Source organism: Aphelocoma coerulescens, chromosome 6 (assembly GCF_041296385.1).
Source record: "Aphelocoma coerulescens isolate FSJ_1873_10779 chromosome 6, UR_Acoe_1.0, whole genome shotgun sequence".
Lineage (NCBI taxonomy): Eukaryota > Metazoa > Chordata > Aves > Passeriformes > Corvidae > Aphelocoma > Aphelocoma coerulescens.
In genome coordinates this window covers 15,305,113-15,440,603 of record NC_091020.1, presented here as the reverse complement: position 1 = coordinate 15,440,603, position 135,491 = coordinate 15,305,113, and the positions used below count along the sequence as shown (strand labels likewise).

Here is a 135,491-nt window from a genome sequence, read left to right as displayed (position 1 = left end):
GTTTATTATGCACCACAACGTTTCAGGACAAAGCAAGAAACAAGATTTTAGCACATAACCCAGCAAATTCAGCTCGGGAAAGGAAGAAATTAATTTGGAATGACTTGTCATAGTGTGTTTACTATAGAAATTTATGCCAGCTCAGAAGTTAGCCCTTCTACCCTGCAGCAGCAGCAGCTTAAATTGGGCCATGGGAGTCTCACAGAGTAGGAAGTTATTTGAGTATCCCTGAGGCTCAGAGTTCTGCCCTGAAGAAAGCCTCACATATTAGTTGTCTCAAAGAAAAAAGATAATTGTAGTGTGCTTGGGTATTAACTTGCACAGTATCAGCTACAGCTTTGCAGTTTGTGTTGACATGCAGAAGTACTGTGTCATCCTGAGCATGACAGATCTGCTCACCTCTGCCTGACACAGTGTTTGCTTGTCCCTCTTCATCCTACCTACAGTCTCAAGGAGTATGTTTTATTTATCCTAGACGAGGAACTTTTTCCTAATGACCTCATTTTTCTAAAAGAGATAAAGATGGGGCAGTGGGGAGGACATCTCCCCTGTATCACAGGGGAGAAAATCAGCTTCCCTGAAGACTCACTCACTCTTTGATGAACTGTGAACGGAAGAACTGTCCTGTGCTAAAAAGGCTAGTGAGATTTCTAGCAATCCCTTGTTGCTTATGTCTCTTCCTATATTTCACACAGCAGTGAGAAATCAACTCTGTTATACCAGCAGGGAGCCCTAGGACTGGCCTCTTTTATTTAATTGGCTTTAATTCTTGTTCTTTAATTTTCTGTGGATATAACCTGCCCCTCGCAATGCTGTGATATCGAGTGGGAGCAGAGCACAGGGCATTTGCCATTGCAGCCCCAATCACAGCGGAGCTGTGCAGCTGTTGGGTGGCACACAGGGCAGAGAGGATCACAAGGGGCTCAGTTTATTTCCCCTCCAAACATCGCTGGCAAAAAGAAAACAGAAACAAATGCCTGTTGCACAGGCCTCTTGCCTCTCAATTCTGCTCATTTCATGATTCTTTTTGGCTGCCCCTTTCCTTCCAAATCCTAGCTGTGAATACTCATCTTTAAAAGTAAAGCACCATGGAAGAGGCCTTCATGCAGGACTCCCGCCGGCTGCCACTCCTGCTGAAATAAAAAGATTGCAATAAGCAAGAATTTGAATGAAGGACAAACGTCACATATGCTGTGTGCTCTGGAGGACAAATGCTGCATACAAAATATGTTTAATTGCTGAGTTAATTATCCCACTAAAGTCTAAATGTTGGTTTTTGGCACTCCCCCCCCCCCTTAGTTGTTTACTTTTATCAGTTAGAAAATAAAAAATCAATGTCATGAAAAACATAATTATATTCCTACTAATCTGGAGTGTTTTCTCATTTGAGTACTGCAGTCTGATGCATTTTATCACTTTCCATCAGATTATAGCAGTGGAAATTGCCAGCTAAAAGCTATGGCTTTAGAGCAAAAAGGTGGAATAAGCAAACCCACCCCAAAGCCATGTGCCTTGCCAATCAAATCTTATTCCTAATGACAAAGCTTCTGTGATTTCCTTTTTGACAATACATGAATAGCTAGTGAATAATTGGTTCAACAGGAGCTTTGTTACAGCCCAAAAGAGAAAGCAGGATATTTCATGTGAATAATTTGGAATGATTGGTAAAGATGAGGCATTATTATAGGATTGCCTTCTGCTCCACAGTCAGAAATACACAGCCTCTTCCTTGTTGAACTATGAAAACATTTTGTAAATAGTTCTGGGTACTCCCAAGTGGTGGATGATCTCGCTACTCAGTGAAATGACTTTTTGGTTGTTACTGTTTATGGATTAAACACACTCATTCTTTACACAAATGGGAAGTAATTGAGCTTTGTCTGGGGAGCCCAGCTGTGGACACATCCTCCCACTCCCAGCTAGAACAGATTTTGGTGTAAGCTTTTGGTGCTTCTCTTCCACCACTGCACCACACAGGGTGGTGACACTGACCCACAGAAACCCGAGCCCTGTGCCTGTGCCTTGGCTCCCCCCCTCCCCACTGCTTCACTCTGTGCCATCCAGTCTGGGCTGGAGAGGACAAACCAGTGAAGTGCCTCAGGCTGTCCTCAAGGGCTCTGCCACTCCAGTCTTCCAGCCAGGCAAGAGCAATACAGGAAGCTCAGCCTGGTCAGCAGAGCGAGCGTTGCCCAGCAGAGTGACCTGAGGGCATTTAGCAGGGCGGATGAGCCCATGTCAAACACCCGCCTCAGCGACCTGCTCCCTCAGCACAGCTCCCTTACCCTGACCCCCACAGAGCAGGGCAGTGCAGTCCTTCATGGTTCTACCAGGTGAACCACACAGATACTCACATCACACTCCTGTCAAGTTAGGAAAAGGCAAAAGGAGCAGAGATGAGCTTTCAGGGAATGACCAAGTCCTGGGATTGGGAGGTGACTCCCTGTAAACACAGGCCTTTATTTTGCATTGCACCTCTCGGCTCCCTCTCTTGTGATGAGAGCCAAATCCTGCCAGCCCCAACATTTCTGACTAGAGCAAGTTAAGCTTATGGCCTTGCTTGGGGATTTCATATGCCCCTAGATTTGCCATGTGGCATCCTAAACTCTACATATACCTCAGATTTTAACCACCCCCCATTTTTTCAAAGGAAGGACCAGTTAATTTCTTTACCCTGCAATAACAGATGCTTCACTTCAATGAAACATCATTCAGTGATTCTGGCAGCCCCTAAATTGAGTTGCCTGACTCCAGCCATCTAGGATGAATGTGAGCTCAACATGGAAAACTCAGCAGTGGAACAGCCGTCTCCTTGTCTGTACCTCTGAGGATAATGAAGCCTTCTCCAGTAGGTCATCCCAAGACATCATCTGTGAAGCTTTAAAACAGTCAGTGAATGCATTAAAATATCACTTTAAAGATAACCTCATAAGGTCATTCAGTCTTGAGGCAGTTCTTTGTTAGTGATGCACAGTGTCGGGGTGTAGGAGCTCAGAGTTTCTTACTGTCTGTTGAGTCCTTCTTAGGTTGAGTCAAACAGGGCCTTGAGAAGTACCAGTAAGGTTCTCAGTACCCCCAAGGAAACAAACCCACATCCCAGCTGGACGCTTTCCTAAGAGATTCAGCAGTCTATGCCACAGCAGGAGCATGGAGTAAAGGCAGGTCCCGAGGAGAGCATACTGGGTGAGCATCTGGTGAGAGTGTCCATATGTGTGCCAGTGGACACACATGCCCTCATGCTCTGGCCTCTGCCTGTTTTGACAGGAGCCAAAAACCAGGGAATTGATTTTTCACCCAGTGTACCCACTATAGCGCAGCACAGTTATGCTGATATACAGAGACATACGCTACCTGCCAGAATCTGGCTAATTCCTGCCAAATTCATGACTGTAATAAATAACAACAGCAATGTTGAACATGATCCTACTCCTCTAGGCAGTGAATAAAACAGGCTTCCCAAATCAGAGGCTGTGGCCCGATGTCAAGTGGCTGCAACCCAGCACACTCAGAGCATCTGAGGAGGCTACGTATACCAGAGGAGATTCTCTGCAGGGTAACTTACAGAGGGGGAAGCAGGTTTCATTTGCTAGGAGTGGCCATTTGCATGGATAACAGTTAATCTGAGCTGTCCCTTTACCATGCTAAGGCTCCTCACCTCATGTGTGCTTCAAATGTGGAGCCCCACACTATCCCTGCAGGACTGAGAATCTCCAGAGGGTCCAGAGCCTTGGCAGACCATTCTCTGCAGTTTTGAAGTTTACAGACAATGTTCATTTCTATATCCTTGCAGCCTGCTTTTTAAAACATTTACCCCATCTCTTTCTCTGTTCACAGGTCTTCAGGTGGCTGGTCAGCCAAGTGTGTATTGCTGGCATTAAATAGCCGTGCCTGAGATAGAACTCATAGCATCAGGATTGTTATGTGAAAAAACATCAACAAATTCATGCAGCAACAGTGAGCAGGATTTCTGTGAACAGTTTGGCCATTCATTAACAAAAAGAAAATATTTGTCATCACATTTCCCCAGAATGTTTTTACAATGGCAGCTGCTACCTGAGCTGGTATTTGTGTTGCTGAGCAAGTGAGCAGCATCCTAAGGAAATGAACACACAGGCAGGTGTGCAACCATGCTCATTTGCTGCTTTTTGAGGGCAGGAGAAGGGTGATGTAATTAGCAGACACATGTTTAAATTTTTAATTAAGAGTTTTAATGGATTATTCACTGCCTACCAGAACACACATGCTCTTACTTTCTCACTTTTTCAGTCTGGGTTCCTAAGGAAACCAGGCTTAGTTAGTCATGCTGCCTGCCTGCCAGCCAGCCTTCCTTCCTAATCAGTGTTGAACTCTTTCGGGTTCATGGCAGGCGAACACCACTTTTCTGGTAAAATCATGACTGCATCACAACACAGTGGTAGGAAAAGGTCTGAGCAGCTGCTGCAGAGTTTAGCAGTAGGCACAAATAGATTTCTTCCAGAAACAGGGCCGAGTCTCCAGCAAAATCAGCAGGGGCAGAGGGAGGAAGGCATGAGAGGAAAGAAGAAGAAGAAAAGAGGATCCTGATGGGTTGACCACAGCTTCCCCAGACCCTCTCTGTCTTACTTACTGTTCAGAGAGCAATTTTAAAACTTTTTTTTAGTCTCATGCCACTTGCTGGTGCAGTGATGCTCTTCATGGTGCCTGTGTCATACAAGTTGCAATGTTGGGCTGCAGGGCACAAAACGGAAAGATCCACTGACTCCAAGAGTTCTACGTGCCACTACTCACACAAGTTATTTTCTTCTGCTTGTGAATTCATGGCATCATTTCCAGGGCACCTTTAGACTTCATGTATAGAAAGTCTGGAGGTCTAAGAAAAAGAGTTCCCAAAGTTTCCAGACCAGCATTCTTATCCCTGAGAGAGTGGAAACAATGTAAGACTATTAATTTTTCTCCTTCCATGGTTCAGTATTATTAGCAGTAGGTTTGATTCCTGGATGAATCCACCATTTCTGCTCTTCTGTGAAGGAAAACAGGTTAACATTTTTGCTGAGATCATCAGTGTTTAAAAGCTGTGGAGATTTTGAGAGGAACAGCCTGTCAGGAAGCAGCAAGAGCTGGCTCTCTGCAAGGAAAGGTGAGCTGGAAGCTGAGCACACCAACACAGCCAGCAGGGCAGAAGTCTCACCAGTCCCACAGCCCCTAGGTGAGCCAAGCAAGGCAGGTCCAGTGGGGTTAGCGAGGATCAGGCACAGCCCTGTGAACACCAGGCAGGTTCCTGGTGATAAGGCAGGTCTGGGACCAGGCTGGATGTTATCTCCAGGTCAGGGTCTAGGTCCGGAGCAATGGGTCCAAAGCCAGGGACAGGCATGACTGCAACACAGCAGGAGCTTTAGCTCAGATGGGGGCCCGATGGAAGGAGCTCAGCTTAAAAGCAGGTCCCACAGGAAGTGGTGTCAGCCCTGGCTGTGTCCAAGGCCAGCAAAGGAGTGGGGCAGCTCTCAGCTCTGCAAGCTCCAGGCTGGCCCTGAGCCCAGACAGCTGAACAGCCAGGAGGGGACATGCTCTCAGGGCCCTCAGACAGGGCCCTCAGACAGGGCCCTCATCTCTCTGTTTGCCCTTGCTGAAGCATGGAGTAAGTCAGAAAGTTGCTATGTGGTGTGGAATAGTCCCTGATGGCTTTAAATCCCATCGTTTTCCCTTTTGGATTTAGGCTTGTCAGATATAACTGCTGCTTGTGGCCTGGTGGTCCAGCAAATGATTTTTCCAAACCTATGGGGTATGACAAAATCATGAGGCTACTCAGAACCTGCTGGTGAACATTCTGGTGGATATGGCATGGAGAGGACCCTGTGTTTGTGCAGAATGTGAGATGGATGACCACCTGGGGAGTCCAACTGCAGAGCTATCAATATTAAAGCACAGAAGCTGATCAGCCAGAAATGAAGCACATTGTTAGAGCCAAACAAAAAAACTGAAAAAAGGAAAACAAAGAAAAAAGAAAACAAACCCAAATGAAACACCAAACTCTTTCTGTACATGCACAGTTTAAGTGACAAAATGATTCCACTTCACCAATGCAGCCCCTGTGCCCTCACCTGGCAGCTGGACTGGGGTCTTACTTGGAATCTGAGCTCTCAGACAGTCCCAGCACAGTGTAAAAAACCTGAATATTGCAAAGCAAACTGGCAGGGAACTCCTAGCACCACAATACAAGAAGATTCTTGTTCCATAATTGGGATCTACATATTTGTCTTGATTGTTTTGCTGCAAAATACCTCAGTGAAACTGCAAAGGATATATTTGACACCTATAGCTGACAGGCTTTTTCTATGCCATTCACCAAAGCAATGTTTTGTGTGCCTTCAATTTGCTACAAGAATTATCCATGCATTAACACAGTTTACAATCATTTTCATTTTTGTTACTGTTGCACTCTCAGCTCGCGGGTAAGGTTGTTTATGAATTCCTTCCTCCCGAGGTGCCCGGAGGGAGCACTTTGTTCTGCACTGGCACCGTCCTGCTGGACTGCGCTGAGCTGCTCACAAGAGGGTCCCTTCTGTTTGCTCCGTGTCCAGGATGGTTAAGGGAGGGATGAGCATTTGAACTGGGCTATTGGTTTATATCAGAGGTTCTGCTTAAATTCCAGGGCACAACAGATGTCTAAAGTCCTCTCCCACACGGGTGTCTCTGTCAGAACTGCTGTTTGAAGGTATGTGGGGAGTCTCTCGTTCAGACTTGGCGCCTATTGTGAAAGGTGCATTTACACTGCAGCCAAACAAGACCCAGCCTGAATCTGGCTGGAGAAACAACCATGGAGCCTTAGGATCTCTCCCCCGTCCCCCAAATCTCTTTTGTAGATAGTGTTGAACACAAACGTTGTAGGAGCAGAAAGAAATTTTTCATGTTATGACTCTCTTCTCAACTTACTTAGAGAATACAAGTGGGATCTTAAACTTGTTGCTGCATGTTTTGCTGGTAATCTTCTTTGTTTAGATTGTTTACATTATTTTAATAGCCTACATAAAAACCATATCTCATTGCACCAAGAATATGTGTGCATATGCATGCATGAGCATGTCTCTACAATTTTATAGAGATATTAAGTCATTTAGTTTTTAGTATAGAAGTCGTCTTCTTAGATTTTTACATGTAGTGCCAGCTTTTCAAGGTCCTGGCTTAAAATAATTGTATTAATTTAGGAATAAGATTGCATTAGATTTACGGGAGAATTTTAAGACAAAAATGCAAAATACAACATAGAATTGAAAATAAAAGATACATTTTGGCTTCTTCTGTCCATTTTCAAAACCTATAAAATGGAAAAAAAATCTGAAACGTAAAAAAAAAAACAAACAAACCCCCAAAAAACCAAATGAACAAGCACCAAACTCAGAAATCAGCAGCTGGTAGGAAAAAATAAAAACTTCTTCCAGGTGTCCTTTCGACAGGAAAGCATATATCAAGGGTTGAAGTGAAAGAGAATAGGAATATTTGGCTGGACTTCAGGCTGGTTCTAATAATGATGCTTTCAAAAGACTGTTTGAATTCTTACAGCTGAAAATACTTGCCTGTCTTTTTCCACGTGAAATGTTATAAATCAAAAGGCAACGGATATTGTAAAAAGTCCTGAAAGTATATGGATGAATTTTCCACTGAGCATCCCAAAACCTGGAAATGTTACAGACCCTTTAATTCACCCTTGCTAGCACCTTCCATGGAGTATTGCCTTCATGGGAACTACTCACATATATTTGCAGTGGCATTTTTGTGCGTGGCAAACTCTTGCAAAATGTAAGGTTTTCTTTTCCCTGGCAGTGCAATATGCAAATACACTCCAGTGATGCAAAACTGAGCCCACTTAGTGCAGCTTATCATACGGAAATAGCCTCATCAGTGCAAACACCCAGCATCCTCTTACCCAGGCTGTAATAAGATCTCAATGACATATACATGGGTTTGTAAGATCAGATTATTATTTGTGTAACGTTAAAGCCCTGCTCTCTCTGGCAGGCCAATATATGGCACTCTTCCTGTCATTTAGTTACCAATCAAACTTGGGGATACAGTGCATGTCTGTGGGAGAGCATTAACAGCCCTGACCAGTCTCAGCTGGAGCCTCCCCACCACCCCACCCCTGTCCCAGAGCCCCATTCCAGCTCAGCCCTGGGCTCTGTAGCAGGAGCTCAGGTGCAGCCCGGCCTGTTCCTGGCTATGGGCTCTGTTTTTCCAGGTCTCAGTCCACACCGACTCTGCAGCTTGGCTTTGACTTTGACCCTGCCTCATCACCATGGACCTGCCAAGGATCACCGTGCCCAATACAGATCTTGCCAGGCCTGACCTCGCACCTGCCTCATCACCCCAGGCTTGCCTGGTGAGTTTGACTTTCGGTTAAAATATTGGGGTCTGCCCTTCCCTGTGCCCTTGCTGCCAGTCCTGGGATACCCTTCTTCTCTTGGGGTGCAGGGAGCAACTGACCCTTGCTGCTCCCTGATAGTACCAACTTCTCATTGTGTGTGCCCAGCAGCAAGAGAATGAAACTAAGGGATGTGTTACAAACTCCAAAAAGCTTGTTAATAATGTAATCTGTGTCTCGATGCCCTTGCCACTATTAGGATGGGCCACATGAAGGATTTTTTCTAGTGTGTCTCAGACCCTGCTTCAGCAGTATGAAATATAGATCATTAATTAATTAGAAACAATTCAGTTGCATGATCATAAAATTGTTTTTCTTTCCTTGAATTGATGTAACTCATCTGTCTCTGTCACACGTGCTTGTATTTGTCTCTGAGGAGGGTTATCTCAGTCCAGCCATAGGAAATAATAATCCTGCCTTCTTAAATGCAGCCATAGGGCTGCCCATGTAAGAGAGAAGCCTTGTACCTAGAGCAGTGACAGGCTGCTTCTGCCCAGCAGTGCAGCTGGGGACCAGGGCAGACAGAAGCACAGGCTGGAGGCCTGAGGAACCTTCCAGCTCTTACTGAGTCCTTCCGATGCCTCTCAGCTGAGCTGCACATCACACACAGGCTCCCTTTTTGCTGAACTAGCAATGACTCTTCACTCCATTGTAATTCTTCATAGGAGAAGACAGACTTTTGTCCCTGGCAGACACCTGTCTGTCTTGAAGTATGTGCACAGTGTGGAGTGCAAATTTTCTGGACTTGTGCTAAAGAAATCTTTACCAGGGGATTCTGGTAGGTAGTGGTGCTTCTTGGTGTGTGTGGGGAATGATTTTATTTCTTCACTGCGTATTTTGTGAACTGTAACATCTTTTGATCCTAAAAAAAATCCTGTACTAAGCCTCATCAATTCATAAAGCAGTGTTCAAAAATATAAGATGCTGCTGAAATCAACTGTTGCTCAAATCCACATGTATTGTGCACTGCCTAAAAGCTTCTTTCCCCACAACCTGGGGAAGATGAATTTAAAAACCAAACAAACATATACCCCTGCAGCTCCCCCAAGGTCAACATGTAGCCATTCAACTCAAGCAGTCTGCCTGTAAGGAACAGCACGCTTTAATATTGCTAGACTCATGATAGAGATCACAGTGGTGTCAGTTCTCAAATCAAAGAGAAAAGTTCGTGTTCCTGTCCCATGAGAAGGCAACTGGATTTGAAGGGTTGTCAATCTAGAAGTTTTGAACACAAACATGTGCCTGCAAATTCAGTCTTCTGAATGTATGAATAACCTTTCTCCAGACAGGATAGTGTAGCACAAAGCCCTCTGAATGGCAGACTTTGGCACTACTGAACATGGTGTATTTTGCTTGAATCTTTCAGTTAAAAAGTATTTCAAAACTGAAAGGAAAGTGGCTACAGGTTGCTTAATTGGTTACTAGTGAGATATGTGGCAGTTGCTACCCAAGATAACCATTTGCAGTACACACTAAGAAGAGGAACTGATTTAGGACTGTAATTGAGGCTGCAATGGCTTGAAACACATTAGAGAAGGATTTAGACTGAGCATCAAGAAAAAATACCAGGAAGCTGCAAGGTGTGTATTCTATGAAATGCTGGGGATGTCTTGAGGGAACCTCCACCCATGTCACATTAAGGTAGCTCACTGAGAAAAGGGCACAACTGAGTTATACATTTGCTCTGGACTTTCATTTGGCATTAACTTTAAATTTAAGCTCTGAAAAACACATTTTAAGGAGAGGTCCTGATGAAAGAAATGAAATTTACCAAGCTTTCCTCATTTGAATCAATGTTCTCTGCTTCTTCGCTGTGACCCTATACTTGGAGCACTTACAGAACTAAATCATCAACCCAAAACAACTCACTTCTTTCCTCCTACCTTCTCTCGAAAAGGAGGAAAAAAATCAGAGAAATTATGAAGAGATTTTTAACTAGATAAAATCAAGGAAATTTCAAACTGAAGTAGGTCCTTCTGTTTAAACAGTAGTTAATGCTGTTACTGATTAGAATCACCGTAGTGCCTAGATGTCTTAGCTGAGATTGGGGGAGGGGATAATGTCACTTTCTTTATACTCTAGATCAAAAACACAGCCAAAGGAGGTATTACTGGCTCTGTATGATAGAAGATGAAACTCAGGGAGGTTAAGTGACTGGCTTGCTGATAGGCAGCCTGTAACAAAGACAGAAAATGAAGCCAAAGCTTCTGGGTTTCAGTTTGGTGCTTCATTCCAAGCTCTTTCCCTCTGCCAGGGAGCTTTGTTAGGGTAGGACTCCAAGAAGGTTTGCTGTAATTTCACCAGCACATTTCTGCCTGTGTAAAGCAGGAACTACAGTGCTTGGATCAGGTGGGCTTTGGGGCATGAATTGGAGCCAGTTAACATAGCTGGCTGTGGGTTAATTCTTTATGAAATGAGATTGTTGTTCATGTGTGTCATGCAACTGCACTCAAGAGACCTGATTTTGATTGCTTGCATTACGAGCTGGGAAGTCAGAAGTTTGTAATTTTAGAAGCAAAAGGAGAAATGTAATTTCCTGGACTTATAGATGATTTTTTTAAAAAGCAATTATCCAATGTCTATAGAGTCAACATGTAAACTCAGTGTTAATTCTTTTCTAAGAGGTTAATTGTTATAAGAAGAAAGAAGCTCGTATGCAGCAATTGAAATTGAGTGGGTTCATCACTATATTCAGAGCCCCACTCCCAAGCTGAACATCTTCTCTCTAATAATCCTCAGCATTTATACAGAAAGGAGCATTTCTGAGCTTTACCAAGAGGCAGGTTAATATCTTTCCTGTTTTACAAACAAGAAAACTGTAGCAAGGAGATGTCGGCATATCTAGAGACAATGCCATGCCTTTAAAACTCAAAAGATCCTGCTGTCCACTATTGTATTTCATCTCTTCACCCATATTATTTTCCATTAGACTATGTGTCTCTGATAGTTTGGGATAGCTGTAGATTTGCAGCCAAGGAAAGACTGAACAAAAATAAAAAGCCAAGTGAAACTCTGAAAGAAACAAAGGATTAGTAGGTTTATTTATTGTCCTTTCTGAAGTGTAGACATTCATTTTTGCTGGATCTAATAAAGATGGAATTATTTTTCTTATATTCCTGAATATTCCCGTTTTACAGATAACTCTTCAACTATACTTATGTTTTAATTTTAACCAAATTACCGCATTGAATTAAAAAGTCAACTTTTGCTAATGGAAGCATAAAGTTTATCATGAGTGCTCATTCTTTAATGTGCTGCCTGAATTAATAAAGAGAATTTCTGGGTTACCATTTAAATGGTATTTCAAATTCTTCCACACCCAATTCTCAGTGTCAGGAAAACCTGTAATCTGATAGATAATTTGATAATATCTAAAAAATCCCCCAAACAGGCCAGCAAGCCCCAAAATAGAAAATACATATGTCCAATGCAAATAATTTCCCACTTGCTTATTCACTTTTACTACTAATTGAAAGGTCTCCTATGTGTCTCGGCATTTGCAATGATAGCATTTGTGAGAAAGTTAGTTTTATGATGTAATGTGGGAATTTATTACATATATTTGTAGATTCCTTTTCTGTTAGGTAATTTAGTATTTGCTTTCTTTTTGATTCTATTATGTATCCCTTGCTTCCCAGAAAGGGCACTGGGGCCACAGATGAGCTCTTTATTTAACTTTAAATTATTTTAATTTAGTCCAGAGTTTCCAAAGATTAATTATTTGGTGTTCTCTACTTCAGATTGCTTCATTTGCAGGAAATTAATGTTCAGCATTACTTGGAAGTGAAGGAAAACGAACAGATCATTTATAACAGCCTGTCAATTATACCATACACATATTTTTTTATTCCTAATGACTGGGATTTTAAACCAGCCATACAGAATTAAGCCCAAACATGCAAACACTTAAGGTACGATAGTCAGCTCCTCATTTTTTAAAAATTTTGGGATTATTCCCTGAAGCAGGTGTGTAAATTTGTAAATGCACACATGAGTATCCCCACTAAAACCTTCAAGACTATTCAGTTGCAGTCACACATCTTGTACAGACCACAGCAAAGCTGAGTGAGAACTGATTGAGGTTCCTGGTACCCACCTTCTCTCCCCAGACTGCTCAGGCATAATTACATCTGTAATCACTCCCTAACCCAGTACAGTTTAGCTTATACACTTTTAATGGCAGGTCATTTCTAGCATGTCTGAAAAGTTCTTTGCACTTTCTGTGGGGCTGTTTGTGTGTGTGAGTGACAATCCAGGGGATGACTCACGGGGTGCAAGTTAAGCATCCAGCTCCTGTCAAAAAACAATAAGAGTTGATTAACTCCCAGCTGAGCTTTTGAAAATATCCAACTTTGCTCTTAGGCCACCCTTCAGCTGAAGATAATGCATAGAGAATGCTACTAGTTGCAGTGGAGCAGAATATTCATCTTAGTTATTAGCTCAGGCAGCATGATATCTCACTTAGCAGCAATAAGCTGTGTTAAAAAAAAAAAAAAAATCTGGCAGCCCAGAATTAACAGAGTGGGTGAAATACTGTGAGGAGCGAGAGAGGCAGTGGTGGATGTTATGGAAAGACACAAGGTCTGATTATCCAGGCGTTGAGAGGGATGGGGAGAAAAAAAGAGGGGATGTTCTGCAGCTTAATTAATGGAAAGGCTTGTGCATCTGACAGCAGCCCCTCTGCAAGGTGAATTCTTTCATAAAGAGCCTCATTCATGAGTTGCCAAGACATCCACAACCTATTCTTGAATTCACACAAAAATTAAAAGAAAAACAACTGACTGGCTAATTTAGCGACTTGCAGGATGCAGCTGGTGCTACTGTTTTCACAAAAAAAAAAGGCCTTTCCACCTCCTAACCATTCCAGTCTTCCTCCCCACCCCCAGCTATTTTGTATCCTGCTGCACCAGTGAGGAGTGTGACAACTCCTGACTTAGCTGGCACTGTGGGATATCGAATAACAAAGGGGAATAATATTGGGATAACAGAGGGGATCTGGCCAGTGCTAAGGAAACAAGCTCACCGCTTGCCCAGGTCCTGCCATCAGCTGAGAAGTAGAACTTCCTTTTTTTTTTTTTTTTTTTTTTTTTTAATTAAATAAACAAAGGGCTTCATTGTGCTGGATAATGCAACTGGCATCTTGATAAATCATCAGCTACCTCTCCTATGTATCCCTGAGGAGACAGTTTGTGCAGTTCTATGCATATGAAGAAGACACTTCATGTTTCCAGCACTGATGTGTTATTACCTTGGTTCTTCTTAGCTACTACTTCACATTTTCATATTACCTGACACAGAAAAACAAGTCTCTCCTGCCCTCCAAATCCATTTTCACTCAGATTTTCCTTCCCAAAGGATATTTAATACAAAATCCTTCTGTGCATGACAATAATTTAACAACCAGAGTTAGTCAGGTTGGGAGCCCTAATACAAGCAAGCCAGTGGCGATTTTTAAGGGAGCATTGAGCAGATCTAAAGGTTCCTGAAAGGGTGTTTGAAATGATGTGGTATATTGCCACCTGACTCTGACAGGCCTTCTAGCCTAGCTAACAGAGCTTGAGTTGCTCCAGTACTGGCAGCTATGGGAAGTGACTGAAATAAATTGTTTGTGCAGTCAGAGCTTTATTTAGCAAGGGAACTTCACAACTAATGCTGCCAACAAAGAAAGTAAAGAAAACATCATACAGACACCACTGAAAATCCAGCTGGAGATAGCAGTGTGGTCCTTGACAACAGTCAAACTCCTCTTGGTTCAAGAGTGGATGTTGCTCAATTTCCAAACATTACAGAGCAGACCTAAGGTTCTTCTAAGCCTAGGCTCAGCAATTTCAGAGCTAGTTTGCCACATGGATTATTTCCCAAACTCCCACCCTTAGTGAGAATGTTGGTGTGCCAGGAGATGCTGAGCAGGAGTTCAAAGGGGAAGTGCTCCAGCCAGCTTTGCTGTAGGTGAGGGTTTTCACTGTCCATTGAGTTTGAAAAGTGGCTGTTGTGCCTATCGGTCACATTTCTTGGAACTCTGGTGCTGTTGTGCACCAGGAGTTGGGCATCATCAGAAGTCTCCAAATTATGTGGCTGGCAGCAGCCTCTCCAGTCATTACTCTTTCTTCAGCTTATTAATAGGATTTAAAATATATATATAGTGGAAACTGGATGAGAATGGGATTAACAGGAATATGGTCAAGCTTTCTCCTACCTTCGTCTCTCCATGTTTCTTGGCAATCTTTAATCAATAAAAAAATTGCAACTACAAATCTGGACATTTTCCCCTGGCTAAAACTGAACTATAATATAGTACACCCATATCGTAGCTGGAAGTTGTGAGGATTCATTCAGTTACATTAAGGACTGTCAGAATACCTTCACAGCTCAAAGTAACTTTATTTAGCAAAACTGCCTTTGCAGTCTCTTTGTTGACTTCTACATACTGAGGATGGCCCTCTTTTCATCTGAAGGGCTTAGCAAGTGTGCTATCTGCCTTTTTGGAGAAGCTTACCCCCTTCTCCCTCCCCCCTTCTTGTCCAGTTGGATCTGGAAAAAGTCATGTATGTCATGTTCATTAAAACAGAGACCAAGAGAATATTCCAGCAGTATGGAGAACACAATGAGCTGTTGGGAAGCTGTGAAAGGTATTTGGTGTGTACCTTAAAATGAATCCCCCCTCTCATAAAGTGACAACCCAATATCCCCAAAGGGAACAGCAGAGGAGGGAAACCTAAACCTGTCAACAAAGTCAACCGGTAATGATTGGAGAATTAATTACTTTAAAGCTCCCAAAGACAAGATGAGGTGTTAAAATGGCCCCTGCAAACATCAGCATCCTCCCCTTTCACCAGACTAACTAAACGCAGCAAGACAGTAGCAAGAAGGACCTGAGCAGCCCCTGATTATGGCAGCTTTCACTACCTTTGAGAGAATTGATCTTTATTCATTTTCAGTTCCATCCTTTATCTCATCAACTGCCCTCACAAAGTATTACTGTAAATGTGTATAAAAACACAAGGCTGCATCAAGTTCAGTGATGCTGGTTGCTACAGCGTGCAGCAATATCCCAGCCCTCCTCTTGGGATCAGCCTTGAAAACACCACTCTTGCACTCAGCAGCAAAATGCTTCCTGTCATATCAGTGCCTTTTACATGGCAAAAGGAGAAACTTAAATCCAGTACAGCTATAACTAACAATTTACTGTGGAGCCTAGGTGCTAATCCTTTTTTCTCCATCAAATTTGTTTTGAGTCACATTTTATATTAAGATTCCATTTGGGAGGTTTAACGCAAGATTAGCAGGTGTTTCAAGGTAAAGCATATAAAAGTTAAATACATTGGTAGGGTGTTTCAGACAACGATGAGTTATTGTTGTAAAAAACCCTATTGACCCATTGGATGCATAATAATTGATTGGCATTTATTAAAACATCTATTAATCACTTACTAATCCTTTGTCATGCACTATTGTGCATGAACCTCCACATCAAGTACTGTGAGATACTGTGTATATGAAAGACACCATCTTATAGACATTGTCATATATAAGAGCCACCTGTTTTTTTCCTTTTTTGCTTTTAGCCTTTTCCTTTGCACTCTCAAATTCTATTTATCCCATTGCTTCTTTAAGATGCAGTATAGTTAATGCAGCAAAAAGACGTGCTCCTGCTAAGGTCTCAAATGTGCATTAACAGGCCAGCAGTTTCTTCTCCATGACTAACACAGGACCTTTGAAACTGGATCTCTTATGGCCAGAGTAGAGGCCTTGGAAATCAGGTGCCCAGATTTTTCCTGAAGCCAGCATCCTCTTCTAACCAAAGCTTTATGCTTTGTATATCTCTGGTTGGAGAACAAGAGAAATAGTACACACTCACCTAACAAAGCTCTTACAGGAACTAATTCATTAAGGATTGTAAAGTACTTTGATATAGCTGTGTGGTATATCTGCCAGAGTAGAAAGGAACATGTGGGATTTATTATAAACAGTCACTGTCTCCATCCCTGTGGGATGACAGCTGATCTACCACAAACACTTATTTCCAAATTACAGTATTATGCCAATTACAACTCCTGAGTTGAGACTGCTATAGCATTTACCTTATAATCTGCTAGTTTCAGGAATTAAAAAGCACCAAATCAGTAAAATGGCAGCAGGAGACTATTTTATACTATTATTCAATTTTATTAAATGTAATAGATGAGACAGTGAATGATCAGAAAACATGCCCACAGGTCACTTCCTTTGTGTGTAAATATATGAGTGTATATATTAATATAATCTATAGTGCTTAAGTTGGGCAGTGATGCTCTGTTGTGTGCAGCAATGCATATCCTCATACACAAACCAAGAGGCATTCTGCTTTTATTCAGAGGAGTAGACTTAGTTTCATGGATTAATCTTTCAGATTAAATTAAAATATACAAGGCTGGGGGAAAAAATCCCAAATTGGGGAAAAAAAAAAAAAAAAAGAAAAGAAAGGGAAAAAAAAAAGCCTGTTTTAGTCCAGAAGGAATATGAGGATGAAGGTTAGGGTTGCAGGGAAGCTGCTGGCAAGTGAGCTAAGCAGAGGAGGTGGTGTAGGTAAAGAATTTATGCATTCAGCTCATAGGCAGGGACATGCTCAGGATGACTGTAGAGGCTGAGAAGAAACTCGCTGCACTCCTGGGATGACTTTTCTCCCCAAGGTCACTTCTTTCAACAACATATGCCAGGTGATGTGATTTCCAGGTGACTGTAGTCATATATGTGGTTACGTGTGGTAATAATAAAAGGAACATCCTGGCTTGGTTGAGGTCAGAGGATGTTTTGCCAGACTTTGATGGGGACCAAGATTTTACCCTCCACCAGCCCTAAAGATAAATAAGGATCTGTCACCATACCAACACGGACAACTACATAATTGTTTCTAAATATGTAACAGCCCCACTAGTTCTAATGGAACTGCATCAGTATTAAAGCCCTCACAGGAAAATTCTTAATATGGCAGTAATTTCATGCACAAGAATTTTCTTACTGATTTCGAACAAGTGTTCAAACTCTAATTTGCTGTTCTTCTTTGTACACTGATGAATTTGTTCTGCACATGTCTGGGCTTCATTTAAGCAGTAGTCTCCAGCACGTCTTACATCACAGCCATACATACAGCAATTTTCAGATTTTGATTTTTGAGAACTGAATTTAACTCAGACCATGCATAGCTCTTAACTTCTTGCTTTCTCTCACTTGTGATCCAAAAATAGCAGTGTTAGTGCATTTTTAGAATAATTCTAAGGACTTTCAGAGAGAAGCATATGCTTACTACATATACTACAATATAGATGTGCAGTCATATATTTTTCCATGGGGGGAGTGTTTGAGGTGAAAATCCTTCAAATAAGATTATTTAAAATGTAGTAAAAGCTAAGAGACTAATAGAACAAAGTGAAATGGGTCAAAGTAGTTCTTTCTAAAAGAAGATGTGAAAATTTAGATACTCCTTTTTAATATTAAGGACATGTTTTTAGCAGGTGGAATAGGTATATTCAATGTATAAGTGTTTAGACACCTGTTACTGCTTGGGGGAATTAGTTGTACTTCATCAGTTTGTAGGAGTTATGGGAGAGAAATCCCCCAAAGTCTGCCCATAAAAGACATACTGAAGTGTAAATTTTATTGCTTACACTAACTTCCTTGATGGGCTTATTACTTTTCCATAGACATTTTTAATATAGGTTTGAGGGCGTTTTCGTACAGTAAACCAAAAATATTTCTTATCTAGATGACAAACCAAAATGCACACAACGTATTAGACATTCTCAGATCCAAAGCGTTCCAGGTACTTAGGTTTCTCTATGTGACATGCACTGTTTCAAACTGAACTGCACTACATTGCCATGATGCAGCTCTTTTGAAGTTATAATTTTGGAAAACAGGGTAATTTACAGTGACAGTGGATCTGAGTTTGCTGGACAATGATTCATGTATAAAGAGGTTCATGTGCATAACTTCACAATTTACACAATATTGGGTACACCTGTAAATGTCAAGATCCATAGGAGTCTTTCTGCAAACAAAAGGTTCTTGAATATGTTAAAAACTGGAACACAACACCCAATGACATATCATCATATAAAATCTATTTTTAGAAAAATAATTAAATTGGGAAGAAAGAATGGAATTCTTTAAACCAGATATTTTTATGATTTTTCTCTGTGCTATTACTTATGTCTTCACAACACACTCATAATTTCAAAGTGGCCAAACAGATTATCAAGTTATCTCCAGTGTTTTGTTTCCTGAACTGGGATGTGGCCATGCCAAGTTTCAGTTTCAAGAAATTATTTTTTGTTTTTACCACTAACCAAGTTGTAAACTTCCCAGAAAGAAAAAAAAGTTTCTGATGGAAATGTTGACACAACATTCAGAATAGTGTTGCAAATGTGACGCTCTGCTACAAATTGTGCTGAAATGATTTATAACATTTCCAATAATTTAAAAACTATTTTAAATCACAGCCAGGTTCTGCATAATACATGAACCTTGACAGATTCTCCAACAAGCATTAGGTCACTACATATTTCAATTTCCCTCTTTATGTTTAAAAGGCTGCATCTGGCAGTTAAAAGACTAAAACCTCAGTCAGTGGTTATGGTGTGATAGATACATGCTGGAATATTATTTTCACCCAGTAGCTTTCTGTAAGTAGGTCATACAATTTTACAGTGCTCTGAAACATCACCAAAGAGTTTCCTTAGACAGTATCTCCAGCAACTGACTCCAAAAGAAGTTGAACTGAACCTTAATGCTTATTTTTTTATTATGGAAACTTTGTTTCCTTACTAGTCTACATGCACATCATCTAGGGAAGACCTTCATAATTTATTGTAGAAGATCATTTTCCATCCACTCTAAAAGGAGATATTTTAGAACTTTACTTTTATATTTTCTTATTCGGGACCAGATATTTTTAGAAAACTTTGCAGACAGGCACCTATCACAACATGTCGTCCATAAAATGTGGAAAAAAAGATGTTGAGGAGACCTCTGGGACAGTCATGTTTCAAGTTTGGGAAGATGGGGAATGTCTAGCTGTGCCTGCTTGTGTAGATGCTCAGGTAGGTAGACTGCCTTTCCCTCCCTTGTGTGGCACTCTATGGGATGTATCCCACGGTATTTTGTCATGCCACGCTTGCATGAAAAGTGATGTTTGGGCGGAAAGTGGTGTTTGCTGGCCATAGGTGAGAAAACCATCACGAGTAGTAGTAAAACCCCGAAGTAGGACTCGGTGGTTCTGATGGGTCCCTTCCAACTCAACATATTCTGTGATCACTGAAAACTTTAACATGGTGAGAGGCCTTTGGCAGCACGGCTCAAGACGGCATGGGAGAAAACCGAGCTTCACGTCCATACGTGTTATCACCTTGTTCTTTAAAATACATCCCTCCTAACATCTTGTTACATGTACAAACTCAATGGGAGGACATCATCTGTGATTTGTTCACGCTGCTTCCATCCCTCAGACTAATTATGGTCGGCTCAAGCACAGCCCGCTTCCCCCGGCCCGGGGGAATGTTCAAGCCCCAAAGGCTGCCTGTGGGGGTGCTTCCATCGAGACAGTTCAAATCGCCCCATGTAGGACGGAAAGCCCAGCGCGACCCCCCGAGGGCGGCTGAGGGCCCCCGGGAGGCGCCGGTGGCCACTTCTCCGTAGCCGCCTTCCCGCCCAGGGGACGCGCCGCCCCCCAAACTTTATCGCCTTTCGCCTTTCCCCCTTTCTCTCTCCCTTTTTCTTTCATATTTTTTTCTTTTTTCTTTTTTCTTTTTCTCTCTCTTTTTTTTTTTTTTTTTTTTTTTTTTTTTTTTTTTTTGAGGGAGAAAAGGTGGGGGGAGCTCAATTTCCCACTTGCCAACAGCAGATAAAAAAGTGGGGAGGGACCTCTTCTGTCACAGCCTATGTAGATTAACCTTTCAATTAGCTGTTATCAGGTCCTGTGTCTTAGCACCAGTCCTCGCAATCTGCGTCCGCCCGCACCGGGGAGGCTGGAGGTCTGGGGTGGGTTTCTGTTTTAATTTTTAAATTAATGATAATTGCTCGCGTGTCTCCCCTCCCCCGCCGAGAGCTGAACGCGTGTGTCTGATCTGCCCGTCCACCTTTTAGTATTTTGGAGTGAGAAGAGGAGCCCCGCGGAGGAGGAGGAGGGGAGACAAGGTATTCTCTCTGTATTCATCTTCTTTTTTCCCTCTCGCGGAGGGGCTTAGGGAAGGTAACTGGTGCAATCAATCCGCTGGCTGGGGATTCCCTCCACCCCCTCCCCGGCTCGTCTGGCTCTCCTGGCTGGGTCTCTTCAGTGTGTATGTGTTTGGGGAAGGGGGTGGGGGGAGGCTGTGTTGTTGTTGTGTTCCTGGCTCTGGTTGCAGCCAGGAGAGAGAGCGAGCGGGCGAGCGAGAGACAGAGCGGAGAGAGCGAGCGAGCGAGAGAGAGAGAGGAGCCGCGATCGCGTTTCAGGGGCAGCACATTCCGCAGGAACCGCTGCTGCAGAAACACACACGGGCAGAGAAAGGAGGTCATTGCAAGCAAAGGGGGGAACCTGCATCGGAGGTTAGATTCCCAGGAGTTTATGCGGGGGATAATAGGGAGCATGCGATGGGGTTTGTTTTGCATTGGGTGACAGGCTGCAATTTGCCATAATAACCCCCTTTCCCTCCCCTCTCCCAGCGCAGGGGGCTTGTCACTAGGCTGGGTACTTTTTTTTCCTTTAGCATTGGAGGCTGATGCACGTGTTTGCAGACACTTGCGCTGGGTAAATGCATTGCAATGCTCTGCGTTTTGCAGGGGAGGGGGAGCAGCAGCAGGAGGTGATGGCTGGGTTGGATGGGGTGGGGAGAGGGGGAATGGAGTGGCGGAGGGAAGCAGGGGATGGCTGAGGTTTTTGTGTTGCATGTTCCCACCCTGTCTTTCTGAGGCGGCAATTGTTCCTTCGCAGACGGGGTGACAGAGAAGTCCCTGTGCTTCGCATGGCGAAACTTGCAGGGACCTGCATGTGGCTGCAGAGCTGGGAGTCATTGTCGTCGTCCCCGTTCCCACCCCCTCCTCCCCTCCCTCGGCGGTGCGGGGTGTGTGTGCGCGCGATAAGCGGCTGCCAGTGCCAGGCACCTTGGGAGGGTTATGCTGGGAGCATGCTGTTCCATCTCGCCCGCCCGGGCGAGTGCCAGGCTTTGAGGCACGCGCGTGACGCTCAATATTTAAGGCTGCTCATTAGTGTGTGTCGCGCGCCCGCCCGCCCGCCCGCCCTGCCGAGCTGGTTCAGGCGGCCGCCGGCGGTGTCTCGGCAGCGCTCGCGCTCCCGAACAAACTTCGGGAGGGAGCGGGTGGGGCGGTGGCGGAGGGGGGGGGGGAGAGGTGGCGAGGCCGGAGAGTGGGGGGGTGCCGGACGGGCGGCAGCGGCAGCCAACGGGAGGGCGGGATGGCGAGAAGTCCCGCCCCCGCTCGGGGCGGGTGGCCAATCGCGAGCGCCCGAGGCCCAGCGGTGGGGCGGGCGGGTGGGCGGGGTCGCGCGTGTGTGGCGGCGGCGGCGGCCAGTGTCAGCCGCCGGCCCCGCCCCCTCCCGCGGGTGGGCGGTGCTGAGCGTGCCGGGAAAGGGGCGCGGCGCGTGATTGACAGGCGGCGCCCGCCAATGGGAGCGCCGGGCCGGTTGCCGGGCGGGCCGGGGCCGGTGTGGGCGGGTGACGGACAGCGCCCCGCGGCCCGTGAGCGCGCAGCGGCGTGCGCGGCGCGGGCCAATGGCGGACGGCGGTGGGCGGGGCGGGGGGGTAGGTAAGGTTTTAATGAGCCCCATTGGGCTGTAATCAGTGTCATGTCGGATTCACGTTAAGTACAACAGGGCGAGACAAAATGGCGGCGTAGGTGCGCCAAGCCGCGCGCGGCGGCAGCGGGGCGGTCGCGGCGGCCGCGGGCAGAGCGGAGCGGGGCAGGCGGCCCGGCGCGGCCCGGCGGCGGGAGCGGCGGAAGAGCCGGCAGCAGGGGGAGCCGCTGCGGCGCCCGGAGGAGGCTCCTCCCCCCGCGGAGGTGAGTGGTACCGGGGGGGTCTCACCTGCCTCCCGCGGGGGACGCGCGGCCGCCGGACCCGCCCGCGGTGCGGGTGCGCGCACGGCCCCGTTCCCCTGGGCTGCCCTGCCCGCGGGTCGCCGCGCCCCGGGGCGCAGAGCCGGCGGGCTGGGGGTTCCTGCCTCGGGAATGGCAAATCCCGGAGCAGGGCGTGCAGGGCGCGGAGCCAGCCCCGGCTCGGCCCCTGTCAAATGCAACAATGCCTTGGCCCGAGGCTCTAGGCGTTGCACATCTCCGTGGCTAGGCTATACCGTAAAAACCTTAAGTAAGTTGGGGAGGGGAATAGTTCAGCCTGGCAGTGCCACGTTTTGGAAGTGATGCTCACATTGTGTGTTCTTTGCCCGGACCTCACCTCTCGCACTCTGTCACTGAGCATTGAGAATAACCCTCTCAGGTAAGAGCAGATGGATACCCACCTCTGCTGTTGAAAACCACTATCCCAAGAAGAAATATTTTCAGTGAAACCCTTTTTCCAAGTGAACTCTTGACAGTGAATATTACCTTCCCATATTCCCTGCTGTTCTCTAGTACTGTATTTTAAAGTGCTCAGAACTTCCGTGGGAGAAGGTGGGAAAGGTGAATTTGGGTGATATTGCTGGTGTCATGTTGTGCTGATGCTGTTTCCGCTGGTGGCGCTTGCTGCTGTCATGTTGTGGAATGATTTTAAGCATATGATCTCAAAAAAGCCTGTGGGATATCTCAGAGCACAAGCACTTCCATCAGTTCGGTTCAGATGTGCCACTCTTCTCTTCATGCCCCCAAGTCTTTGGTGTCCTTTTGAAGTTACTGTAGTGTCTACACATCTGTCTTTTTAATGCATATATATGTGTCATTGCCCCTTCATGTTATTATTGGAAACTGTGTGTTGTGTAAAAATAATACAATAGCTGGCTTCATGACCTGAGTAATTTTAAGAGTGATATGCATGATGGAAGTCCTTACCAGGATCTGCTTTCTCCCCGTCTTATTGTAGGTCCCTATATTTTGCAATAGCAAAACAACTATCTTGTCTGTTTTGCATCATTAATTGAGATGGGGGTGGAATGCAGAGTTGATTAGCTGCAGAATTCTAAGTAATGGCTTGGAGCAAAGAAAAATGGCAAAAATGGAATGCAATGGCAGTCTTCTCTTCTTCCTCCTCCTCTGCTGCAATCCTTACCTGACCCTGATGCTGCAGCAGAGAGCTGGCCTGCTGCTGCTTCTCCTGAGTGTGTGCAGAGCAGGTAGGAGGGAGCAGAATGAGATTGTGCTTCACAGGTCACCGGCAGGTTGCTGTCATGTTCCCCAGCTGCATCCTCTTCTCCCCCTTTTCTTTTTCTTTTTGTTTTTTTTATAGCTGTGTTAACCTCAGTTTTTAAAAGTTTAACTGCATTTACATTTATGAAAGCCAAAGCAAACTTTTCATTAATTTTTTAATAAAACCCTTTAGATGGTATGTTGTGATATTTGTGTAGTAACTTTTAGTTTTGTTTCTGGAGAAAAGCTTAGCTTTTTTTGTTGCTGTTTTTTTTGACTACACAGCTTGTTTTCACAATCTGGATCACCTGGAAGCAATTCCAGGTCCTAGTTCAGTCTAAAAACCATCTTATTAGAGGATTATAGGATTACTGATGGCACCTGAGATTGAAGTATTCAGTCACTGCCTTCTTTAATTATAATCAGCTGTGCAATAGGTGTGTGCCTTATAAAGGGCACATTTGCATGCATTCTAAATCCCAAGCTGAAATTTTGCAACTTCTTTGTGTTTATCTCATAATTTATGACCTAGGTAAAGGGACAAGCCTTGACTAGAGACAGTTTTTCATGTTTTAGAGGTAATGTGTTGTACTTCACCCTCTCATGCTTCTGTTCTGCAGCTCTCTAGAGGTAGACTTGCTAACAGACTTGGTCAGTAATATAGTGCAGTCAAACTTTCTCAAATGCTTTTATTTTCAAAATAAGATACCATAGAGTGAAGACGCTGAAATAAGACAAATTACATAGAAAGAACTTTGTGACTGTTGCTATAAAATGTGGAAGTTGTCCTGTGCATTTAACAGTATGGAAAATCTAATTTGTGATTGAATGAGTGGTGGTGAGGGCTTGATTAAAAGTTAGTTAGTTACAAGGGGAGGAAGATTAATAAATAGGACATGACTGCCTGATACTAATTTATAGTCACTTCTTTAAAATGGTATTTCCTCAAAACCTGTTTGGGTAATCATCACACTTTTTATATTAAATGATGTGTGACCATCTTTTTGTACTTCTGGTAGAATTGCATTCTAAACTTAGTAACCCGAATGTAACTTTGTGTTTCTGAGTGTCCTTTTATGTTGAGTCTTGAAAGCTTGTTTCTAAAACAATTTGTTTTGTCTTTATCTGGTCACTTTGCATGTAAATGTGTATATTTCTGTATGGCCAATCTTGGATTGACCTGTCTTGATTTCTGAAAGAGTTCCTTAATTTATAGCTCCAGGATCACTCACCCAAATTTTTTTGCTGGGAAAGATGTTTGTTAGTAGTAAGTTCTTCTGAATCTAACCTGTGGTAGACCTTGGCATACCAGTCATGGAGGTCAGGATGCTGCACTTCAAGTTCATGTGCACTCCAAGTGCCAGAGTAAGAGAGGCTCTAAGTTGTGGCAAAACAATTAAAAACTTGGGTTGGATGCACTTTGCATGGCTCTCTAAGGCAGAATGAGCTTAGGTGCTGTTGGAAGGTGTGTATTTAAGATGTCTTGATTTTTCCTCCTGACATATCCTGTCCTGTGCATTGGAAACTCTGTTCCTGCTGATACACTCTACTGGTGTTGATTTAGTAGGTGCTAGCATGCAGAAGGTTGTATTGCATGTAGGGAGTTTTAAGTAAATAAGTAAAAATGTAGTTCTGAATGTATATGGCTGTGAAATTCCTGTACCAAGCAGTAGACTTTATATGAAGATATAGGTTTATGCTAACCTTTTGCCACAGTCACTGGCCAATAAAAATTCCTGTAAACCACGTGTTACAGCATTTATACTGAAATGTTCATCAGTGTCCAGGAGCTTGGAACAGACCCTGTACTGTGTGTTCTGGAATTTAATGGCAGTGATGTGGTTGCTTGTATGAAATTTAATACAACAGTACTGCAGTAGATGTAAAACTGAGGCAGGTATGTCTGACTCAGCAAATGCAGTATTCAGCATTTAATTAAGTCATGACTAGCTTAATGAAGACTTACACTGGAGTAGCCTAACTAAACTTTAAAAGTAGCTTTCTAGGAATCTGGGGCTTTATATGCAGCTACAGAGAACTTCCAAATGTAGAGGAAGAGTGCATGAGATAGTGAAGGCTCACTCAGATTTAGACTATATATAGAGTTCTGCTTTGTTGTGTTATTGTATTTTCAGTGTCAGATTTGTGAGAGAATTTATAGGATTTATAACACCATGGAAACTCTTTTCTTCCCTATATTTGTCTGAATTTTGTAGCTACAGAGTTATTTTGGAATTATCTGAAAACAGTGAATATAAACAATTCTGTTAGGGAAAGAATGGCTTTTGCTAGCTGGAGTAAGTGAAAATGTCTGTTTACAGAACAAGTTATTGTTTGATTACAGATACTTGAAATACACAGAACTGTTATCAAATACAACTTCCAGAGTACAGTCTGGAAGCAAGAAACAGGATTCAATCCGTGTAGATCAATAGGGTTCAGTATGTGAGCCAGTTCAGCATTCAGGCCCTGCATTTGCATCAGGAATGTGTCTTTTTCAGTCTGGCAGTTACTTGAATTTTCATATTTATAAATCTGAAAATGTTTAAGCTTTGATCAAATTCAAGAAGGACAGATTCATAAAATGAATTTATTAATATTGACTATTTGGGTATAGAAAAATTTTATACTCCCTATTTGTTTTAGGGAGTGTTTTCAGATCCCTGCATTTTTGTTACTAATCCTGTTGTGTAGGTATAATAATGTGTGAAACATGCGCTGGAATTTATATTTAAAGACATTTTTGAAGGACAGAATAAGAAAAAGGTATAGGACAGAAAGGATGTGGTGTTATATTCTTTGTCTTCATAGTTGCAGAGGAATCTTTTTAACAGATTGGAAATACTTTCAATTACTGTATCAGTTCAGGGTTTTTTCCTAGTTATAATTTGCTCAAGTTTTTGAACATGATTTAAATGCAGGATGACTGGAGTAAATGAACAAAGATGAGGTCCAGGACTTGTGTAATCATAGATGATTTTGTTATTTGTATGCTGTTTGCCATAGCTTTATAAATGTAGTTGCATATTAACTAATTTTAAATTTTTGCTGTGAAACTGGTGAATCTTCTACTTTACAAGATAACCCATATATTGAGAAAGGAAAACAAATAAAAAACAGAAGAGAAAAATTTTCTTTGATTCGAAGTAATTATACAATTCTGTTAATGCCTTCAGAAGTTCTCACTCACACTTCATGGCAGAAAAAAAGAATACTTCAAAAATATTTATTCATTATGCAGCTCCTGTCTAAGTTTAATTTGTGAGACTGTTAAGTTGTTTTATATTTTTCATATATTTTCCCAGAATGAATAAACTGCTCATCAACATGTTCTTTCAGGTTTCTTAAAAGAGTTTTTGTAAACACTGAATTTTCTATTAGAATGATGTATTCCATAATAAGTAAACAAAATTTTTTGTTAAACTGTGAGTCAATAAAACATTTTTTATTGTGACCTCTTTATACATCTGTGTGCTGACAATGTATTTATGTGAAAATGCCTCCTGTTACTTAGTTTTAATTTCTGTTCCTAAGGATTTGTATCAAAAATGCCCCTGTGCTGAATGCCTTAAAATGAGAAGTGCATTTGTGATGTCTTTTGGTTTTGTAGGGTACCTAAATATTAATGAAGGGTATAATACTTGTAACTTGGTTCTGATACTTTTGGTTTTGATTTTTCTGAGTCGTGTAATCAACATGGCAGAACTCTTAGAGACAGGATATTGTAAGAATTGGCAGTGGTTAATAATTTGACTTTCTTTGGCTGGGGTTTGGTTTTCTGTTTGTTTGGGTTTTCTAGTGCATGTATAATCTGTGCAGAAATTATTTGTAGGCAGTTTGTTTTAGGGAGTGTTTTCAGATCCCTGACTGAATGGAAATTGTCCAATAGGTCAGTAGTAGGTTAAGTGTTGGGGTGATGGAATTTAGGAAAACTAAATCCCCTGACTGTTATGAGAAGCAGAAGGATTTTATGATGACTTGTTTGGTGTGGGGTGGGAACTGACAAATGTTTCATATAATATCACGGAGATTTTTCTACACTGTAGTATCTATAGTATGAATGCATGTCTGAATATGATTTTTCTTTTTAGTACTTTAGCATTAACTATATTCTCTCCCTGCCTCTTGTTTTTTCTTTTCAAAGGTTGCAACAAACTTTCTTTTAAGGACGTGCCGGTGTCATCACAGATGAATCCCTTCTATGTTTCAGTAACAGTAATGTAGTTGGAAAGTTTCAGTCAGCAGGTATTTCTCTGCCTTTTCTGACGCCTCAGGGTGGATATTTTTGACATGTGTCCAAGCAGTGTGTGGAATCCTTTCATTTGTGTTTGAGGTGTGAACAACCTCGGAAAGATCTGCTAAAAGGATAAGGAGGAACCTCTATGGGTAACTCTTGGCTGGAAACAATTACTGGTCAACCATGGTAAAACTTGCCAACCCTCTTTATACGGAGTGGATTCTGGAAGCTATACAAAAAGTTAAAAAGCAAAAGCAAAGGCCTTCTGAAGAGAGAATATGTCATGCTGTTTGTGCTTCCCATGGATTAGATAAGAAGACTGTTTCAGAACAGTTGGAACTTAGTGTTCAAGATGGTTCTATTCTTAAAGTTACTAACAAAGGTCTTGCATCCTACAAGGACCCAGATAATCCTGGACGGTTTTCATGTGTTAAACCTGGCACTATTCCCAAATCTGTTAAGGGATCTAGAGGAGCTTGTAATGAGCTTCGTAATGTGGATTGGAATAAACTCTTGAGAAGAGCAATTGAAGGGCTTCAAGAACCTAATGGCTCCTCCCTGAAAAACATAGAGAAATACTTGAGAAGTCAAAATGACCTAGCAAGTATTTTCAACAATCCTGCCTTTCAGCAGAGGTTGCGGCTAGGGGCCAAACGTGCTGTGAACAATGGGAGGTTACTGAAGGATGGTCCTCAGTATAGAGTGAATTATGGCAGTTTGGAAAGCAAAGCAGCTCCAAAATACTCCAGCACCTTCCCAGCTTCCCTTCCACCTGTCAGCCTATTACCCCATGAAAAAGACCAGGTAAGTCTGAAAAATGAGAGCTAATGTAGTAGTGAAAAACTCTTCTTGTTAGCCTTTATTTATTAACCTAATACAAAAGTAATGATTCTTCTTGTGCTTTATTTACCCATTTAAATATATATGAGTGGGGATGTATATCCAAGATGCGTGCAGGACTAGTGCTAGTAAAGGAATTTTACTTGCCTCCCTATGTCCTGCTGTTCTGCATTGGATAGTTTGCTTTGTGGGTTTTCAGTAGATGAACAGAGCAGCAGGGAAGAATACAGCTGTATGCTCTGTTGTAGGTATGAGATTGTTCTGTCTTGCCTGACAGACTGATGTAGCTGAAATCTGCAGTATGATTTGACTGTGGCCTTTTACCTTCATTTTCTGCCTGGATATACTGATTTTCTTGTGGTTTGACCACCACCTGAAGTACCACTGGTGGGACTTAGTGATGTTTAAGACCATTAGAATTATTATTTTTTAATTCTATTTGTATGTACATAGTTAGCTTTAAAATGACAATTAATAGAAACTGGAATTAATGTAAGTATTCTAGGAACAGAAGTGAAGGTGTTAGAGTGACAATTTGAGCTAAACTGCAGGATCCTCCTCCTGTTTCACTTTTGTTGCACTCCCTACATGGATTTATTTTTGCTATTACCTGAGTCTTGTTTTGAAGTTAATTGTTCACAGGGTTTCAGCCTTGAGGGAGAAGGAGCTATCAATTAGTTTTTTGTTTATGAAATGATAGTGTCAAAGACATGTCTGCAGGCATTCTTTGATCATTTCCCATTTCATATGGCGAAGTGTGTTTGGAATTTTCAGTGTACTTAGGGGAAAGAAAGTTACTTGTTGTAGTCGAATTGACTTATTTACAATTATTTGTAAGTTGATGGTTTGAGGTCCTTTGTTTTCTTTTTTTGTTTTTGTTTTCCCTTCTGTCTGGTCAAGTTTGATGGCAGTTGTTTTAGACATGCAATAGTTCAGAGAGTTTTGCTGTTGTAGAGGTGCCACCAGTGTCTCGTAGAAGCTCCATGATGGTTTTCATTCATCTTTTTCCTTTGATTGTGAGATGATGGAGGATGCAGAATAGAAAATGCTCGTGTTAGAATTATTTAGTGAGGTCTTCAGGAATAGTTGTTTAGAGAACTGTCAGAGGTGAGTAGTTGTAGCTTTATTTTTGTGAGCTTCTCTAAATGTATGTTAAATATGATTGCGTTTATATATGGATATCTATTTCTGTCAAATTGAACCTCTTGGGTATTTGAAGGATGCATGGAGCTTCACATTCTATAATCAGAATGGAAATTCAGAAGTGCTGCATACTGTGCAATTACTGCTGTAGCCATACACTATAAACATTTAATTAGTTGTAGTGATAAAGCTGTCTGTTTAAGTACTTTGAGTTTCTACTGTAATTCTGATACTGTAATGACATGAAAAATTTGAGGGCTGGAGTACTGAGCAACCGAAGTAATGTGAATTCTGTAGAAACAAAAATCTCCCTTGTTAGGCTACCTCCTGGGACTGGCACCCATTGCATGGAATGTTACTTGGGTCATGGTGCTGAAAAAGCCATTACTGCCATACTAAAATGCTGGTTTAAGGGTAAATCTGTCTTCTAGAAGTTAGCCAAACAAATCTGTTCTCTAGCAAGTGCTTTGGCAAGAAATAAGCTTTCATTTGGGTGCCTCAAAATTAGCAGTGTGACTTGCGTGTTTAAAAACTGGCATACGGTTTTTCCTGACAAAAATAGTTTTGGTATGAGGTTGGTGAATCAGTAGTTCCGTGTTAGTGTAGTGTCCACTTAGTTGTGCTAGCTGTGATCAGGGTTACCGAGCAAATACAGAGACTTGTTTTAAATATGGGATTTTTACTGTTCTTCACTATGTGTGGCTTTAAATACTTCAGGGACAGTTCTGAAAGTAAGTGTACATAAGTTGTCCCTGTTATTGGGATGTGACCGCATCTTCATTTGAAATTGATGTTAATTTGTGTATAAGCAGAATGACATTGCAAGAAAACTGTTAGGCTATTTTTACTGGAAACATTTAAGTGACAGTATGGGGCATGTCAAGATTATTTATTGAAATTAATACAATAAATTTATCCAACTGGCATCTCTTAGGAATGGCTGATGTTTGATGAGATTGGTGTATTTTAAAGTTTCTTTGGCTCTTTCTATAGCTAGCACAAGTAAGAGATGATTTTTGTTGGGGTGGCTAATTTTGTATGTTTGGTTTGGTTTTTTTGTTTTCAAATACAAGAGGTGAACTTCTAGTACGTCTTTTGTTGACTTTTCTGGAGGAGAAGAACAAATGGAGAGATACACAGAAGTCTGTTTTGATGTCTGTGGAAGTTTGAGTAATTTTGATTATTTTTCTTTAATTAATGCATAATTAACATCTCATTAGGATGAGACAGTTAGATTTGGTGCATTAGAAGTGCGTTAGAGCTCTCAGTCATTCTGAACATTCACACTCAAATGCAGACTCTGAACTTTTCTTCCTGAGGGAGTGAAAGGTGATCAGAAGAGATACAGTATGGCCTGTGTGTGTGATTGTGTTGTGCGTGGGTTGTTGTTGGTTTGTTTGGGGTTTTATTGGTTGTTTTGGTTTGGGATTTCTGGCTTTGCTTGCTTGCTTCAGTCACTCGCCCAAAGCATCTGAGTATGTAATGCGCTGGGAAGATAAATACTATTGAAATGCAGTGTCACTGAATTTAGTTTTGCAGACCTGGAGCCTTGACTATGTGACAGGAGTGTTGAGTGGTTTGCATTCTATGAAATACTTGGAACAGGGAGCTGGAAGTGCTAAACTTTTGTCTTAGTGGTGATGATATGGAGCTGCTTTTCTCATATCGATTACTGGGTGATCCAATCCAACTAGATATAGTTCTCTTGTTTCATTAGATTTAGAAATAGCAGCAATTAGTTACAGCAATGTAGCTGACATGTTTCTTCCTGCTATCCATAGACCTGGAAGAAAGGATTTATACAAAAATTGTGTCTCAAGTGTTACTCTGACTCTTCTGGATTTGGGCAAAGTTGTATCAACTCTTGAGTTAGAGCAAGAGAAAGCATGCAGTGCAACTGTTTAAATCTTCCCTTACTCCATCCCTTTCCATTTCCTTGTGTGTGTGGAGGGTTGCTTTTTCATCTCTGAATGAAGAGATAGAAGTACAATGTTCATGTAAAGACAGATTTTGTTGGAAGGTCGGTAGCTTTTGGCAGCTATATGGTGTCTAGGTGGTATATCGTGTCATGAGTAGTGTATATTATATAAAGGACTTTTCAGTTACCTGAAGTACTCTGATGGTTACATTGAGGTAAATGCTCACTGATGTGTCTGGACAGGTAACTTGAATCAATGCATTTCAAAAGATGCCTGTTTTAGTGTTAACTGGGTGTGTGAAGGACAGCATCCAGCTAGAGGTGGAGCTGCCTTAAGAATGAAGGAAAACTGAAAGCAGTGGTATCCTTCAGGATGAAGATTTGCAGTGTCTTTTTTATGTCCTGAAAAAAAATCCAGAAAAAAATCTTCCTCAAATAAAGAAACAAAAAAGCCAAAACATACACACAGAGGAAAGCAGAAAAATAATTTTGTTGTGCAGCAGTTTGATCTAGTTCACTTTGCTACGTTGCAGTGCATATTTAAACAATTTAACTGCTCTTATGTGCACTTCCTTATGCTCAAGACTATCTTGCATAGATACCCTCCTTTCTTTTTGCTTCACACCTTTTCTCACCAAGTATTTTCTGAAAAGGGCTGTATGAATATCTTAGCCAGAAAATGTGGTGTAAAAACTGGTTACATAGTAGGGAAGGGTGTGAAGAGAGAGGAAAATTGAGTGATACTTAGCTTTTCAATAAGTCTTTGAAGCATTAAAATGCACGTCTGGAAATGCAGCAAAGTGGTATTTAAAACTTACGGTTAGTTTTAAGAAGAGTGTTTTATTTATCTTTAATGGTGTCAGTTTAGAATGGCAACATTGCTGATGTTTTCTCTGAGTGCTTTCCTTGTCTCTGGGACAAGCAGTAGGAAGGTTCTGCAGTTTGGGAGCTGCATGAAACCTAAGAAGTCTTGGGAGTTAGCCATTTCCTGAGCACAAATGCTATGTGACTATAAACTCAAAGAAACAGATATTTGTAGGCTGTAGGCAGCTCTTTATTTGCTTATTTTTAGACATAATTTAAAAGGATAGATCCAGCTTTTAAAGGTGAAGAGGAAGTGGCCATTGTAACATTTTCAGAGGGCTGTGGGAACGCAAAGTGTATCTCAATAGTTACATCTTTGCTATTTTCGGAATAATTAATACTTAAACTTCAAAGATGCAGTTCAAATGGAGATGGCTTGATGTTGATTCTCCTCCATGCTCTCTTGAACAGCTCAGCAACTGTGATTTTCATCTGATTCTTGGCATGAAAAATTTTATTAGTCCCTCTTTCACTTTCATTTTGTCTTTCTAAGCTTTCATGCAAAACCAAACTTGTTTTATTAATTTTTCTTACCCTGCACTCCTATCTAATTTTGTTTTCACTGGCCTACGTACATTTAGCTTTTCAAAGTGTAACTTGGCATGGGTTGAATTTCAGTTTTCTGGTATGTAGCTTGTGCCAGTGCAGACACTGGGTGTTCCTCCTTCTGTCTTTCAGGCAAAGGGCCAATCTATAGCGAATTGCTTTTTTGGCATCCAGGCTCCTCCTTGCTCAGTTTCTCTTCCTGTGGGTAGGCAGCAAGACAGCGTTGGTTTAGATTTCTTGTTGCCTCAGTCCTCTAGACTTTCCACTGTGCAGAAACAGAAAAGGGAGGCAGAAAGGAATGCGCTATGTATCTTGCAGATTTACACATGAGGGGATATTTGTAATGCCAAACTTTGGGAGCTGGCTTTATGTGGTGTCTGTGCTTATGAGGGTGAGTTTGAGCACCAAAATATAGTGGTGGGGAAGTTTCTAGAGTGTCTGCAGTGCTACAATTGAAGAGACTGTATACAGGGAAATGGAAAAGAAATCTTGTTTGAACTTTGAAAAAGGTTTGAACTTTGTCAGTCCATAAAATACTGTTGTCTTCAGATGCAACCTTTCTCTTCTCATAACATCTTCATGGTGACAAAATACTGAGGAATGTTGGCATTACTTGGCAAACACTAAGTCTCATGTTTGTACTTCTCATTATTTCAATTCACAAGTTACCTTTATTTCTTGGAAGGGTGGCCTGCACCTTAACTGTGTGTGTATCTAGTCCTGGAAGTTCTAGGATGATTGCTAGGTACTGCAGCTCTTGTGTTTTGGGGTGTTTTGGTTTGGGGTCTTGGTTTGTTGTTTTGTTTTGGTTTTGGTTTTGTTTTTTTTTTTTTTTTGTGTGGGTTTTGTTGTTGTTGTTTGTTTTATTTTTGGGGGTTTTGTTTTGTGTGTGGGTGGTGGTTTTTGGTTTTGTTTTGTTTTTTTCTGTCCCTGTAGCTTCTGAAATGATAAAAGTACCAACCCTGTGCATAAGCCAAGGGAATGCTTAGAAATGGGTCCTATTAACACCTGAGATACTGGAACTTACCAGAAATTGAAGTGGAAGTGTCTCATCATCCCATATTGTGAAGAAGCAACTCATACCACTGTACAGATGGATATATCTGGCTTTGGGGGCTTTTTTTTTGTGTGTGTGTTTTACAATTCAGCATGTTTGGACCAACGCAAGAAGCATGCTTGTAAGAGTTTTCTTGAGTTGTATGGTGGGAAGTAAGTGAAATACTGCTGTTTCCTGAGTTAGATTGGTCTATTCCTTCCTAAGGCAGGGTAGAGGTTAGTTTTCAATTTCTGATGTGAATTAGTTTCTGCAAACAGGGTCATATTTGCAGTAGCCTATAGAACCATGAGGGAAGACCCTACTCATCTTTTTTTTTTTCCCCCCCAAGCTGGATATTCTGAACATAGTTCAGCATGATGTGCATGTGGTTCTTGTTTACTGCAAGGAGTGATTCCAAACCTTATACTGCAGGCTGTTTAATCCTAAGGCTTGCTAGAATTTGATTCTTTTGGTTGTTTCCCTTCAAAATTAATTGGTGTGGTGTTCTGTGGTGAGTCCTGTAGTGAAACTGACAGCAGTGAGCTAAAGAAATCCTGTGTAGTTCCAGCAATTCTGTTGGTGTTTATTCACCTATGCTGTCTTCTGTGAACTCCTCTGGCTTAACTGGGAGTGACATTTGACTCCTAAACTATGGTTAGAGGTTTTACTCTGCATTTTTCCTCCCAGTTTAATTTTTCTTCAACTAGTCAATGCATAGATATCTTTGTCAAGATTCCTTCTAAAACAGAAATACCAGAAGGCTGTCTTATATCTAAGGAGAACTACCTAGCGTATTTTCTCAGTGCTGTTTTCTTACCTGTTGAAAGTGTCTTTGCTCTTCCATGTTCAATAATAGTGATGGTCTTGACTCTTGGGTATTTTTTCTGTGTCAGTTGGAACATGATAGCAATTCTATATTGTTTCTTGTTGTCGCAGGAACTTTATTGTAAAACATGTGATGAAAAATCCTGATTACTTGCAGTTGAAGTTGTCTGCTATATTTGACATGTTATTTTTTTGTCAAGAAAGATCTCAGATATAGATTAACTGCTAATTAACCACAGTTTTCCAATTTGGTAGTTGGAAATGGCAGAAGACTCACTTTTGAAAGAATTTCAAGCTAGCATTAAGAAAAGATCAACTGGTATAAAAGGTTTTTAGAACTTTGAATCCATTTATGGTCCTGCTAGCAACTTGGCTCTCTGTATTCAGGACTATGTTTGCCTGGATATAAGGACAGATCCATGATTCGCGGGCCTGTTTCAAGCCAGGACACTAGGACTTTATGGAACCAAGTGGATGGAGTGCTGTTGTGTACTGGAACAACAGTTTTAGGGTTCAAATGATGGCTGTAGAATTTTGAACATGATGGCACATCTGACCAGGCATCACTTAGCTGACTGGTCTACTGCTGTCCTTTGTGGTTACCTGGTAAGGAACACATCAGCTTTTAAACCCGTGTGATTTCCTTAAGTTGCAATATTACTCGTATTTATTGTTGTTTTTCCCAATGTGCTTATATCCCTCATTGAGGAAAATTATTACTGGTGTCACATTGATTTTTCTGTGGGTTGTTTTTTGTTTTCCCCTCTCCACGTTCTTTGTGAAGACCTTGAAGTTTTGAATTTGCAGGCACAGCCAGTCTTCTTGAAATGAGTGGGTGTGACCTGTTACAGGGATGCCTGTGTAGGCAGCTCCAGGGCTGCTGCACTTAGTTCTAGGTTTGTATGGATTATTGTGACTTCAGGTTGTGCTGTAGATAAGATGTTGCATAAGGAAAAATCCCATGTGGTGAGGGAAACTGCAGACTTGTAAGTTATCTACTCTTGTGCCTTGTCACTACAGTACTAGCTAGCGTGCGCAAATTTCTGCTTTGTCAAGTTTTTGGGGTCTAGAGGGACAGAGTCCCATTTTTCTCCCCTCGTGGTTGTGGTGGTACAGTCCAGAATTAATGCAGTCCTAGGTGGCGCAGGCTTGAGACTTCTGGTTTTAATTACAAGCAGAACTCTGGCACAGGAAAAAAGCTCTGTATGACCTCAGCAGAGGTGTCTGGTAGGCATGGTTGATGTTTCCTCATCTAGGAATAGAAGTAGAGCTAGCTTAAGCTATGGTGAGTTTGCTGCACGTTTTCCACATGCTCTCCAGGAGTTAATTTCATCACTGGTGGTATTTTGAAGTTGGCTTCAATTTCGCATCTGTTTTTCCAAAATGGTGCAGATGAGTGACTGTAGTTTTAAGAAGTAATTTTTATGTAATGTCCATGTATCCGTGGCAACACTAACTAGCAATGTTTGCATTTGGCTCAATAAAAGACAAATGTCAGTGGCACCCGTGTTTCAGACATAGAGTACAGGCAGTTCTTAACTAATGAATAAGTAGAATCATAGAATTATTTAGGGTGGAAAAGACCTCAAAGATCAGCGAGTCCAGCTGTTAACATAGCACTGCCGTGTTCACCATTAAACCGTGTTCCCAAGGGCCACATCTGTATGTTTTGTGAGCGCTTCCAGGGATAGTGATTCCAATGCTTCCCTAGGCAGCAGGAAGTATTTACACGTAACAGTGGAAAGGAGTACTGTCAAGATAAAATTGCCATAGATGTGTGGGACTGTTGTGTTAGAGCACCTCTTTCAGCACTACACATTGGGCGATTATAGTGAAGATGGAGACTGCTATTTTTCAGATGGCAAACTAATGAGAGGTAACTGGCACAAGCTGCATCAAGAGAAGTTGCAGATAGATGAAGGACAAAATCCTTTAAAATGGGGATGGAGAGACATGGAACAGGGACTCGGAGTGGCTATAGAATCTCCATCCTCAGAGGTGATCAGAGCTGGACTAGGCAAGGTCCTGAGCAACCTAACTGATGAAAATATGAGTAATACTTAACTTGCAAGTAGCGTGGAATTCTTTAAAATGCTTAGCATTTAGTGGATAAGGAGCAGTAGTTAGCAAAGACATTATACAAAAATACAATTAAATGGGTGATGAAAAAGTTAGTGTTTGAGCCTGAAAAGATTCTTAAGACCAAAGAAAGTTCTGTTATGATCACTGAACTTAATAGTAGCTAGTTAACAAGTTCTATGCTTATGAAGGCTGCTGTATCCCTCCCTTCTGTTCCAAATTTAAAGATACTCAGCTTTCATTTCCTACTTTGATTTTTTTTCTTTTGACCTCTGAATGCTGGTATGCCTGCTGTAGGAGTCAGTTCAACAAGAATCTATTAATGGTAGAGGAAGAGGACAGTGCATCGACTCCTGCAAGTAAGTATTTGGTTATCAGTCAGTTTATAAATATAAACACAGAGGTTAATGTAATAAACAATGGGGTTATACATAAACATGGTATTTTCTGGTCTGAATATTTTTGCTCGGCCTCGAACTGTCTAGTTCTCTTCCCTTTCTTCTTTATCCAGTTGTAAAAACTGAATGTTTTTACATTCAAAACCCCAGGACAGTCACAAAAAACTTGTTAATGCTGTTTTGCGAATATGAATCTGCTTTAATATTGAAAAGTTGTAGAGTAAACCCAGTGCATTTATTTTGATATGTTTGGCATGCATTCTGCTGATCTAGGAAAGCAGGCTTTTGGATGTTACAGATGTTTTCTGAAGGTCTGAAATTTATAGATAAATCAGTTGAGAAATTACTCAAACCACATGCAGGGTGGGTTCTCAGGGTAGTAGCACATGCTGAGTGTCTGTAGGGATGATCTGTTCCTGTGCTTGTACATGTATGTTTTAGCTACATGCAAAAGTACTGGAGTTTGTGCTCTCTGAGAAGCCAGTGACTTGCTCTGTGGCTTTCTGTTCAAAGAATTTCACTTGTTGGGTCGCTTGACATGCTTGTCTGCCATACACTTAAGGAAGGAGGTTATTGGTACTTGTGTTCAATAAGTTCTGGACTTTGCCATTTGGAGTTTATGTGATGATGGGCAGTTGTTTTTGCTTTATGAAATTGTGCACTGCGTTTAAAAACCAGTGACCAGCTGCTCTTTTTGCAGGCATGTTTTCAGTCTTTCAGTGGAGAGTTGCAGGAGTCTTTTCTGATCTGAACATGAGATGGATGGTAGGAGTCTTTTATTTGGATTAATAAACTACTGGAGGAATCTTCCTCTGTGTTCCCAACTTCCTATACTGCTCTGAATTCAAGATGACACCTCAATTCTGCCTGTGATTTGAAATAAATGAATGTGGCTTCTCTTCGTCTTAGGATTGACAGATTTGGTATGTCTCCTGGAAAATACTAGTGATGGAAGAAAGCAAAACTGCGCATTATCTGCTAACATGAATCAGAATCTGAATGATTTATATTGTTTCTTTCTCAATATTGTCTTTGGATGTATTTTGAAGAGACCTCTGCATGACTTGTTTTCTAGAGAAGAGTTTGTAATATAGCTGAGAACAAACTTTTTCTATTTCCTGATCTCCGTCTGGTGGTAAAATTTTAATTTTCTTCATATTTTGCTAATGCAAATGAGTTTTGCTAAAACAAGTGTATTTCTAATTTTATCAGAGGTTTTATATGGAATTTACTTGTAAAGATTAATGCCTTACATTTTTTTATTTGCTCCTATGTAGCAAGGAAGAGAATCATAAAATAATTTTAGTAGCTAAGTGGTATTAGCATTGAATCTCTTATTTTGCTTTTCCTGTCAAAAATATTTATCTTAGTGACTTGTGTCTTAGCTTTCATTTTCTGACAGCAACCTTAACAGCAAATTCCTTTCCCCACAACACATGCATTTTTGCTTCACTGTTACTGATATTGTGAGACCAGCATCTTCAAATAAGGTTAGCTTTTGTCTTTTATGTGCACAGCTAGAATGGCTCCCATTGTTACTGCTTTCTTAGGGCATGACAACTTGACTTTTTCTTATTTCAGGTATGTATTTAATAAATTTTACCAATTAGAGTAGACATCTGTTTGGAGATCAGCAGCAATCAAAATCACTTATGAAGAAATTGTTGGCTCGTGATGCATCTAAAATATTTCTGGAAGTTCAGCTTCTTTTAGCTGTTGCTAAGAGATAAATTTTCATTGACATGAGTGATGTGAGGACATGTCAACATGCTACCAGTTGTTTTATAGGCAGTCAGCTCTGCCGCCTTGCAGATGGTTGGAAAACTCTTGGTAGAGGGTAAATGTGTGCTGATTATCTCATTGAATTAAGGTAACCTTTTGTCGTTCATTGAATTCTGCAGACCAGGCACTGAGCAGCTGCTCTACTGTTGAATTCTGGATTTAGTGAATACAAAGATTATGCTAAAGGGTGTTTAGTCCCGTTCCAGGTACTGAGCGTTGGACTACTGTAAGAATTTCTTATTTAATACTACCTTTAAAGCATTGGTGTCTTACTAGGGTAATAACAGTCTTCAACATTTTAACTACACTGAGTTTTTCAACTTTTTTGTCCCCACATGCTTATTGATCTTCTCAAATTTTGAAAACTCTGTCTTTCTTCAAGTTGTTAAAGTGGTGCCAAGGGGAGTAAGTCTTGTTTCTGCCTGATTAAACTTGCCTCAAATATAGTTTAAGCAATCTGATGATTATCAAGTTCCTAAATACATTTATTTTGGATTACACTTATGAGTGTGCACCTAATCTATGGGAGTATATCTAAAAGTCATAGTTCACTGTCACATTAAAGTGTCCATGTAAAATTGTTTCCTCATCTTTTAGAAAACAAATTAGCATGCAGAATTTTATTAAAGATGGTTTTTAAGAGTTGAAGTATTTAGTTTTTAGAATGATTTTGGAAAGGGATTGGGGAAGGAATCGGAGCATTCCCCAGACGAAGCTTAGAGTTCTTGGATTGCGGAAAACATTTCTGGATTGTTAGTGTTTACAGACTTTTTAAAAAAACAGTTATGGTCTTCAGATCAGTATAGCTTTGTCCAAGAAAATTCTGTTTTGTGAGGATCTGAAAGTGAGTTGTTCTGAGAATATTTCAGTTGCTTCAGAAATACAGTGAGTAAAATATGAATCAAACTATGATTTTTAAATATACTCCCACAGATCAGGTGCACACTCATAAGTGTAATCCAAAATAAATGTATTTATGAACTTGATAATCGTGTTCTATCAGCTCTACATAAAGAGATATATTTGTATACCTTGCTATATAGGAGGGGGTAATAGACACTTCTTCATATATACCCTGTGTTTAAGGGTTGGCATCTAATGCATATTGAAGGAAAATGTTTTTCAGGGCCAGTTTAGGTTCATCTTCCCTGCCCTATTTAAGTGTAACTTTGACTTCATTCCTGAACGTTTTGGAGGGCTTCATTTTTTTATCAAGTATATAATGTCTTAAAGGGTTCTTAATTTCCTTTCAACCCACATCATACACTGATTAGACTTCTACCAATAAACAGTTGACCATTTTCCATGCAGTTCCAGGAAGCGTTGGGCTGTTTGTGTTGAAACTATATTGTTCAAAACCTAGAAATTCTATCTTAATGCTAGGATTATAATGAAAAAGCTGATTAAGAATCAGTATTTGGGGTGTAGAATTTAGAAATTAATCTATGTTGAATGAATTTTGTTACATAAAGCTAATGGGATATGATCTTCTCAAGGCCAGGAGCTGAAGTGTTTCTTCTGCTGTAGAAAGAGTCAAATGATTCCACAGTCAAATGATACATCTTTGAAATTATGTAAAAAGGAAGCAACTTCATATTTGTTTCATTACCCCCAATATATTTTTGCCCTAATAAGCAAATTGGTTTCCATTTCTGAAAACAGTGCTAAAACACTTAGTGAAGTACATCCAGCCATAGACGTTTGAAATAGCTTCTCAGACTGAAGAAATTGCTCTGCTCTTGTACCTAGTGGAAATTTTTATGGATTTTTTTTCCCCCTTGCCTTTTAGTTTACTGAAATGCTGACATCTAACTCTAGTACATTTCCAGTAATTCCTCTCTACTTCTGTTTAGTATCAAACAGATTGCTTTTGTGACCTGGTTTGTGTTTTGAAAGTTAATGATATAAAAATCTGAGATATTGTCATAGAGAAATAGCTTTAAAGAATGGTCTGCTTAAAATCTGTAAGATTGCGTCAGTGTTAAAACTATTACATAATATTATATATGAAAATTAAGTCTTTAATCTCTTAGCAACTTTCCCTAGAATATATTGCATGACTAAGGTGAACTGATATTAATTCTTTCTTCAGGCAAAGCAGACCAAAATATAATAGCTCCTGCAGTGATATCTTTCACTTGTGAGGGGACTGTGGCCTCACTGGAGATAAGGATGAAGATAAGGCAGGTTGCATGATGACTTCAAAAGTACAGCTTCCAGTATCAGAGTTGAAAAGCCTGGGTTACAGCACTGCTGTTTGTTGCTGCTGTTACAAGCTAGCCCAAACTGGCACAGGTAAGCCTGGTGCACACTTGTAACAACTTGGAAAGTTACTCAGTTATGTGATGTAGCTTCACCTCTGATCTTTTGAAGGCCTGTGATAAAGGGTGCTTGCTTTTGGACAGCTTTTCAGTTCAATATTGCTAAATGCTATAGTTGGAGAAAAGACGCTTGAGTTTGTAATATTAAATTTAAACAGTTTTCTTGGAAGGAGTTTACTGGGTGGGGGTACCGCAGGCAATATTGCATATTATCATACATCACTCTTCATTGAAAATGAGCTGTTAGACTATAAAGCCAGTAAGGGAGTAATTAAATTCTTAATTGAGGCTGATATTAGTAGAGGTACAATGACAAGTGTTTTGATACAAACAAAACAGCAACAGGGAAGCATGACTTAGAACTGCCTTTCAAACTAAGACAGCAGCTCTTGCTTGTTAAGAGCTCTGTGAAGGTGCATTTGTTCTCCTATACTCTGTTGATATGCTGACTTTTATATACAGGTAAAAATACCAGTTTTCCGAAGAGTTTTTAAAGTAGCGCTACAAGAAAGCAACGTTTATATTTCATTTGCAGTTTTAACTCATTTATATTCACAAACCAGTAAATAATTAGTCTACAAATTTTTTTTTTTTATTATTTATCACAGCTCCATTTGATACAGCCTATGCCATCAGCACTTTTTCCTGCTGTGGTTAGTACCACAGAGGAGAGGTGGGGTATTTATGCTCTATGCTTGTTTTTTTGTTTCTTAGATGTGCTCTTTCAGGCTTGTCTAAGAGCAGCATAATCTAGAATGGATAACCCACTTAGTGAAAACAATAGCAAAACACAGAGGGGTTTCATATTGATTTTAAAAAACATTTTTTTTAAATATATTTTATGCCAAATTAGGAGAAGTACATTGAAGGTATTTTTTGTGAATGATGTTGCTTGTTTAGCCTCATCAGTGTACAGTTTGAGTGAAAAGCTGTGGTCAATACTTCATTAGCAGCTTCAATAGAGGATATTAACAAGTGTCCTGTTATGAAAGTAAGAGGCAGTAATGTATAATCTATAGAAAACCTGTTCACATGACATACAATTCAGCTACATTCTCTGGGTTGTTTTGCCCAGATTACCAGTTTATATTCAGACTGTACTTTTGAGGTGATACCAGTATCAGTAAAACCAGTATACTGTGGTGTTTTTTGTTAGTTTTGTTTTGCTTTGAATGCTTCTTGAGAGTGTTAATTAGGAAGTCACTAATACAAATATCTCAAGTGGTGGAAGAGGCCCAAATATTGTGTCCAAATTGACAGATTTAATTCTTTTAAATTTGTGACTATTTCAGAAACTTGAAGCTGAGCAGTGGTTCATTGTACAGCTGTTTCTGAACTTTTCCCATGAGGGAACCTTAACTGATAAGATCTTAACATAGGTTTTGTGGTTTGGCTGCTCATAATTAGGGGAAGGAAAAAGCCAACTATGGTTTGAGTTTGCCATTGTGGTATAGGACAGAGTATAGTTCATTCTGTTTCCTGTCATGTAATAATCTCTATTAGGTTATTTTGCAGAGTTTAATATTTTAATATTTGGCCTACAGTAATTTGGGAAAATGAGAAACATATGTGGAAAGTGTTAGACTGTTCATCTGCTGAAGGGCGAAAAAAATGCTTTCTTTTTCATCTGTTTCACTGGCCTTACCTTTTTCCACCTGCTTACCCTTCCACCATCAGTTCACACCAGCTGGCTTGAGGCCCTGACCGTGTGTGTATTTCCTGACTGATGTAAAACTGAGTAGAAAACGCAGGCTTAATGTGCTGTTTAAGTTTCCAAAGTCTTAAGTCAGGACGCATCAGTCTCTTCTATGGTATTTTGTGCTTCAGGATCTGCAGTGCTAGTGTAGTAGCACAGGTGAAGCTTGAGAATAGGTCTATCTAGTGTGTTAGCTCAAGAGCTCAAGCTTTTATAGCTGGGATTAAAATAATCTTTCTCTGATCATGACTTGTAACATTGGATTACATTCTGACTATATTAAATAAATAATCCATTAGAGTAGAACCAAAAGACCAAGTGGATGCAGTGAAGACAGTTTTTTAGGGCTTAATTTAATGCTTAATTATTCTGACTTTGGAGAATCTGTCTTGAGAGGTATCATGCAGATGCTCTGTTTGAAGATGGAAAGGTTCTTACCTAGATTACAGGAAAGAGCTGTTCTGCAAACAAATAAAGAATGATGGAATTTTGTTAATAGCACATTATTTGGAATTGAGTAGCCTTATTTGTGTTGCAGAAGCACTTCTGTAGTACTGTTGTTTTCTTCTCTTTAATGCCTGAAATGTACCTGATTTAAGAAGATCTTGACTCTCCTCCATGATATAACAAGTTGAAAAGTAACCTTTCTATATAGAGGACCATACTGTTATCCTTAGCTTTATCAGCATGTGAACTTAGCTAATGTATGTTCATAACTACCTTGGAATTCATTTTGTAGTCACTGATTACAGGACTCAGAAGACTAGCTTCACTAGCTGCCTGATCTGTGTCTAAAGAATGCATTTTTCTCGAGGTTGTTTTGTTTGAATTTTTGTCTTGAACACAAATATTCAAATATTTTTAATGGAGTGCTACAAACTTCCTATTTTGTGCCTAACATTCTACCACAAAGGTTAGTTTCTTCCTCATTAGTTAGACCTTATTGAAATTGTAATTCCTTATGATTAAAGTATTGTTCTTTTGCTGTAAGGCTTTGCTGCAGGTTTGCTTTTGTATTTGTAGGTTGATGCACATATGGCATAATTGGTACACTGATAAATGATATAATAGTTTAAATAGATAAAATTTTGGGCTGGAAGGAGAAGATTATGTGCTGTGCAGCTCAGTTGTATTGCTATGCTGTCGCATCTTGCAGCCATCCTGTAGAAAGGGGTGAGGTGTTTGCCTTGATCTTGTTTTCCTGAATTTGGTCAGTACAGATTTTCATGTGCAAGCTCCATAGTGACCTAAATTATTTGCATTCTTTTGTGGGTTAAAAACCTGAAGTATCTTTAATGGTGTAAAACAGGAATGCCAAATCAAAACTTAAATGCGGTATACAGGTTTGGAGGTGGAATCTTCCCTACTCTCTTTTTCCATTTCCCCATGGATCTTATGGCTTCATTGGAAAGATGCTGCAGACAGTTCAACCACACCAGCAGATGCCCAAGATGGCTTTTCAACTGTCATCAGTACTGGTGGGCACCTACCTGTGAGAGCTTTTGGAGATGTTTGGCTAGTGTGTTATCCTTGATAAAATACATTCCCTCTGGAGGAAAATCTCCTGAGTGCTACAGATTTTTCTGTCCTGGCTGTCAGGGTTTACAAGTGGCACATGTTAAAGTGCAACAATAAAAGGCAGAATCTGTTGCCTCCTAACAGGAAGCTGCTTTGTTGCTTTTTCTTGTGTTTGGGGGTTGGGTTCTTTGTTGTTCCTAGTAATATGAAGAAAAATCCTTGAAATTGTCTGAAATTCCAAGCCATTGTGAATATACCTGATGTGCAAATGGTATTAACAAAAACCCTAAATCCACAATAAAAAGCTGTATAATACAGTTAACAGGTATTGTCCATTAAATTCCAAGGAAGGTGTGAAAAAAAAAATAAAAGGAGTTTTATTTATTTTCATGGTATAGAATAAAGGATAGAAGTGAGGGGGGCAAAATATACTATCTTCCTGTAAAAGTTGTCTTCCATGTATATGCACAGCAGTACAACATGTTAGATTTCCAAAACTTTGCTTTCTCTCTTTGCTTTTGCTTTGCAGGGGCAAACATTGCTGCACAGTACAGTTGCAGGTTGTTGAGTCCTGTCTTTTCTACTGCTGTATTCTCCTTTGATTAATGAGTCATTAGATTTATTAATGGACATTAAGACCATTCTTCATATGTGTTGAGGGCCAGTAAGAAAGGACTTCTTGGCTTTCTGACTTGGAGATGTTTTTATGCTAAATAAGATACAGATATTTTCTCAGATCTTCTTGTTCTTGGGTATAAAGATTTTGCAGAAATAGATGAAAACATCTCAGGGTTTCTCATGGCTATGTGAAATAAAGTACTGAATTGTCCATTGTCTTACATGTCTACACTATAGGGGCTTACCATTTCAAGCTGTTTGGGTAGAAGAAATTCTAAGAGCAGGCATTCCAGGTTTTACCAGAAGGATTTAGGAGGATCTAGCATGTTGGTCACTAGGTGAGATTTGAGTCAGCTAGGACACTTCCTGCCCTGCATTGGTCCGGGAGTGTATCTGGCATTCCTGGATCCCCAGAACTTCTGTCTGTATGTCTCATTTGCAGCTGTAATCAAAAGTAAGTAGTAAGTGTATTAATTTCTAGTACCAGAGGTAAATGATCTTCAACTGCTTTTCAGACTCTTTAAGTAATGAGTCTAATCTATTGCAATAAAAGCTCTACCAGTCAATGAGTGTGGTACATTAAGTAATTCTGTGGTTTAAATCTAATTACTATACAGTGCTTTTTAAATCAAACTTTTGCTGGCTGCAGGGCAAAGCATCTTAAGCTTTGTCAAATTTGTATGTTATGTAGAATTTTTTTAAGAATGATAACTATGATCCTGTCATCTACAATATGTTCTGTATTTACGAGAGAAGAATTGCAGCTGTTGAAGTTGGTCAATTATATAGGAAATAATGGGATCAACTGTACTGGGATGCCAGAAAATAATTGAGTGTGTAAATGAGAGGCAGACTCAGTAGTGTGTGACATCATACAGTGAATGCAAGCTTTTAATGATAAACTAGGTACTAATTATGGAGCTTTTCTGTGCTACAAATGAGCTAATTTATAGACTGCCAGCACCTGAAGAAGGAAGTCTCCTAGGGGCAGAGGCTTGTGTATTATAACATATTTATTGGTTTGATAAAAGCCGTATTGCATTATCTGTCCAATTTAACCAGGAAGTATTTTTCTTATCGTTTAACTGTAAATCTCAAGAGGAGAAAACTGTAGAGTGTGATTTTACATTCTAATGCCACTTAGCAGTAGCGATTCAGGAATTGATGCAAATAACAGTTTTAAACAGCTTCCAGGGAAGAGAATTTTCTTTTTTTTCTCAGAAGTGATTTTTATATGCCTTGAGGTACTCTATTTTTAAACATATTCATGCACAAATGTATATATAGAATGTTTTATTTGCACCACCATCATTTATATAATGATGTACCAAACTCATTGTTTTGTGAAGACTGAAAGATTTTGATTTTAAAAGTAGAAGAATGAGGTGCAGTATTGAGTGAGGATAGAGGAGAAAACCAGAAGACTATGGGGAATGAAAGAAAGATGAAAGAAGAAAATACCCTGTTTACTGTAAACTTTTAATGGTAATTTTTGTTACTCAGAACAGCTTCCTTTCTGCAGGTACCATCAACCACTTAGCAGTGTTGAGGTTTTGTCTTTTCAAGTTAATTGAATAACTTGGTAATAGCTGCAGATACTTGGGCCAAAAGATGTGGGGTTGCCGTAACAAATGTCATGGTACCATGTCCAACTGCAGTAAACCAGACCTTTGTTACTGATGAGTTTGATGCCTTCTGAAATCACTAGCAAAATGTAGTGTTAGTGTGTTCCTCACCTGTGAGGTAATTTTATGACCGGGCTATATGAGGAGTGGGAGAAACTCAGTACAAGAGCCATTCTGGTCATTATGGGTTCTTCTTCTACTTGTAGGGACTTAAGGAATGATTTTTGCACAACTATGCTTGTTCAGTGCTTGTTTATGGAATAAGTGGTAGTCACCTGAACATGTCAGTGTAGTCACCTGTGATGTTTGTTTTTGGAGGTGGGCAAGGATTTCTAGGTACTTAAATCCCAATTCAGATCCTGGAACCACAAAAGTATATCAGACTAAGCCTTATGGAAGGTTAAATGTTATGAGGAGTGCAAGCTATTAATGTCCTCTCTTTCTTTTGGTCCAATACTCTAGTAATAACTGGGCTTGATTAGGAAGTAGTGTAACTAAATAGCTTTGGAGGGTTTTTTTTTTTTTTTTTTTTTTGTTCTGAAGAATGGGAAAACATTTTCATAAGGGCTCAGGTTGAGCGGGGGTTTTTGTGCCTTTATTTTGTTTAATTGCTAGGAATACTTTTTTATTTCTTGCTAGGTTATCTCCCTCTTCATTCCCACCCCAGTTTAACACATGTCTGCTACTTACAACTCAGTTGTGGCGTAGGTGTTGTACTGTGTGGCATAGTAAGGCTGAAATTACACGTGTACATGTTTCTGTTTCTGAAGGAGTGGACATGGAGGCACGAGCTATGTGTAGTGAAAGCAGTGGATGGGACAGGGCCCAGTGTTGTGTTGGGAAGCTCAAAACTTAACTTGTAAAGTTCTTCACCTCTTCAAATCACAAAAATATTCTATTTTATCTAGAATATGTGTGCATACTTCAAGAAAATAAACATCTTCTCTAGAGATACTAGTTTATTCATACCATCTAGGATTTTGCTTATGTGCCTGCTTGAGAGTAGGCAGTTCCTTTGCATAGAATGTGCTGCCTGTCTTGTCTCTTGAACAGCATGGAAAGGTAAATACGTGTGGAAGCAATTAACATTGCGCTCTTGAGTTACTGCACACGTCTTTAAGCACATTTTTAGTGTGACTGTCTCTGTTTTGCCAGATGTTTCCATAGTGTGTTATGCTGACTTTAGGGCTCCTGTAGTAATATGCAGTGACACCATGCCCTGTCCTGACAGAGACTGGGGTAAAGACTTCAAGCTGGAGACATGCTCAGGCTGCTGAACTGCTCAGTGTGTCCTAGCAGCTACATATGGAGCTGTGATTGCTGCCACCTTTTGCAGAGTTGCTGCTGGTTTTGAATTCCTGTAGAGAGGAGTGTTGATATCATTCTCTTAGCTGGATCTGTCACTTTTTTTTCGGTCAGGTAACTCAGCACAGGTTTTCCCAGCACATGGATGTGGTGTCTCCCAAGGTGTCTTTGCACCAGCCACCTGTTGCTGCTGCTGATTTCCAAGCTAACTAAATCTGGGAGCCACCATGCTAAACTACATCTGTGTTGAAAGTATTAAACATAACTCTTAAAACAGGAAGCTGTGAAGTTGTCATAGTAGCCTGAGCTTCTAGACACTTTATTTTGGTGGTCTTCCAGCTATTTGTCCATGTAAGTTTCTGTGGGCAGTAAGAAAGGAGTATGTCTGTGCCTCAAGAAAATGTATTGAAAGCAAACAGATCATTAATGTTGGCTTTTGCTGAGATCAAATGTAAATGCCTTTTTTATATTATGTATTAATGATCTTGGTTTGTTTGGGTTACTTTATAATGCAGAATTGTTTGAAAGGAAATGAATCTTTTTTGACTTTGTTCGGATACACCAAGCTTAATGAAAAGCAGTTTGAACTAGATCTGTTTAATGAGGCCTGCTTCTATCAAATTTACTGCCTTAAACCCAACTACAAATAAAGTGAATTAAAGACCAAATTATTTCAATACAGATGTGCATTGAACCAGAGTGTTATAATGATTAATTTCCTCAAGTGTTTAATTCCCAGTAGATTTTTGTGTCAACAGCCAAAAAGGAATTTATTGACTTTACATTAAGCATAGTTTGGTCTAGTTGATTATATTGTTCAAATGTAAATTAGTGGGTGGTAGAAGACTGTGTTGTATTGGAATTTTATTTTGTCTTAAGCAAATTATCTCATGCCTTATTAGCAGTGCTTAAAATATATAGTTCTGACTCCTGAAAGAGATGCTGGGGCTTTCAGAGGTGTTAGGGTTTTTCCTATTCATTATGTAAGAACTTACATATTCAAGTAGTTTTCCTCCTGCCCAACCCTGAGTGCTGTCAAGACTCTCTAGTAGGTTTGAATGTTTTGTGGCAAATTTGCTAGATTTGTTTAAATTTTATTTTGCAAGTGATTTTTAGGTTCAGTTTCAGCACACACAAATACACAGACCATTTTCTATCTGGGATAAGCATGGTCTAGATGCAAAACACTTCCCATAGCTTCCCTTCCAAGTCCTGTCTTGTACATCTGTTGCTCTGAATAGATGACTTTCATTTGTCTCTGCTTTTTATGGATTGCAGTCAGGAAACATGATTTGACTAATGTCTCCTGTCTAATACAAAGATAATGCTAGAGGAGTATCTATTTTTTTGGTTGTGTTTTAAAGGGCTGCAGATGCCATGTGGAGTAGTTAATACAGTGTATTTATCATTGTCAAAGAACTTGTATCCTCAAATGCATTTTCTTCTCCTGTACCCAAATATGCCATCAAAGTATCATTAGAAATGATAGGTGTTGAAATAGATGATCCTGATAGACCTTTTTATATTTCAATTAAAAATTGTGCTGTGCAGTTTTTTTTTTTAAAAGCAAATTTCTAGTTGGGCATGACAGCCCTCCAGTTTGAAAAATAATTACTGTTGGATCAAGCTTTCTGTTTTGTGCCTGTTATCAAGTTATCTATCAAAGAAAATAAGATGAACATTTAAAAGGTTCAGATCAAAGGCAACTGATTTAGCTACACTGGAGGCTCCCATCTTTTAATTTAAAATGTATCTATGACTAACTGATTACCTCTTACATTTATAAAAAAATATTGACATCCTGTTAAAGTATGCAGTGACCTCGCTTCTAGCTGAGTTGTGTAGGTTTCACTGCAGGCACACTGAAGCATTGATATTCCTGTAACCTTTTGAGGCAAGATATGTGTTTAGTGTATTAATGAGCTGGTTGTAGTGATGTACAGTAATTTCATCCTTGGGTAAAAACAGATGTGAAAGATTCTGTTTTAATATTTAATCAAGCTCAAAGCCTCTGTTGGCTTGTTTAAGTTGACCTGACAGCATTATACCTGGAAACACTTTGAATTAAACCCTGAGTGCTTGACCTTGTTCAAACAGTTGTAATTTAATAAGGCTGCTGTCTTTGTGGAGATAGTGCAGCTAATGGGCAAATCTTTTCTTGGCCAGGATTGTTTTTTACTGCAGTGGAAAAACTTGGTATCTGCTGTTAAAAAGATCTTAATCAGCTGAAGTTATAAAAATGAAATAAATAGAAAAAAGAAGTTTTGTATGCGAGTTGCTAGTCCTAGATTATAGTTTAAAAAGGAATTCTGGAAGATACCTGCTTTGAGTGTCTTCAGCATTCGTTTGTTACAGGTTTCTGGCAATTGCTGTACTATAGCTCATCTCTTGCCAGAACATTTCTTAGGGTTAGGAAGCTCTGTTTCTGGAGTGGTATATATTGTTTTGGACTCAGTAAAGTCAGAGCTTGCATCAGTTTAAGGCAAATGGAATGCTTTTTAAAGTTTTTATTTGGTTGTTGTTGTTTGTGTGGGTTTTTTTGTTTTGCCTGTTTCCCTTCTCGTGCCTGCAGTATTTCTTCGGCATGTTTCTCAAAAGAATGCGCCAGGGAGAGGTGGGAGGGAAAGGCTCCAATGGTTGTGAACAAGTGTCACTCTATTAGATAAACTTTTGTGAAAAGAGGTGGCAGTGGAGTAGAAGAAAGATGATAAGCTGTGAGCATCAAAGTAGATTTCAGCATGGTGTCTGGGGTCTAAATGAAGTAGGCTAGGTAGTATTGAGAGAGAGGGGTCCTGAGCAGTTCTTGTTCATTAAATGTAATCACAAAGCTGGGAATGAAATGAGAGAAAAACATCAGGATCCATATCTCCCTAATTCCATGTGTATATTCAAAGACTTAATGAAATTATTAGACTTCCTGAAGACTGACTGGACACAACTGCACTGCTGTTAAAATTTGCCATCAGATTTGACAGTTTATTTGACTGTCGTGTTTACCAGGGTTAAGCTTGTGTTTTAGAAATCCTAGAAACTGCATATTTTAAATAACAATACTAAAATCAGAATTAGTTTGAAACAATTTTCACTCTGAAATATAGCAACACTTACAGCTACAGTGTTTTAAAATATTGTATGTTTGTTGCTAAAGAGTATTAGTATAGCTTGAAAGTACATATTGGCAAGGACTGCATCTACTTACAAGAACACTTCCACATGCTGTAACAAACAAGCTTCGCTATGCCAAACAAAACAATAATTCATTAAAATTCCTTTTTCTCACTCTATCAAAATAGAACTTTTATTCTTAAATTTAGTAAGGTAATTATAGTTTTAATGTAGTAGAATTTATATTGTGTAGGTTATTATATTACAGCTTTCTTCATATTCCTAGGATGCAGTTGATAAACATGATACGTATGGATGCATGCATTCAACACTTCTGTTCTAGAATCAAGCAACGGATCAGGGTAAGCTTGACCATGCATTATAAAGAATTACAGTAATACTGACTGATGCCCCAGAGTAGATCCAACACACGGTCATTTCTTCAGTCATAATTTTTTTGCAAAGGCATTAAAAGGAAATAGCTGTTCATAGTCCTCCTAAACCTTGCTGAAGGTAGTTGTGGGTGGTCTTTGGCTTATGTGGGTGAAGAAAGGAAAACAAATTCTAAAATAAGCGTTCTTTCACCTCATAGTTATTTATTTTATTGACACCTTATCTTTAGGGATTTTAATTGTTTCTGTAGTTTGAGAGCTTGATCACTGTTTGTCAAGCTCAAGAAGTGTTGAGTTTGCTTCTCTGATCTGTCATCACTGTTTTGTGCAGTAGCCTGTTTCTTCTGAAGCTTGTGTTTCTACTAAAACTGTTGCTCAAGTTCGAGGACACCGGTGACAGAAAGTGGCTGTCAGCAGTGCATTAGTATTAGGAACCTCTGGCAAGACGTCAGCTTCAGTTTCATTCTGTGTTTTTGTGGATCTTCTTCAGATTCTGCTTTGGCTGTTGAAATGTTACCTAGCAGAATTTTGGCACTTTATTGTTGCATGGTTTTACTTTGGAAGGCTGATGACGTGAGGCTTTTCACCTCCAGAGGACTATTGGAAATATGGTTCAGGCCCTTTACTGTGGGAGGTTATCTTGGCTGCTTGCATACTTATGTAAATGAAAGGGAGTCTCAGTCCAGTCCTTTAAGAACAGGTGTCCATCCCAGGCTTAATCACAGTAATTTCATGGTCTTGGAAATTTCAACAGCCTGGCCTGTTGATTCCCTTTAGCAAAGGACATATGTGAAGGTATTGCCCTTTAATATAGTCGTTCCTATTTTGATTTCTTAGACCATATCTGAAGCCATCTGATGAACACACTTGAGGAAGCTCCATGTGCTGCACTTGCTGTACATGCTAAAAATGCATTTCCCAGGCCTATTACAGTGATACCACAGCAAGCTGGCAGGTTTCTTCTGTTGCCTCATTTCTTGGTAGGACCTGGGACCTTGCAGGTAACTGCCTGTTAATTGGTGCTTGAGTCATGAAGACAGATGTGGCTGCTGCTTAGACCCAAGAGGTAGCAACTAATTTTGCTGTTAGGACAGAGACTTCAGCTCAGGCTTATTTGATTTGGATGTGATTGAGCCACTACCCCATTTTTCCCATAAGCAGGAGGAAAAAAAAAAGTAGTTTCAGTGTTGTGGCAGATTGACAGGTTTTGTATGGATAGAAAGTATCTACTTTCTTTCTATGCTTCTTTCAGCAGTGCTAGTTTATTCTGATATACATCCATCTTGGATACACACTGCTGGGTAGAGATGCTTAAGCTCAGTCTGGTCCAATATACAGAGGTAGTACTGGTATTGGAGCTACAATTCCACAGAGGGGAAAAATAGTACATTTGTTAAGGATATCTGCTTGCTGATTTACTTTCTGTTTTCCAACATAAAAAAAAATAGAAAGCAGTTGCAGTTAGATTGCAACTGCAGTCAGCATCAGTCAGATGTACTTTGCCCATCTTCCCTTGGTAAAGTTGAACTTAATGGCTGGATCACACAGTTAACTTCTACTCAAGCAAAAATGACAAGTAGGTTTTATGGAAATGGAGAGTGGCAAGTCAATGTCTTTGGAAGCATTACTGCTGAAAGAGGAGTGGGGACAGCTCTATCTTCATCTTTGTGTTTGATACTTTACATAATGGTACAGGTAGCAGTCAGATAAAGAGTTAATATATGTATACTGGATTATATGTTCCTTCTTGGTAAGATGGAGAGCCATGGTAAATAGCAAGGAGGAAGAATATTGAGGTTCTAAGTGTGAGCATGATGGATATATTTTGAGAATTTGAAGCTGAGGAGGTAGTGAAGATAGATAATCCAGTCAGAAGCCGATATTACTAGATGTGTTGTTCTGAGGAATGAACTATTCATAAATGTCCAAGATTCTAGGTTAAGCTAATGTTTCTTAGTGTGAAACTAAATACTTTCAAAATCTGATGGTTTTAAGGGATATTTCATAGCTAGAATAAAGAGAGAAATCTGTGTTGTTTTTCTGCTTTTATAGCAATGGAAGTGGATTTCACCATCTTGTTTCAATGCAGGATCTATGTGTTCTGTGCAATTAGCCTGCTAAGATAGCCAGACGTAATGAGGAACAACGTTTTCATTTCTTTAGTGTGATGTTTCTGGCCTTTCTGACCTCTTCTCTCCTATCTTGTTCCCATTACAGAACACTGGTTTCAAACCCCACATTTTTTCTGTTTGTGTACATTAATGAAAGATGCAATACAGCTAGGAATTGCTTAATTTTATTTAATAAGATGATCATGGAGTCAAATTTAAGCCCTTTTATTTTTGGGGGGATGGGTTTTTGGTGGTTGTTGTTGTTGCTACAGACTGAACAAAATAGCCCAGCGAGTGGGTTTTGCTTTGGATGCACTGTTGGGCATGTATTTGTAAGAGATTAAGCTGGAATCTCTTGTATATACAACTGCCCCCCATCCTCTTAGATCTCGTGTAATATAAGTACAACACATTATTCTTGCTTGAAAAGTGTGCAGTGATATTTTTGATTTTCAGGCTCTCCAGAAGCTGTAGACTTGTAATAAGAGTGGTATGCTTTCCTGTGGTTGGGATGAAAATTTTTTAAATTTACATATGTAGTACTGATTAGAGAAATGCCTTTGAATTATTTTGTTGCAAGCTTCTCCATTTAATTTGCCTTCCTAAAAAATCAATGCATACATAGGTAATTAAACCAGAAATCAGACTAGGTTAGTTTCCTCAGTAGGAGGTGCAAATAGTTTTACAACCTGTTTGTCATGACTACAGCTTTATTTTCTGAAGGTGCCAGCAATTAGCTGTGTTGATTTAGCTGTAAAGTTGGTATCAATACCTTGCTCTGTGCCTACAGAGTGATCAGTGTCACATTGAGTGCTGCATGCTAGGATCTATCTAACATAGTTCTCTAACACCAAGCCCAGGGGGGACTAGCAGCACGAGCAGCAGCTTGCTTTTGACAGCAGAATGTCCTTGTTGCTATTGATTAGATTGTTCAGTGAAGTGAAAAAACATTGATCCAGCTTTAAACTGGTAGTTATATGATAATCCTGGAGATGAATGAGTATCAAGTGGAATATTGCTGGGGGGAGGTGGCATGGGGGCAATCCAATACTGGTTTTCTCGTGTAACTAATAATAGGCTAATGACACTTGAAAAAAATAGATGTTTTATTATTTAGATCAACACTAAATTAAATGCAGCTAATAAATATGAACCAGATCTTTCTGCACAGCTGTAAAATGACATGTGTCTCCTCTCTCTAATTTCCCAAATCCCTGTTTGCTACTGCTCTCTAGTCTGGGCACTGGAAGTAATGCTGATATTTTCACTGGTGGAGGGTTGGGGCATTGCTCTTGCAGTGTTTTGGTGTCTGATTGGTGGTTACGTTTGGCACTGAGCTGCTCTGAAATAACATACTTATGTTTTGGAGCCAAAGTCAGTTCATCTCATCCTCCTATAACATCCAAAGCTATCTGTATTGTGTTAGTTTTTCTTTGGAAAGCTAACTTATTTCTTCCTTTTTTCTTTTCCTTCCTGAAATGAAGATTCTTCCGTGATTGTGGGGTGGAATATTAGCTTTGAGCTAGATCTCCTAACATTTGGTCTCCTAATTCTCAGATTATCAGGCTATCATGGATAAATGAGATGGCACTGCAGGCCTTAATGTTTTCTGGAATTTGAGTCTGCTTTGACTTTTGCACTCAAATGTTTTACTTTGATGTGGGTTCTTCTTATACAGCTCCCTTAAGAATGAGAAAGGCATCTTGAATATAGGATGGGAGGGTCCTCTTCCCCAGTCATTATTATAAATGCCATTGTGTATTGCTTAGCTGATGTTTTGGCTTCAGCAGTGGAGAACAGCAGCACCTCTGTGTTCCTGGCTACGGGAGTTCCGGTGCCTGCTCAACCTGGGATCCAACATGACTTAGATTTGAGGGGTGACGGCATCTCAGAAGGTTGTGTTTGCAACAGTGTGCTCTTGAATCCTTGTTACTACTACATTTCACCAGCTTTTAGGGTTGTGGCGCTAGGGAGCAGAGTTAAGGGGTGCCCTGTTATTCTTGCATTGTGTACTTATTTTTTACTCTGTAAAGATACGATTGCACATACTTTGAGGAAGACGTCATGCTAAGATCCTGTGTGGAGATCTCCGTTTCTTTGTTCGGTGTGGTGCACAGAGCCTTCTTCAGATACGTGCAGCAACTATAACTTAGTTTAAGAAATCATATGGGCAGAGCAGTCTGCATGTCAGACTTGAAGAAATGCCAGAATTCATTCTCCTTCGCTGTAGACTGTTGTTGATTTGGGAATAGGGGTTACTTCAGGATATGACATGTCCAAACTCTGCCCTACAAGAACATTGCAGTCTTGGATTTTCAGCATTATAACTTACTTTGGGCAGGTCACGTTAATTAGAGAGGATACTAAGCTTATGGAGGTAAAAGTGGTTTCAGTGTTATTCCTGTTCTACAAAACATTATTTTGTTGTTTCCTCTTGGTGTGTTTCTCCACTGCTCTTTTATCTTAACTATGAGATCTAGTAGTCTTTCAGGAGGTGTTGACAGGGCAACTCCCCCTGCCCCCCCCACCATTACCCTTGAATTTACTACTAAAACATGAATGATCATGTCTTATGTTTACCCTTCAGTCTTGCTTTATATACTTCTTGTGATCAGATGATTATGTACTTAATTGAGAAACTAGAGGTGGCAAATCAATTTAAGCGCTTGGCTGTAGTTGTCCTCAGTATCAAAATCATGATGATATTGCAACACAGCCTGGTTGCATCAGTTACCTCCTTTGCCTTACATGCAGATTTCAAGTGTATGCACCTGTGTGAAATACATATTTTCCCTTTCTCCTACCTCCATGCTAATCTGGATATAAATCTATTCTCTTGCCCATGTTGTATATTTTGTTGCTTTAACACAATTTGTTGTATGTAGTTGGGGAATTTAGGGGACCATTACATTAGATCAATTGTATAAGTTAAGCCTGGACATCCACAGTTGATTCGGTTTATTCGCTTTATTTCTAGCATCATTAAGTATTGTAACTTTTGATTTGCGGTTAGATTGTGCTTAGATGGCAGTGGTGAGTGTTTGCAGCTCTGCCATGATGCTCCTTTTGCAGAGCTACAACTGAAGAACTGGTAATTAATGTTAAAAACTGTTCAGAAGGCAAAAAACTATGCAAAATGCTTCAGTTCTTTAAACTCTTTCTTATAGTTTTCCTTCCAAAAGGGGAGATGGGTGGAGTATTTAGAATGAAATAGAGATGCACTTAAACTTTCAACATAAATTATACATACATCATAATGTAAGTGTATAGACAAACCCTTTTTTATAATCCAGATTTTTGAGAAGGTCCTTTCATGCAGCGGGGAGGTGTACATTAGAGCTGCATGCTATTTTAAAAAGATAGCTTCAAGGGCAAATGTGTTTTCAAGAGCATGTTTATTGGTCTTAAGACTATTGCACACATTTATTGGTGTGCAGAAATGCTCCTTCTAGCATTAGTTACTTCACTTGTTCAAGTAGCAGAAGCTCAACTTGAGTCCTTTCGTCCGCATAAACGAGGTATGCAGAGATTTGCCGTGTAGGAGACAAATGCTGGATGGTTTTCGGGCCCGGGACCGTATTTTCAGGACACTGGAAAATTCTGTTTTTCTCTCTTGTGTTCAGAATAGAAATTTGGTATTTCTGGTGTCCTCTCTGACCCTCAATCATATGACCAAATATTTTTATCAGTTTTTCTTTGTGCTACACAGTCTGTACAGTTTTCATGCATACCTGATAGGCATTATGAGTAAGTTAACGGGTTTGGTTGCTAGATGATCACTTTTCAAACTGAAGTAATATGAAGGCATCTCCCTAAATTCTTCCTGATAAAGCTGAATGAGTGGAAGGGTCAGTTTAAAAAGTTGTTACATTTTTTTTTGAGGTAAAACAAGATGGAATAGTCTAAAACTGTGAATAGTGTGTCAGTTGGTGGGTGTGTTGTCTTAAAAGTAGAATTGCTTTAGAATTACTTTAGAATGCTAACATGCTGTCTAGGGCAAATAGTGATGTTCTTTCAGAGAAATTATGCTTGCTTTTAATCCCTGAGCAGATCAAGTATAGATGAGTGCATGTTGATTAACTCCGCTAAATTAGAGCGTGGAATCACTTTTAAATTGCTTTATATTCCAAGTGTCCCAGAAACTCTTCATTTCAACAGTTACTGCACAGTCCTCTCACTTTTGTCTCCAGTGTACTTGGGAGTTTGGGGCAGGAAGAAGGTTCCATGTCTCTGTAAACTTAGTCTTTAGGGTGAAAAGTTCTCGGTGTAACTGCTGCTGAGAATGAATTAATATTAATTTGTTATGTTACCTTCCCTGAGCTGACACCTTTCGATGAAGTGTGCTGTAGGCTTCTCTCTTTTTTCCTCATATCGTTTGGGGGTACATGTCTATGCTGACCATGACAATAATTCTGTACAGAGCTGAAGGCCAGCTACATATTCAGCTTCAGTTCCAAGGGATAAGGTCAGAGCTCCTAAGTGCTGGGCTCTCTTCCGGGGTGTTTAAGTATTGTGGGAAGAGCAAAGAACGGTCCTTAACTTTTGAGTTTTTTTCTAAACAATGATGCTTTAATCAGCTATCCAAAGACAGTGGGAAAGGAGGCAAATTACAGATCCAAAACAGAAACTGAAGCTCTTCATTGAATTATTATTCTAGCAGCTGTTTGTAGCTTAATGTAGATGTTTTCAATTAAATGTGACTTACAAAAGCTGTAAAAATGCCCCAGTACATTGTTCAGAATTGTAGTGGAAATAAATTTCAAGTGAGGGAACGTGGGATTAACTAGTGCAGTAATAAATTTATGCCCCTGTATACACTAAAGTTGCAACATGGCTCTGACATCTTACACAACTCTATCAGGTGATATCATTGTGATTTGTCTGCTGCTAGGTTGTGACTTTTGCTTCCGTTTAGCTTCAGAGATTTTAAGCTTTTAGAGAATGTGCTTGTGATGGTTGATAGAAGGATTTATTCTTGAGAAAATCAAGAGGCTGCCCAGAGATTATTGCACCTCCACCCTTGGCAGTGTTCAGGACTCTGATATTGATTTGCTGTGTTTCTCTGTTGTCTGACTTGACATCAATTTATGTTTTTACACTGAATTTATCTCCTATTATGGTGTGTCCAGAGAAGATTCACCATAGGTGTTCTGGGGAAAAGTCATTCATCTTAAGTGATACTGGTTTCCAGGAGTGTGTGTAGGTTTATATGGGGAATACCTTTTCCCTCAGCTGATGACTTCAGTATTCCATTATACTTTCATTCCACCTTTCCCCTCCAAATAGTGCAGATCCCCTAGAGGATGCTGGTCAGCAGACCATGAAGATGCTCAGCAGGCTGGAGCATCTGTCCTATGAAGACAGGATGAGAGAGTTGGGCTTGTTGCACTTGCAGAAGAGAAGGCTCCGGGGAGAATGTATAGTACCTTCCAGTATCTGAAAGGGCCTGTAGGAAGGCTGGAGAGGGCCTTTTTACAAAGGTGTGTAGTGATAGGACAAGGGGTAATGACTTTGAATGAAAAGGTTTAAGAGCAGGTTCAATTGAAATGGTTAAAGTAAGGTTTAGATTAGATATTAGTAATAAATTCTTTACTGTAAAGGTGGTGAAGAATTGTAACGGATTGCCCAGAGTTGGGGTATCCCATCCCTGTGAGTTTTCAAGACCAGGTTGGATGGGGCTTTGAGCAAGGTGGTCTACTGAAGCACACACATACCCCCCACCACCATGCCCTGGTGGCAGGGGCTTGGAACTAGATGATCTTTAAGGTCTCTTCCAACCCAAAGCATTCTATGATTCTGCAAATTCTTATGAGTAGGGCAGATGTCTTAGTGAAAGTGCTGATTTTTTCCTAGAAAGCAGTGCTGGAGTAGTGACTGTACTGCATGATTAACTATGATTATGGGCAGAGGAACATCAGTTTCTCCCAGGAAACAGAAGTCTTAAAATGTAGAAAAATACTCTTGTAATGTCCTTCCTCCTGAAGAAGATAAGATGCGAAAAAAGTAAGAAATACTTTACTTCATTCTGTACCTGTGGGTTTTATCTGTAGTTATTGTGAAGGAGAATGGTGCCAGTACATGAAAGATCTCATAATTAAAGTTGATGTTTTGGGGATGTTACAGTGCAAATTCTTTCTCCTGAGCTTCTGGGAGAGAGATGATGTTAGGAAACACTCACAGAATCACAATAGTAACAGCAGCTTTTGCTTACAGCTGCTGTTTTCTCTCCTGGTGACTTTCTGATATGGAGATGTTCTTCACCTTATTTTTAGCTGGCAAGGGGCATGATACATAACCAAGTTTTTAGTTCTCATCAGTCTTTTCCAGCACTCTTTGAACAATAAACTTTACTAAAGTGAATAACTATCAAACTTATAATTGTTCTCATATGAATACTAAATCATTGAATTGCAATGATACAATTAAAAGGAATATAAATCTGCAGATTGTGTGGGCTGTTACAGGATTTTCAGGGACTTTTTGAGAGCCTTTTTTCATAGCAGTAGAAATCCCTGGCTTCCTAAATCAACACTTCTGCCTGCCTGCATAGTCCTACTGTATCAGTTAAAGTGTCTTGGCCATCTGGGGTTTGAATTTGTTATCAGAGGGGCCTACAAGGGGGATTAAAAGTACATTACCAAGAAAAATTGATTTTTGCCTTTCTTTATATCTGACTTTAATATATAATTTGAATTAATTGAATATTAATTTATTGGCAGGTTGAAAAAGTAGATCTGAGACTGTTTTGAAATATAGTAGTGATCCATGCTTGGTCTGGGTGCTACTAGATGTGTCCCAAACAAGAAATAAACCCACAGCAATTACAAGGACATTCCTGATCCCAGATAAGTGCCACAGAATAAGTTGTGTGATTTAGGTTTGTTTCTCAAGTTCTATCAAACATAGCTTCCAGAAATAGCCTGCAATTTTAAAGAGGTAAGAAAGATTAGAGTGAGAAGTTAGTTTCAGTTGCTTGATTCATGTGTTTTGGCTTTTAAGCTTTGCTATGCTTTGAGTAGTAAAGTTGTAAGGGGGGTTGTGCGATATTAATACTTTCCCCTTCTTTTCCCCCCTCTTTTTCCTACTATCGTCATGTTTTGTCACTGTCATCTCTCTTTAAGTGTAGATTTATTTCTCATTCAAACTGCTGTTTTCTTTGGCAGGAGCTACAAGCAAGTCTGTGAAATTATGTAATGTCTGAAAAGTTATGTTCATGATTAATTAGCCTATCATGAAACTATTTTGGTGTGTGTGGAATAAGTAGATCATATTTTTTATTTATTTGGCACGGATAGAAGGTACTCTGGTCAGATATCAAGTAACTTCAGCGTGCTTTGTATTAACTATTCTATACATTACCTGTTTACGTTTGGAACATGAAAAGCATGTCTTTTTTATTGGTCACTTAATGTGAACCTCAGTTTTTTTTAAGGAAACGAGCTGGGGCTGCAGGTATTCCTTTTTCCCAAATTGTAAAATTTATAGTTGTTTGCTTAAAGCTGAGCACCCTTTAAATGGAATACTCAAACAAAAATTTGCCAGGAGTTAAAAAACGGGGTAGTGCTATGTTATTTCTGAACTGTTTGGATGTGAATGGCAGAGCTCTCACGGCAGTGGAGTCAGGATCTCAAACAGAATTTGAAGTCTGGAGGGAACTTTCTCTATTATTTATGCTGCAGGGCTTTTTCTTTGCTTCCCCTCCACAAAAACAAAAACCCACCAAACCAACCAAAAACCCCCCAAAAAAACAACAACAGAAAGGTATCCCAGTGGAGTTAGGTTATAATCTGAAAATTCGAAGGTATAGATGTTGAACCTTTCAGATGTTGACTTGTTTATTAAGACTTCTTGCTAGTAATGAAGACCTCCACATTTTATTGTAAGCATCTAAGTAGAGAGAGAGAGAAAAGGCCTCTTCTGTGGGTTGGGCTATAGAGAGGTCTTAATAGCCTGTTACTGAAGTGATCATGTTTTAGACGAGTAGTTTTCAAAACTTTTTCTGTCCTCTTTGAAACTTCTGATTTGCATCACTGAAGTGCTTTTTCACAAATCCTTGCTTTTTGCAAATTTCAAGGAGATACTGTGCCCATCCTAAATGTAAATACTCATCTAAACTAGTTTTGCAGTTAAAAACCACCATATATAATTTTTTGTTTTCACTATGTTGATGGCATTCTTATGGTGTAAGTGTAAATGCTTAGTTGTAAGTCTTATAGATACTGGAAAGTTAAGGCACCAACAGACAAGATTTGTAAATAATAATTTCATTCAGACTGTTAAGAAACAGTGTTATAGTCAATCTTCTGGTTGTGTCTCAGGATCCACTATCTACTTGGTACTTCAGACTGGTTAGGGGGAGGTACATTTCTCATACTAGCCTATATGGGAGCCTGAAATTTGTAGTCTGTAGGGATCAGAATTGCAGGCTTCATTGCAAGGATCAGATTTTTGTTGTATTTATCTGTTGTTGCTTGTCATACATGAAATCCCTATTTGTGTGTCTCATTCCTCACATTGCTAAAACAGCTGAGTAGCGCATGCACGAAGTGAAAAAGTGAAATATCAAAGTGAGTTGTTTACTTGTGTCTTGGTCTTACAGGCTAATCCAGTCCTAAAGACTTTTCAGTGATGTATACAGGGTAGCTCTGGTCATGCTGCTTTGCCATTTCCATTGAGATACAGTATTTTCTCCTGTATGCAAAGGAAGAGGCAAGGGGGAAATCTTTGCGCTGAAAATCTTGTCATGGATTCCTGCAGTATGTTTTAATGAGTTTATCACTGTGTCTTGTGCCAACCATGTTCTGCACTCATATGGAATTAGATCAAAAAGTGTTTGTGCAGTTCCACTGCACAAAAAAATGTAGTTTGAGTATTACTAGTGAGAGTTTTATTTTAATGGCCAGGGCCCTTAACTGTGGGTGATGCTGTAGGTACAGGTTATTTCATTGGTTAGCTCTTTTACTGGATGGAAGCAAACAGGGACTGCTTCCTGTCAGAGCTGAAAGGAGGTTGATTCTAGAAGACTTCAATTTCAGATTTGGGTATGGTCCAAGAGTGCTGTTAGATGGATTTGCTAAGTGATGATTTCTTAATTCATTCTTTCCTTTGGTTTTGCCTTTTTGTTGCAGTTGCTTATCACCTTCTGTAGGCTATCAGCAGTACAGTTGCTGCTTTTGAAGCAGAGCATAACTGCCTTTGAAGCACTGTTGAAAAATCCCTCACAAAATTACAGTCAACAAGCTGCTGACTTAATGAACTTTGTTATGACCCTTCTCCTGTCCTTTTTTGTGTCCTTTTGCACAAATGCTGATGCTAGAGTTCATATGTTTTCCTTGAGTAGCATGGCAATTTAATATCATTGGTAGGACAGAGAATGGCCTCATGGGCTTCATAGACTTTAATACTTGGAAATAGTGTGGAAAATAAATTGAGACCAATGCTTGAGAGCCTCACTGGATTTGTTTCTAAAAGCCACGCAATAGAAGTTCCTGCAATATTTTTTTTTTTTTATTATTCCCCTTTTCTCCCCTGGTCCCCCAGCTTAAATGTAATACTTAAGGCAAATTTTAAGCCTCTTTCCTTCAAGAGACTTTCATTTAATTTTATATAATAGGCCTACTTGAAAGCCTTTCTAAGAAAAACTGGTCTTCTGTGAAATGTTTACTGGCTTTGTTCTGAGCTGTTCGAGCTCTGGTTTGCATCACATGGCTAGCTGGCAGTGCTTTATTATATTCTAAGGGAGATTATTTTACTTTATTTGTAAAATGACCTACAGTGATCTGGGTTTTTAATTATGAAATTGCTTTTTGATTTGGGGCGTTATAATTTCTTGACAGTATGTCACTATTGAACATGATGTATACATACAAAGAAGCAGAGACTGACAAAGCAATCTGTTTCATTTGTTGGAAGTGCCAGCCTCTTAGGTAACTCCTTGGGGTATAGGGCTACTGTGCCTATTCACCTTTATTATCCTCTGCCATGGATTTCAGAACACGATCAAGCAAAAAACTGCTACTCTCCCAAGTCTTGTGTAAAATGCACTGTATGTACTTTACTGAGCTGGCAGATTTTCAGTGGCTTTGTGTCTTGAGCAATGGCTTGTAAAGGTAAATGCCTGCAAGTGATTTCAGTATCTTGGCTGTTGAATAAACTGCTTTTCTTCTCAAGAATAAAGTTCAGTTCCTGTCAGGGGAAAAAAAAATGGAGCTGTTAGCATTTAATCAGCTGTTTGTCCAGCATTCTCTCGCTTCAGGAAGGAGACCAGGAATTACTTCATTTTTAAATGAATAGATAGATAAATAAGTAGATTTTCATTACTTATATTACTCTGTAGCTCACCTGGCAGAGAGGTATCTTAGTGCTGGTTTTTTTTACTACCAGTGACTAAAAACAAAAGGTCAATGGCCAAGCTGCTGCCACTTGTTGCCTGTAAGAATATGAGCTTAGCCAAGTAATTTTTCTACTACTTGGGCCTTGGTAAGAGAAGTGGCTGTGTTATTTACAGTGATATAATTTATACTGCATTTGCTCTTGAAATAATTGAGCAGAAAGGATGTCAAGTTACATGCATGAGTTAACACTAAATACTTTTTTAAACAAAACCCAAAATGTACACAACAAAAACAAAACCTAAGTGCTCTCTACTTAAAGCTTCTATTTCCTAATCATATCAGTGGAAGAAATCCAAAGAAATAGTTGTCTTTTAATCCCATATCAGGTTCTGGAATTTGTGGCCATAATAATTTTGCTTTGGTCCTAATATTTTTCCCTTCCTTTATACTTTGCCCTATATGAGGCAACTAGGCAGGATATGGCTTGACTTTTTGCAGAAATTCACCTACTTCATCTTGGAGTAGAACAGGGCCCTGCTTGTTTTATTTAGAATTGCATTTCAAACACTAGCCCAGTTTCAAAAAGCCCTGCTTCTGTATTTAGTATACTGCTATTCAAATCTAGATTGTGCTGACAGTAAATTTGCCCCAAAGAGTAAACTAGATAAAATATGCATATGATCAATTTAATATGCAATTAAACATTTTCCCTGAGCAATTAGCATCAAGACAACTAATAATTATCCTGTGCCATGCTGCAAACATTATACGCATTTATGTAGGATGACTTTGGTAATAAGTTATGGATAAAAATATGCATATATACAAACATCTGAGTAAACATAATATCATAGCAATGAAGCATGTGCTTTTCATACTGAAGTTTATTTAATCTGCTTAAAAAAAAAATACATTTTTCCAAAGAATGTAAAAGTTGACCTGCTCATGGGATCATGGGCTGTGAATTGCACCACTGCTTACCTTGTGGGTTACATGTGTCACCTGCTGCATTCTAGTTGCAGTGCAGTAAAAGATCAAATTTGGAGCTGGAAAATGCAATCCCATTTGAACAACTGTATATACATGTGACAAAAACCAGTGGATACCATATTTGGAAGTCTCCTAAGCATATGAAGAAACTGAGATAAAGAGGACATTATGGAAATTAGCAAAGGATGAGAAGGATTGTAGAAAGCTAGATACATAAGGCACTTTACCTCTGAATGAATACCTAGTAGTGTACTTGAAGATGAGACTTGTAGGACATAATTTTTATTGTAAAGAGTGCATGACAAATAACAAATGTGTGATGCTCTTAAGACATCTAGATGGATTTAAAGAATTGAGTTTTGAGGGAATTGGGAAGACCAAAAACTCATTACTTTAGAAAAGAAAAATTTAGCCTACATGAAATGAAAAAGTGTCACTTGGAAGTTGTGGCATTCTTTGACTAGTGATAGGTATGTAACGAGTAACACAATTTATGGATAATCTGCTTGGTTGGATTTGCAGTCGTGATTTCACTTTGGTCCGTGAGAGTCAATGGACTACTTGGAGAGGGAATGAAGAAAAGCAAGCCTGTTGTTGGTATGCTTGAGGTTGTTTTGTGTGCCAGATTGAAGCGTGTAATTTAACAAACACAAGCATACAAACAAAAAAGTCTTTTAGCCAGAAACTGGATATTAAGATGTTTAGATTTTTAGCCAGTTGGTGGCCTCAAAGTAGGCAAGTAAGGGAGCAGAAAGGATGAAGTTTGGAATTAAAAAATTGTGGAGCCCCTTAAAATTTAAATGTTATTGAATACCATTTCAGATGAGTCTGAAGACAAAAGTTTTCTATGTCTTAGGTGTCAAGAAAATGGAACTGAGTTATCTTTATATGAAGTCTAACTTAGAAATGTGTTTTGAATTAATTTCCTGAGGGTACCTTGCAGAAGGTGAAAGAAGGGGTCAAACCCAATTGTAGTTGAATGTGGAATTGCCTACATGCAGTACCGGTGTTGCATGGCCTGTTCAGTTTCATCTATTTGATAGAGACAACTTAGATGTGTATTCCTGAAGGAACTATACTGCCAACAGGTATTAATAACATAGCTGAGAAGTGTTAAAATAACTTTTTTTCCCTTGGTCTTTTCACTTCAAAACCATTGAAGATAGAATTTCAGGAAGTCTGAAGACTGCTTGGCCCAAGGTTGTTTACAAATGTAGGTGATGCTCATCAGAATTACAGGAAGATGTAAATAGAAAACTGCAGTATATATTGGATGTATTTTCAGCTTGAGCTATTGATAACCTGATAAGCAAAAGTACCTGATAGTGGCAGGTTCTGTAGCTGGGCTCTAATCTCCCAGTGGAGAATGCCTAAGAGGGAACTTGAGGATTGCCTTATTCATAGCCCAGTTATATTAATTAGCCTTGGCCACAGAACTTTTTATTATTTAGAAACACTCTTACTATTACAATGGAAAGGTGAATAAATTTTTAAGTTGCTTGGTCCCAGTTGCAGGACCAAAGCAGGAAACCTACAAATTAAAGAACAAATTCCTTCCCATTCACGAGGGAAAAGCTTGCTTTCTTCTGTAGTGCTACCACAGTGTGCTGCTATTGACTAGGGTGGAGTTTTATTTTCCTTACAGTAGCTATTGTAGGATAATATTTTGGGTTTGTGCCTAGAAATGGTGTTGGTAATGTAGGGATAGTGTTGGTTATTACTGAGCAGGGCTTACACAGAGTCAAGGCATCTTCTGCTTCTCACACATCCCCACCTGTGAGGAGGTTGGAGGTGTGCAAGAATCTTGGAGGTTATCTAGGCAGAACAGCTGATCCCAGCTGACCAAAGGGATATTCCATACCATTATGCTCAGTGTATAAAGTGGAAGTGAGAAGAAGGCAGTGGGGTGCACCAACACTGGGTGATGGTGTTTGTCTTCCCAAGTAACCATTCCATGTGAAGGGGTCCCTGCTCTCCTGGCGATGGCTGAACACCTGCCTGCCCGTGGGCAGTGGTGCATTAATTCCTTGGTATGCTTTGCTTGTGTATGTGGCTTTTACTTTGGCTGTTAAACTGTGTTTATCTCAGCCCATGGGTTTTTACTCTTCTGGTTCTCTTCCCCGTCCCCATGTGGGGGAATGAGCTGTATGGAGCTTAGTTGCCAGCTGGGGTTAAACCCTGGCACATAAGAGTTAACACAGGATCACAGAAGGGATACAATTTAAGTAAGTAAAGTATCAGAGCTTCTTGACAGAAACAGTAGCAGGGCCTATGCTTATCCAAGCCTTGTTTTTAGATTGACTTCAGTAGTCCTGTGTGTCTATTGAATTTGGACTATAGTTGGAAAGCCTCTCTTCTGTAAGTGAAGAGGCTTTATATTCATTCTGTTGAAAATGAAAGCTGAGCCTCCAGAGGACTGGGAGACTTAGCTGTATTTTTGAACTGCTGCTTTGCACCTTTCTCTAGATGTCTTCTGTGCTTGCTTTGGGTGGTGGTTTTTCAACGGAAAGGGGAATTTTAAAATTTTCAGTGGATATAAACTACAAACAAAACATGAATGCAGGTTGGCTTATGTGCAGCTAATTAAGTCTAATCTAGTATTACTGTCGCAGGTAGATGGCTTTGGGGTGTGTGAATCCAGGAGGACATGAAGGGTTTTTAATTTACTCTTTTTGCATAATTCTGGGTATCTCTGATGGTTACCTTGTATATCGCAATGCCCATAGAGACATACTCTTTCAAAGTACAGGAAGGAGACGTGAGCAGAGAAAGCCACAAAGCCACTGTGTAGTAAGGAAGTGAGTTTTATACCAAAAAAGCACACAAACCTGCATTCTAGCAGTGATGATAATCTTTGGTGGGAAGAGGAGAAGTTTCAGTGTAGCTTTTCTTCAATACACACCATTTATGCAGTTAATTGATTTAAAGATGCAATAAAGAAAGTTCATACCCTGGTCAGTCCTCTCTTTTTGGAATTGTCCTTGTGCTGGTTTTTGCTTTGTGCTCTTTGAGTGCATAGCTGCTACATTAAGGTTTGTAGCAGGTGTAATGTTTCCACACTTCTGCCTGTCAGGATGTGTTTGCCATCATTTGAGTTAGTGTGTACTGTTCACCATGCTTTGTGGGCCTGTAGGTCTAACATGGGAGCTACTGGATAGTTGCCAAGTTGTTTTAAAAATTCGGAGTTCAGTTTAACTTACGGTAACTAGTTCCTGAAAGGTGATGATTTTTTTTTTTTTCCCAGATGTGGAAAGTAAACTGTTTTTTACACACACAAAATGGATGCAGGAAAGGGATTGTGGCTAAAAGTACTCACAGTACGGTCTTGCCTGTGACCAAGAGCAGCTGCTTCAGTAGCTGAGACAGAAATCAGTACCTGTTGCTGATAAAGCTTTTACTTTTCAATATTAATATTTTTTAAAACAGTATTTAGAGATGCTATTGGCAGTATTTCTTGTTCAAAAACTTCTTTTTTTTCAAACCATGGTAAAAATAAAAAAAAGGAAAAAAAAAAAAGAAAAAAAAAGAGTGCAGGTAGTCCTTGAAGGTACTTTGTGAAAATGTAGATATTCTGAGAAAGCCAGCTTGCTGCTTCTGTCCTTCCTAAGGCTGTAAATAGGCTGAGACCAGGACCGTGGATCTGTATTGAAGGATATGGCAGCTTCATTTTCAGTAAAATTTGCCTCTTTATCCTGTTAACCCTGTAATTCCTTATGTGTGCTGTTTCTGTTCGTAGGATAACAGAGATCTAATGTTCAAGTATCATTCATAAGGATGTGTTTTCCAGCATGTTGTCAGATGATGTTGAGGTGGTTCTGAAAAGGCATGGACAGGCAGTTGCAAATGGGAACAGTTGAGGCTTTTGGTTTACTAGTCAAGTTTCTTGGGACTGCGTGCAAAACTTTTAATTTCTTTTAATGTCTGTATAACACTTAATGAGATAGCACTTAAGACTGTAATTGTGTGTACACAGCTAATGCCTAACAGTTTTCAGACAATCTGTTTAAAACCTCAGAGTGCTATAGCAATGCAAATAGGAATCCTCTTGCTCTGAGTGGGATTTGTAGTTTTGGGTAACTTTGCATGCTCAAAAATAAAGTAAAATAAAACTTTTTAGGACCTAATGTGACTACTTTGGTGGTGGGATGCTAAATGCCTTCAGAATTTCATGGTAACTATAAATACAATCAAATAAGCATATAAATTCTACAAGCACAGAAAATACATAGGAAAAAAATTGTTATTTTGGGCCGTAGTTCTGAGACACATTCTGGCATAAGGTAACAGAAGTCCAGTTGAATTTTTACCAAGGATTGATTTTGTGCAAAATTTTGGCAAAGCTTGTTAGTTTCTCAGAATAGATAGCTGTGAGTCATTAAAGTAAACAAAATAACTTAGCAGTTGCATCAATGACTTCTAAGTCTTTGCTTAAACTTTGAAACTGCACTAGTTTAACTGATGCTAGCACTATGTTATTTCTAAATTAGTGATGATATGAAAGGTGTTTTTGCCCATGGCAGGGCAGTTGGAATTAGATTTTTGTCCTTTCTAACCCAAACCATTCTATGATTCTTTATTTTTCATGGACTGGTCAGAATACAGAATATGTAAAGACTGTGAGCATTAAGGATAGTGGGTCCTTAATGTTTCACAACATGTGAACTATGTCAAATAGTTAAAATGCTTTGGGATTTTTTGGTGGCTTTGGGGTTGTTTTTTTTTCAGATGGATCAATTACAAATCACTTATTGAAGGCACTAAACCAATATTTTTTATTTTTAGTCTTTATCTGTAGCACAAACTTTTATTAAACATGTTTTTTTTTGTTGTGTTCTTTAGTGACTGAAATAATGAAGCTATAAACAAAATTTAGTGTACACACATTCATACCATTTTTAGTGAAAACTGTTTCAAGTGTTAGATTAATCACAATCCATTATTGTTTAGAGTAATTTTAAAATGATAAATGTTGTGAAATTAGATTTTGGTGGTATGTTTTGGTGGTACCATATTGTCATACAGTATGTGGTTTTGACACTCTTTAAAGGATTGATGGACTGCAGTGGTTGTATGTATGATGTTTTAAGGGATTGATTGACTATGGTAGTTGGATGTGTGATGCCTAAATAAGTACGGTTCAATTTCTGCTTGGAAAGTAAAATAAAAACCCAACATGTTTACAGGTGCTGAGTTGATGGTCTGTTATTGTTCCATGGTGTGTGTATATATGTGTTTGTTTTTTTAAAATCCAGTTGCCTGACTGCTCTTCGTGAAGCTTCAATTTCTGAATGCATGTTGGCATAAGGGATGAGTTTTGTGTACATTTGCTCTTACTGCAATTGGGAATACAGTTATTACACAAGGCAGTCTTTTAAATTTGAATGTTCAATTTCTAGTAACCTAGCAGACTAAACTGTTTTGCAAGTTGTCATTTACCTTGTTCGCAAAATTAAAGGGATGAACAATTCTTCTCAGCCTATTAGTTGTGTTGAAGCAATAGTATGTTACTGGGTAAGCATTATTCAGGTCTCCCTTGTGTGAGAGCAGACACCATACTCCTAAAGTTTTTGTAATGCAAATGTTAATATTAAATATTAACACAAAAATATTACTGGTTCATCTGTAGTGTTGAATAACTGCCTGTACTCCTTCCTGTAAGGGATGGAATGGAATTAACCTTCCTGAAGACTCATAATTGTTTTTCAAAAGATAATGATATGTGATGGCTATATTTTAGAAAATAAACTACTGATTAGAAAAAGAGATTCATTTTTCTTACAGTTCTCTTTGACTAAGGTAGGAAGTGCATTGCTGTTTGGACTACATTCTGCTACTGTAAAAAAAAAACCAGCTAAAAATACCCAACAGTGCTCCCCCTACCTACCCCCAATTAACCCCAAACCCCCTCAGTTTCTGCTAATTGAGACAGTTGTGAGCCAGAACGAATGCTACCAGTATGAATTCAGGTTTGTTTCCCCTTTGCAAGCTTAAGCAAATTGAAACAATGTCTTGTTTACTGTGCTGACAAGAGTGTGTGTGTATTCTTAAGTTTCAGTAGTTGAGAGATCAGACCTTGTAATACAGTTATTAATGTAAATGGCTTCAAAGTATATGCTGGAGCCTGTAAGTTTCCTGGAAACTTGTATATGAAGTGATAGGGTTTGCGAGCTCTTGGTCATTAGTTTTGGTATGGGAACATCAATCTTTGTAGCCCTGAACTGCCAACAACCTTTGTCCTTTATTTTACCTTCAGTAAAAAAAAAAAAGGCGGGGGGGGGGGAGGCATGTTTGAAATAGGGAAGTAAATGAATGTTGGCTAATGGCCATGTCTTTTCCTAGAGCAAAAAAAAATATCTTGGAAAGATAGATGAGATTGTGGACCTGGATTTGAATGATGTGTGAAGCTTTGTAAATTATTTATCAGAGCAAGCCTTTTTGAAATGGCTAAAGCACTGTTATATTGAAGAGAAGGAGAATGGTATGGTTGCCAAGAGGAGATTTTTACTGGATTCCACTGAAAGAATAATCTTTCTTTTAAAATTATCTGTATTAAATCTTAAGTAGCACTTAAGAAATGTCCAGACAATGCTGCAAATTCTGTTTGAATAGCTCTGGACCCTTTTTCTGCTGCTGATTATTGGCATAGTTTATGTATTTTGGTTTTTTTGTAAATACCATTTTACTCCAGTGGTGTAGCTGATAAAAAGAAAATGATGGGAAGGATCTGTTGAATTATGGTATCTGACTGGCAACAATAGTAACTAAATACTTTTATTTTATTTATACATACAATGCTTTTAACAAGTGAAAAATCCTGCAAGTAATTTGTATATCCCTTCCTACCTATAGAATTACTGATCTCATTCAGTGTCATCCTGCTAAAACTGACAATATCAATAGTGCTTTTTTTTGAACCATGACCATTACTGAAAGCTGTCTGTCCAAGCTTTATGTCCAAGTAGCAATTTCATATTTCAGCTAACCATATAATCCATAATGGAGACCTTAGTGAGACAAAAGACTGCAGATGACTTGTTCCTGTTAGTTACAAGAAGACTTGTTCCTATTAGTTACAAGAAAGTAATAGCAGTTCCCTTTTGTAGATCATGGAAGAGAACACACATCTCCTTATGAACAGTTTCAGCTCTGTTTATATTTTATGTATATTCTTTGGGGTATAAAAATATGTCAGTATTTCAGTAATTGGATTGTGAAGAGTTGAACAGTGAGCAGACCTTCTGAGGACTAAGTTTTCAGAAAAAGTATGGTGCCTCGGGGTATGTTTAGATAAAAGTATATTTATATGCGTGCTCCTCTTCTATGGCTAGGACAAACTTACCTTCCTGGTGTCAGTATTCTTCATGCTGCTTGACTTAAAATGATCATAAAGCTTAATAACATAAAAGTAGTTTCGATAGGTCTGTGTTGTATTGTGCTGAGATATAAGGGCACATCACCATGGAACTGATTCCTTCACGACAATACCCTTAAAAACAAGCATTCCCCACTTCCCAGGTCTGTAATGGAATACAGATTTATAGGTCAAGTGAAGATAGCCTGCCAGCTTTCAAAGTATTGTAGCATAAAGAGGAAATGTAAAATGAAGGTAAAGCCAATAAATGATTACTGTGATGTATTAAACTAACAGCATTGCCTACCTGAATCTGGAAACTACGAATTTGCAAAAGAAACGATTTTAATCTCAGTTATTGTGATACTCTCTACTAGAAGCCAGTCTGAGAAGGTACTCCATTATTTGAGTATCCCATTTGGGAGAAACAGTTGCATATAATTTTATTTATTACAGACCCGTTTACAGGCACTTCCATGTAGTCATTAATATTTTGGATGTTGCAGGTTAGTATTTTCATTAAAGATCTAAAACGTAATGCAGAAACTATATAATAGAGATTAAATCTCTGACATTGGAAGATTTGCGTGGTTTTTATTATGGTTGGGTATCAAAGCTGTTGGGACTCATCAGACTGGAATGGATAACTCTTGATCTGTTAAATCCAGTGCTTTTATCCTAACATGGTAGTTTCAGAGGGAGGTATGAGTTGCATTCGATTTCCAAGTAATAAAATATGTCTTGATTTGAGAGTTTTTGGTAAGTTTGTTTTCTTGTGTAAAGGAACTATAGTAATCTGTAATAAAGACTAGTTTACATCTTGATCTTTGAGCACTATTACGTTTGAAAAACAAGTGATTGTGTTCTGGAGTTGCAACTGTGTGTGCAGTAGTGTCCCAGGTTCTAATTTTTCCTTGTTTTGTTAACACTAGTCTTGTATTGGAGATGTTTGCAGGGATTAATACATAGGGTGCTCATTATGGGCCAATTTAAAGTTTGTGAAATATGTTAAGATAAAAACTTTGTAACAAAGCTAGCAAAGTGGATGTTTGCCTTGGTGATTAATATGTGGTACAACAAAATGTCAGGTAAAAGCCATGGAGGCTGATGAGTTTTGGTTGGGTTTTTTTTGGTTAGCTAACTGTCTGTTTGTTTTTAAATCTAGCCACGAGCTGATCCCATCCCAATATGTAGCTTTTGCTTGGGAACAAAAGAATCGAATCGTGAAAAAAAACCAGAAGAGCTCTTGTCTTGTGCGGATTGTGGCAGCAGTGGTAAGTTGGCTGAATTTACAAATACTAGAAATATTTATGTTTTAATATGTCTTTTTAAAAATATTTTGAACTTGTGAACCTTACCCTCTTTTTAAATGAAAGTAGATCAAGAACTGAAACCAGGGGGTGGAAGAGTTTGCTGTTGTTTTTCTTGGTTTTGTTTGTTGGTTTGGTTTTTTTTAAACTAGAATTTTGTCATCTGTATAATTAGGATAATTACCAGTGAGAGGTATTCATGAATACTTCGACATGAATTCATCTTCATGTCAAAGTATAGATCTGCTGAGTAAATTGAGAGGGTGAAACCACACTTGTACAATACAAGAATTCAGTTATTGTTTGGGATCTATGTTGGCTCTGAAAACTCAGTTTTGCATTGTGACATCAAATGATGATCAAGAGTTTTGCTTGCACAGATTTGCGACATTTCAGAAGCTGAGGAATAATCATAGTAATAAAGACTGTGTAGCAGTCTTTGCTGCTGCATATCTTGTGTATCCAGTTCATTTTTTAATAAAATTATTCTGTTACTCAAGAGGGAATTTGAATAATGTTTCAGGTGAGATACTACATTATTTGGGCAACCTGTTACTTGTCAGGCACAAGATGATGACACTACTGATTGCATGTCCCTTGCTCCTATGTGTTGCAGCAGCTCTTGCAGACTCTGTGGCTGTGCCTAATGCAGGTGCTTCTCTTCTCTGTGGTGACCAGTGATGGGGCCCAAAGGAACAGCCTGAACTTGTGTCAGGAGAGGTTTAGAAAAAGGTTCTTCACCCAGAGGGTGGTTGGGCACTGGAACAGGCTCCCCAGGGGAGTGGTCACAGCACCAGCCTGACAGAGCTCAAGAAGCATTTGGACAGTGCTCTCAGGCTCATGGTGTGACTCTTGGGGATGCCCTGTGCAGGCCCAGGAGTTGGACTCGATGATCCTCGTGGGTTCATTCCCGCTCCAGATATTCTGTGATTCTGTCAATCTGGAGTCCATGAGTATCACAATTTTGTAGGTATGCTGAAGGTAGCTGTGACAGTACCCAGGACGAATACATAAGTACTTGAATAAAGACAAAGCAGTATGGATAAAAACATGTTTTCAGTTAATCAGGATATGTTTTTGATTGTCTGCTTCTCAATCTGTCACCCTAATAGTTACTTTGTATTTTAGCCAGTGTATTTTTTAGTATATTTTAGCTAATTATTACACTCTGAAACAAGAAAATTACTTTTTTAACCCGGTATGCAACAGCAAACCCCATAAATTTTAAATTGTCTTCCTTTAGTGGTTTATAGGTTTCCTCTATTTTCAAATCTGTTTTCTGATATTTGGAAAATTAATAGGGTTTATGCTTGGTTAGACTCTGGTGCACAGAGTTTACATTAATCAGGTGAGCTTAGATATCAGCTACTCTTCTATTGTGTAATAATCCCCTGGTGGGTTTTAAGACACTTTAGAACTGGAAGTCTTGACTTTCATGGATCAGCTTCTATTTGAATTAACACCGATATATTCTCTCTGCCTCATTAAGACTAAATTATCTTTAATTAGTTCCTCAGATGTATTAGATATAAGGAATGAAATGTTGAGACTGCCAATCAGTTTGCTGGATGGCTAAACTTTAGCTACTGATGCCTGACTAAAATAAAAACCAATTTCAGTGCAATTTATAAATAACAAAACTTCACTCAAGTGGAGTTTTATTGTAATTGGATTTGTAATTTTGCACATTGCAGTGTATCTCAAAGCTGGTCTTGCTGTCTAACAAATAGAAAAGAAATTGCATGTTGTGCACAGCCAGCAAATTGTTCAGTTGATCAGAGATTAAATTGCAGTGCCCACTACTGGCATGTCTGTTTCCACTTTTTGTGTCAAGTTGCTTTTGTCTTTTCAGGTAGTGTTTCTGCATTCTGAAAGCAGAAACTAGCTGGACAACTGCACATTTTTGTGGTATTTGGGAGGGTAAAGTATTGGGGTAGTAGAAATGAAATGCACTGCTATGTCAGTTGGCACAGAGGATTTTCTCAAGAAGTAAGATGAGGGATGTCAGATGTGAGAAAACAAATCCCATTACAAAAGCAGACATAGTTCCTCCTTGTTTTGGTTGGATTTTGTGTTGGTTTGGTTTTTTTTTTCTTTCCTGCTTTTTCCCTATCTCTTGATTTCAAAAAATCAATACACTTGAAGAACTGGAATCAGACTCTACTTCTATTTTTCCAAACAAACAAGATGTGCAGAAGCAATTAAAGGCTGCTGCTGACAGATTTTTATAAGGGTTTGAAGTTGTAGAATGAGGAGGGAAAAAGTTGAGTGACTGGAGAATTATAATAAATACTTTTTTAAAGGGGGAAGAATAGCTAAAAGGAGAACACTTGTGGGTACTCTCAAATTGTGTATTATCCTGAGGAGGCAAGAGGGTTTACTGATCAAAGATAGGTAGAGGAGGCTGGAGAGCAGATCAACAGAGACATTGGACTCAGGTCAAGAGAAAGAGGAACAGAAAATGTTTGGAAACAACTGGGCAGAGACAGCTTTCTAAATGAGATTTAGGGTATGCTTTAGTAATAATGGACTATAGAAATTGTCTTAATTAGTGCTGTCTGTGTAAGGATATTGGGCTAGTTGAATAAAATGAACTGCTAAGAAATTGCAGGTAGAAAAAACTGGTACATCCCCAAGATAGGTGCACTGACCATCTCTGCTCATAGCTGAAGTCTCCCAAAATAATAATGCTTTCTACCTAAAAGATTATCAAACACAAGTTGAGAGGGGTTTTTTTTCTGAATTATCTTAGACCAGCATTTGTGTTAAAGTTAAAAATAACTGGAGATCTTAGCATAACTTATTTAGCATTGTGTTTAATTGTAGTTACTGATCTAATGCTTGTTCTTTTAAAAGAGTAGTTGTTTCATCAAATCCTTTAATGAATAAACAAGGCTCAACTTTGTGAGGAATACACAAAAGTGGGTGGGTTACAGAAATTGCCTTCAGTCACAAAGGAATGAGACCTTCACTTTTGACTTGCTGATCTCACCTATTTCTGCCATGTCAGTGTATAACAAATCTTAACTGTTTCTAACGGGACGAATGAATTTTAAGGTGTTTCATTTTAAAGTAGGCCTATATATATATACTCCTGGTGAAATTTTCCAGCTTTCAAAGGTCTAAATTTCCAGTAATATGGTAAACTTGTTTGATACATTAAAATGTTGATGTTGCTGACTTTTAAAAGAAAGTCATGTGGTGAAACCAGGAGAAATTACCAGTTTAAATACTTCAAACTAGTGCTGAAAACCACTTGGAGATGTATCAGCTCCTGGATATGGAGAAGATAGTATGTTTTAAATTTCAGTTTAGATTAGTTAGAGCTGAAATACTGCAAATTTGGAAGCCCAAAACATGCTTTCCTTCAGCTCTCAAATTAAAAGAAAATACCTGTAAAATCAGTGAAGGACACAGTAACTTCAACTGACTACAGAAATCTGTTAAACTACAAAATCTGTGTAACTGCTATGACTGTAGTTAAACAGAGTTCCTTTTAAAATTGAAACTTGTTGGTTACCACTTAATGTCTGGTAGGCATTACCCTATACATGTTATTGTTACATTTGCACTATGTCAATTTGTCTAAAATGAGTAGTTTAAGTATTATCAGCTATTAAAGAACAATACTATATGGGATTTTGAAATCTAAAGATTTCTGGGCTGTCTCTGCTAGTGCATACCTAGAAAAGACAGTGAAGGAACATGGCAAATACATAGTGATGGTTCCCATTTGCACCCTTCCAGCTTCTGGTTACTTGTGGCTCAAGGATTTGGAATTGCAGGCAGAATCTTTGTGTTTAATACCAGTGGAATTTTTTTATTGAGTTTTTGTCTGATAATAAAATCTAGCGCTTAAAAAAATGTATTAAGCTGTGTAATTGCTTGAATGAGAAATGTTCCATTGGTAGATAAGAGATATAAAGTAGCACAGTTACACTTAATTTGTTCAATCAGTGTTTACCAGCCAGTGAGAATGGATGTTTCTTATGTTTATACTTCACAGTTACTTACTTAAAACAAAATTAAAATCAACAATTTTAACTGCAGCTTGCTCCTTGAAATAAATCTCTTTTGTGCAGGGTAGATAACTGGAATTAAATATATTTACATGGAGGTGATTGGTTTATGCCTACACTTTAATGTGTTAATACAGTTATTAAGTCATAGTTGATAAAATAAGTCTTTATGTGGATATTGATTACTAATATCAGCCTCTCTAGGGGGTTTTATTGAAGGCAACAGTATCTCATTGAACTAATCTCTGCAGTTATAGTATATTTGTCACTTTCTTGAAAGTGCATACTCAGTTTTAACCACAAAGAATGTTGGGATATCTTAAACTGTATGCTAAGAATCAAATGAGTTATGCTTTTTCAATATCTTTCTGAAACTACTCTTTGAATTTATTATTGATTTCTCCTTACTAATAGATTATATCTCTGCATTTTATTTTGAGAATAGGCGCAATTCAAGTTGTCTTTCAAAGGTTAACAATGAAGTGGTTTAAGCCTTGGAGACAGAATAAAATGAAGTAAAATCTGAAATTGTCATTTATTCAAATGGCTTTTGCATTCTATCAGTTGTCTTTGCCGTTCATGCCTCAGCCCACTAGAAGACAAACATAGTGAATGCTCATGGATTAGACTGTATTTTTGTTTGTGGTGTTTTAGCTCAGTCCTGGACTGAGAAACAGTCAATAGAGAAAGTCTGAATCACTGTGACTACAGCATTACCTAGAAGAAAGCACTCATCCCAACTCTTGACAGTGAGAAGAAAGCGCCTTTCATGCGGACCACGTCACTGCAGCCATCTCTAAGTGCAGCAGCATGGCATCAGGGATTCTTATCTCTCTGACAACTTCTGTGTTGATGTTCTTGATAGATAATCTCTAAGTATAATACTGTCAAAAAGTGTTTCCCTGGGAAGGTTTATCCCTTCCTATTTAGTAGTGCTTTTATCTTTTCTGGATTAAGGGTACACTCTGAGGTTGTTGAAGACATGAAAAAATCACTGCCAGTATTGCCTAAGGTGTTGGATGTGTTCAGTTGTCTGGTATCTTCTGTTAATTGGAAAAGTCACGTAGGCCTTCAAGGCTACTGTGAAAAGAGGATGGTCCTGCTAAGGAAGTTTTGTGGGAGATGGTAGTTGAACTACTCCCAGGCTCCACTCCTCACCCACCCCTTCAATTTTACCCTATTGCAGTATGTCTTTCTTATGCCAATTGCCAGATGCTTTTTTCCCCTTTTTATTACTCTGAAATTGTTCTTTGTATGTAATTAAGTAATAAGTTGGAATGAGAAATGCATATAGTTTGGCTGTTCAGTTTCTCTGGTAGATACTTAGTATAGTAAGAAAAATAACTAATATGGTTTTATCTAAAGATTTCCTCAGTTTATTTTGCACTGCCAAAAAAGGGGCATGTGGACAAGTTTATAAATACACTTTTTTCAAAACCAATAACAGTTTAATATGCTATGGAAATAACCTAGTGAAAATAGAAGTTCAGTTTTAGGTCCTTGTATAGACCATTCAGAGATGTCAGTTACAGTAGAAGTCAGTTTGCTACCTGTCTTCATGAATGGGTTTCACAACAGTTATTCTGTGTATTTGAATGCAGTAGATGAGTTAAATAATGTTGCAAAATTCTGAAAGCAGCTGGTGCCTGCAGGGTTCTGGTGGTGCTGGTTACATCATGCTGAACTTAATCTAACCAATCTTGAATCTCAAGCTCTCAGTAACATTTTGGTGTTTTTTAGGACATCCATCATGTTTGAAATTCTGTCCTGAGTTAACAACAAATGTGAAGGCCTTGAGGTGGCAGTGTATTGAATGCAAGACTTGCAGTGCATGTAGGATCCAAGGCAAAAATGCAGTAAGTTGGGCTTGTTGAGTGTTCCAGACTTGTCTTTGTTTATAGTAGCTTTATAATTAGCACATGCAAAAATGCAAATAATTGATGTACAACTTCAAGCAATGCTATATTAAGTCTTTTTTCTTTCCTTCCTTTTCTCCACCCCCTCATCCCTGCTGCCCTCAGGATAACATGCTTTTTTGCGACTCCTGTGATAGAGGGTTCCACATGGAGTGCTGTGACCCGCCACTGTCCCGAATGCCAAAAGGTGATCTTAAAAACCCTTTCCATGAAAATACTTTCATTTGCAGTCTTGTATGAAGTGACCAAAAGCTCTTGAGTATGCTAATTTGGTTTTTCTTTTCAACAATAAACAGTATGATTTCATTCCTATCAAAGCCAATTTTATTTGTCATTATGTGAGGAGTTTTGTTCTCAGGAAAATAATAAAGGTCAGCATATAGTTGACCAGATGAATTCACTGTGTAATGAGTTGTTGACCAGTTTATTGAAGGTGAAGTTTTAGAAAGGCTGTTAAAATGCTTGGAGTATGTACACCAACAAAGAAGTCCTTGGAACATGTAGGAGAGACTCTTCTTCAGGCCTTTTGTAAGAGTAATCAGAAAAACAGGCAAACAAAACAAAATGCATGTGTCTTCAGGTTCTCTAACCTCTAGATTTCTGATCTATGGCACCTCTCACCTTTGCTCTTACATCTTTATGCCTTTCCCTATTTAATCTTAAAGTTACATTAAAGACTTTCTTCAGTTCTTCCCCTCCCAGTCCCCAGCCTTATCTCAAATAAATGTTTAGTTGTGGCTATCTGATGCTAAAAGGATGCTAAATTCAAGTTGTGTATTAAAACAAATGTACCTAGGTGTGATCTGAAATATTCTTTAGCGTGCCTTACCCTAGTGGCTTTGTAACACACATGTAAATTTTTTACCCCATCTTAATTGTGTCTGAAGAAAGATCTAGGTGGTATAAGGAGGGACAAGCTAGAACAGAAATTCTTCTAGGAACCTAATTGCTCATAATCTTTTGTGTGATCCTAGTTGTCTCTTGTTTTCCCCTTTCCATGAGCACTTTGCTTTTAAAAATTTCAGAGTATGGGTAGAGGTGGATCACTCTTTTTGTCCACTTTCCCTTCCCTATGTCCTGTTCAAGAGATAATTTGCTGACCTTGTATCTACTTGGTATGTATCTTGGTACACACCTGCAGTACAGATTAGACAAACTGTGTACAACTAAACTGTTTTTCCTTTATATAGGGATGTGGATTTGCCAGGTCTGCAGACCAAAGAAAGGGAGAAAGCTGCTTCATGAGAAAGCTGCGCAAATAAGGAGACGATATGCAAAACCTATTGGACGACCGAAAAATAAATTAAAGCAACGAATGTTGTAGGTTTCTCTTGGTTTTTGTTTCTTTAAAAGTTTCTGAGAATGAAGTCAGATAAGAGTTTGATACAGGTTTAAGAACAGTTTCGAACTCTATTTCAAATTGGGGAAAATAGATAACGAGTGATTTAGTATGTGCCTTCCAGCCCAATGTCCAATAACTTCTAAATTATAGCAGGTGCTTTTGGTGTCATGTCAAAAGGTGATAAAAAATTCCTGTAACTTAATTTTTCAGATCACGTAAGTTTTTATCAAAAATTGTACCTATAGCGGATGCAAATAAACTTTTGTATAATAATATATGCTGCAGCTGTCTTTGAAGTGTAGCTTCAAATAATTGAAGTACCTACAGAATACATAGTAGGTAATATCAAGCTACTTACCTACAACTTCAGGAGACCGTTCTGCTCAAAGAGCTGTTTGAAAACTATAAAAATTACTTAATTAGTTAAAATCAGCTCACAAAACCCGTTCCAAGAAGCAAACTATACAAGTAATAGAGAAGTTCTGGTTTCAGTGGTACTCTGGAAAAGATTATTACTTGAATTCTGTTCTTAAGGTGCCACTGGTTACTGGGAAAAGAGATTGCAATTCCTCTTGCTTCTCAGTACTGTGTTTATCTAAGACAAGAGTGTGCTGTAATTTTTTTTAGCATCTGTCTTCCCAAGAAACACTGTAGTTGGACATTGTAAGTCTTGGTTAAAGGATTAAGTAGTGTTCAAATACTGAGTGGACATTACACTGAGTGTTAAACAGGAACAGGTTCTGTGTCAGCTACAGTAGCATGGTGCCCTCCATCACATGTTCCTATCCACCCATACCTTTTTCCCCCTATTTAAATATTATTTAAATGTTTGGCTATGTCAAATCAGCAGCCGACTCATTCTGTACATTGTGACATTCTTCTCTACAGTCTGAAAACCTGTCTCATATTATTCAGAGTTGCATGGGAGCTGCTGTAAAACTTTGCATTTTGCAAAACAAGGATTTTTGAAGCCAGTGGAGCCCACATGTGAAAATAGAAGAAAAAGTACTTAGAGTATAGCCCACTAGTCAAGCTGATGTACTTGATGCTGTGCATCTTGCTGTGTTCTCTTTTCCCTTTCTCTCTGGCAGCATTTTTCATTTTGCTTTTTTTGGTTCTTGTCCTAAAATTCCATGTATGTTGCTGTAGGAAAGTCGTTTAGGACAAGAATAAAGTGTGACACTACATGAAAGTAAAGGATGTAGTTGTACTGGCTCATGAGACCATGCTTTTAGACTGAGTGAAACATTGTACTTCTCCATTCTCCTCCTGAATAAATAGCCTAGGAATCTGAAGGTCATTGAAATTTCTATATATCATTGTGTGTGCATAATAAAAATATTCCCTGTACCTTTAGCTATACCTTGGGCTTTATTGTACCTCTGGCTTTACCCTTTGAAAACACATAAACCTTCCAACAGGAGGTTAGGGCTCTCTTGTGGTTCAGGAGTGGTACTCCTCAGCTTAGTGCTGCTGCTGGGACTCCCCAAACCACATGCTGCTCACTTGCCCCCTCTCCTTGCCTGTGGCTGGAGAGGAGACTTGAAGGCACAAAAAGTAAAAATCCCAGGTTGAGATAAGAACAATTTACTGGAAACAGCAGTAAGATAAGAAAGCAAGCAGTAACAGCTACACTACCATTAACAAAGCGTACAAGATAGGCAAAAGAGTTCACATGTGATTATTTGGAATGGTGTTACCCCAATGCTCCCTGCTTACCTGACTGGAAAGAACGCCTTCTCCCTGGAAAAGAGTCCCATCCCCTGTCCGTGGGGTTGTACAGAATAACCCCTAAATCCTGGCCATGCTCCCCCTGGCTACTGCGGAAATTAACCCTGCCCAGAACCAGGACCAGTTCTAATACAGTACTACCATCTTACTTCTCTACAGACACGTCTTTGATTTGGGTTCCCACAGTGGATTTAGCAGCAATGTCCCCCCTGACACTAATTCTGCTTCTCGTCCTTCCTCATACATGTAATAGAAAGGTTGGAAATGTTGTGAGGGCTTTACTGTTATGTTTTGCTATTGAGATTCTGAACTGCAACTTCTAAGGTGAACATCATTCTAAGGGATGTAGAAGTTCTTTTAGCATTAATATTTTCATAAAGGTTTTCTTTGTAGCAAGTGAGCTGCATGAGCATGTTACAGGAGTACTTGGGAAGCTCTTTATAAAATAAGTATTTGCAATACTGCCAGCGCATTTCTATTACTTGTGTCTCCTATATATAAAAACAAAGTACTCTTGTTTTGGAAAAACAGTGGTTAGAGATAGAATAAGAGAAGAGACTCTTCCACATGAAATCTTATTTAAAAATGATTGTGGAGTACGGAAGACAATAGTGTCAAGCATAAAAAGTGTGGTCACATGAAATACAGGAAGGTTAGCCGATGCTGCGAAGTCCCTCTATAGTACAAAGAAAATCTGCTCAGTGGTACTGGCATAATTTTTGCCTGCTGACCATCTGTAGGAAGCCCTTCACAGGCAAATTACTGTGCAAGATTAACTTAAACCAGGTGTGTGCTGGCCTCTGGCACTGCTGGTGATTACTACATCTGGTACTGAGAACAGGTCTTCTGATAGACTTAGGATTATGATGCCAAAGGATTCAAAAGACTTGGGAGTTTTTGGTTTTGTTGCCCCTTAGGAACTAACCAAATTTAAGGCTGTGTGGGTGGAAAAGGGGCTAATTCTTAAACTGGCGGGCCCTTGGAGGTAGTAAACCAGATGGTAGCCCTAGGCTGTTGAATCTCTAATTAGAAGTAACCTGTTGCAATTTACTTCAGTATCTCAATTAAGAAGGTAAAAATCTGTGGAAGAAAACTTTCTCCTGTGAAGTAAATAAGCTAACTTCAAAGAGCAGGATGGAAAAGGGAATGAAAGAAAGCATGTGATACAAATGTGTCTTTGTTTGGTTTTGTAATTTGATAGTGTGTCTTGATAACTATTTCTTTTACTGCAGATACTTTAAAAAGTTACGTTTCTGCTCTTCAGTGTAGTTCCTCTCTTCAGTTATTAGCAACTAGTTAAAACCGTAATTCTGCTGTCAAAAATGCTGGCTTTCGGTATGCCCTTTTTATTCCTAGCATTTAAATAAGATTCACCACTCTGTTTTTTCCAAACACCTTCCATGTTAGGCCCGATAAGTTCATGGCTTTTCTGCAAAAGCACTTGGTTGTAGTTTTGCTCCTTCCTTTGCTATTTTTGTTTTTTGCTATTTTTAGAATTTCTAAACAGTCTATTTCTTTGGTTTTGTTGTAATGCTCTTAATAAACTACTTCATTTGGCTTTTAGATCTTTGGTGCTAATTTTTACTGCCACATTTTACATGATCCAACAAGAGTGTGGGGAAAAAATAGCAGTTTCCTGAAGATTGACTGTATTGCTTTAAAGGATTAATAGACTTTCTCTACAGTTTAAGCAAACATAGTCTGAAGTTAACTGTTTTGATATCATATTAACACTGAAAGCATTCGTCTCCTCTGTGTGTACAATAAACCCTATGGTGATGAAGCGGTTGTTGTACAAACATGGTGTAATGATATTTTTTCCAAAGAAGCACACTTCGGCTGAGCCTCAAAGTGTGTGAGAAGGCTGTATACTTGGGAGATCTTGCTTGCCAGCTGCTTCCATTTATATATACTGTGGACTGTCTTTTAAAGATAAGAGGGGAGGGGGAACAAAAAGGAAAAGGGGAAAAAAAATAGCTGGATATTATGTCATAGTGTGAAATGTATTTCCAAAGTGCGTAAGTCTTTAAATTTCTTTAAAGATTTTAAGTACAGTGGCCAAGCTAACTTGTATAAACTGCAGTACTATTTGGCAGTAAAGATTTTGAATGCTGATTTTTATTTTTCTGATTTTTGCGTAGGTCTGTAACCAGTGATGAAGGATCCGTGAATGCATTCACAGGAAGGGGGTCACCTGGTAGGGGTCAAAAGACTAAAGTCTGTACCACACCTTCATCTGGTCATGCTGCATCTGTGAAGGATTCAAGCAGCAGATTGCCTGTTACAGACCCCACTCGGCCTGGTGCCACCACCAAAATCACCACCACCTCCACCTACATATCTGCCTCTACACTTAAAGTTAACAAGAAAACCAAAGGGCTCATTGATGGCCTTACTAAGTTCTTTACACCATCACCTGATGGTCGCAGATCACGAGGTGAAATAATAGACTTTTCAAAGCACTATCGTCCAAGGAAAAAGGTCTCTCAGAAACAGTCATGCACTTCTCTTGTGTTGGCTACAGGTACCACACAAAAGCTAAAACCTCCACCTTCTTCACTTCTACCCTCAATCCCCATCTCTGGTCAGAGCCCCAGTTCTCAAAAATCCAGCACTTTGACTTCTTCTAACTCTCCCCAAAGTTCTTTCAGTCAGTCAAGCATACCCTCCTTTAGTAGCCTTCCTAGCAGCAGTCAGCTAAAGGGACTCTTTGATGGACTCTCTCATATCTATACCACTCAGGAACAGTCTCGAAAAAAGGGTCACCCAAGCTATGCACCCCGCAAGCATTTGTGTAGTAAACCAGAATTGTCTTCCACACCAGCATCTAATAGCTGTTTCTATGGGAAGAAAGAGGTTAGGAGTAGGTTTATTTCTCATGCTTGTGCCTCTGGATGGGGTGTGTCTAGAGAACATGCTTTTAAAGCAATTGCTCACCTCAACAGAACGGCTTTCTTTAAAAAGCACAGGACTCTAGGCAGATTAAAGTATAAAATGACCCCTCAGATGGGGACCCCCTCACCAGGGAAGGGGAGCTTGACAGACGGAAGGATTAAACCTGATCAGGATGATGGTAAGCAAAGGTCAAAGTGCCAGCCAAACCTGCGTCCCGTCCAAAACCAAAATTCTTATCACATAGGTCTTAGCTATTTCTCTTGTTCTTACTTCACTTTCATACAAAAACAACAAAACCTTGAGCTTTTATCTAATGCTGACTAAATCTCCAAAACATTTTTGGTTGTTTTTTTTTTTTTTTTCTGACTAATACCACACCACTTTTTTATTATTTTTTGCATCTGTAGTGACACTAGGAGCCCCAAATGCCTTCATAATGTTGCTTATGGCTGTGTAGTACCGCATGAGTAGCCACTTGTCATGCTACTTCCTTGTTCTTCCCCTGCCGTTTCTGTGGCAGTAGTGCTGTCATCATGATTGTGTGCTGTCAGTGCTTATAACGGTGGGCATTTCAATTCATTTGCCTCTGCTCCATTGCTTTTTCATGAACAGTTCCATCATACTACAGTCTCCACAACACTTGATCTGTACTGCTGTGAGCTACCTTTTTTATAATTACTCTTATTTAAGAAATGTTTGAATGCAGACTTAGCTTAGCATTAATCTTCAAGTTTTAAGGGCAACTTTTTTTCTCTTGTGTTTATTTTTGCCTTCTAGAGTATACTGGAATTTATCGGGTGGCATAGTTCTAGCAATAGAATATATTCCATTTCATGAGGTTCAAAACTAATTTAGTAGAACCAGACTATAAAGGCTTATACAGACAGACAGGTACCAAAAAATAGCTCATGCAGCAGAAAACTACAAAACAAGAAGGGGGGTGAAGGTTTCGCTTCTGTTGCTTAGTAATCCTAAATTTGGTTAAAATGGGGAGTCATATCAGCCATAGTTGCAATCCTATTTAGTAGTATCACTTTGGTAAGGCACATGTAACCTTCATGTCTGTGAATAAACTTTTTGCTGGTTTTAAATAACAGATACTGAAATCAAACTAAGCATCAAACAAGAAAATACGGATGTATTTCTGTTGGGAAGCAAGGACACTGTTACACAGGAGGATTTGGAAGTATTTAAGCAGGCCCGAGAACTTTCCCTGGAGGTAAGAATCATGTTGCATAAAATGTAGGTATTTCTGTAAATAAAAACTCAGTTAATTTTCAGTCTATTCATCTTCATTTCTAATATATTCCTTTTTATCTAATGCATCATGCTTGCTGTGAATTTTATTTGGGAGACACTGTATATACAGACAGGAGACAAGGCATCATGCTGGAATGGGTCAGATGATAAGTGACACTTAAGATAGATTTTGAAAGATATACTTGAGCATTTTGTACATAGGACTACAGGATCAAACATAGAGTTTAAAAGTAGCTGACATCCTGTTCAGCACTGAGAGGATATTGGTTAGTAAGGATGTGCCTAATGATTTTCCTCTGCAAATAAAGCAGATGCTCTGAAAAGCTAAGTCTGTCCCAGAAAATACTGCTTGGTAGAAAACTGGGCTTAGTGAGGTCATAAATTTGTTTTACCCAATTACTTACCACACTTTCGAGTTTAAATACTGTAGATTTTTTCTAGCAGTGATAATATTTGAGCTGAACCAGACTAGTGAACCAGACTTTCACTTTTCTATGTCCATGAAATGAACAACCAGTGTCTTTGAGAACCTGGCTCAGAAGGTAGATGAATGTAATGTTTCAACTGCTGCTTTCTTAAAGTGGCATGATAAATGGCTGTGTGTTGTCTTTTCAGTAATGGAAGTCACTTAATTTTTTTTCAGGTTTAGTGTACAAGAACTGACATTACCTGCTGTGTGGGTCAACACAGTGATTTTTTTACAGGCTTCATTCATAGTGTGTTAAGCAGCAGACTCAAATTGAGTTTAAAGATTCAGTTTCATTATTAGCTCATACTTCTATTTGCTGATGGAAAGAGTTCCCACCTCTTGCTTTCTTTATCTTTCACATGTAGTCCCCAAAAATGTTAGGTGGTAAAGTTTCTAAAATTGACATTGAAATTGCTTGTTTTTCCTCACCTTTCTTACTCTTTTATATTTTGCCAGCCCTTTAGAGTCTTACAGTCATTTTCTGATCAGCTGAAATGCTGTATTATAGTTGAAATTAGTGTGTTAGTATATTCTTGACTCTTTGAGGTAAATTTCAGTTACTCTAGAAGGGTTGTGCTGATACCTTTTCTGTCATTGTTTTGATAAAAAGACAGCTTTGAGTTTGCACCAGAACTATAGAGAAGTCCTCACATTAGATGCTGTGGGAGAAGAGAATTTGAGGCTGTTGTGCCTCTTATTTGGCTGGGCTTTTGCTGTTTGTATTTGCTGTTTGCAAACTCTGTCCTCTGTCAAGGTTTAAAGAGCTTAAGCAACTAATTTGGATACTCATGGTTTCTGTGGGTGGAATTGGTTATATAAAGCTAAAGTTTCTTTTACTTTTCTATAACTAGTACTTTTTTTTTATTGCACCTGACAGAAAATTGGGTGTAAAAACACTGGTGAAACAAGTGGGCGATACCCTTCAGTGATTGAGTTTGGAAAATACGAGATCCAGACCTGGTACTCTTCACCTTACCCACAGGAATATGCAAGGTAGCAAGTTGTCAAGATTGCCATACATGGTTGGAATTTTTTCTGATGTGAAAATTACAACTTGTTTTTTACTCTTTTGTAACTGTTTATAATTTAAAGCCTTTAAAAGCAAATATGCTTTTGTAATTATAACTGTGAGAACAAGGATTTTGTCTTTCATTCTAGCTAGTTCTAAATCAAAGATGCAATAAAAAGACTGATTTTTTCCTAGTCCTGTATAAATGGGTGTGGTTTTGTTCAAGGTTTATTTTTTTTTATTTTGTTGCTATGTTTTCATTTATTTGTTTGGTTTTGTCTGGGGATTTTTTTGGTTTGTTGTTTTTTGGGGATCTTTTTCTTAGACTGTTGCAATGAGGTATGTCCAGCTTCTGGCCCTTTAGACAAATTAATCTTGTTTGTGATCCAGCATTTATTAATCTCCTTTTTTCTAAGGACCAGGGGAGATGTCATGTTAAATAAATAAAGTCAAAGTGGGCAAGTTGTGGCAACAGCATCTCATTTCTGGCCATCTTTGCAAGGGTGCACCTTGGAGTCAGGCAGAGCAGATCTCTGCAGAGTTTTGTGTGTGCTGAAAATAAATGTTTCATTAATCCATTGGCTCTATGGCACATTGGAAGATATTCAGAACTGTATGTTTGTCAAGCTCTACTAGTATAGCAAGGAATGTGGTCTGTTCCAAAATGCTGTTGCACGGTGTTACTCTAAACTGCTTTTTTTTTGTGTGGTGGGAATGAGGAAAATGTCATGTATTGATAATATATAAATCAAGGGCTAAAAAAGTGTGGAGAGCATTTCTACTTCCTATTATTACCACTGTTTTTATAGTGTTAATTTTTTATTTCAGTTTTACTTTTTATTCCCTCAATTTATATCATATTGTAAGAGTTACCTATTCCATCAAGTAAATTAATCCCAGATAGAAGCATAATGATGGATAATTGTTAATATGAGGCTAGAGTGGGATGACACTGTAGGAAGTACTGTGGCTCTCAGCTGAGTGAGGTGGGATTACATCATTGAACAAATAGTTCAAACTACTTTTTATGTTGTTGATGAACTTCTTTAGGATACTGGAGTAGTGCAAACCATGGCTATAATCCCAGGATGTGCTAGTAACTTCAGAGCAGATAAAGATTGTCCTCTGCTCTAAAACTTTGCAGACTAATTAATTTCTAGAGCAGTCTTCCACTGCTTCAGTAATTCAAAAATGAAGGTAAGTAGCTATAAAAATTACCAAAGGGAGCAGTTTATGATGGTATGTAGGACATGGGGCATGTGGGTTACTTGTATGTAGTGTGAACTGGATCCTCCCCAGAGAAGTGCACTCGTCTGTGTTGCCTGTGTTGTGGAGATGTGTGGAAGGGAGATGTTGTGCCTATATGTGAACTCTTTGGGTTGCCTTCTGTAGTAAAGTGATAGTTTAGGTGGAGCTGAGGGGGTACAATCCTACTACAGTTTGCTCTCTTGCCCAAGTATTTCAAATGACAGTGGGAAGAAAAGCCATCTCCTAGCCTTCCCCAGATGTAAAATAAGGAAAATTAAAGGGAAGGAGATCCCTTGTATTCTGCTTTGTGCTTCCTTTATCTTTACTTGGAACAAAAAAGGTGAAATTTGAAGTATTACTCCAGTGTGCTTACTTGGATGGAGTCCACAGCAAAAGCTTAGGTGGAGTGTGGGAAGGGAGAAGTAACTGAGATCTATCAGAGGCTGGATAACAAACTAACTGACAACAGCACAACTCTACTGAATTAGGTTCACTGTGATTGATTGATTGATTGAATCTGATCTTTTCTTATTTTCCTTTTCTGATGACTAGTGTGTGAATGTTTAATCATTCACTCTATCGTTGTGTTTATTTATTTAGTTATGCTTTAGTAGCATTTATGTATGGTACCTTATATTTGAATGGGAAGGGCTTTTCATTTGTGGTAACTTTGTTTACAGAATATAACAAAGTTTTTGTATAAAATATCTTCTTGATTTTCCTACAGATTACCAAAGCTTTACCTGTGTGAATTCTGTCTTAAATACATGAAAAGTAAAAATATTTTGTTAAGGCACTCAGAGAAATGTGGCTGGTTTCATCCTCCAGCCAATGAAATCTACAGAAGAAATGACCTTTCAGTATTTGAGGTGGGTATAACAAAAGCATAAGCTTTTTGAAAGTAACCAGTTTGTAGATGTCACAGACCAGCTGTAGAACTAGTGAAAACTTTAAAATGATTAAATACTTCCTTGGAGGTTCTTCTTATACTGCAAACCAAGTTGAGATTCTGCTTATATTGCAAAAACAGATCCATCTTACCTATTCTGTTCTACCCTGCCGTATTCTTTCATGATTTGTACTTGTACTTCATGCATTGGCCAACCTCTTTAAGATACTTCACTAGTATGAATCCTAGGGCTTCCTTTGCAGTTCTCATCTTTGATGGGTTTGCCTTTCCCTTCTTAGCAAAAGTACCTCTTGCCACCCATTCATTGCTAGCTGTTTGAGTGTCCTGGGTAAAGGGAGAAGGCTAATCATAATGTAGGTGCTCCCAAAGTAAAAAAGCAAGTAACGCAGCTTCTTGTGTGTTCTAGAATCACACATGTAGCTTCTAAGTGCTTTTGCCTTCCTTTTGGATGTTTGAGAAACTTGCCCTGAAATACAAAAAATCCCACAACCTCAACTTTGGATTTATTAATCTATGTTATTCTTTTGGGAGATGACTTCTTTTAAGTGTGAGGTTTTAAGTCCTGGACAAGAGAGTTCTGTGTTTCAAACAGCATACCTGCAGTTATTAAAACTATGCCTTGACTTTCACATTGCAGTTTCTCAAGCGTTCTTACAGGTAGTAATAACAGAAAAGACTGCTGGGGTTACCAGGACTTCTTTTCACAAGTGTTATTTAGATGCATATATTGATAATTTCTCTTTAATTGCAGATGACAGATTCTTCTTCAAACTTAAATTCACAAACTGTATTAATGTCTGTTGTGCTTGGTCATTGCCATTATCTGTTTAAACAATAGATGCAGTCTTGAAGTCCTTTTATAAGTTAGAACAAGATCTTTGTATTTGGTTTGTTTGGCTGTGTTTGTGCTGTTAAAAAAATAGCTATTTGCATCAAGGGTGCTTCCTTCCTGACTTGAGCAGTTTTTATAAATATCGTATACCTGCCAGCAAAATACTTACGTTGTAAATAGACTTACCTCTTTTACTATCAAGAAGTGAAATTGCCCCAGTCTGTTTAAAATAACTTTATTTTCTCCATTAGCAGGTATTAAGAACTGTGCAGTATGCAATAGGCAAATTGTGCTTTCCTGTTCATTTTTATTAATTACTGCCAACATGTGAATGAAAACTTCTTAAAAAAATAAAGTAAAATACAGAGAAATGCTGAGAAAGGGGAAGGGAGGGGGATTGCTGCAAAAAACACCTGGAAAACAAAGTACTGTGAAAGCAATGTCCCAACTCTTTCTCCACTGCTTTTATTCCTTTTGTCTGTTTTAGGTGCTTCAGTAAACACTTATGTTAAGCCTTCTGAAATAAATGTGGTTGATTTGGGTCTGTTTATTTCAAAGGTTAATGTCAGTTGTCACTGATTACCATAGAAACTTAGTCATTAGTTGATGTCCTTCTCCATAGGTCCTTTCAAGAATTCCGTGCAACCATTTTGTTTTAGGCAGAATGAAGAGTTTGTGGTTTCCTTCATGCTTTGTGTTTTTGAAAGAAATGGAAATAAGTTTGGCATTTTGTGATTTATGTACCTCTGCCCAGAGCATGACTTTGACGGATTTGAGAGCAGACTTTGACATAACTTACTACTATGCTGTAGCCAAGCAACTTTTGACAGATGCTTCCTTTTGAGCTTGCCGTCCCTCTTCCCCCCCCTTCTCACATTTAAAACTGATGAACAAGCTGTGCTTGCCTGAAATTTAAGAAGTTTTTTTGCATTTCTGTACAAATGTTCTTACTGAAAAAGACAGTTCACATAATTTGCGTTTTCAGGCTTATGGCTTACCCAGTGGAGATTTCTGCTTACTTAATGTTCACATTTAATTTGCACACTTGCTAATAAGTGTGAAAAGTAATAAAAGGCATCTGGACAATGGAGTGCATTGTAAGAGAGCTTGATGTATTTGATAGGCTCTTGAGAGCTGTCTGCAAGTTTATTCTGATGCCTTTATGAGCAGTAGCTATTCATTGAATGTTTTTTCTTCAATCCACTTAATGCAGCTATACTACTGATGTTTCTTTAAAATCCCTAAATGTATCCAAAAGGTTGGGTTTTGCTGAGATTTGTAACTAGGATTCTTACTCAAAACAAATTAGAATAGAAGATGGCTTCTTTTTCTGCACAGTGCCTATCATTTGTCTCTCTCTGAATGAAATACAGCTACTGTCATTATAAAAAAAATCAGTACAAGCAAACCTTTCTAGTAAGAAGATTATTTAAAAAATGTTTTGCCTTTGACTGAGCCTATCAGGAAGTACCTAATTGATCTAGGAAATCTGCATTTGTGTCTGGCTTTTCTGTAGCTGTCTGAATCACAGCTTGACTCTTTACACTCATAATATACCTAGACTAATTGTAGTATTTAGCCAGGAAATTTACCTCTCTAGCTCAATAGCATTTTAGCCTCACATGGAAATTTTGTCTTGTCTAATTTATCCAAAACCTTGATGTGATTGATATGTAATTTGCTACTCATTTATTTGCCTTACACCTTAAGGATTCAACATAATACAGTTCTTTGTTTGTTTTTTTTTTTAAAGTTGTTGTACTCCACTGCCTTCTAGCAAAGCAGAGTTTAATGCAGTTTTAACTAGTGCATTTTTCTTATCTGCCAGTCATACTCATTTTCATTTCAGGAATAAAGTGCAAGAGGTAAGTCTAGCTTGAACAATTAAGTGAAGTTACTTTATTTAATAATCTGGATACTCAGGGGTTACTTAAAAATGCTAAGTAATTAGCCCTAACTGGTGATTTCTTATTTAAGAAGAAACTGGGGCATTTCTCTTCTGAACCTTGATGTGTTTTGTTGGATTGTTTCTTATAACACACCATACTGTTCATGTTTCCTTCTAGGATATGATTGATTCAATAGTTTGTTTTGTCCTAACGTGTTGTGTCTTGAAAATAACTGCATCTGTCTTGCTTTTTTAGGTTGATGGAAATGTGAGCAAAATTTATTGTCAGAATCTTTGTTTGTTAGCTAAGCTCTTTCTGGACCACAAAACCTTGTATTATGATGTTGAACCGTTCCTCTTCTATGTCCTTACAAAAAATGATGAGAAAGGCTGCCATTTAGTTGGATATTTCTCTAAGGTAAAAATTTTAAAAGTGGGTTTATTTAATATTTGTAATTTCCTGCTCTCCTTAATACTTCTGCCAACAGCAAAGAAAAATCAGAACTTTGAAAAAAAACCGTAAGCATGAAAGCCTCTTTGTAAATCTTAAGTATTATGTTCATTGTCTCAAATACACTGTACTTTCTTGCCTCTGACTGATGCAAATTAAGAATGAGTTCAGCCACATGGATTGGGGTGGGTTGTTTCTTGTTTTGGGATTTTTGTTTCTTCATTTGTTTTGTTTCCAGAATTTGTTGTGCTTTCAGTTGAATATTTAATTCTTTTTCCTTCCCCAACATTTTTGCATTAGTATGGCAAGTCTAACTTGTAAAAGTTGCAGGTACTTGGAATGTTGATGTGTTTTCATGGCTTGACTGCTGGCAGTTCCAGCTGGCTATTTAGATGTAAATGGGCAGTGATGTTGCTCTCTTGTGTGCAGTCTGATCTAATGCAGTTACTTGCTGCTCCCATGTAAGAATGCATTGCCTGACTTCATGGTGGCTGCCTTGTTTAGAGTGGATGTCTCTCAGTTGTAGCTGATTTTCAAGTAATAGGTAGCTACTATTGACAAAAATAATACTTAAGTAGACTGTCTTGACAAAGATGACCAAGAAAAATGGTGAAGTATAGTTAGATGTGCTTGCAACAGGAAAAGCTTCCAATATTGTCTATAATTTGTCCCTAAGGGATGTGATGAATAGGTACCGTTACTCAGAAATTCACTAGCTCCTGATCCTAGTATTGCTACCTCCTACTGACTATATATTTCCTTTCTTGAATTAGTGATTTGCGGGAAAATAGTAGTTAGAAGAAGCGCAAAAGTCTTGTCAGAGTACCTGGATATGATACAGTCATCTCTTGGATGTCTGACCGCATCCTTCCGAGAGGCTGGCCTTGCTGGAATTAAAGTGAGACATGTAGGCACAATTTACACTGTCTTTAAGGTCAGTCAGAACTTCTAGTGGCAAACATGTCAACTTTTATTTAGGCAAGTATTTTCTCCATTTCTCTAAGGTGTGGCAGCTTAAAGTGAGTCTCTTGATTTTTGTTCCTTATCATAGAATTGTTAATGTTGGAAAATACCTTTGAGATTGTTGAGTCCAACTGTTACCCCAGCACTGCCATGGTTGCCACTAAACCGTGTTCCCAAGTGCCACATTTACAAGTTTTTTTAACATTTCCAGGGATGGTGATTCTACCACTTCCATGAGCAGCCTTGTCCCAATACTTCATAACCCTCTAAGTGAAGAAATTTTTCCTAACATCCAATCGGAACCTCCCTTGGTGCAACCCAAGGCCATTTTCTTTCAACCTGTCACTACTTACCGGGCATAAGAGAAAAGCCCAAGTAGAACATATCCATAGCCTTTCTCTCATCCTCTAAGTGGGTCACTCTGTCATAGAAGGAGGTCAGGTTAGTCAGGCAGCACCTGCCTTTCATAAACCCATGCTGGCTGGACCTGATTCCCTGGTTGTCCTGCATGTGCCATGTGATGGCAGTCAAAATGGTCTGCTCTGTGACCTTCCCCTGGCACAGAGGTCAGGCTGACAGGCCTGTAGTTTCCCAGATCCTCTCTCTGCCCCTTTTTGTTTGTTTTACAGTTGCTAACCTCCAGTCAACTGGGACCTTTATGGTTAAGCAGGACTGCTGGTAATTGATAGAGAGTGGCTCAGTGAGCTCTTCCAACACTTGCCTTGGGCCCCATGGACTTGTAGATGTCTTAAGTGGCATGACAGCCGCTAAGCATTTTCTTGTGGATCACAGGGGCTTCATTCTGCTCCCTGTTTCTGTCTTCCAGTTCAAGGGGCTGAGTACCCTGAGTACAGCTGGTCTTGCTCTTAAAGACTGAGGCAAAGAAGGCATGAAGTAGCTCAGCCTTTTCCTCATTGTTGTGGTTTAAGTCCAGCTGGAAATTAAGCCCCATGCAGCTGCTTCCCTCTCCCCACCCCCTCTGGTGATAGAGAGAGGCAAAAGGCAGAGATTATGGGTTGAGATAACAATTTACTGGTAATAGAGCAATGAGATAAGAAAATGAACAGTAACAGCAACAATACTAATAACAGTGTATAAAAGAGGGTGATTACTTGCCAAATGCTCACTGCATCAGAGGTGACCTACTGCTCCCCCCATATTTTTTTCTCCCCAATCCTGAGACAATAAAAAAAAAATGATGGACAATCCTCCAGTCAGAACCAGCACCACTCTGCTGCACTGCTTGCCACCCCCTCCTCTGGAAAAGGACAAGAATGTCTGTGGACCCTCTGTACACCCTCTTTTACCTCCACCTGAAACCATGCCCCCTTCTTGGAAGTGGAGAATTCCTTACTTCCACCTCCAGCGATTATGTAGGTGGTTTAGAATAACAACAGTTTTTTATTGTCTTGTATTGTTGTGGCCAGTTTGCATTCTAGGTGTGCTCTGGCCCTTCTAATACTCTCTCTGCCAATATTCATGACACCCTTGAAGCCCTCCTGTTGCCTGTGTTTTCTTCCAAAGGTGATAGACTCTCATTTTCCCTGAGCTTGAGACAAAGCTCTCTATTCAACCAGTCTGGTCATCCCTGCGTGCTCATCTTGAAGCACATGGGGATGGCCTGCTCTTGTATCTTTTAAAATTTCCTTTTTTAAGCACATCTAGCCTTTGTGGACTCCTTTGCCTTGCAGAACTGCATCCTAAGGGACTTTCTCAACCAGCATCCTAAACGGGCCAAAGTCTGCCCTCCGGGAGTCCAAGGCAGCAGTTCTGCTGACCCCCCTCATTGTTTCTTCAAGAAACAGAAACTATCATTTTGTGATCACTATGCTCAAGACAACCTCCAGTCATCACATCACCCCCTAGTCCTTTGTTCACAAGCAGCAGGTCCAGCTGTGTACCTGCCCTGCTTGGCTCACTCACCAGCTGTATCAGGAAGTTATATTCCACACACTCCAGGAACTTCCTAGTAGTCTTCCTCTCTGCTGTGCTGTATTTCCAGCAGAAATCTGGTAAATTGAAGTCCCCCTCAAGAACAAGGGCTAGTGATCATGAGACTAACCCCAGCTACTTGTAGAATAATTCATCTGCCTCTTCATCGTGGTTGGTTGGTCTATAACAGACTCTCACCAGGATATCTGCCCCGTCGCACTTCCTTCTGTTTCTTGCTCAGAAACACTCAACCCCTCCATCACTGTGATTCAGTTTCAGACAGTCAAGACAGTACCTAACATACAAAGCTACCTCACTGCCTCTTCTTCCTCACCTATCCCTTCTGAAGGGTTTATAGCCATCCATTTCAGCACTCCAGTTGTGTGAGTCATCCCACCATGGCTCTGTGATGGCAACTATGTCATAGTTTTCCTGCTGTATGATGGCTTCCATTTACTCCTGTTTGCTGACCATGCTGTGTGCATTGGTGTAGGTGCACCTGAGCTGAGCTATTCAATCCTGCTGCCTTTTTGGGGGGAGCAGCTCTGATTCCTGTGTGACCATTCTAGGTGCTTCCATGGTTTTTAACATATCAATAACCCTTGTATCCTTGCTGCCACATGGATCTCCATGTCCTACCTTTACTGAGGTGGCAGAGTGAAGGAATTCGCTAGCACACCATCCCTCAAACAATGGATACGTTTTCTTCCTCCACTTTACTCCTGTTGCTTTTGGCCAGTCTGTGTGGATCACAATGGGATCTGATGATCACAAATGTTATCACCACCAAAACTTAGGGAAAAATCTTCATCTCAAATTATTGCATGTCATCTTTCCATGTCTCCCCCTCCTTTTTTTTTGAAAGAACGTGTGTGTTTGCTTATGCTGGCAGAAATGCTCTGGCTTATCTTACCTGGTTATGAATGTGTTGCCAGGATGTGGACTTCTTACTAGCAGTAATCTTGAGAGTTTGGGAAGCCTGTACAGGGAAAATACTTAACCAAACTGTAGAAACTAAGAAACCTTGTGAAATATGGCTTGGGTATCTGATGGCATATTTGGGAATGAAGGTATTGGCATGTGATCCTGTCATGTCATCACTGGTCTAGTGTCATTTTGTGTGGAGGCTGAAATGATAGCTGGTGTCTTAAACTGTATGTGTGTTTACCACAACTCCTTGTCAGTTATACTGACCTGGATATTTCTGGTTGCTTTGGTCTCCCTCAAAACTGCTTATTGCTGATTTTTGGGGTGTAATCTTTTAAAGGTAAAAAAGCTCTTCCTTCTTATCAATAAGTTGGAAAGATCCTATAAACTTCTATATTTAGAACAGGTTCCTAATCTTAGCTTCTGTTGTCTTAAACAATCAGTGTAATATTTGCCTCCATTGCCTGTATGACTTCATTCTGTCTGAAGGCTTTTGTTTCTGAGCTTTCTGCCTTGATTTGGGTTCAGGTGATAAGCATCTAGCTTTGAAAATGTTAGTATGCTTCAAGTATAACTTCTTAGTTCTGCACATATGGGGTTCCCCTCACTCTGACCACATAGTCAGAGAGAAGACAAAGATGAAAACCTTCAGGCACTTAGTGTAGCAATTATAGAAAATAAAACTTCACCATGTATATGGATATTGTATTCCACGTTTATATCCTTGAGAGAATGGTCAGGGAAGCATGAAAATATTTCCCTCTTCTTACTGTCTTCCTCCTTTACAGCATTTAAACTTTATTATGCTGTTCAGACAATGTATTTAATTTTTAAGATGCCAAGTGGTTAACTAATTTAAAAATACTCTGAAGGGTATGTTTGATACTTCTTTCTTAAAATTAGGTATTAACATGGAATTATTTGACTTTGGTACTGAACCCATACATCTGTTCACCTTATTGGGATATTTTACAAGGACAGTAGCAGGTGCAGGCAGTTGCCCACTTCAGCAGTGCTTTGACATACTTGATCTGTTTCTCCTTCCCACAGGAAAAGCTTTGCCAGCAGAAGTACAATGTCTCCTGCATAATGATCATGCCCCAATACCAAAGGCAAGGATTTGGAAGGTTTCTCATTGATTTCAGTAAGTGAAATGTTTTATTTACACTTGTGATCCAAGGAGCTGATGACTGTTATATGAAAATGTAACATATGAAACTTTATTTAACTCACTTTGTTGTTTTTATCAATAGATAATGGGATTTCTGTTTATATTTACATAGAATAGAAAAGCTCCCTGAAGTGAAAAACTTAGTGCTGCTCTGTTATTGTACTCGAGGAAATTGAGAATGGATCTCTCGGCAGTAATATTAGCTCACAAAGCTATTACCCTGAATGAATTGTCTAAATTACTTTCCATTTTGCTTTGCTCATTAGTATAAGAGGAGGCAATTATTTGTGATTATAGCTAAGAAGGTGTTAGTCCAAGGCATTGTCTCCATTCTAATATTTCTAGCTTGTATCTTCTTTTAGCTAAAAAAAAAAAAGCTTTAATTGAAGAATTGCCCCATGGAAGAAATGTATTTTGGTTTTTGTGTTCATCACTTTCTTAGTGAGAATTGTTACCAGAAAGAGTGTAGGTGTTCATGGCTTTACATGTACTTGCTTTTTCATTTTGCTGAGCTGTCTGACCTGTTAGAAAGCTTCAGGCACACTTGTTTAAATATAGATTTGTTATTCCCCAAATCTTTAAGGTGCAATGGAACTCCAAACAAAATCATCTAAGGAAACTTCTCAGTTGAGTGTCCTCATTACTACTGAATCCAGCTTTCTACTGTAATTTAGAGGGAGAATGATAAGGAGTTAGTGTATATTGTATGTGGTTGCTTTTCACTATTATGTTTTATAAAGCACTGTAGAATTACATGACAGTAGAGACGGTTCAGATAATAGGATTCCTGCCCTGAAGGTGTATGCAAGAACATTAAAATGCAAATAATAATAATACATTGCAGTATAACAGCAGGACAAAGACAATAATTTGTAACTGTAGAGTTTTCAAGTTCTGTGTCTTGCAGTGTTTTACCCAGCATGACTGTGCTAGAGTGTATAAAGATACTTAGTATGTCCCATCATTGTATGGCTTTATAAACAGCCTTCACTATACCCTTGTGAGTTAGGTAAAAATGGTTCTGGACCACTTAATCCACCACTGAAATGTAGCTGTCACTGGAGTGGAACACAGCAGCTGTTCCATTGTGTGCCTTCTGCAACCTCTTAGCAAGGCTGTGAGATGTACCCCATATTTCTGGATCTGTGGAGAGAACTTTAAGCTTATTTAGGTAAAAATTGGTTGTGTTTTAGGATTAGAATCCTTTTTTTGCAAAAGGAGATGAGGAACTCTTAAGTGGGCACTGGTAAGTGCTTCCAGGCTTTTCCTTTGTTTGTTACTCTGTGGTGTGTGTCTCTCTCTCAAAAAAAAAGCACTCTCAACAAATGTTATTCTGGTTGAGTTTGCAATAGTTATAAATACAAAACTGATGGCAGAGCCATGAAACCCGAGGATTCCACAGAAGGTCTGGCTATGAGTATGCTGTGTCTCTCTGGATATGTGCTCTCTTACTGTGTCTTGTGTTGCTTAATCTGGGAAAATTGATAGGGTGTTCTGGCCTTCTTGTCTTTCTGGAAAAATCTGGAAGCACATGGGGTTGTTTGAATCACTAGGTTTTATGTGATAACTTGCTTGGAGCTTACCTGCTGCTCTTCTTAGGCCTTCCCTCTTTGCAGACGTGTTCAGATCACAGGCATGGGCTGCAGCTGTATAAACTAGGCATAAACCAGAGACCACCTTTAGCTTCTGCTGTGGCTAACAGACTGCCCACTTCATGAGCACACAGGGAGTCCTTCAGTACTTTTCCACAGTGCTTTCCCTTTGTTTTCTGGACAGAGTTCCCTTAACCAACTGGGAATCAGACTGTTTCATTTGCCAACAGGGTGAAGAACCAAGAGATGACTGACAAAGTCTGGCTCTGTACTGTGAGTAAGGTGCAAACTACTTGAAAAGTAGTGAGGGAACTGCTTGTGGCTGTTTCACCCTTGATGTAGAAAGAAAGGGAAAATGTTCAAGGCTAGTTTTTTTATGTTGTATTTGTGTCTTTTTTCAAGAGAGAGGCTGAATGCCATGAAATGGGGCGTAGCTTCATCTGAATTAGTGACCCCAGAATCTGTCTTTGTACAGGAAAACCCTTCAAAATTAATTATTTAGTCTTTTTCTTGGAATTTTGTGTGTTTCTGCCTTCTGTATTGTGACTAACTGCCATCTTCTTTGTGCTTTACTCCTTCTGTTCACTTGTGGTCTCCAGAGTATAAATTGTTCTAGCTGGTCTGAGAAGGTACAATATAAACACCCCCCCCACCCCCCCAGTTATTATTCTAAACTTGAACAGACCAAGTTTATCATAGTTTAAAGCATTCTTTGCCAGTGACATTATCTAGGCTGTCATGTTCTCATAAAGTCATAGCAAGATAAATTTTATGCTCTGAATGTTAAGTCTTCATTTGTTATGTGGATAATGCTTGTAAACTGCCCTATTTTGAAATCTGTGAAGCAGTCACTGGTACTTGTCTTTTTTTATAACAGTAACCAGAACAGTTTTTAGACTATAATAATAAAAACGTAACTGAGCAAGTAATTTTCAGAAAATGATAGTTACAAACCACAAAAGGGAAGGTTTTAAGAACTGTGTGCAAGCAGTTGACTGCTCACATTATTTTGTATATATCTAGACACTTGATAGGCTGGAAGGAACACAGCCTTTAAGCCACTACATGACTTCTGCTTTGTCAGCAGTCTGCTGAAAATTTAGTTTGTGGTAAAAATTTGCTTCTTTTTTTGGTAATGCTGCTCAAATGCTGAAATGTATTTGTTTGTTCAGATTATGATGCATTCTTTTGTCCTGAACTAATTTAATCTTCACAGATGAGTTTTATATGGTCATGCTATAACTACGCAGCGAAAATAAATTCTTTAATTTTGCTAAAGGAAAAATAGGTGTTTGTCTTCTGACCAGTGATTTTTGTTTTTTTCAACTTAACATTTTCCTAACTACATTTAAATTTACCTGTATTTCATATTCAAACTGGTAATAGCAGTATTTCTTACTCTGTAGACACCAGTATAAAGGTCTATTGGTCTGTCTCTTTAGGAATCTATAATCTCACCTATGGCAAAGAAGATGTTTTAAAAGAGGAAATTAACTCTTGTGAGAAGCCGGCGTGCTGTAAAATGCCTGAGTTTGCTAGTCTGATTGTCTTCAGCAATAATTTCATTTCTAGTTTTCTGTATGTCATTCATCATTTAAATAGAAATGAGGTTGTTAAAACCAAAAATACATGTTCTGAATCTGTGTTTTTAAAGCCTGGTAAGACCTTTTTTTTTTTTTTACTTGTAGGGAAGTTGGAGATTTTGACTGTGATAGAACTTTGTTGGGCTGTTTAGAAATTGAAAAAAGTTTAGATACAAATATTTTATTGAATGGTTAAACTGTTGATTTGTAAAATTGAAGACTGAGTCATTTTGCTTAGTTCACTCTATGACAATCAGTTTAACCTATTTTATTTTCTTGAAGCATGTCATACTGAAGACAAAATGGTTTCCATGAAGTCTGCACTTTGTTTACACTAAGTATGCTTTATTAAATACTATTTTATAATGGTTGATTTTTCACATAGGGATAGGGAACCTGATTTTTACTTGGAGTGTAGCTAACATAAAAAGCATTTCCTGAAAATGAATAAGAGTTTTAATTTGCTTGTTATATTTATACCTTCCTGCCTTTTACAGGACTGAAAGTTCCTGCCAAACTTTTTGGGTTTGGGCTGTTTGTTTTGTTTCATTTCCTTGTTGTTCTTGTATTCTGTGGGGTTTACTGAATTGTGATTACAGGGTTTTACCTGAGGGAGAGTAATTGAATTCTGCATCCATCTTTTGTATTTGCTGTAAATAAAGTTTTTGGGCATGTAGAGTCCAGCTGAAGTTGATCCAGAAATAAAACAGAGAGCAGGCTTTGTGTAAGAGCCCATTCTGGGTTTGTTTCATTTTGAGTCCTTTTGCAGTGATACACAGCTATCATTTCTGTCTCAAAGATTACATGTACTTGCCTTTGGGTGAGCCTTTGTATGTCCTCTGTCAGTTCAGCCTGTATTGCTGCTGTGGTTTGGACAGTACAAACACTGAAGCTGTGGTGTTGTAGCTTCTCTCTGTGCAGACACTTTTCTTTTATAAACTTTAGCAGCTTCTCTATACAAGACATTTTTCTTTGCTTTCCTGATTTGAGCTCTTGCAAAGCCTGGAATCTTCATATGCTTTCTATTTGTGTTCATTAGACTGCAGTGCCAGAACATATTAGTATTTCTTTATTTGGCATATCTAACACAGAGTTCAGTATTACTAGAATGAAGTACAGCAGTATTTAATATTTGCTTTCTGTAAGTTTAAAGTCGTCTTTTGATTCATACTTTTTTACAAAGCTCATCTTGTCACAGTCCCATATTTCTGTGTACTGGATTGCAAATTCCATGCTGGAGGCCTAGCCAGCAGTTGGAAGAAAAGAAATGCATGTGACTGTTAGGATAAACCTTTCCAACTGTGCTGGCTAGGATGTTGACAGTTCATTTGCATTACAGTAACAACTGGGCTTAATGCTGAGGAGCAAAGTCCTTGATAGCCTTTTGTTATTTATCTTGAGGATGTTTCTGGTCCAACTGATTGTAGCAGTTTCTTCCTCCCCTTCAGAATTCCTTGTTTTTATTTGGTTATCTGTTCATTGTGAAATTATTATTCTTGCTCAAGAGATGAAACATATCTTAAGGATGCTGGGATTCTGTTTGGGCTAAATACATTCTTTGTTTTGTGGGTTTTTGAGTTTTTTTGGTTCATTTGTCTGAATGTATGGGAAAGTCAGTGCTGACTTTTTAAACTTTCCTATCACTTACTGCATGCAGTTTGAAAAGGCTGGATTTTTTTTTCCCCATAGCTTGACTTAACCCCTGATTCTCCTTTAGGATGTGTAGCTCAGATTTTTTGTGAGAAAACCATAACAGAGAAAGGCAATTCAAGTCTGGTAGTGGAAGAAACAAATAGAATTTATATTACCTGAGGACTTTTATTCTGATGTAGGAAAATCGGCTCTGTTAAATGTCCTCATTTCCCCAGATCTGGTGTCTGTTTCTTAGTCAAGTGGTGGGTTTTGTTTCTTGTTCCATCCAAACAGGTGAGTAAATCTTCAAGTCCTGATTTGCAGAAGCAGCAGAGTAACAGCAGTAACAGCACTTGTGCAACAGCTAAGGTATAGCACCAGGGAAGGCAAGTTTCCAAAGGATGAGAGGAACAAAAAAAATTTGCTGTATGAGTAAGGGAAAGCTGTTAATGAAAAATTATTTCTTTCCTTCTAAATGCTTTTCCATGAGCAAGTATCAGAGCCATTGATAAAGGAGGTCGGTACCATTACTGATATTTTTAAATTGGTAACCGAGAAAGAGAGATCCACTCTTTTGCTCAGTTAGTGGCAACATTCATTAGCCTACATTGCTTCTCAATAGTGTTTGCTTGCTGTTTACAGCTTTGAAGAACTTGACTGAAGATCTGGAACTAAAGCCTGTTTCTTTCCTCTCAGTTCTAATCCTGTTGTCTTGACTTCGAATACCTACAATCACTTGTTCACATGTAACCAGTTAGGGGCTTTTGAGCACAAAAGCTGAATCAGTGAAATATGCTGGGCTGAAAGTGTGTGGGGAGTAAGTACAGATGTCCTCAAAAGTGTTTGTTATACATGATCCTGTCTGCACTTTCCTTGAGGAGTGAGGGGTGGTGATGGGGCACTGAATAGGCAAAAAGAGGATGCATAGCTTTGTAAAGTGCATTCTTGAATTCCTTCCAGTTTGCTTCTTGTTACAGAAGATCTGCATCTCTCTATGGAAATGTGGAAGATGTTCACTGCTTAGTGCCCAGTCATGCAGAAGTGGTAAGCACTGTGTATTGAGTCCAGACAACTGCTTTAGGCAGAGAAGTTTTCCGTCTCACAAGTGTCTACAGGTAGCATAACCCTGTACTGATGAGAATGGGGACAGTGCGTTTATTTCTTTCAGCCAGCAGTTTTGAGATACTTTTGAAACAAGCCAAAAAAACTGCACTGCATGAAATCTAGTTTAGTCTTTAGGCACGGTTTAAGGAGACCAAAAAGGATGAGATTTTCTTCTAGTGTTCAGGGCAATTTTGTTCTTCCATCAATTTGTTAAAGAGCTGTTCTAGCCTGCAAAATCAATGATTCTGTCAAAGGAAAGAGTTTTGGTTTCTGGTTAGCTTGAAGATGAGCATGCAGCTCAAAAATAAAAGTCTTATTTTTTGATATGTTCAGTTCAAACAGCATTTACTCTTCTAGGATCAGCTAGTTATTTCCAACTTCCTTGTGGCTCCTGTACTTGAAAAGCTCTGTCTTCTGGTACAGACAAAAGGTTATTTTTGATTGAAAGTAACAGTTCCTCTTAGACAATTTTGGGCTTAGTTTTCTCACTCTTGTGCATGACTATGTCTTGGTTTTTTGCAGTATCTTCAGAAGGAGTCATGGTTGAGTATTCCATGGCTAGTTGAAGTTTGAACAGTGATCTCTTCTTCTAGTTTCATCTTCCAATGTGGCTTTGTGGTGCTTTAATGCATCAAGAAGGTTTGAAAATGTTGCTGTGCCAAACGATCTATTTTATAACTCACTTATCTGTGGTTCTCACTGTAGTGTTTCCAGGCTTTCTGCTTTAACAGCAAATTAGGCTACTCCTTTGTGGAAACCTGAAAAGCAGTGATTTTTTTTGTGAAGTACAGTGTTTGTGCAGCCATCCAAAAAAATCTAAGTGAGCAAAACTTAAAACTAGTAATGGACTAACATGTAGCCTCTCATTTAGGGCAAGATATTGCTGGTAAGATACTAGCATTTGGGAAAACGTCAACCTGTTTGGAAGATTAATGACTTTTAAAATACAAAAACTGTGTTGGAAATAAGCGGTGGAATAGAGTAAAAGTGCTGCCTCAGCTTTTACAGGACCTCTGAAAAAGTAGTATATCAGTAAAGGAAGAGCCTCAGAGAAGGTGACAGACTTTCTTGATTGAAGTGCATTCATTTTTTGGTAGGAAGCTGGAATGAGGAAAATGAGCAAAAGCTATTACAGTACGGAAATGGTGTTATTTCTTCCTTAAAGCATACTTGAAAATGGAAACAATGGCAAACTAATAACAGAAAAGTGCTGTGAGGGCAAAAGAGAGCAGAAGTAATGAAAATGTGTTTTTCTTCTTCATTATGGTGAATTCACGCAGTTTATTAGCTTTGTGTAGCCTTACTTGGTGGTAAGTACCTGTGTAGACTTCTCCTAAAGTATCATGTTAAAGAGGAGGTAACTGATTAAAAACTATTCAGATGGAAACAAGACATAGATCTTGAACTGAGAAAACTTGTGTTCTTTTAATAATTCATGAATTGACTTCTGGAAAACAAAACAAATTCAGAAAAATGTAAAGGTGGATGATGTAATGAAACAAATGTATTAGGAGAGATCAGAGGAAGTGTGCTCACATGTGGCCTGTAAGTTCTGGTTCTCTTATGGAAGTACTGGGAACCCACTGTCTGATACCTGCCTGCAGTTTAGAGCCAGGCCTAAGGTGCAGGAGGCTTTAAGTGGTTGGATCTACTTGTGTGGTATGTGTTCATATAACATTGCTAGTCTTAATCTCTTTATGAGAAATAATTTGTTGGCCAAAATGTAATATTTTGGAAAACCTACTTTAAGAAAATCATAAGGATTTTTTAAAATCAAAAATGAAGTAGAAATAGCATTTGAAAAAATTAGGGTGTCTGCAGAATCATGAGCACATTTTGTAAGTGCCTCTTTACATGGTGGTTCTCTGAAATCTGGTGTTAAGATGTTTTACAGTTTGCTCTAAAAAATACTGAAATATACCAGAAATATAATCTAGGAATGGACACACTTTTTAAGAGAGCTGTTTACAGTCATGCATTGCTGTAGTCTGTGAACAGAATTGAGGTGGGGATGAAGTGGGACCATGGGGTTATTTTTTAAGATAAAATTTATTTCAACTAAGAGCATTTCAGCATTCTCACATTCCAATCCTGAAAGTACTGCTTTGTTACTGCTGGGGGTGTGGCAAACAGCGGAGAGTGAAAATGCGAGACCAAGGGTGAAGAGGAGCAGTTTGGTTTTTTTAATAGGCTTTATTGGAAAGGTGTATTCTCAAACTACACTTACGAAAAGTTAAGGATCTGTGTAAAACAGGTCTGTTTCATTTATTAAATGTGGTGGCCCATGTTGAATCGTTCTGTGTTGTGGGGTGTTTTACTCTTGACTGACTGACTTGTGTACCCCAGTACAGAACACTGTGTCAGTCTTCTCATTGTTTTGTGGTGGTGTTTACAGATGCACTGTGTCCAAATGAAAGGTCAAATTACCTGCTTTATCTTTTTTTTTTCTTTTTTTTCCCTTTAGGAATGAATTTAAAGTGTCTGTGGTAGCTGTGAATTTGTGAGGGAGCCTGACTGCTGCTGCTTATTTTCTGTTCTTTTCGTGATGATTGATTATGTTGCTGACCCCAAGGCTTGAGTTTGGCCTCTCCTAAATAACTAATAAGGAGCATTCTGTCAAGCTGAGATTTAGATGAGGGGGGAATGAAGATGGATTTTGAATTAAGCTTAGTTGATTTAAGATTATTCCAAGAAAATCAGCCTCTTGGGATTTCTTGGCATCACTTTTATATAGCTTAAAGACACTGTACATTTATCAGAATTGCAAAAGAAAGCAGACATGTCACTTCGGATACAGAAGCTAAGGCTATTTTAGCTATTATTTAACTATTTTAATAAGAGCATCTATATTCCAGATATCATTGAAAACAGTGAAAAGGCAAGGCTAAACATGGTAAGAATGACAGCAAGTATTTGTTGGACAAAGCTGTATTTATGGGGCGTTAGTGAACGTGGAAAGCCATCTGTTGAAGACTGGTAGCTGAAAACAGATTTTAATTAAGTAATGCATTTTTAATGACTAAAATTTTTACAGAGGATAAGGTAAGGGCGGAAACCAGAAATTGTCTGAGTTGGCAGGGCTCAGGTTAGGAAAGCCAAAGCCATGATAAAGTTAAATCTGGCTGGGGTCATTAAGTGCAACAAGAAAATCTATAGGTACATTTGTGATAAGAGGAAGAACAGGGAAAATGTGAGCCCTGTCTGGAAGGAAATGGGGGACCTGGTTACACGGGATATGAAGAAGGCTGAGGTGTACTCCATGACTTTTTTGCTTTGGTCTTCAGCAGTGAGAGCTCCAACCACAAGGCAGGAGAAGGCAAAGACCTGTAACCCTGTTGTTAAGGCACAGAGAGAACCTTGAGGCCTTCTTAATTGATATCTTATTTCCAGTGCCAGTATTTTATCAGTCAGTTCTACCTTCTTTTAAAGAATTTTATTTTTGCCTTGTTTACTGCTGCTTTGAGTCACAGTAGATATTTAGCAGATTGCTGTGTCTTGGACTCAGCTTTTTGAAGTGTGCTGTAATAGATACATTTGTATTTGATGCTTGGTAGGTAATACACACTTTCTTATGCAATTTCTGTGTATGTTGACTGACTAGGTATTACCATCAAATTTAATAATAACCTTCATCATCTGTTGTATTTTCTTTTTTCTTCTAAATCTTACTTGGTTAATTCCCTGTTATACAGCATGTTTTAGCAGAGCAAATGAACAGCAATGACATTTTGCTGCTCCCTTCAGACAAATGCAGCTTGTGTCTTTTGTTGTATCTTACAAAGTATGTGTGTCATGACCACTGACCTGAGCAAACACAGTACTTGCAGTGATTTCTTAGATGTGTCTTTTGGCTTCTCAGTATTTAACTCCCTGTTTCACTTTTGTTCACGTTGTTTAGTACTACTAGGCTATCGTTTGTAGGTATGAATAAAATAATGATAGGAAAAGCTCTTGGGCTCTGGAACTTTATCTACTCTAAAACTGTTAAAACCATCCCTGATACAGTTTTGGTCTAGGGCATCTGTCACTTTCCAAGTGTGATAACAATCTTCCTGAGCCATGAGTCTGGGAGAATTATGTTAACAGCCAGGTTAACACTCCAGCTGAGTGTCAGAGCTTAATGCTATGGACGCCATCTGTCTGTGCTGGTTGGCCTCAGTGCCATGTAAAGATTCTCAGCATATTCAGTGTGCTTGTTATATTAGGCATGGACTCCTAGGTCCACCTTCCTGTCTTGTCAGTTGGTTGCTGTAGAGGTACATAGATCCTGTAAGAAGGCGAGCAGGTAGTATTGTCTAATGAGCACATGAGATATATTTTCAACCCAGTATTCATGTGCTGTCAGCATTAAACATGGGAAGGTAAAGGCAGTTCCTAAAGGGAATTCATTCAATAGTTACAGTTGTATAAACAATTTACTGCTCAGTGTCATTTATTGAATAGTTTTTAAAATGTAAATTTAAATAACTTAAATTATTGCTCATAAAATCAAGAACAATATAGTGTTGTTAATGATCTTCTAGACTACTTAACCTACTGACAAATTTATTCATCCAATTGGTATTCAAGATCGGTGCCCTTTGCACATAGAAGTCTTGCTTTTAAGGGTACTTCAGTTCTCTTTCTCTTGCTTATGCTTTCACTCTGCTTATAAGTAGTCCACTTCATACACAGAACCTCCACTCAAGGGGTTTGCTGGCAACTGGCACAGGTAAAATAAGTGTTAGCAAATTAATTCACTCAAAGGGTGCCTTTTGTAGGTCTAACTGTAATGCAGTCATCTTTACCTTTCCTTTCCTTCATGAAGGGCATTTGTTTAGCCCTAACCTCTTCTGTGAAGCTTTCTGTAGAGGAACTAAAGGTTTTGGGCCTCCTGTGTTGGGTTTACTTGAGGATGTGGAGAGGAATGAGAGCTGGCATTATTTCTTGTAACAATAATGAGAGAATCTTTGGCTTACTCTGTTCATCATGAAGAAAGCTTTTCTTTACTCTGACAAAGAAAAGAGAATGTAGCAGGTTGTTCACTGATCTGAGCATCTCAAGTTACAGCTAGTCCTTTTTTTTTTTTTTTTAATAGTGTTTGTGTGGATCTTGGGATTGGGATCCTTTGAAGCTATTTCAAAAGTGCTTTCAAAGAGGGTACCAACACCTATTTAAGGTCCTCTATCTTTGACCTTCTTCCCATTGACATAGATAAGAACAGTTCAGAGGCACCCAGAATAGTTATGGAAAAAAATGGTAACATGAATTACAGTTTTAGGAATTTTAAGTCTTAATAAGCTCACTTTCACCTTATGTATTTCTGCCTTCCACTCATGGTCATACCTCTGAACTTGCAGTGTTGAGCTGACCTTATCTGTATTGAGCTGTCCTGTCTGAAAACTCAGCTGGTTTGATATTTCTGACTACCCTTTTGAACCTGTGTCTTCACAACTTGTTCATATAATATCAAAACAAAGGATGTGGTGTTTTGTACGAAACAAAACAAATATCTCTTAGGATAGCTTGAAATGGAAAAAAAGGTTTGAAGTAATCTTCACTTTAGATGCTGGTGTATTATTAAAACAGTTGCTAGTACTTGCTGTTCTTTCAGATCTTTGGCTTGATACAGAACGTTGCATGAAAACTCACGAGTTCTTCCCTTCCATATTAAAGAATTTATTTTACTTTGTTTTGTTTCAAACAAAACAAACTTTAATGGAAAAGTGCTTGATTCCATCTGCCTGAGTCTGGTAATTAATTTGTGAGGAATGGCCTTTAAGGAGATGGAGAACTCAGAACATAACGAGGGTAACAGCTCACTGGTTGTTTCTTTTGTTCTGGATAGAGTCTCATGAATGTGTTTTCTTCTGACACAAAGATTAACAAAATATAAATAGGAGTTGAATAGTGCTAATTATGTAACGGTTCTATTCTGAGCAGAAGCTATTGCACAGGACCTTCCACAAAGCTCTGATTTGGGAGTCGGGGTCTCTGAGAAGTAGATTTTTAAGCTGTTTCCAGCTCCCAGCAGTAGTTGAATTTTGCTGTGACTCTTCTGTCTGCTCATGGTTTTCATCTGTTTTGGCATCGATCAAGTGTGTATCTGGAAGTCTTTCACAAGTACCTTGATGATGTTTTCTGTAGAAGAGTTACTTCAGTGGTGCTATGTGTGGAATTGTATGTAAATGTTGGTATGTGTGATTGTGATGTGTGTACTTACATATCAACCTGAGATTGACAGGTTTCAGTTACACAGTGCATAGCAAAAAGCTGTTATCCTTATAAATCAGACTGAAGTCCAGAATGTTAGTGTTACTTAGTTATATGGTGTTACTTTCTCATTTTGCAGATTAGTGTAGATGTAGTTCTTAAAAGACTTCTGCTGTGAAGTCTACATTAGTCTAAAATTGTGGAAATATCAGTAGACTAAAATCTCTCTCTCTGATCTGAACAAACCTGCTTCTATTTGACTCCATTTGCATGACCTTAGTACACTGTTCCTACCCCTTTGTTGCCCTCCAGCAGCTCTTGCAAGTGGTGATGGTTTTGGTCTGACTTCACTGGCAGATAGACTAGATCAGTGGACTTGATTGCTGACTGCTTAACAACATGATGATATTAATAACCAATGTGAGCCAAATTCTTAATTGCAGGTATTGTTGCTCTAATCTGTTTAGAGGACATATCTGTGCTAGATATAATACTATCTGATAGAAAAACAGTGTTCAAAATGGGCTGAAATGCATCTAGAATATTAAAATAAAAGCACAGACATCTTGAACACTTCCCAGCCTTTGTCTGGATACAAATTTGTAGAAGTGCTCTCCAAGATGAATCCTTCCTAATAGGAGTATATGCTGACTTCTTGGTGAAGTTTCTTATAATTGTCTATCTTAACACTTCATAGAGAGATCCATACTTGGTTTAAGTGTTCTTTCACTTTTTTGTAAGAATAGAAAAAGATGCAAATGTAATGACCCTTGCTGTAAACTCAGTACGCTGTAAAATACAATAGAATATTGGTATTAGTTTCTTCTAGTGAGCAATATTTAGACTAAATAGCAGAAAATGGAACAAGATACTGCAATTAAAGCATGTGATAGTGGTTAAGGAGAAATACAACAGATTTGTTTCCTAATTAATTTTGAGCTTTCTGGAGTGTAGCATAGAAGGAGGGAGCATATTGATGGATCCTGAGTTCAGAAAGTGATTGAACTTTGTAACAAACAGGTGGATAGCACCAATGACAGGCACATGCAAAAACCTCACAATTAATGGAACAGTTGGCCCAGACTCAGTTGTCCTGAGGGTCAGAGAGCTGTTAGGAGTTGACACAAGTAAACTGTGTCACAGGCATCAGTTTCAATGACCACACTGGCACATCAGAAATTAATTTAGACAGCTCTTCTAGGGGAATAAATAGCCATCCTGGTCTTGGGCTTATTGGAGAATGGGATTTTTAAGAGATAATGTGATTGGAGTGGGCAGGGGAAGGGGGCCCTCTTGTGTTGCATTTGAGATCCCATTATTCCAATTTCTCATGTCCTGTAGAGAAAAAGGAGGAATTAGAAGACTGTACTTTGTTCTTGAGCTATAACCTCATGGGGATTACAGACATGCAGGGGGTAGCTCATAAGACTGGACTGCTGCAATAGATGTATCCCAGTCTCTTCAGGGACAGGGAGGGAAGCCAAGGAGGAGGTTGTGCTCTACACAGAGGAATTACTTGGAAGCATGGTTCTCTGCTGTGGAAGGGGTCATAGGCCTGTCAAGCCTGTATGTTGCAGAATCAGAGGACAGGGCAGCAGCCATTAATACTGTAGTGGGCATTTGTTATGCACAGCCTGATCAAGAAAAGGGAAGAGGATGAACCTTCCAAGCAGCTAGGTGATATCTGCTAGTAAAAGGGCTTTTTTCCCAAGGACTATTTGCAACTGCTCTGCAAGGACAGCAGGATACCTGGGACAGTATTTAGACACAGATTTTGGAAGGACCTGCTAGGGCAAATGCTTTGCATTTGGCAGCCCAGGCTGTAGTGGCTGGGAGATAGTAGGGTTTCAGATCCTGAGAGAAATTAGGAGGGCAACTATCAGACTAAGGTCCAGAATTTTATCTTGTTTAAAGAACTGCTAAGTGGTGTCCTCCAAGAGGTTTGTTGTGAAGAGCAAAGGATCACAGGACATGTTGATCTCTGGAGATAGTTTCTTAGACTGCAAAAATGACTTATTCTAATGTTCATGACAATAGCAGGCATGATAGTAAGCCTGCTAGGCTGCAGGGAGAGTTCCTGACTTTCGCAAAACCAAAATCTACAAAAGGCACTCGTATTGCTTCCCATGTGCAGCAATGTTAAGCCAAAGCTTGGTTGGAGTTGAAACTGAGAGAGGTGGAGAGTAACAAAATGTTACTCTTAGAAGTATGTGGACAGCCAAAGGAAAAGTAAGCCGAATATGGCCCTGCTGGTGAATGGAATAAGCATATTGTGACAACAAAGGGGTGTGGTGTGGATCTCAGAAGGGATCTGAGGTACTCTGTACTTTCTTTGCCTTGACTTTTCTTGATAGGACCTTCTCAGGTGGCACAGAATTTAAGCAGCAGATGAGATGCCATCTTCGCTAGAGGAAGATTAAATTACAGAGTACTTAAGTAAAATGGTGACATTCACCCTAGGGAACTGGCTGACATGACTCCAACACCTCTCTGTCTTTGAGAAGTCAAGGCAGTTGGGAACATCCTCAATAACTGAAGGATGACAGATGTTACATGAATCTTCAAGAAACTCAAGGAAGATGAATGAGTACAATAAATGGTTTTGTAACATCATGATATTACAAAGATTATAGAGCTTATGACTTACTCTAAATCACATCACTTGGGTCTGTATATGTTCTGTCTACAGGTATTTCCATATGTGCTATCTTCTGAAACTTGGTTGTTAGCATTACATTACCTCATGGTAGGAGAACTTTGGAAGTAAACTTCAGGAGGTTTGGAAGTAAAGTGCTGGCAGCAGGCTGTCGTTTAAGCACTGTCTTGCATAGGTGCATTTTGAACTGGACTTGATAATGTGCTACTTAACACTGGCAGCTTTCCTCAAGCCTATTTATAGGATCAGTGGTATTTTCCTATTGTTAGTATAGCTGAACAGGTCCAGAAAGATGAAATGGAGTTTGGTTATGCATTGACCACAATTCTGTGTAGCTGTTCAAAGCAATTTGATTGCGGTGGCCTTAGTGCATGGCTGGAGAGCAAGCTTGTCCTTTAGAATGGCACATTGTGTCTCTGCTGTCTATATTGTCCTTGATTCAGTTCAGCCATTTACAGCTCGCTGCTGAGTACCAGCACATACCAATGACATGTCTCGTAGGCAGAGGGAAGCTGCTGACACTTCACCTCTTTATGACTTGCTGTATGTTGTAGCAGCTCAGTAGCTGTTTCATGACTGACAACCTGACACTTGTTCTAAGCTATGTCATTCCTGTTTGTGAGTTGAAACCTGATTTTTAAACGGCCTTTCTATGCAGGCTAGGCTTGAGCAAGTTTGGAACCATTTAAGTTTGCTGTTTTGTTTTGCTGTGAGGCAAATTACAGTGGCAAAAGAGATTCCATGTTGGAAGCCACATTAACAGATTTGAATTTGCTTCTTCATATGGTCTGTTCCTCCCGCTGATTCTCAGTCATTACATATTACAAGCATACAGTCTGATTTTCCGGGTTTAAAAATGGTTGGAAGATTACTCAGTTATGATAACACAATCTTTATTTTGTGGGTATTTTAATACATAAGCAGTAAATTAAGGGTTTTGCAATGATACTTCTCTTAAATTTTGATCCTTCGTACTTTAACAGGTGGAGACTCAATTTCTTTCATGTAAATGAAGTAAAGATTCCCAATACAGAAAAATAGAAATTTTTCTCTTTAAAGGTGCTATGATGATGCTCATGTAATTTTACTAGGACACATGGAAGATGATAGCAAAAAGGAAATCTTTATTATGTTCAGCAGGGTTACATCAAGATGGCTTCTTCTTGTGCTTTTTAGGCTGAGTCCTCTCTTGTTCAAAGGCTAGTAGTAGGTTAATAGCCACTGACAGGGTTACTCCTGAAAGACTCAGGAGTTATTCTGGTCCAGGGACCTTTGCTGTATTGCATTTTCTTTATGGTTCTTATCTCTGTAAGAGTTGCTCCTATTGCAGAGCTACGTGTGTTACGTTTATTAATACTTCTGTGAATGTGAAGGTATGAAACAAGATGTAAATATTTCTCTGTAATGAGTTTTTGCAGTGAAGCAAAGCTCTCATTTTCTTGCATTAAACTACTATTGGTGTGGTTCTGTTTTTGAAAGAAAGACTATTTGTTTGCAGCTTTTCTTTAAGGTAAAAGCTAATTTTATCTGTAGGTATTTTAACAAAAGTGGAGATAAAAGTTTGAATTATGAAATTTGAGTGGAAAGTTATGTTCTTTAGAACAACTATGCTAATCCAAGATAAGGGCTGGAATACTCTGGTAGGACACAGTTTAAAGATATTTGTCTTTCTGCTGTTTCTTTTGTAAAGGGGGCTCTGTCTCAATTACAAGAATATAACAGACTTTCTTTACTAGCATTTGTAACTTTCTTGTTTGGAGAGATTGATATGATTGATTTCCTAGAAAGTGATATTGACCATGACTTCTTAAACAAGATCAGAACTATGTTTGTCTCCAGTGTGTGATGTGATTGATACATAAGACATAAAACTGTTTCCTTGATCACAGGCTCTCAGATAAAATACTTTTCAAATTTACAGTGTAAACTGTTATTTCCAGATTTTTTGTAGCAGACAAAAAAATGTGTTCTAGCTAAGAAGTAGGACTCATTAATCCCTACCCCTGGGGTCCACTTTGAAGACTGTTTGTTTTGGTTTTTAGCCTCCATAAGTGAAAAGCAAATACGTGGATTTGTTGCTAGTAGCATAGGAGAAAGAAATTGCAGTTCCTAAGTACTTGTCCAGGGACAGAATGAGATTCAGTACTCTGTTTTCCATTCAGGTACATTTTTGCTGATTCTGTTTCTGCTGAAGACAATGCGATGCACAGATACTTCAGAACAATAGTTGAACACCATACATGATGTCCTCAAAAGAGTGAAGTGCCTCTCTTTGTGGTACTGTTCTCAAAGAACCTGCTTGTCTGTAAGCAATGAATTTCAAGGAGTGGAGGAATTGTGTTAGATCAGCACAGTCTCCATGGCACATGGCACTGTTGTTTGTGGTGAGGTTGCGATGTCAGATACTCCCTTAAGGGAGCACATGGGTAATAGAACACAGGAAATTATACTAGAGTTTCAGCTAGTGGCATCTTCTGGAGAATGCAGTGTTGAAGCTGCCTCAGGATGTTCTGGATGGATTATATTCTGGCTATGTGGAATTTTCAGTAAAATGTACAACTGTATTGCCTAATGGAGAAGGCAAGAAGTGTTGTGATCCTTTCATAAAAGGATGAGTGATACACTTACAAGCCAACTATAACCCTCCATTTCACATTCTTAGAAGCTACTCAGCTACAGTTATTTATTTTCCGAAGTGTGGGTGCTAACTCACTGACTATTGTTTGCTCTTAAGCTAAACAAAGTAATCTTTGTATTTAATAATAAAATACAGCATTTCTAGGACTGTTCTAGGTGGTTTTAAAATAGAAATAGTAAATATAATTACATCAAAAATACTTGTTCAAACTTTAATATTAGTGAAGTTCCCTAGCTTCTCAGGTGAATAGGAAACCACGAAGTCTTCATTCAATCCTGTGCAATATGCATACTACAGTTTGGCTGTTGCTGTGTGTAACTGAGCCACAGTGTGACCATGCTGTCTTGGGTGAACACAAACTAGTGTAATTCAAACACCTACGTCCAGTTTGCAAGTTGGGTTTTTTGGTTTGCTTGAATCAAGATTAATTCCTGAGCTTACTGAAAGCCTAATGGCTTTATAATGATTGTGGTCAGTGTTAATTGCACTCAAGGAAACTGAACATTTCAGTCTAGATGTCTGTTCTTTGACTATTCATCAGAAATTATGGATGTGAGGGTGGCTGACCACTGGAACAGGTTGCCTGGAGAGGTTGTGGAGTCTTCTGTCTTGGAGATGTTCAAAAGGTTTCAGGACACAGCCCTGAGTAATATGCTCTAGGGGATCCTGCCTGAGCAGGGAGGTTGACCTAGATGACCTCCAGTGGTCCCTTCCAACCTTAACTATTCTGTGAAATGAAATGGTAAATTGATTTGTTCATTGCTATAGAATATAAAGCATGCACTCAGATCGCAGGAGTGTCTTTAAAAAAATCTTCAAACTTCATTTGACTTCCTTCTGTCAGTTTTAGTTTGTTCATTTGGTCCTTCCCAGTATACCACTTGTTTAATGTTTTTGTTTGCTGCTGCTTTGTATTCCACTGGCCTCTGTGCAGTCTGCATCTCTATTGTCTTACACCTTTGAAGGCTAGCCTGCATTTGTTACCATGTTAAGAGCAAAAGGACAAGTGTATCCCTTCAACAGATAAAAAAAATCAATTCAGCTGTCTCAAGCTAAATTTAAAACTGTGTTGAGATTTATGCTTAATATTATAAAGCTGAGGTAGTGATGTTTAGAAGTGTTTGTGGTAAGGAAAGAAGGATGTGTCTTGGGGATTTGCAGAGACTTAATGAAATAGCTGCTTATTGCAGTTTGTAACTTGAAGTATGCATAAAACTGTTTTCATGCCATAGGAGTGAAAGGGGGCTGATATGATCCTGGTTTGTAGAAGATTTTCAGGAGAGAGCTGGTGAGATACAAGTCTGTTCACCTCACAGCAGCAGACATGACAATAAATTCCTGCTGCTAAACACACAAGTAAATGCAGCGAATGGAGGAGGAAGATGGACTCTGCACTGCTTGCAAAAGGAAGTGATACTTAACATATCTTACCAAGTTCTTAAAAAATTCCAATAAGTGTGGACATTAAGATCATCTAGTTGGTTCCAATTATTTGGATGAAGCCAGACTGATTCTGTTTGCCAGTTTCAATGTGTCCCTTGGATTTCTCTGTTGGCCACTGTCCTGCTATCAAGCTGGACCTCTGATTTCATGCTATTTAACTTGTTTGAAGATATAGAACCAAGCATAATAAAATCAGTAGTTAACTAACTGAAAGTTTCTGGAGACTGACACAGATGTATTAAAGTTACTGTTCTCACATAAGTGTGTTGTGGATTCTGTAGCTATTTCAGGGGTATTACTAGGAATGCCATAGATTGAAATTACAAGATAATTACAAGTCAGTTTGTTTAAATGTTTTAATGCCTAATTATCTCCTTAATTTGTGTTGAAGGCATAGAATTTATGTATGTTGTACTAACTTTTCCCTTTCTCAGATTGCATTTCTTCTAATTGTTTCAAATCTTGGATAAGATGAAACCTTAGTGATTCTGGGGAGGTTTGTGTGACAGAAATCAAAGGCTGTAAATCGCATTTGGTGCGTTGCTTCGTCGTGGAGGATAGAGATAAGGCAAGAAATAAAAATAACTAATGGTATTTTGGCTGTTGAATTTTGTGATACTATCACTCTATGCCCAGAAGATAAGATAGAAGACTCTTTGTTCTTGATTAGGTCTTACATTTTGTTGTGGTTTTCTTTTTTTTGTGTACCATACAGTTTGACTTGTTTACTCTTGGGGGTGAGTGGTGAGGAGCTCTGTTTTGTTCTGTGAGTGTTGCTATTGTTCATAATCTGATATCAAAAATTATATCTTAAGAAAGTTCTTTGAGGTTGCCACTTGGAGGCTATCCATTATTAAAATTAGGTAGACACAGTGAGATTGCAGGTATCTGTTTAACGGGGGCATATTGTGCTCATTCCAGATGCTTCAGGATAGATACACAAGCTACCAAAATCAGTGGTTTTTATTTACCTGCAACTCTTAGATCAATTACTTGGCATCTCTTAAGTAAGTTTAATTTAATAGGTGTCATTCAAATCACAGAATCTGTTGAGAGACTTTCTAGTCAGTGTGTGCTACATGTAACTGAGACTGTTACCTCTGATTTATATTTTTGATCCTCTAGAATGTGAGTATCTTGGAAAAGCATAGGTTGCATTTTAGAAAGGTAGGGAAAGAATACTGACAGATGTTACTACTGTGCAGGTAAAGTTTCTCTGCTTTAATGTAGAGTGAAAATGAACACTAAGAACTAGTCTTTAAATCCCCAGACACAGGAAAGGTACAATGAGCCAGGATGTACTAGTAAAACTCTAAAGGTACTTGTGGTTGCCTAACTAATGATTCCAAACTTTTGTTTAGATAGCAGTTTCTTATTCAGCTTCATAATATGTTTACCAAGAAAGTATAGGTGCAGCCCCCTATCTATGAGGAAAATGAAAGTAGAGGAAGGTAACTTCACAGTGTAGTGAAATGCAAGAATGAAATCTAGGTCTTGCAATACCCTACACTTTCTATTAGTGCCCAAGACTGCTTGAATGTGAAGTTGGTAGGGTAAACTGTAAAGTTACTTGAAGCAACTCTAAGTTCTCCTCATTTTTAAAATCTAGGTTATTCTCCCTCTCTTTTCCTATGTTGAGACTTCCATCACTACTTCTACTACCGCAGGTTTGCATGGTTTTTTTATGGGCAGTGTCATCTTAGTATAAAATTTGTTTTTGTGTGTTGTACACAAGCTGATCCAGAATTCTTTCTTGATACAAGTGAAGCTTTGTTTAAAATTAAGCAGAACAGGCTATACACTGTAGTTCTGCTTTTGTGCAGTTGGAATTAAAGCAACAATTCTCTACCTTCAAATTATTGAAGATGCACTGTGGCGTTGAATGTGAAATTTGATGTTTCCTGTCAACAGTAGCTGCATGTAGTACCAAGATGTACTAAAATGTATCATCTAGTTATAAAAAAGTTCAATATGCTGAAATTTTAAATGTTAAAATACCTTCACTTCCTTAATTTTTATGGTATTGTTCCTTCTGTAAAACAAAATAAATTTACTTGCTGAGTTTCCAGTGGTACCATGCAGATGTAGGCAGGCTTCATGTAAGCTCTGTAGAGGTAGGCAGATATGGGATGGTATGCTGAAGCTCTGGCATTTTATCACCAATCATGCTAATTGATATGAAAGGCACGCTATATATATATATATATATATATATATATATATATATATATATATATATATATATTTCAGTATCTATGTTGTGATCACTTGAAATGTTGTCGGATGTTTGCTTTTCTATATAAATTTCTTTATGTAAACTGGAGATTGGACTACGATGCATATCTGTGTATGTTTCTTCTAAATTCTGTTGTGGACCTTTTGTGTTTTATCTGAGGAAGGGAAGACCAGTGTTTCAGGCAGAGTAAATATACATATATTTGTGTGTATTTTGTGGTTTTATCTAAGAAAAATATCTCTGTGTGTGTATGGTTTGTATATGGTAGACCATACAGCAAAATAAGGAAACAGCCACTGCTTCTCTTAAACCTGGATGTTAATCATACGCTTTTAATTTATAGCTAATTTGATCAGGAGTAACTTTTTGAAGAGGTTAGTAGGATTTGTTTAATAAACATGACATGACTGTGCTAGATATGTTTTAAATCAGTCTTTGAAAAATAAGAGTTTGAAAATTTTGAGGGGGGAAAAACGTATTTAAGAATATTGGAAAGTTCAAGAACTGTATATTTTTGTGGATTCCAAATGACTTTGAGTAATGTAATTCCATAAACATAATGTCTGTGTATGGTGGAGTAAGCATTTTGTAAGCCTGGTTGTTTAAGGCCTGTATGTTGGCAGTTTTTGTAAAGGCACAATGCAGAATATGTGTTGTGGAGGGATGAATGACTGTGAAAGGATACCTTTCCTTAATTGTGGGTTTTTTCTCTATACTGAAATAGTTTTACTGGTGGAATCTTCTATTATCTCCAAGCAGGCATATTCTACTCTAAATAGTAAAATCCTCTTAAAGCTGAAGAGTTAAAAGGGACTTACAACATACATAGAATATAAAATGAAGGTGGTATATTGTGTAATAGTGGATCGGTTACTGTTTTGAAGACTGCAAGCAGGAATTATGTGAATGTTCTTAAATATGAATTAAGGGAGATTATTTTTTAATTATTTCTCCTAACTAATTCTCTGAGTAATTCATCTTGTGAATTATGTTACCTCCAAAATACAACTTCTAGCTGTTTAATCAAAAACTTATGTCACTTGGGGCTTCTTGAAGAAAAATGACTTAACTGAAATTACCCATGATACTTGCTCTTGAGATTCTTCAGAAAATTCTTGGCTTCAGTGGTGTAACTCGGATGTAAAAGTTTCTCAAAAGGCCAGAGAGTTGCAGTTCTAAAGGAGAACATGCATGATGGGACCTGTTCCAAAACATGTTGGCTTTTTCCTCTTGTCCTTGCCTTGCAATTAGAGTTTTTGGTTAATATTTGATTCTCATAAGATCTGAGTCACTCGCAAGGATTTGATCTTTTCCTATGTCACTGTAATGATGAAAACTCATCTCTTTTATGGAGAGGATTTCTGTAATTGCAAGAGTTTTCAGTAGTTGAATCAGTCATGCTGATTATGTTTTGTATTAATTCCAGCTTTCTTAAGGGCTAGTTAAAATTCCTTGCTTTTGTTATCTCCATAAGGTATCCTGTTTATTTTTATTCTAGGCTATTTACTTTCTAGAAGAGAGGGTCAAGCAGGATCCCCTGAAAAGCCATTGTCCGATCTGGGTCGTCTCTCATACTTGGCTTATTGGAAAAGTGTCATATTGGAATACCTGAACTGCCACCATGAAAAACAAATCAGCATCAAAGGAATGAGCCGAGCTACTGGAATGTGTCCACACGATATTGCCACAACCTTGCAGCAACATAGCATGATAGATAAAAGAGAAGATAGGTCAGTGAATCTTGTAAACATTTTTTTAAAATACTGAGACAAAACATTCTCTACTTCCAAAACAGTTGATGTGAAAAATGTCTGTGGAAAAGTTTGACTGTAAAATGAGTAATAACCATCTTATTGCAGAAGTCAGTACGGATGGGTCTTACATAAAGAGCTTTTCTTCCTGATGATTTTTTGGATGCTCTTTCATGTTAATGGTTATTGGAAGTATGTGGCCAGCTTGAAACATTTTCAGTTAAGAATTTTGTTTCATTCAGTATGATCTTCCCTTAAGTGTTCCCAGCTCTTGCTGTGCAAATATTTTGCTTTGAATACTAGTGAGAGAAAAATTTGTCTTTGTGGGTGGCAGTCTCTCTTTCCACACCCCCTCTTTCAATCATTGCTGAATTCATGGGATCAGATCAGCTCTACGTGAAGTGCTCCTGCTCAAGGTACTGGTAATGCAAGTTTCTATTTAATGTTCTATTTAATGTTACAATCAATGTTGAAAGTCAGTGCACTGAGAAGGTGAGTTCTTGTTTTGTGAATATCTTCTTTCTTAATGATTTTGATGGATATTTGAGAACTTAACTGGGTTGTTGTTCTTGTTTGGTCTGTTTCTTTCCATAAAATGTCTTAAATGACTTTCAATGGTATTTGTGTTTCTGAAGATGATCTTAATTCTTTTTGGATATTCCAATCATAGAAACTTTATAATTAATCAAAGCTGCCTTACAAACACTGGCTTGCCAAAAAGTAAAATTAAAATCAGGAAAAGTTCAGCCTCAGTAACTTTTATGTGTCCCAGCACTAGTATTCAAAGCCAGTAATTTTTGAGCCAGTAAGAATGCAAGTCTTCAAAAAGGAGATCGGCTTACAAGATGGTGTGTGAGAGTAGTAAGAGGAGTGCTGTCATTGCATTAAACCCTTAACTTTCTGGAGTACTTAGTTATGGACAACCTGAGGACAAATGTATTTTAAGGGAAATTTTTCTTTCATGTAGTAAAGTAGAAGTTTGTCACAATTCTGGGAAAAGGGTTCTGGATCTGATTTCTTTTTTAAACTTCGTTTTTTCCTGAGAGAATATTGTTACTTAACCAACCTGATTTTTACCGCACTGGAAATTCTTGCTCATCTCTGTTGTTTAGAATTGTATAGTTCTTTGTAACAGGGCAGCTTGATGGGATATGTGCTAATAGATTAGCATACTGTGCTATTTTATTAGTCTTTACCTACTTTTGATATGCCACTTCATAGTAATTGGAAAGTCATTTTGTACTTCATTAGCACAGAACTAAAGTACCTTTGTATGCTTCGTTAGGAAACCTGTGCTTCTGACTTGCTTTCTTGTCCTGTTAGCTTACATCTTCAGCTGTAACATTATGACTTTCTCACTCTTGACTTGATGATGCACAGTGATTTCTATCTGTGTTTGTATATAATATTAAAATTGGAAATTGTTCTGGCAGTGATTCAAGTGCCAACACTAAACCTCTTGAATTAGGTTTAGAGTAGTCAACTATAAAACCTTTACTTTCTCTCTGTTGCCCCAGTGATGGTTAATATTGAGCTTTCACTTCATAAACTGTTGTTTCCTCACTTTTTCTCAGTGAACAGTCAGTAGTGTAAGCATGTTATCGCTGTGTGTCAGTTGGTATTTTTAGTTTGATGGATCCTTTTATTTACCCATCTTTTCTCACAGGCTGTTTTGCAAAAGGATTTCACCTGTAGAAAGGCTGTTTTAGGAGATCACTTTCTAAAAATTACTGTTTATTTGCTTGTAGATTTGTAATTATTAGAAGGGAAAAGCTGATTTCAAGTCATATGGAGAAACTGAAAGCGAATCCACGTATCAATGAAGTAGATCCTGAAAGCTTGAGATGGACTCCATTGTTAGTTTCTAATGCTGCAGTTTCTGAAGAAGAGAGGGAAGCAGAAAAGGAGGTAATATCAGAGATGTCTTCTGAATTTCTCTTCCTTTGGTTTTCATAATTTTGAATATTCAACATTAGACTGTCTTAAATAGAGCAGATTTAACTTTGGCCACTCCATACTGATATTGTAATGCAGAATTTTTGGAATCTGTATAGCAACACATGGTATCTTTGGGGGGATGAATATGAAAACTTAAAATGTGAATCAGTTGTCGTGGAGCTGTATTTATCACTCTTGAGGTAGTCAAAGAGCATGTAATCAGATCAAATTTGGTGCAGAGCTCAGGGGCTGCACTGTCAATCGATTCTTTGTGTTCTCAACTTGCTCAAAGTGATCCAGTCAGTAGGCATGTAATGTAGTGCTAAAGGACTTAAATCAATTCGCTGCATCATTAATAGTGCTAAATATCCCATGAAATGCAATCTTCTTTGGTTTGTTATCTGTTAACTGTTGTAAAGGAGCAACTAGATGATTCAGCTGAAATGTTGTTGCTAGGTTAGCCAGCAGTGCTAATCAGGGTTGACTTATTTTAACTATTTAGCTGAATGTAAAGGATATGGCTAAGTAAATGCTGTTTCGGTGACCTGTTATTTTAACCTCAACCCTTCAGGCTGAGCGTCTTATGGAACAAGCTAGCTGCTGGGAAAAGGAAGAGCAAGAAATATTCTCCACAAGAAATAATAGTAGGCAATCACCTGCAAAAGTACAATCTAAAAATAAATATTTACGATCTCCAGAAAGTGTGGCAGTGGTGGGGGAGCGAGGGCAATCCACAGAACACTCTAAAGAAAGCAGTGAGGAGGATGGCGGGGATGAGAATCAACAGAGTTCGCCTCCCCGGCTGACAAAGCCCCAGTCACTGGCCATGAAAAGAAAGGTGTGTTACTTCAGTGGTTTTGTGCAAAGTCACTTGTCTCTGATTTCAGTCAAATCGTTATCATCAAAATAACAATCTGGCTTTCTACAAACATTTGTTAGACTGTTTTAATCCTTTATGTGTTATTTGGACACTTAACTACTCCTCTCTTCTCCTTTATGCACTCCATCCCATTTTTTGTCTTTAGGATTTTTCACAGAACTATAAAATACTAGTGACATAAAAAAATCAGAATTTCCTGTTAATTTTTAAACTAGAGATTGCCCTCTGCTGTTTAGCATTGGTATTGGTTCGATATTTTAATGGTTCTTTCTTTTTTTGTATTAAGATGGAGTCCAGCTAGTGGGGTTTATCTTTTTATGTTTTTTTTTTAATTATAGGAACTCCTAAAAGGGGCATAAAGTTTTTCAAAAGAAATGTTGTTAAAACAAAAGGGGTTTTTTACCCGTATTCTTCTAATTTAAATGTTTAATTCTGGTTACTGCCATGTTTTTATAATTTTTAATTTCTTTGAAAAATCAACTCTCTGAGTTGATTAAATTAGTAAACTTAAGAATCTCAAAATTTTAAAGCACTCACCTTAGCCTATGTATTGAGGTGTTTCTGGTGAGAATTAGGAAATTGGATTGTCCCTTTTGTTAATACTTTAACTGAGCTTACTTTAAAATAACTATAAATCTCGGAGAATGTATAATAATAGGAAAACAAAATCTTTAACAGTTTTTTTTTTTAATAGCAGCCATCTGTAGGATTCTTGAGGTGCACTTCCTCAATGTTACCTATTTTTCTGTGTACATACTTATTTCTAAAAATAGCAGAAATCTGAAATGTAGAAGAATAAGCTTTGATACTTGTGAAGGTTGTTGGGGAATTATAAATCTACAGAGGAAAAATGTGTGAGTACAGTTTATGTAATAATGCTATGAATATTATTTGACAGAAGAAGGTACAAGACACTACAATATGAAGAAAATTCTAGCCTTCACTTTTACTTACAGAAAAGTTTGTATACATGTATACATACCTATTTTAACTGTTTAGACATTTTACTTTTAGATTGTCTACATTTGAATTTGATGCAACGTAAAGTGGTTTTTTGAATGAGTAAATAGATTATTGTAAACTCACTCTACAAAAATTTATGTCCATAATCAGTTAGCGAACGGGAATGTAGGAAGAGTTTTATTTGTGGAATTATTTTTCAGAGACCTTTCATACTGAAAAAGAAAAGGGGCCGTAAACGCAGAAGGATAAACAGCAGTGTTACAACAGAGACAATTTCTGAAACAACAGAGGTGTTGAATGAGCCATTTGATAACTCAGATGAAGAGCGTCCCATGCCGCAGCTGGAACCCACCTGTGAGATGGATGGAGAAGATGATGACTTTAAGCCTGTGATTAGAAAAGCTTTTGAGTATCAACCTGGGCAGCAGAAACAGGAGGAAGAAGAGCAGAACAAGGAGGAGAAAGATATTCATTGTTACAGGAGTGATGAAAATTGTACAGGTAAACTTAAAATGTTCTTATATCTTCACAAAATTAATTTTGTTGGGTGGCCTTCTAAAGAAGTGTTTATTTTTGTCATAAATCTTGAAATTTTTAATGAGATGTATTTAGCCATTATTATTATAATATTATAATTTGCTTTTTGCATTGAGGAAATTGAAGTTCTGAGGCATTGAAGTTCTTGTCATGTTGTCAAAACCAACTTTTATGTCCCTGCAACAGGGCATTTCATACTTAACAGTGCAAAGGGTAGCACTGGAATATTGTCCAATATAGTTTTTGTATCAGTGGTAAAGGATACAAGTAAGTAAAGTAAGATTCAATTTACACAAGTATTTTTCTGTTCAGCACTGTTGGTAATTCAGTGAAATGTTTGTTGCTTCTGTGGAATAATACATCCTCAGCACCAAGATCCTGGGGTTTTTTCCCCCAATGAAAGAGACAGACAGTTTTAACTGTGTCCTTTCAAAGCCGCTTTTCAGTTTGATTTCAAGGATGTTTCCTGTCAGAAAAGTTAATGGATGGATAGTGAAACTACTGATGAGCTATTCTGAACGTACACTCTTCCCTTGATCTCCTGGCCCTCAAATTCTGCTTATGAGTTTTAATTCCAGAATGAATTACTAGATTTTCAGGTCTGTGTATTTTCTCTAAGAAGCCAGTAGGTACTACTTCAGTATTTTTGCAATCGCATTGGAAGTATCATGGTGGGCTGATTTCTATTTCAAACAGCTCTTGTGTGATGTGGTACATGAGAATGTTGCCACTTTTTCCAGCTTCTCAAGAGAAGCTAATTAAACTAATAGTAGCAAGTTCCAGCTATGCCCCAGTGGTCAGGTTTGCACTGTTTTAACTAGACTAATGTTTTGTATTTGCCCATGGACCACATCATCACAATACAGAAGTATCACTTAAGCCATTACACTCCCAAGTGCAGCATGTTATATCTTGGTAATTCTCCTTTTTTCTAGAGTATATGTAAGTGGTATCTGGGGAGAAAGGAAAGAGGCAAATGTGTTTGGGTCCTTTTTTTATAGTCAATGGATTAATTTAGCTTTCTGATGCACTCTGTGTTTAATTTTAACTATCTTTTGTCTTCTATCATCTGTTGTGAGCTGTGTCATGATATGTTGCCCGTGAGACAGTACTAGAATGAATCACCTTTTTTCAGTGTTGGTATTAAAGCATAATTATATATTTATTATGGCTTGTCCTCCAGAATGGTCACAGAGGAAACTCCAGACTTTTGTGTCATTACTGTCAGAAAAGATGAATATATATTAGATCAATGTCTATATAAAGTGAAGGCATACTTCTATTCTAAAACCAAAAGTTGAAAATCAAATATTTGGACAGTATTTGCATTAGTTTACATGTCTTGTCATTTAAATCTCTGGGATTCTTCTAGTGTATAAATGGTGGTTCTGCTAGTGTCTGTTAAAAGGCCACCAAACAATAACATATCTGTGTAGTGTGTTTGAGCTGTAGATACTACATCATTCTACTGTGGTTTGAGATCTGTTTATAACTCTTGTTTCATGGTTTCTTAATACATTTTGAATTTATAAATTATTTTCAGGTTTATATTGGGAAATATTGATTAGTCTGCAAGCTAAGACTTTTTTTTTTTTTTTTTTTTTTTGTCTCTATTACCTCCCAAAGACAATACAGAGGATGTAGCTGTGCTGGAAGAAAGCACTAAAGACAATCTTGAACCTTTAAAGAGTAAGCAGGGTTGGCCCAAAGGAGTTAAGCGTGGTCCATCTAAATGGAGGCAAAGCAAAGAAAGAAAACCTGGCTTTAAGCTTAATTTATATACTCCACCTGAGACTCCCATGGAGCCTGACTATCAGGTGCTGGTGGAGGAACAAAAGGAAGTAGCTGAAGACAAGCCCTGCTCAGTTCCTGCTGTTACGGAGGAAGCTGTTAAAGAACCTGTTGAAGCATTACCACCACCAGATGATGAGGTGAAAGAGGTAGAACCTGAACCTCTGCATCCATCCAGTGAACCCTTTGAAAAACAAGAAAATGATACCATGAAAGCTGGGGAAGAAGAAAGGAGCATAGAAGAAGATGGAATCAATTCAAAAGATCAAGAAAAAGACAAAGCAGAGGAAGTTTTTGTGCAAAAAGAGGAGTCTGTGCATTTGGATGATCAGGAGGAAGAGGAGGAAGATGATGAAGAGCCTTCTCACAATGAGGATCATGATGCAGATGATGAAGATGATAGTCACATGGGTTCAACGGAAGTGGAGAAAGAGGAATTGCCTGGTGAAGCTTTCAAAGAAATGCTGGAAACCCAGCAATCTTTTTTAGACGTAAATGTTCAAACTGGTAATTCAAATCAGGAGGAGTTAATGGATTGTGGTGTTGACCTTGCAGCTGATGAGTGTGAAAGTGACCAGAAAGAACTTGCTACAGATTCAGACCCAGTGCCTGAATCTGATGATGATCATGCAGACAACAACCAGGACCAAAAAGCTGGTGAAGAATTACATTCCGATTTCAAGGGAGAGAGTACTGAGACCATGGAGATTGACTCGGAGACGGTTCAAGCAGTACAGTCTCTAACCCAAGAAACAAGTGAACATGAAGATACATTTCAGGACTGTGCAGAGACTCAAGAGGCCTGTAGAAGTTTGCAGAACTATGCCCACAATGACCAAAGTCCCCAAATGACCACACTGGATGACTGTCAGCAGTCTGACCACAGCAGCCCAGTTTCATCTGTGCACTCTCATCCCAGCCAGTCAGTTCGTTCTGTTAATAGTCCAAATGTTGCTCCTTTAGAGAACAGCTATGCTCAGATCAGCCCAGATCAAAGTGCCATTTCTGTGCCGTCTCTACAGAACATGGAGACCAGCCCAATGATGGATGTTCCCTCTGTTTCTGATCATTCGCAGCAAGTTGTGGATAGTGGGTTTAGTGACTTAGGAAGTATTGAGAGCACCACAGAAAACTATGAAAACCCAAGCAGTTATGATTCTACAATGGGTAGTAGTATCTGTGGAAACAACTCTTCTCAAAACAGTTGCTCATACAGTAGCCTTACATCTAGTAACCTAACGCAGAGTAGCTGTGCAGTGACCCAGCAGATGTCTAACATTAATGGAAGTTGCAGTATGATGCAACAAGCAAACATCAATTCTCCTCCCACTTGTAATGTAAAATCTCCCCAAGGCTGTGTTGTTGAAAGGCCTCCAAGCAGCAACCAACAGTTATCCCAGTGCAGCATGGCTGCTAATTTTACACCACCTATGCAGTTGACTGAAATCCCTGAGACTAGCAATGCCAACATTGGATTATATGAAAGAATGGGGCAGAGTGAATTTGGAGCAGGGCATTACTCACAGCCATCTGCCACCTTCAGCCTTGCCAAACTGCAACAGTTAACTAATACGCTTATGGATCATTCTTTGCCTTACAGCCATTCAGCTGCTGTAACTTCCTATGCAAACAGTGCCTCTTTGTCTGCCCCCTTAAGTAACACAGGGCTTGTTCAGCTTTCTCAGTCTCCACATGCTGTTCCTGGAGGACCCCAAGCACAGGCGACCATGACCCCTCCCCCCAACCTTACTCCTCCTCCCATGAATTTGCCACCTCCCCTTTTGCAGCGTAATATGACTTCATCGAATATTGGAATATCCCACACCCAAAGACTGCAGACTCAGATGGCCAGCAAAGGTCATGTCTCTGTAAGAACCAAATCCACACCGCTGCCACCTGCTGCTGCAGCCCATCAGCCACAAATTTATGGGCGAGCTTCACAGACTGTGGCCATGCAAGGGCCCGCACGGACCTTAACAATGCAGCGCGGCATGAACATGAGTGTAAATTTGATGCCAGCCCCTGCTTATAATGTCAATTCAGTGAACATGAATATGAATACCCTTAATGCTATGAACGGTTACAGTATGTCCCAGCCAATGATGAATAGTGGCTATCACAGTAATCATGGGTATATGAATCAAACCCCCCAGTACCCTATGCAGATGCAAATGGGAATGATGGGAACTCAGCCATATGCACAGCAGCCAATGCAGACAGCACCCCACAGTAACATGATGTACACTCCTCCGGGCCACCACGGCTACATGAACACAGGCATGTCCAAACAGTCTCTCAATGGATCCTACATGAGAAGGTAGGCCCTTGGGAGAGACGCACTACCAAACCGGCGTATGGGATAGATCTGCACAAATACCTTTGGAGAGTACGATTTCAAAACCAGCAATTGGTGTGAATGCAAAAACATTTGTTGGCACCATTTAAAAGCTGTATGCAGCAGAAAGCCTTATACAAGTTTTTCTTTATTTCTTGCTTTGTTGGTTTGTTTTTGGTTTTTTTTAAATTTTTTTGGTTTTGTTTTGTTCTCTTTTGGGTTTTTTTGTTTATTTTTTTAACATTGTGAGATTTCTCTTTGGGGGGAATTAGGTGGTTTTCCATTTTTTGTTTATTTCATTGAGCTTGAAGTTCTCTGGAAAGGAAGAACTCTTTCTATGAACTGCAATTACACAGCAGCTGATGGTTCAGAGCCATTTTATGTGCCTGCTCCCATTAAAAATGTGGATGAATAGACTCCAAAACTATCAGACAGTACTGGATCATGAGCTTTTTCTCTCTCCTTTCCCCACATGTAAATGCCTTTTAGCAGTTCTTTTATTGTATTATTTTGTTTCTGAAGGTGACACTTCTGCATGCCGCTAATGTCTTTGTTAGTGACAGTGCATTTTGTAGTACTGTACAAGTGTTGTGCTTAACAGTAAGCCATTTCTTAATTTTTTTGCCTTGATTAGGTTACCCTAGTTTGAGGGGTAAAAAAACCAGAATTATATTTTTGTTAATTATAAAACTTGTAAAAATAATAAAAAAAAAGCTGCAAAAGCTATTCACATTTTGGTTAGTTCAAAGGGTTTTATTGCTGTATGTTTAGTGTAAAGTTGAGACTCTTTTCCATTTTTGTGACCAGTTTCTTTGGGGCTGGGGTAGGAAAAAAGGCAGCTTTCTGTTTTATAAAAACTGTTATGTTTTTTTGTTGATTGAAACATCTCAGTGTTTATTTGTCAAGTTTTGAAACATTTTCGTAGATGTCCAAATACTTGGCAGGATTTAAAAAAAAAAAAAAGTAGTGAATTTGGTGTAAAGTTGCTATTTTATGGAAATGCCTCTAACTTTACATTTTCATTCCATCTGTAGATTTTTCTATCTTTATAAAATATTGGAGTTATTTTTTAAGGGAAAAAATAGAGCAGTAGCGTGTGAATAGCTCAAACTAAGCTTACAGATCGCATGTAAAAAAGCAAAAGTTATTTGTGTCTGTTTATATTGCTTCCTTTTTTGTAGCCTTTGTACCTGTACAGAGTGACTGTAAGGGCCGAACAGAAGAGGCTTGATACATGTAAAAATAGGACCCAGTGACACTCTTGTATTTATCTGTTATCTTTTTAGTCAGTCACTTAAAAAATACCCACAAAAGACCCACCCAAGCAACAAAAATAAAAACTGCAAAAAACTACACCCCCCCCCCCAAGCTGTACATTTTAACATAAAATAAATTATGATGAGCCATTTTTAGCCTCTTGTGTCTTGTCATAGTTTGATGTTGCATGGGAATTACCTCCTGAAACAGTGTTTGTTACGGTGCTCTCACATGCTTGATCTAAAGCCCATTAAAGTTGGTGGGGTTTGGATTAGGCTGTTTAGAGCTTAAGCGTAGGTTACTCATCATAATTGCATACACCTTGTGAAAATAAATAGCTAAGATTATTTTTTTTAATAATCTTAATAAAATATTGAATAAATATGTATTTAATACCTTACAAGGTTGTCAATATTTAATGTATGAAACTTCTTTCCTATAGAAAGTGTGAATATATATATATATAAAAGGATATATGATAGTAACAGACGTGGTGTTTGAACTGTATGTTAATGATAGAATTGTAATCTCTTCCTTTGTCATTGTTGCTGGGTGACAAGATGATGCAAATTCTGCGTTGAATCTATAGGTTCTGTGTATATGCATGTATATGGGCACACAAACACACAGAGATGAGCATTTCTCATCTAGCAATGAAAGGTCTGTTAAAGACAAGAAGGCTGTCTATATGTGGATCTCATGAGTGGACAAATTCAAATGTGGTATGTGTGAATCTACACCAGAAAAAATCCTTGTGATAATTTTTCAAAATGCTTCTAATGTGGATGTTGCCACTGTCACTGCAGTAAGGTTGTGAAGGTGAAAAGATTGGCCATCTTGACTGCAAACTGTGTCCCCATTCCAGTATATAAAACAGCTTTAAAGGTAGTATTTCGTATATCTAAAAGTCAAAGAAATGTGTATTTCTTTAAATAAAACCATTACTGTGTGATGGTGCCAAATCAAGAAACTGATACTACACATTCATGTGCATGACCTGTTCAGTTTTAATACAATGGAGCAGCAGTCTAAAATAGTGAATCTGAATGAGAGCTAAAATTGCTGGTCCAATGGTAATCTGCAGTAACTTGTGTTTTAGAAGTTCAGAACACTTGATAAGGAGAGCACAATACAGCAAAGATCTTGGTTCATGCCCTTACATTGTCAAATTTGTTGATTGAAGGCAGAGAGTATTCATAGTACTTAAACTTTGTTTTCATCTTCACAAAGTAACTTCCCTTTTTTATGCTTAGGAAAAGGAAAGTGGAACTCAACACAGTTATGTGCAGCCTTCAGGTGTGTTTAGCTAGGACCCTATCTTTGTTAAATAATTGTATCTCAAAGTAGCATTATGTTCTGTGATTTTTCATTTGTGTGTTTTTACAGTGAATGAAAAAGGCACCTGGGTCTTTATCTGCTGCTGTTTAGTTTCAAGTTTTGAAGTCTGTAACATACAGACAAATCAGACCTTCTTACCATTTCAAATAGTTGCTAACCTGAAACAGAGCATCCCAACTCCATCATATTGCTAAAATTCTGTATTTACAATATATGGGTTAAAAGTTGTTTGGGAAATGATGCATAGTGTGCACACAACAGGCGAGTTTCCAATAGAATTTTGTTTTTTCAGAATTGAATTCCTTTCAGGAGGACAAGGGACTATCCTGCATCTTTTCCCATAATGACTGCTTAGCTGTGAATTGCATTACTGCACTAAAATTTCTGATATATAAGAAGGTTGTCTTTTCCTTGACAGATGTACTTACTTGTTCTCTGTCTTGTGTGCACATTGCAGTGTCAGTTTTGACTGTGTGCTCTAGCACCATCCCAGAGGGGAATGAGCTCTTGCTTTACTGTCTTCAAAAAAATTCTTCACAGAATGGCAGTAGCTGATTCTTGTGAAGTGTAGGCAGCTTCCTTGGCCATGCACTCTTACAGAATGCTCCATGCCACTGGTGGTTGGCAAGAAGGAAGTCAACTTGCCTTGTTCCGTGTGTGTGTTACATGCAGACCTGGCTTGTAGCTGGAGTCGGTGCTGCTGACGCTTGTTAATCAGCTGATCAGCAGCTTGCAAGAGCTGCCTCACTTTGTGGAAGTCAAGTGTTCCAGAACTTCTGCTTTTCTGATTAAGTCCCATTAATTCTGGGAGAACAGTAGGCAAAAAAAGCTGGAAAGTAAATGAAAAGTATGTTTACTTCAGAACTACTTAGTAGGCACAGCTGTGCCAGCTGAGTCCTTCAGGCAAGACCTGGTTCTAGGAAAGATATTTGTCTTTGGAGCAGAACATACTTAATCTGGAAGCTGCCAAATGACAGTGCCCCTGGGAGCTGCACTCAGCCCTTCAGCAAAGACAGGAATGGTAAGTGTTGTTGCACTCAGGCTATCTGATCCCCTAGCTGTGGGCAAAATGCAACCGATTTTTTACTAACATTGTAAGAATCTCTGATAGAAATGAAGGTCTGCTAAAGGTACTAATCTTCCATGTTAGATCACTGTCCGTGTCTCTCAGTTTTATAAGCTGTTTAATTTGTCCATCAGGCAGGGTGGTGAATGGAAACAAACTCCATTTATATCAGCATGGTAAAGAGAAATAATGGCCCTGGCAATTTTCTGTAGTGCTGACGGTGATCAATTATGCATGTAAATCAATTACAAGTCCTCTTTCAGTTACAGCAGTCATCAAGCTCTCATGCAGGATACAAGAAAGAAGACAACCTGTAACTTGACAAAGGGAAATCATCACTGATATTTGTTATCATTTAGTTTATCATTTGGTACAGAATTCCTGTCTCTAAAGCAAATGCTAAAAAAATTTCAGCTTTTGCCGCCACCGTAAGTGAAAGCAGGGCCATGCAAGGCAGATCTGTCTGACACAAGGCTGGGAGAACTGTTCTGTGTCTGGCTGTGAATTAAACTGCAGTAGACAATAAAGTGGTCTGAAAAGGTGCATTTGAAGGGCTATGGAAGTAGGTGGGAAGAGTTGAGGGACCCCATCCAAAAATATTTTTACTCTAAACTCACATCGTGAGTGCTTATTTATTTTTGAAATATCAAATTACTCCCTTTGAGTTCCCTATTATTTCTGGGGGTTTTTTTCAGTGGTTTTTTTTGCCCCTCCTAATACAGGTATAGGGCTACTTAATTTGCTCAAAGTCCCAGAGTTTGTGTATCTCTATCATGAATATTGTTCACATTGTGATGTCTAATTTGGTTTTTGGCAGTAGTTTAGTTGTATTAAATGTGGTCTGTTTTTCTGAGAATTTAAAGATAAGGTGTTTATTATGCAGATAAATCCAAGTGATAAATCAAAAGCATTGTATTATGGGTATCTGCAGCCTTGGGTACAGGTAGTGTTTGGAGATGAATGATTTACTGGGTTTTGGGCCCCAAAAGGAAGTGGAGGAATAGGAGGGCCTTTACACTAAAGATGCCAAGCCTGTGAAGCATTGTTAACATCTACAAAAAATAGAATAAAATTGTGCTCAACCCTGGTTTGTAGCATATCCTTGCAGTTCTCAATGGCACATTTCTGCCCTGTATTTTTTTTTTCACAGGTATCCAATACTTACACAGTTCATACTGTACCAAAGTTGCGAAGTCTTTTGTCAGCTGGTAAAGACCAAGAGAAGAGGCTCTCCTGTGTGCTTGATGGCCAGGTCATGGCCAAGTGCCTCTCAGGCACTGAGCAAATACCTCCTACCCGATACACTGAATTAGGTAAAATTCTGGTAGGGAGGGCAAGGACCTCACCTTTTTGCAGATGCAGCAAAGGTGAATGTGGCTTAATTGTGATCCTACTCTGACATACATTTTAAGAATATCAAATGCTGGCAAAATTCTCATTGTTTCAAAACACGGTGATCATTTATATCGAATAGGGTAAATGGAATAAGTTAAGGCAGAAAAGTGGGTCTGGTGTCCCCATAAGTGTATCAGCACCACTTCTGTCAAGAGTTGCAAT

The 135,491-nt window shown here is 38.8% G+C and overlaps 1 protein-coding gene across 16 annotated transcripts; it reads left to right on the top strand.

Annotated features, from left to right (window-relative positions):
• The first annotated feature begins 20,307 nt into the window (after positions 1-20,307).
• On the top strand, positions 20,308-131,684 carry KAT6B (lysine acetyltransferase 6B). Of its 16 annotated transcripts, none has more exons than XM_069019322.1 (20): positions 20,308-20,407; positions 20,513-20,563; positions 20,861-20,953; positions 22,228-22,420; positions 27,840-28,736; positions 73,895-74,003; positions 79,799-79,914; positions 80,080-80,161; positions 81,165-81,294; positions 85,189-86,120; positions 87,040-87,161; positions 88,549-88,664; positions 90,656-90,797; positions 93,815-93,976; positions 98,882-98,975; positions 121,577-121,808; positions 123,578-123,737; positions 124,339-124,605; positions 125,811-126,111; positions 127,774-131,684. In XM_069019322.1, exons 5-20 carry the CDS (start codon positions 28,116-28,118, stop codon positions 130,257-130,259), a joined length of 6,072 nt encoding a protein of 2,023 aa, XP_068875423.1. In that variant the 5' UTR covers positions 20,308-20,407; positions 20,513-20,563; positions 20,861-20,953; positions 22,228-22,420; positions 27,840-28,115; the 3' UTR covers positions 130,260-131,684. The 16 variants fall into 16 exon arrangements, with proteins under 16 accessions (XP_068875423.1, XP_068875420.1, XP_068875427.1 ...); XM_069019319.1 differs by having other exon boundaries at positions 20,773-20,953; XM_069019323.1 differs by lacking the exon at positions 20,308-20,407 and having other exon boundaries at positions 20,414-20,563; positions 20,879-20,953.
• Positions 131,685-135,491: the final 3,807 nt, after the last annotated feature.

Bases quoted from the DNA above. Each gene is read 5' to 3' on its own strand.
- KAT6B (XM_069019327.1), top strand. From the start codon at position 28,116: ATGGTAAAACTTGCCAACCCTCTTTATACGGAGTGGATTCTGGAAGCT. The intron at 28,737-73,894 runs GTAAGTCTGAAA...TTTTAAATCTAG, and splicing joins TACCCCATGAAAAAGACCAG to CCACGAGCTGATCCCATCCC. The intron at 86,121-87,039 runs GTAAGCAAAGGT...TTTAAATAACAG, and splicing joins TAAACCTGATCAGGATGATG to ATACTGAAATCAAACTAAGC.